At 42.1% G+C, this 101842-nt stretch overlaps 1 protein-coding gene and 1 pseudogene across 6 annotated transcripts; one reads left to right on the top strand and one right to left on the bottom strand.

Moving 5' to 3' along the window:
• Positions 1-978: 978 nt before the first annotated feature.
• Positions 979-84699, bottom strand: BTBD7 (BTB domain containing 7). Of its 5 annotated transcripts, none has more exons than XM_079768873.1 (11): positions 84483-84696; positions 57754-57941; positions 56323-57402; positions 28713-28921; positions 27181-27256; positions 19638-19798; positions 17171-17314; positions 14994-15183; positions 10754-10932; positions 7725-8168; positions 979-6182 (listed from the first exon to the last, which is right to left on the bottom strand). In XM_079768873.1, the coding sequence occupies exons 2-11, from the start codon at positions 57833-57835 to the stop codon at positions 5367-5369; spliced, it is 3381 nt and encodes a 1126-aa protein (XP_079624999.1). In that variant the 5' UTR covers positions 57836-57941; positions 84483-84696; the 3' UTR covers positions 979-5366. The 5 variants fall into 5 exon arrangements, 4 of the variants coding, with proteins under 4 accessions (XP_079624999.1, XP_079625000.1, XP_079625001.1 ...); XM_079768874.1 differs by lacking the exon at positions 84483-84696 and adding an exon at positions 83975-84394; XM_079768875.1 differs by lacking the exons at positions 979-6182; positions 7725-8168 and having other exon boundaries at positions 8564-10932.
• LOC307097571 (glyceraldehyde-3-phosphate dehydrogenase-like) lies at positions 45118-47423 on the top strand (annotated as a pseudogene). Its single transcript has 2 exons — positions 45118-45934; positions 46357-47423. The product of its transcript is annotated as a glyceraldehyde-3-phosphate dehydrogenase-like (transcript).
• Positions 84700-101842: the final 17143 nt, after the last annotated feature.

Raw genomic sequence — 101842 nt, 5'->3', positions numbered from 1 at the left:
AACCGAAACTCTAGATGACTCCATTTCCTTTTTAAAAAAAAATATATTTTACTGATTTTTTACAGAGAGGAAGTGAGAGGGATAGAGTTTTAGAAACATCGATGAGAGAGAAACATCAGCTGCTTCCTGCACACCCCTCCCCCCCCTTACTGGGGATGTGCCCACAACCAAGGTACATGCCCTTGACTGGAATCGAACCTGGGACCCTTGAGTCCGCAGGCCGACGCTCTATCCACTGAGCCAAACCAGTTAGGGCTCCATTTCCTTTTTAAATTGAAAAGTATTAGTAAGCCTGAGTGTGAAAGAGAAAAAAAGCTCAGATTCTGAGCCAGATCTCCGACACCTGGAGGCCTGTGAATCTTGGGATCTGCTTGGTCTCTGCTTGGTCTCTGCCATAGCACTTGGCACATTCCAGGTGCTGGGTCCACGTGGTGGAATGTTGAGCTTCCTCTGGAGACTCCCATGCAAGGAACTTTTTGCTCAAATTTGTAAAATACAGTCTCTCAGAAGTGCCCCAATGAAAAAGTAGAAAATTGCCCAAACCGGTTTGGCTCAGTGGATAGAGCATCGGCCTGCGGACTGAAAGGTCCCAGGTTCGATTCCGGTCAAGGGCATGTACCTTGGTTGCGGGCACATCCCCAGTAGGGGGGGTGCAGGAGGCAGCTGATCGATGTTTCTCTTTCATCGATGTTTCTAACTCTCTATCCCTCTCTCTTCCTCTCTGTAAAAAATCAATAAAATATATTTAAAAAATAAAGAAAAAGTAGAAAATATAATGACCTTGATTCAAATGAAAATATATTTCCAAGAAAACAATAAAAAAAGCCTGTGAATAATGGAAATCCTAGAAACAGAGGGAAGTTTGTGAAGAAAGCCTCCCAATTTTACTCTAGAGGATACAATCGCTTCTGGAATTGAGGACTACAGGCCACATTGCTAAAACAGACTGCATCCAACTCAGCAGGTTCTATACAAGCCATTTATTTGAAATGCCAACTATATGTAGGATAAAGTCAGTGTTACATGCTTATCAGTAACAGTAGAAAAATAGAACCAGTGAAAACCTTTGTACAACGGTAATGATATGCAGAGAGATGTATCGTTTTACAATGCTTCACACAGACAAATTCAAGTTTGGAGGTACCTAAATAAAAATACTATATATTTCCTTAAAAAACACTATGTACAATTGAAGCGTAAACAAGTTTTACAAAGTACTGGTTATGCAGGTTGTAGAAAACACTTGCATAGGACATGAAATCAGTTTAAGAAAAATTTCTGAGCCTTTAGCATTGAAGGCACTTGACTTTATACCAGTAACAGCACAACCACAAGAAATGCAGTGTTGTAGGAGTACTTCTGAAAGTATAGATGCGGGACATAAACAGCAAGAAGTTCAAGAACCTTTACCTTTCAGCCACCCCATCGAAGAGCAGGATCCAGACCACCTGCCTACCGAACAGTCAGGTGCAAGTACATGACAAAGCTTCCAGAGCTCATCTCTTAGAGCCCACGTAAACACACAAACACAAGAGGTTATTTTCAAGACACACACTTGCAAGTAATCTTTCTGTAGAAACAGCCACAGCAATGTAATATTTAGAATATGGAAGATTGACATATGGTCAGAGTTTTCTGGAGGAAAAAATATCAAAGACCTGCCAATACAAGAATTACATAACAGCTATTGCAATTTATCGGACAAAAGGACAGCTGAACATTCAGAAAACGTTGCTCATACAACAGTGCTGATGGAAAATAGTAATATAAAATACCTTTTAGTAGTGTGTGATGGTAACTCTTTCAGTAAGGTTATCTGTAATGAGGTTTGAAAGTAAATTACTTAGTAGACGAAGTAAACCATTGCAGAATCGGGAATAGCACCCATCACTGCTGCTTTAATAGTAACTTTCAACAGAAAGTTAGAAGTCGATCAAATAATTTTTTAAATGTCAAATAAACATTTCCCTTTGAGTTCAGTCCTAAGATATAAACATGAATGCCTTATAATTGCAAAACAAATATCTTACAAGTGTTTCATGAAACACATTTTCCCCAATAGGCAGATTAAACATTATGAAAATCCCTATTTTGCTGAGTAGTTACTGAGAAATGTCATACCTTCTTCTCTAGAGATGGACACCTGCAGGCCCTGCGGCCCCAAGGCTGTCCCCCTCACACTCCGCACCATCACCTCAATACAATGGCCAAGTATTGCCCACAGCCAGAACTTGAACAACCAATCAAAAGAAAGCCCAATAAAGGACAGCAATTATAATAAAAATTTTTATATAAGCCATTTAATTTAATTCATTCTTTTTAAATTAAAAAAACTGAGAAATAGGTGAAGTTTCAGAGAGTTATACAAAAGGATTCAACAAAAGGATGTTAAAAATCCTTAAAAATCTAACTGGTTATCAACATGTCAGGAGAGCTTAGGTCTAGGGACATATGCCTAAAAAAAGCTGAGGGGGGCATGTGAGAAAGGGTATGGTATATGGAAAATTCAAACAACCATTTTTCAGGAATAATTTCACCTTTCATGCTTTTTTCCTTTAGGCGTCACAGGTGACTTTGAACTTAAATTATTCATCAAAATCACAAAACTAAAAAAAAAAGACCAACAGCTTCTTGAAGAAATGCCAATGTTCTCTTTGTGATCCAGGAACAAAATGGTAGTTCTGTAACCTCAACAAGGCGGGCACCCCAAGTGGTGATTGTCTGACGGCCTGATTGTCGGGCCTCGAGATAAGATCTGGTACTCTGTGATTTGGTTCTCACAAAATTTCTACACGGAGTAAAATGCCAGGTCCTGTGGCCAAATTTTACATTATACATGTTTTTTTCCCTTTTTCCGAGAGCAATCCTACTCAGACTTCACATTTATCTTAGTACAGCATTCAAATACTTTAATGCTTAGTAAGCATTAAAAAAGATTGAATAGATGGGTTCAGAAGCCAGAGGCACAGAGCTATTCAACCTGCCTACCCTATTAACCACACTTCACAAGATACACTGACAGTCTGCTAACACCTACCGGAGCACACACAACCACGTCTGTTTACCTTCAAGTCACACCGGTCCACAATCCCTTAGGTTAAAGTTTCTCTTTGTACACGTAGTTTAGCCAGTAAGCTACTAAATTATTAAAAGCAAACTTCATAAATTAAACGAAACTATGAACAGTGGCCACTTATTTTTATAATTACACTTTGGGGATATGAAAGAATATTTAATAAATTTTCAGAAGGATAAATGTTTGACATCAATAGCTCTTGTCCAATTATTTTTTTAAATTAAAAAACACAGATCAAGTTTTTTTCCACCAAAATTAACTCTACTCACTCTTAATTGTAGTACCCCACAGTATAGTCTGAATTCAGAACAGGTATTTAAAAGTACATCAAAATAATTCATGTCAACACAAGTATATAAACACACATTAAGGAATATAATGGAATTAATTTTAGCTTCTGAGAGAGCGACAGACTGAGATTGGTTTCAAGACACCCTAATATTAGAGTCAAACCTAAAAATGGAAGTCAGTCCTGTTTTCCTACCTTTAAAAAAGGGAGCCTCAAAGGCAATGCACAGCCGACCTCACAAGTAGGTTAGTGTTAACTCTGGAGCTCAGTACGCAACCTCACAACCCGGGGGACACACCACAGCAGCGGAGGAGTCGGGCAGCAGAACGAGAGGCAGCAGTGTGTACACGACATACTGATGTTTCCCATCTTTGAGACGACTTACTTGTCAGGATTTTTTTTAAATGCCAGATTATTCCTGAGTGTACATCCACAGGGTAAAGTAGGAAAAGAATGTAAGAGAATCTACAGTTTTGGGAGGAATCAGTTGTTGACACCCAATAGAAACCTATTGACTTAAAAGTGCATGTAATTCATTTATGTGAGCTTGTAAAGGCTCCCTAGCCCTGCATAGTTTTAGAGTGTCAGTGATTCATAGTTTATATATTTATATATATACACACACACATACACAGAAAAGAGACTCCCAAACACACATTCCCATGTGGGAATGTGCAGAAAGTCTCTTCTCTTCTAAGTGCTACGGCTGTGTGTATGTGTCTGTAAAAATACAAAGTGAAGGCTCGAATAATGTTGAAGTGATTTAAAAACTCAAACACTAGTATATTTACATTGGAGAGTAAAAAAAAGTCCTTAGTTCACTCATTGCCCTTCCAAGGGAGAAGATCTTAAAAGATCCCATGTGCTCAGTGGTTCAGTAAAATCCCAAACCAGCATCCCTAGTGGAGTTCAAGTAGGACATGTAGTGTTTTCACTGAAAAAAAAAAAAAAAAAAAAGTTTTTTCTCTTTTGGTAATGAAGCGTTATGCATTATACAACTTTTTATAGGATACCAAAATTCAGATACACTTTAAAAACATTTAAAAGAAAACATATGCTTACAAACACCAAATGACATCGTAAGACTGAAGCCCTTTTGTTTTTGTTTTCCCACAGAGAGCAAGACAACTGAAGGCAGCAAGCAGTCCCTTCCCCATCAGCGGGAGAGGCGAGGACGCTAGAACCAGAAATCCCGTGGTGCAGGCTGTAGGTTACTTCGCCATCTCCACGGCGTCAGGGTGCTAAGAACTCCAATCTCTCTAGAGTCCATGCTACCAGAATCTGCAGCAGCTCTGACGGTGTCCGCACTGTGAACGCAGCAAGAGCTTTGCAGGCCAGGTACAAAAGGCTTTTCTCCTTCCTCTTCTCTAGTGAACTAGAAAATCCAGGGTCCTGATGGGACTCTCACTGAAGGAACGAAGACCAGCTCCCCAGACTTATTAAAAAAGAATGACAATAGATTTAAAGAGATTGAGCAGGAAGATTTCTGAACCAAAACAATTATTGAAAAGAGGAGCATTTTGATGTGCTGTTCTTTGGAATTTCTATAATTAAAAATAAACACAGAACTATTCATAAGAAAATACATCTTAGTGTGCAATCCAATGCACATGGAAATTGGTAGATGAATGGCAAAATGCAAAAAGTATGAAAATACAGTCCTTTAAATGCGGCAATAAAGTTTAACATACTGATATAAAATCAATACAGATAAAATAAATGGACAAGTGCAAAAAATTCATCTGTAAAGAGAAAAAAAAGTGCCAGCTTGTTTGCTGTTAAAAATGCTTCCCCACACAATTGTTCAAACACAAAATAGAAAGATGCAGCATTCAAAATAACCCTCTTAGCATGCCATGTCTAATAAACATGTATGTACAAAAACCGGAATAAAATAACTGAGTTATCAGCTGGCATCAATAAGCGGGTCTCGAAGTTGCTGGGTTGCGTAATAAAATGGGATGTTTCACATCTCAGGCACAGACGACGTGGAGGTTGCTCTCAGAGGGCAGACTTTTTGTAGAGGAAGTCCGGTTTGCTTGGCGACCTCCTTCCTCTGCTTACTGAATCCTCCCTTTCCAAATCCATACTTCGCTGAGCTCCGTGGCCCAGGGACTCGCTGTCAGCCAGTCTTCTACTGGATCTCTCTTCTGGAGCTTCAGAGCTACATGCAGGATGTGAAGGTCTGTTAGGAGTCAGCCCAAAAGTCAAGTCAGTTTCTACTGCTGTCCGCCCCCTGCCATGCGCTGGACCACTGCCAGCATTTTCTGTAGTTGCCAGAGGAAAGTCTGACCGCTGGGGAGGTTGCTCAATGACATCGAGGTGTATTGGCTCATTCTTTTGTTTGTGTAGATTCCCATCAGGGGACAGCGGATAATCTCTCCTAGCTTCTTCCTGCTTTTTAGGAGAGGTCTGGCCAGGTAGGTAGGCTGACTTTAAGCCACTCGGTGATGCCTTATTGTGGCTATACAAATCAGGACCGAAGTATCCACCTTGCGAAGGGGAAGGGGTGCGTCTGCCAGGAGCGGGAGTAGAAGGTCTGCAAGCAGTGTTTGAGAAGTCATAGAAATCCGGGTATTCCTGCTGATTTTCTCGAGCATCTGTCTTTTGCTCTAGTGTGTGTTTCTTTCGAGACGTGTGTATATGCCTCTGCGGGACACATGCCAGATGCTGGGGAGGCCCTGGTCCTACTTCAGAAACTGACTGGCTTGATTCTGTGTCTACAGCAAGCTCTGGAAGCCTCCTGTCCTTGAGTGACAACGTGGACACACCCATGGCAATATCTGGCATTAGGTCATTGAGCACAGGCTGTGTACACTGCAAGCAGAAACAAAGAGGGGGAGGATGAAAGTATTGCCCAGGACTCCTTTGTAAAAACGATGTCTACTGACTTTGTTTCCTCAGTATAAAATTCATGCTTGTTTTTAAGAATGATAAAAATACTGACAATGAAAGGCAAAAAATAGTAATAATTACCCTAACCTTCCCTGAGATAACCACTTAGCATTTTGAGGTATTTCACCTTTTTTTCTTTGCATATGTGTTATCACAAAATTTAGTATACCGTATTTTCTGGCGTATAAGATGACTGGGCGTATAGAAGATTTTCCTGGGTTAAAAAGTCGTCTTATACGTCGGAAAATATGGTATATATATATAATTCTGCCACCAAATTTTCTTTGAGATTACTATTTAAATTACTGTGTAATAGTCCATTGTGCTGATGACTTATCAAATCATTCTCCCACTGTTGGACATTAAAGTGGTTTCTAATTTTTCATTATTATAATTAAAACTATAATGAACATACAAATAAATTACCTTTAAGGGTAGTTTTTTTAAAAATTGAATTTATTATTAGGGTGACATTGGTTAATAAAATTATGTAAGTTTCAGGTATACAATCCTACAATACATCATCTGTGTATTGTATCATGTGTTCACCACCCCAAGTTAAGCGTCCTTCTATCACCATTTATCCCCCTTTACCCTCTTCTACCTCCCCCCACCCCACCCTCAAGGGAATTTGGTTTATCAAACATGACCAACTTTTCTCCTTTGGGGGTGGGGCTGGGGGATAAGGAGCACAGCAGGGGAAGTGGGTAGAAGGGTGTAAGGTGAGGAAAGATCACAACAGGACCCAAGGTGTACACTTGTTCCTAGATTCCCAAAAGCCCCATTTTAATGAAGACTTCCTGAACAAATACACGTGTCTTTTCTCTCTCTCTCTATTGAATGCTAGTGACAGTGTGAGACTGAGCAGGACGAGTTAAAAAGCATCATTTTTTTTTTTTTCAAATTCAACCTCTAATGCAATGTAAAACCAAGCAAAGACTTCTTGCTGGATTTACCAGCTACTAATGCTGGCGACTGTGGTTCCCAAATGAGGGCTCTGATGGCAGCTTGGAAGGCAAAGACAGGCAAAGGACTGCTTTCCTTAATGGGAAGTCTGCTACACTTTTCCTGATGGGATGCTCCCTGCCCCATCAAGGCATTTGGTAGAATAGCTGATTCTACAGAATAGAAGTTAGGGACAGACTCTAGACATGTGCTGGAATGGAGCACTATGAAAACTGGTAAAACATAGCCATTTATGGTGCCCAGCAACCCCACCCCTTCCCAAAGGAAAATAAAGATAAGCCTGGCACTCGACTACACCCATCATATATGCCTACCAGTCTCTCCTCTCTGTCCTTTCTCACCCACACTCGCTCTTTTCCATAACACTCGAGTCTATGCTTTCAGCTTGTCAGTAACACCTCTGGGCATTGCTGAGTTCCAGTAGGACACTTAAGGGGGACTTGCTTCTAATATTCCACAAACTTTTATTTTAGGTAAGTTCCTGGGGTGTTCACTTACCACTTGTTTCTCAGATGCTATTGCTGTGGAGGTGGCGGCGGCGGCGGCAGCTACTGTCTGTCTCCCCAGTCCTGTGGTGTTGGTACAATCAGGTGCTGGGGCTTTAACACCTGGCAGATAGACTGGAGGGGGGCCGGCTTTAGGAGCCGTTCTGGAGTGAAACAGTGAATGATTACAGGGATAAGAAAATGAACGTGAAGGATGCTGACTGGGAGGCCTTTGCTTCCAGCCTGCTTTGAGTTGGTTATGGATGGGGGTAGCTGGGGGGTGGTACGGAGGTGGTGGAGGGGGCAAGGGTGGATGGAAGGCCACAAAAGAGTCTAGGTCTGTAAACATGGTTTCTGCAGTGGGGGTGCTGTTAACACGACATCTCCCAGACTGTCTCAGTGTCAAGAGCGGACTTTCATCCCCAAAACGTTCATCAGGAAAGAACTTGTGAGGATTCTAAGAAAGATTAAAGAGAAAAAAGAGATTAGCAGATTTCATAGAAGAAAATTCACAGGCTGAGAGACTTAAGTGAGGACCTAAGAAAACCACATTCAGCAAGGGTAAGAGGCATAACATATTTTTCTAGGCCACAGGCTTCCAGGAAGAAATTACCTTAATAGTACAAAAGGAGAGAGTGTAGCCTCTGTAGCCTAGCATACACACAGCCATCAAAAAGAACTGCTTCACTGATTATTCCAGTAAGTAGGCCAGGAATCTCATGAAAAATTATCTATCTAACAAAAGCCTAAGCGATCAGAATGACTGGTCGCTATGATGCGCACTGACCACCAGGGGGCAGACACTCAACACAGGACCGGCCCCCTGGTGGTCAGTGCGCTCCTACAGGGGGAGCGCCGTTCAGCCAGAAGCTGGGCTCCCGGCTGGTGAGTGCAGTGGTGGTGGCAGGAGCCTCTCCTGCCTCAGCAGCAGCAGCGGTAAGGAGCAGCGAACAGCAGGTGGTAAGGAGCAAGGACTCCCGAACTGCGAGAGAGATGTCCGACTGCTGGCTTAGGCCCACTCCCCGCAGGCTGGGCTGAGGAACCCCCCCTTCCCCCATTGCACAAATTTTGTGCACCAGGCCTCTAGTATGATAATAATAAAAATAAAAAAACAGGAAATAAACCCTAATTCAAATATGTCTTTACTAAAAAAATAAAATGACCAATAAACACCAAGGTGAGGATCCTGCTAGAACTTTCTGACAATGCATGTGCACTATCAGTCTGAAATGAAAACTACAAAATACTACTCCTTATCATAGAGGGATAACCTGGATTACTATTTTGATAAACATTATAAGGGAATACTTAAATTATAAAACTTTTATATTATTTAAGATATGATTTAGAATGGCAAAGGAAAGAGAAATGAATATAAAATAAGACTCTCTTTGTGGGGGATGGAAACCATAACAAATAATGAAAATCAAGAATCTATAAATGGCCTGCTATGTTGCCTAACAACACCATACCAGGTTCCCTTCTGAAGACTCAGGCTAAAGGGGTTTGGAGTCTAGGGCAAGAAAAGAATTCACTCAATCAGATGAAATTAAATTTTATTTTAGGTTCTGGTTTAGTGGCCCTAAGCAGGCTACAGTAGTCCCCCCTTGTCAGAGGTTTCACTTTGCAGTTTCAGTTATCCTTAGGAAACCAAGGTTCAAAAAGATTACGTGGACAATTCCAGAAGTAAACGACATGCAAGTTTTAAATTGTGAGCCATCCTGAGTGGAATGGTGAAATCTTGCATGATCCCCCCTGCTCTGCCTGGGATGTGAATCATCCCTTTGTCCCGTGTCTCCATGCTGTACCTACAGTACAATAAGATATTTTGAGAGAAAACACATTCACATAACTTACCTATATATATAAAAGCCTAAGCAACCAAACGGCTAAATGACTGAATGACCGGTCGCTATGACGCACACCGAAGACCTGAGGGCAGATGCTTAATGCAGGAGCTGCCCCCTGGTGGTCAGTGTGTTCCCACAGCAGGAGCACCACTCAGGGTGCCAGACGCAGGGCTCAAGGCTGGCAAGCACTGCTGTGGCGGCGCGAGCCTCTCCCAGTTGGGACTGACTGGGCCCAAGCCCACAGCAGGTGCAGCAGGGCCAGGATGAGCAAGAGCAGGAGGCAGGAGTGGCAGGTGGCATTGGACTGCCGGTTTCGGCATGATCCTAGCAGGGCACACTGAAGGACCCCACCAGTGCGTGAATCTATGCACCGGGCTTCTAGTATTACAATATTGTATATTGTTATAAGTGTTCTATTTTATTAGTTATTGTTTTAAACTCTTACTGTGCCTAACTTTATCATAGCAATGTATATGTATAGGAAAAAGCATAGTATATACAGGGTTTGCTTGGTACTATCTGCAGTTTCAGGCATCCACTAGAGGGTCTTGGAATGTATCCCCTGTGGGTAAGGATGCAGGGGGAGAGGGGAGTTTTCCTGCTAGTTAAAAAACAACTCATTTCTTGATTCCAGTGCTTTATGGGTTTGAACCATCATAAAAACATTTCTTATAATAAGGGGGAGGAGAGGGAAAAGGGGCGTCTGGAAGACCTCTAAGTATGAGAGTGGTCAAAACCTGACTCTAGTGACCAAACTGGGAAGGGAGAGCAGTGAAGGGCCAGAATCTTCTACTTGGTCTTTCATTTCTGTTGGACATTCACACCACAAACTTTTGGCAGTCACCCTTTCTATGTTTATTGCATAGAAGAGACAAGTTGCTTTATAATAATGCACCTCTTATCTTCACAACAATCCACATGACACACAAGGAAACTGATGCTCAGAGTGGTTAAGTAACTGCTCCAATTAACTGGAAGGTGAGCAGCAGAGCCATGATATGACCCAGTTCTCATTCCAGAGCCTGTGCCCCGTGCACCCTCCACACTGCCTCTCAAGGTTAGCCAACACACCGGGGGAAAGGCTCGGATCAGGAAAAGACCCGTCTGTGAGAGCGCCGGCCATGTCTACAATACCGCCTGAATAATCAATGACCTAGGCTCCTTATTTGAAACAGCGTAATGAGTTCCCCACCTGCAAGAGCTCTGCAGCAGCATCGGCAAGACCAAACTCTCTCAGTACTCGGATCTGGATTTCATAGCTGACCGTGGCGCCCTCCCCACAGTTCAGCGCGTAGGCTCTCTGCACCTGCTCGGTGTGTCGGAGCTCCTGCAGACGTCTGACCATGTCTTTCAAAATGAGGAGACGGGGAACTGGAAGAAGGAAAACCGTTTGTAGGCAAATACCTGAGCTACACAAAAGACCACCCCTTGGCACAAGATAAAAAAGCATGTGTTTTGTATCAGAATCTTAAACATTTTGGGTAATATTTTAATTTTCTGGCAACTTAGTACTGTACATATTTTTAATTTTTTAAAATGTATTTATTGATTTTACAGAGGGAGTGAGGAAGAGAGAAACATCGGTTTGTTGTTCCACTTATTTATGCATTCAGTGGTTGATACCTGTATGTGCCCTGACTGGGAAATGAGCCCACAACTTTGGCGTATGGGGACAACACTCTAGCCAACTGAGTTACCAGACAGGACTACTTCTAATTATTTCTTAAGGTTTTACAATTTCACTGTGCCCAAAAGCTCTTGATAATACCAAACAGCATCTGAGCTATATTAGTTCACAGCCTAATACAATTTTACTTAAAATTCTCTTCTGAATATCAGGATATTTCCTAAGTTGTTTTTTGTTAATCCTCACCTGAGGATCTCCCCCTCAACTAAGTTTTAGAGAATGGAAGGGAGGGAGCCGGAGAGGAGAGGGAGAGGGAAAGAGGAAGAGAAACATCGATGTGAGAGAGAGAGACATCAATTGGCTGCTTCCTGCACGCGTCCTGACGGGAGCTGGGGATTAAACCAGCAACCCAGGTGTATACCCTTGACCGGTAATCAAACCCAAGACCCTTCGGGGGGTGGGGGGGTGGGCAATGCTCCAACCACTGAGAACACAGGCCAGGGCTATTTCCTGTTTTAAAAATGTATTCACTTTTGTTCATATAACTCTTGAGTCCTGACTATGCACTAGGGATTGGACTCAAGTATTAGGGTGCACAGAACAAAGACGTGTTCCCTGTCCTCAAAGAACTCTGGTTTTAGTGAAGTAAACCAAGTAACCCGGTAGAGTACAGGGCCACAAATGGTCACGGAGAGAAATATGCAAAGGACATTGAAGGGATTTGGAGGAAGGGACCCTCCACCTGGACTGGAGGCAGGCAGGAAAGGCTGCCTAGACAAGGTAAACCCTGAGTGTAGTCATGAAGAATGAGAGAAAGCCAGGCAGGTGAAGAATAGGGAGTGAAGGCTCTCTGAGCACAAGGACCAGGCATGTGTAAAACATGCAAATGAGACACGGTGCGGCACAAGGAGTTGGCACGGCTAGAACTTAGGATTCCAAAGTACAGGCAAGAAGAGCATTAAGAAGGAAGGCTAGAAAGATGGGTGGGGCAGGTCGTGAATGACCCTGCATGTCACAATAAGGGATCTGAATTGTATCTTGTGTAGGAGAATGACAGGATCAGATCTGTAATGAGGTAAGTGCACTCTGACAGTAGTGTCAAGCAGGAGTTGGCCAACTAGGGCCTGTAGGCTACATCAGGCTTGTTGGCTGTTTTTGTAAATGAGGTTTTACTGGCACACAGCCACACACATCTGTTTAGGTATTATGGCTGCTTTTGGCCTACAACAGCAGAGTTGAACAGAGTTGAGTAGCTGTGACAGAAACTGCATAACCCACAAGCCTATAATATTTACCATCTGGCACTTCAGAGAAAAACTTTGCCGAGCCCTGGTGTAAAGTCCAGAAGGGGGGTGAGTGAGGTTAGAGGCAGGAACACGGGTTAGGAACCTGGAATAAGGCTGCAGCAGAGGGCTGGGGAAGCGGAAACGAGGTCCATAGACATTATTAGCCAAACTAATTATTATCTGAGTGCCTGCTTTGTGCCAGGCAAACCACTAAGCATATTACTCGTGGTACTTGCTTATGTCTTCACAATAACCCTAGAAAGGAGATACCCCCATTTTACAGATAAGGAAATTAATGCGTAGGGAAGTAGATATCGTATCCAAAGTGATATAAATGAAGTGGCAGAGCCAGGATAAGAGCCAATAAGCTAGAAAGCCTTTCATTAGAGTATGGTGAGCAAGTTAGAATCAGGATAACACCAGAATAGGGTTAAACAACAGAAAATAGTTAAACAAAAGACAAGTCTTATTTTTCTGAGCATATTTAATTGTGAATACGTTTGGGCTTTTGAGATTCAGTTCTAAGATTAAATTATGTTGTTATTCAAGTATTAACTCGAGTTGATAAAAACAGGGCTAATTATGAAAGTTTCAAAATCTGCACAAATCAGGTACAGAAATATTTCTCTTCATACTGTAATCCAATGTATACTTTAAATAAACATGTAGTGGACAAACCTGAAAAGGTAACCACAAATCAGATTTTAGTCCCAGAACAAAATGTATGTGTTCAATTAAAAGTTGTCATTATGGCCCTAGCTGGTTTGGCTCAGTGGATAGAGCAGCCTGTGGACTGAAGGGGCCTGGGTTCAATTTCCGTCAAGTGCACGTGCCCAGGTTGTAGGCTCAATCCCCAATAAGGGGAGCAGGAGGCACCCAATCAATGATTCTCTCTCATCATTGATGTGTTTGTTTTTTCTCTCTCTCTCCCTCTCTGAAATCAATAAAAATATATATATTTTAAAAATGTTGTTATTATGGCTAGGCTGGTTTGGCTCAGTGGTTGAATATCAACCCAGGAATCAAGAGGTCACAGTTCGATTCCTGGTCAGGACACAAGCCTGGTTTCAGGTTTGATCTCCAGTAAGGGGTGTGCAGGAAGCAGCTGATTAATGATGTTTCTCTCTCATCGATGTTTCTATGTCTCTATCCCTCTCCCTTTCTCTAAAACAAACAAACAAACAAATCAATAAAACCATAAAAAAAAAGTTGTGTTATGTCTTTTATTTATCCTTAATTGAAACTGACATTTGCAAGCAGAAAATGAATGGTGCCATTTCCAATAATGCTATAGTTTGCTGGTTTTTAATAAATCTTGCAATAGGAATTGGTAAGAGTTATAAATTTCTTACCCCATCTGCGCTGTTGATTTCCTTATATTAGAAAATGACATTAGGGCCCTTTGGTTAAAGTAAACATTAACTGATGTTCAGACGTTTTTGGACATTGACAGTTATACCTCTACCTATGGCCACTTTCCTGAGAGTTGTATGACATAAGCCTACACTACAATAAAATTCACAGAAGACCAGATCTTGGGAAACTGGATCTTCAGTAAACCAATGGTGATCACATTTGTGGGAGACATATGCAGACTCAAAGATATAAGTTTATAATGCTATCCCCAATGGGGCTTATAATGTGAGAAATACCTAAATTCCTGTAAATCAGTGGGTCTCAGGAGGAGGTGGTTTTGCCCCACAGTGTGCATTTGGCAATATCTAGAAACAGAAAAATGTTTCCTAAAGTTTACAAAGGGATGTGTGTACATGTGTGCTACTGGCATCTAGTGAGTCCAGGGTAGGGATGCTGCCGAACACCCCACAATGCACAGTACAGCCCCCATAACAAAGAATTATCTAGCCCTAATTGTCAAGAGGATCAAGGTTGAGAAACCCTGGGTGAAACTGAAAAATGTATATACTTATCACTATAAAATAAAATTCAAAACAAAAAACTTAGCTTATAAGTATGTATTCTTTCTTTTTTTAAACCCTCACCCAAGGATATTTTTTCCATTGATTTTTTAGAGAGGGGGAAGGGGGAGGAGAGGAAGAGAGAGAGAAACACTGACATGAGAGGACACATTGACTGGTTGGCTGCCTCCTACAGGTGCCCGGACAGGAACTGGAGATGAACCTGCAACCGAGGTACATTCCCTTGGCTGGGAATTGAACCTGCAACCTTTGGGTCTGAGGGCTGCTGATCTAACCACTGAGACAAACCAGCCAGGGCAGTATTTATACTTTGAAGAGAATAATGCATATTGGGTATTGGATCAGGAGAGAATTACCATATGTAAAAGGATTACAAAAAGATTAGATTATCCTATATAATAAAAGCATAGTATGCAAATTGTCCCCTCAACCTGGAGTTTGACCAGGGGGCGGGGCCAGCTGGGGGAAGGGAGGGAGTACTGGCCGGCAGCCAGCAGCCGCTAGGGGCCCTACCAGTGCACAAATTTTGTGCACTAGACCTCTAGTTTAAGTATAAATGCCTAAAACAGGTTACGGCCTTACCTGGAATCTCATTGGCTACCACCGAAGGAGGGCTTGATTGGTTACTGCTGATCTGCTGGTGGCTGATCATGTGACAGCACTGTGGTACAGCATTATTGACCATGTAAAGTGTGTCTGGCACATTGGACATTCTAACCATTCGTAAACGCACAAGATCTGTTTGTTCCACCATCATCTCATCTAGCACTGACTGAAAGAACAATTCAGTATTAACAGAATTAGTAAACCCTTCATCTCTGTTAAATCACATTTGGAGATATATTATTACTTTCATCATATAAAAAGGGAATTACTTTATTGCTTCTAGTGTATGAAGTTCACAATTAGTGGTGAAAGGAGAAAGTACCCCTACCTCTTTAATTTTTAAAGGATCTTTTGGAGTATCTCTGAAAAAAAAAAACCACTTCTGAAAAGTTTCAATTGAAGTATTTGAAATTTATAGGAAGGATATAAAATTAATCAGAAGTAAATTACACATAAAGTTACTATAAAGAAAACATGTATACATGGGCTAAACATCAGATAAAAAAAGAAGCCCTGGCTCATTGGCTCAATTGGCTAGGCGTTGTCCCGTGCACCAAAAAGGTTGCCGATTCCCGGTGAGGGCACATGCCTGGGTTTTGGGTTTGATCCCCCGTAGGGGGCGTGCAGGAGGCAGCTGATCAATGTTCTGCTCTCACATCAATGTTTCTTTCTCCCTTTCCCTTCCTTTCTCTCTACAAATCAATTTTAAAAAAGTGCTCAAAAGACAAAATATTAAAGACTGATATTAAATTGAATAGGTCTAGCCCTAGCTGGTTTGGCTCTGTGGAAAGAGCATCAGCCTGCAGACTGAAGGGTCCCAGGTTCAATTCTGTTCAAGGGCACATGCCCGGGTTGCGGGCTCGATCCCCAGTAGGGGATGTGCAGGAGGCAGCTGATCAATGATTCTCTCTCTTCATTGATGTTTCTATTTCTCTCTCCCTCTTCCTTCCTCTCTGAAATCAATAAAAATACATTTAAAAAATAAATTGGTCTATAAATAAACCCAGTTGTTAAAAATCAGTTTTAGATTAATCTATTTCACTAAACCACAGAACGATCAAAATGATATAATATATAAACATTTTCTACTTTTATTGGGACAATTATCTACTTATGTATGGGTACAGCCATCTGAGAAACAGGGAAGTTCCAGGAGGACTAGTGATGAGCTAACTTTTTGAGACAAAGCAGAATAGAGGGTAGGTCTAGTTTATTACAGACCATTTATCCCCAGACTCAACCTTTTGTAAAGGCCTCAGTTGCTTCAGTGAGTCTGAGTATTGAATTTATTTTAAAAAGACCAGGCACAACCATTCTGCTTTTTCTCTCTGTTTAGAATTATTTGAAATGTCAATCAGTCAATAAGAGGTAGATTATTAACCTAAGCAACAAAATAAACTCACAAATATCTTCATATATCTTAAACTAGGAACTCAGATAATAAAAACAAGATAAATAATTCTATATCCAAACACACATTGTTTTGCCTCTTACTTTATTTCATAAAGCTTAATGGTGATTTCTGACTTTCAAAGACTGGCTGTTCCTCAAAAGGCCACTCCAAAATTCTTCTGGCTGAATACATCTAATAAAAATTATAGTATTTCATTTTTACATTACCATATTTTCTAGAAGAATTGTTATAATAGTCATAATGCCAACTATTTGCTTAATAGACCTGAAATGTTTTCTTAGTATGTGCACTTATTATAAAACTAAACACAAATTCCAGCAGTCAGCTGGAATGTGTTACGGAAATGTGTTACAAGAAATGATGACAATTCTTTACTTTATGAAGGAAGACACAACGTGTGCAATCTTCTTTCAGGACATTTTCCCATGCTGAAGATCACAAAATACTGACAACCATATCAATAAAATAAAACTTTCTTTTCAAGTTAACATTTTCCAAGAAAGCTAAAATGACAAAAATGTAAAATGCAATTTAACATGACCTAAATTATAAAAATATGCTCGATAATTAAACATTTCAGAAAAGTATTCTACTGAGCAGTCAAACTAGAATTTATGTTTACTTTCTGATTACTGGACATTTAAGCCATTTCCAAATATTTATATAATGCCACGATAAATATCTTTGTGCTTACAGTTTATAATACAGTGATCTAATGTCTGAAAATCTTTTTCATTACCTTTGCTTCCTCCACATAGGGGGAGAAGAGTCGAGGACGAACATAGATTCCAGCATTTTTTTGCCGTAACCAGGCATTTGACTTTCCACCTTCTGATGTAGGAAGCATATCTGATGGAGGAGTACTAATCAAGCCTCTTTTCATCTTGAAAAAAATTATTTTTTATAAAGATATTTGTGTAGCACTACAATACTAACATAGAAATAATTATACCTACAAATCAAAATGTTCAAACTACCATTTGTATAAAAATTTAGGAATGTATGTAAAATTTAAAAATACTTCAAATGTTTAATAATATTTAAAGGACTTGGAAATAAAAGGCAGTATAATTTCCCATTTTTTCTCTAAATAGAGAAATGATGTTTTTAAAACAAGAGCTATAATTAAAAATGTAACGAACTGAACTTTCAGAATTCTTAATAAAACCAATTATTATTTTTTTTCTTACTCATCTAGGAACTGATTCCATCCCCAACTCAGTTCCCACCCCACCAAGACAAATCAAGAACTAGAGGGCCTAGTATCTACAGTACAAGGTTATAGGCAGTTGTACATGGTACTTAGGGGTAGTGACTCCAGGGGAAGGCAGACTTGGCTCAAACCTTAACCCCCCCTCCCTTTAACAACCTTGTGACTATGACATGCCCTTTTACCTGGGCCTCACTTTAAGGGCTCCTAGACGGCCCTGGAGATGGGACACCACACAGCTAACTGTGGTAGCCCTGTTTCCTCATCTATGCTAGGAGAATATAAAAGAAGTACCCACAGCACATAAAGTGGCTGTGAGGATAAAATGGGTTTGGTACAGTGCTTAGAACTTCTGGTTAACAGCTATTATTACCAAACTTTTACTGGGGACTTATGTGATAGCCATGGAATTAAAAGTATCAATAAATTTTTTCTAAGTCTACTAAACCAAAGTTCTACAATATTTTTCTAAGTTAAATTCAGGGTTCAACTTGCTTTGAGTCTCAGATTTAAAAAAAAAAAACGAACACTGTTTCTCCAATCTTATTCTTGTTAAACATAATAAACATCTAATTGCTGCATTAGTTAAAATTATTTTTAACTAATAAAATTAGCAGTAGGTGGTATTTAGAGAAAAAACTCCTAACTCTAATTTATTACAACTATAATATTGTTGCTATATTTCCTTCCTTTTTTTCAAATGAATTTTAACATAACTGCATTCTACAATACATAAAATACACATTTTATATCCTTCTTTCTAAAATTATATTCCATTATCAGCATTTTCCATGATGCGCTATTAGTAATTATAACCACTGTTCAGGACAGCAAAATATTCTGTTGAGTAGTTGTATTATAATTTACTTATTTTCCCTGTTCTTGGATATTTAAACTAATTCCAAGTATTTAATGACAATGTAATCAATGTACCAGCTCTACTTCTCCTATGGGATAGTAATATTATTTAAAAAATCACTGACCTAATAGGTGAAAAAATGATAACTTACTGTTTTATTTTGCTTTCTTTGGGGTATGTGATTACTAATGAGACTGCACATTTTTCTAATCAGAGATTCCATAAATATTTGTTTTCTTCTAGTTTTCCATGTTTCAATTTAACATTTAATTCTTCAATCTAACAGGAATTAATTTTCTGTGCAAATGAAATGAGGGTTTAAGTTTAAACAAATTTCCTCCCTTCCCCATTCATCAGTTCATCTAGCACCACACTGATGTGTGATAGCTCATTTATTATGTTTAATTCTTTCATTAATTAGGATCTTTTTCTAGGCTATTTTGTCTTGCCTGTTATGCTAGCATCATAGATTATATATTAGCCTTTTAAAATGTGCTTTACATTCTGAAAGAGTTATCCATCTTTAATTATGTTCTTTTTAGGGAACTTGAAAAAACTATTGTGTTTACAGCATTACATTACATTTATAAAACAATGTATGAGGAACTAATATTTATAATATTTCTCTTCCCATCCATTAATCTGAATTCTATTAGTTTAAAAATTCACTTAAAAAATAAAATTAACAAAATCAGCTCCATTAATTTTTAACTGAAATACCATTATAAGATTCATTCAGCCTTTTTACACTGAACCATTCATTCTCCTTTCCTCCTGTTTTCTGATTTATTCCTGTTCTTGAAAAGTCTCCCCAAAGGTAATTTCTACCCTTTCCTTTTTAAATAAAAATATACTTGATCTGATAAATGCTGAATTAAACCCTAAGAAACTATCCTTTTGCAAAAGTAACAATGATATTCAACTCTCATTCACCAAACATTTATTTGTGCCATGTGCCAGGTTTGGGGGAGTGGGGGATATAATATAGTACAAAACAGACATCTGTCTCTGACTTCAATGAATTCAGTTTCACAATACTCTATTGGTAGAATTATTTACAATGATAAACAAAGATAAGCCTATACATTTTAATGCATTTTCTTTTCATGAATGGGATAAATAAAGACAGACACTTACTGCATCACTTAGAACTTCACTGTTTATAGGTAAGATGTGTTCAACGCGAACAAAAGGTAAGAGAGAAGAAAGGATCTCTCGAAGCTCTTCAATGTCCAGGTCTCGTCTTTTCACACCTCTTTTGTTCACACTATGAGCAGTGCCACTCAGTAAGTTTGGCTCTATGAGACAGAAAATGAAGTCTCCAACCAAATCCAAATTTTCAGAAAAAGGCTTTCTTCTCTAGTATATTTTCAGTACCATTATTTATACTTAAGTACACCTGCTTTAAAAAGGGTTATAACTTTATGTTTTTTTAAATGTTTTTATTGATTTTTAGAGAGGAAGGGAGAAGGATAGAGAGATAGAAACATTGATGATAGAGAAACATCACTGATCTGAGAGAGGAACATCATCGACTGGCCTCCACTGGGGATTGAGCCCAAAACCTAGGCATGTGCCCTGTCCAGGAATCAAACCAGTGACCTCTTGGTTCCTGGGTTGACGCTTAACTGCTAAGCAAATTATATTTATGTTTTATGAAGTTTAGTTAATAAAAATGTTCTGACAGAGAAAAAGCATGGTGTCAACAGTACAATAACATTCTTTTATGATTTTCCTGCACTACAGAATAGAGGATTTTTTTCTGTACACTAACTCAAAGGAAAAGATGATAATCTATTAAAATCTAGTTTGACTGAGGGCTTTTTCTTAAGCTTTCCCACTTTTGTGACCAGATTTTAGTACAATAAGGACACTGTAGAGCAAGTGCTATTTCTGGTCACTGTAGATTAATGGTACACTCATTAGGCTACCATTTATTTAAAAGCAATTTAACAAGATATTAATCTCCTGGCAGCAAAATAAGGTACATTCTAAGATTCTTTGCTAGTCTCTCAAATTTCCATAAAATGGGAATGTTCCTGCATATAAATGAACCCTTTAATCTCTGACATGTATATTTCCATTGTCCAGATCCAAGAATAAAGGTTTTCTTTATTGGGTATTAGTGAAAGGGGAAGATTTACATGCTTACAATACTGAGGTGGGAAAAATTTACATAAATGTTGGGAATCTTTAATCATGTCTTTCATCTAGGTGGTGTATTTTTTAAAAAAGGATATCTTTATTATTCACGAATATAAATGCCAGATATTTTGCAAAGTCTGTAGGCAAACTGGTATTTCCCTTAAATCTGTGGGCGGCAAACTGCGGCTCGCGAGCCACATGCGGCTCTTTGGCCCCTTGAGTGTGGCTCTTCCACAAAATACCACGGCCTGGGCGAGTCTATTTTGAAGAAGTGGCGTTAGAAGTTTAAAAAATTTGGCTCTCACAAGAAATTTCAATCATTGTACTGCTGATATTTGGCTCTGTTGACTAATGAGTTTGCTGACCACTGCCTTAAATCATGTGATAGGTATGTAAAGAGATTGTTTTTGAGAAGTTAAGCTTTTACTGCAGTTGTGTGCAATAAAATTGCTGCAAGTGTGTGAAAAAGGTTTTTGTCCTCGCCTTGCTATGACCTGGCTTCATACTTATACAAGGCATTGCTTTAAAAAACACAACTTTTTTCTTTAGTAGTGTTTTCAAATGCAATCTTACATTAAACTCCCAAATATGTAACAGGTAAGGTCAGAACCCTAATCTATGAAGGTGACTGAAATAAAGGTGTAATCTGGTTTGCTTAGCTTCCTTCTTATCCCTGTAAAAGAGCCTGACATTCTAACCCAATCAGAAAACTACTATTTTTTTTTCAACCCTTGCTCAAGGATATGTTTTTAATTGATTTGAGAGAGAGAGAGGGAGAGAGAAACATTGATCAGTAAGTGCCTCAATTGAACCCGCAACCTTCCAGTGTATGGGACGACACTCCAACCAACCTGACCAGGGCTGAAAGCTACTACTTTAAGGGAATTTTATCAAGATGGTCATTATCTGGCCCAAATAAATATGGCATTACCAATCTTATGTCAATGAAAACAAACAAAAACCTATGGCTATAATGATTATGTAACATGACATACACCCAATTCTTGTTACTTGGCCAACTATCTATGATAATAAAAGCGTAATATGCTAATTAGACCGGACATCCTTCCGGATGACCTTCCAGATGAAGCCGGGGCTGCGAGAGAAGCCCTGGTCCCCGGTGCCTGCCGGTGGCTGGAGGGAAGCCAGGTTCCTGGGTGCCAGAGGAAAGCCGGTGTCGGCAGCCAGGGGAAGGAAGGCCTACTCTTGTACAAGTTTCAAGCATCGGGCCTCGAGTCCTATATAATAAAACCCTAATATACAAATCGACCGAACAGCAGAATGACCGGTTGCTATGACACGCATTGACCACCGGGGGGCAGATGCTCAATGCAGAAGATGGGCTCATAGCTGGAGAGCACTGTAGGTGGGCAGTAAGGAGCAAGGGGTCCCAGACTGCGAGCACCCCAGACTGGGAGAGAGCACAGGCTGGGCTGAGGTACTCTCCAAGTGCACAAATTTCATGCATCGGGCCTCTAGTCAGTCTCTCTCTCTCTCTCTCTCTCTCTCTCTCTCTCTCTCTCTCTCATATATATATATATATACACACACACACACACACACACACACACACATACACATAAATATATATATCCTATATAATAAAAGCCTAGGTGGCATCACGCGACGTCGCCACAAGATGGCTGACCTCGCTTCATCACAAGATGGCCACCACAAGATGGCTGGCAGGGGAGGGCAGTTGTGGGCGATCAGGCCGGCAGGGGAGGGTAGTTGTGGACAAAAGGCCAGCAAGGGATGGCAGTTGGGGGCGATTGGGCCAGCTGGGGGAAACCAGGCCTGCAGGGGAGGACAGTTGGGGGGGGGGACCAGGCCTGCAGGGGAGGGCAGTTGGGGGCAAGATCAAGCCAGCAGGGGAGATAGCTGGGGCCAATCAGGCCAGCAGGGGAGGACAATTGGGGACAATCAGGCCGGCAGGGGAGCAGTTAGGCGTCAATCAGGCCGGCAGGGGTGTGGTTAGGGGGTGATCAGGCTGGCAGGCAGAAGTGGTTAGAGGCAATTAGGCAGGCAGGCAGGCAGGCGAGCAGTTGAGAGCCAGCAGTCCTGGATTGTGAGAGGGATGTCCCCCATGGGGTCCCAGATTGGAGAGGGTGCAGGCCGGGTTGAGGGACACCCCACCCCTGTGCACGAATTTCGTGAACCGGGCCTCTAGTATATATTTCCTCCTATATAATAAAAGGGTAATATGCTAACAGACCAAATGGCAGAACAATCAAAGCGTAATCCTATCTAATAACAGAGTAACATGTAAATTACCATCACTCCGCTACGCCCATGATTGGGTGGCGGGAGGCTGGGGGGCGGGACTCGGGGTGGCCTATCCGGCCATTGAGAGGCACGGATCCGCTGCCACTGAGGGAGGCTACCCTGCTGTTGAGAGGTGCAGGGGGCGGGACTCCCGCCCCCTGCGCCTCTCAACAGCCAGATCTGCGGCTGCTGAGGGGGCCTGCCGCGGACACCCAGCTGCGCCTCTCAACGGCAGGGTAGCCAGGTGTCCGCGGCAGCCCCCCTCAGTGGCCGTTGAGAGGCGCAGGGTAGCCCCCCTCAGCGGCCGCGGACCATCAAAAGCGTGGGAGCTGGGTGCCAGTCTGCTCCGGCACCAGGCCTTTCAGAAGCCTCCAGCTCGGCAGAGGCTTCTGAAAGGCCTGGTGCACCAGCAGCCAGGCACCCAGCTCCACCGCGAAAAGCGAAAGCGTGTAGGGGACCCTACACGTGCATGATTCAATCATGCACTGGGCCTCTAGTATGCTAATGATATCCTAAGGCTGTTCAACTGCTCGCTATGACATGCACTGACCACCAGGGGGCAGACAGTCGACTGGTCGACCAGTCCCTATGACGTGCACTGACCATCAGGGGGCCATGCTCTGACCAGTAGGTTAGCTTGCTGCTGGGGTCTGGTCGATCGGGACTGAGCGAGATGGGCCAGACATGCCCTGGAGCTCTCCCACGGTCCCTCCCTGCACCGGTGGGGTCCCTCAGCCTGGCCTGCGCCCTCTCACAATCCGAGATCCCTCGGGGGATGTTGGAGAGTCGGTTTCAGCCCGATACCGCAGCCCACTCCCCTTGGGAGGGCGCCAGATGCAGGGCTCATGGCTGGCGAGCGCTGCTATGGCAGCGTGAGCCTCTTCTGATTGGGACTGATTGGGCACGCCCATGGCAGGCACAGTGGGGCCGGAATGAGTGGGAGCAGCATGTAGGAGCTGCAGGCGACATTAGACTGTGGGTTTCAGCCTGATCCCTGCATGCCACCCAAAGGGACCTTATCTATGCACAAATTTGTGCACCGGGCCTCTAGGCTATATATAAAAGCCTAAGAGACCGGAATGACCAGTTGTTAGGGCGCACAATGACCACCAGGGGGCAGGCACTCAATGCAGGAACTGCCCCCTGGTGGTCAGTGCGCTCTCACAGTCAACCTCCCTCAGCCGGCCAACCTCCCACAGTCCCTCCCCCAGGCCATCAGGCCCCAATCACCTGATGAGGGCCGAACCCTAGGCTGGGACAGGGAACCGGGAGTAGGTGGCAGCGGGTGCAGCCCCTTTCCAAGGGGGGCCGAGGGCCAGCTCCCTCCTCAGGGCCAGCGGCCAACCACCCACACCCTGTCCCTCCCCCAACAGGCAAGTCCCTATTGGCCCGCCGCCCGCCTGCTGTGGTGGCATCACGGAAGCGAGGGAAGGGGTGGGGGGGGGGGGTAAAGCAGGGAACCGTGCAGTGACAATGTGGGCATTAGGCGTCCGTTCCTTCCGTGTCCAGCCCGGCAACTGTCACCTCCTCTCTCAATCCCGCTGGGGCCTTTTAGCACCGGGTTGGGGCGGGAAACTGGGAATGGGTGGCAGTGGACGCAGCCCCTTTCCCAGGGGGACCAAGGGCTGGCTCCCTCCTTGGTGCCTGAGGCCAATCTCCCGTGCCCTGTCCCTCCCTGCAGCCAGCAGACCCCAATTGACCCGCTGCCCGCCCACCGCAGTGGCGGCACAGCGGCGAGGGAAGGAGGAGGGTAGGAGCCGGGGAACTGCGTGGTGGCAGCATTGGCATCCGTCCCTTCCACACCCGGCCGGAGACTGTCACCTCCTCTCCCGACCCTGCCAGGGCCAGCGGGCCCCGATCGGCCCGGCCCTGATGGCCAGCCAGGCCTAGGGACCCCACCCATGCACGAATTTCATGCAACGGGCCTCTAGTGTTCTATAAAGCCGCTGTGAACACTGAATCACTGCTCCTAAGGGAAACACAGGGGTAGGTTCCAGTGAGCCTCTGGTCACATTTTTGCCAACTGATCAAGATATAAGTTTGTCTTATGTGTGTTTCTGTTTAAAGAAACCTTAGTAATATATATGTTGATTCATTAACACTGAACTCATGGCCAACAGATAACTCATACCTGAACAAAGCTTATCTAACACACATTATCTCTGTGAGGAACATCACAGCCTTCGTGTGCTTAGGAACATTAGACAGCACTAAGCATTACACTTGGAGGCCATTTTAAACAGTGAGATTACCCCCAAACCTTGTAAGAATGAGAAAAACATGGCACTAAACACACTGTGAAAGGACATGTTTACAATATGAGAGCAGAAACAAGAAGGCAAAGCATCACCTTGTTTCACATTAAAGTGAGAACATATGCACCAGGAGACTCAAATTTTTTTGTCACTCTGCACATGTCTGCAAATGTCCATGAAAGTGTTAAGAGTACTGATTTGGGAATGCAAATACATTTTAGCAAGTAGGTGAATTTGCAAATACACAATCTGCAGATAAGGGGGACAGACTGTATACTGGCATTACAAAAATGTCCCAAATTAATAGTAGTGGTTATTTTATTAAAAATTTCAAATCTTTGAATTTCTAAAGGCTTTTGCTGGCCACAGAGAAATAAATGAAATCATATGGGAAGACTGCTTTTGTTCCCTAGTACTTGAGTAGTAGTGTATTAAAGAGATATATAAAAAGGTTTAAAGGCAGGCTAGCTTGATATTTTTATATATTAAAAAACGTGGCAAACCAACTCTATAAACTTATTACTAAAAATTACTGACTTGAACACTTTAAAGTGTTGAACTTTGTGGTATGTAAGTTATCCTACCAAATAAAGATGGAATATGTTAATTGACTGTCACACCCTCACAAAGATGGTGGCACCCACAGCCAATAAGGAGGGAATATGCTAATTGACTGTCACGCCCTCAAAGATGGTGGCACACAGCCTTTCAGGATCGCCGGGGCAGTGGGCGCACAGCACGGCACAGCCAGGCCTGCCCCCCAGGCGGGTCCAGCCACTCCACGCACCTGCCTCCAGAGTCCCCCAGTCCCCTCAGCCCCCCAGCTGCCCAGGGTCAGCCCGAGGCGCAGGCAAGCCTCGAATGTCAGCTGCCCAGCCGCCCAGGGCTGGCCCGAGGTGCAGGCAAGCCTCAGATGGCGGCTGCCCAGCCGCCCAGGGCCACCCAAGGCTCAAGTAACCAGGGCGGGCCGAGGCTTGCACTGCCAGCAGAAGAGGTGTGATGGGGGCGTTGCCTTGCCCTGATCGCCAGTCACCTCCCACCCCTGAGGGCTCCCGGACTGTGAGAGGGCGCAGGCCCAGCTGAGGGACCCCCCCCCCACCCCGAGTGCATGAATTTTGTGCACTGGGCCTCTAGTATCTAAATAAAGCTGTTGGAAAATGACAGGGAAGGAAAGATTGTATTTAATTTTTCTAATTAAAGTTTTTTTGTTACATAGGAATACAATATCCTATGAAGAGAGGAGTACATGGGGGGTAGACTAATCCTAGATATAAATAAAAGAATCAGCTTCCAAAGTTGAAAGCTCACCTCCTTCATATGATGCTTCCATCTTTTCTAAAGTAGTCCCAATTGGAGGCCACTCAAAATTATTTCTCCCTTACCTTCCACAAATTTAAAATTAAACAGCAAATATGCTTTTTTTGGGTAGTCATATATATTTTTTTATTGAGGTAAAATTCACATAATATAAAACTCACCATTTTAGAAGAAGACTGGTTTTTTAATAAATTTACTTTGTGCATCCATCTTCACTCTCTAATTCCAGAACATTTTCATCAACAATATGCATTATAATACTTTAATTATTTCATTTCTACTACTACTGTAAATCAGTCAACATTTAATATTAAGCACATAGAAAGATAACATTAAAAGTATTCTGCCCTGGCCAGGTAGCTCAGCTGGTTAGAGCATTGCCCAGATATGCTAAAGTTGTGGGTTCAATCCCCAAAGCATATACAAGAATTAACCAATGAATGCATGGATGAGTAGAACAACAAACTGTTGTTTCTCTCTCTTCCTCTCTAAAAATCAATTATAAAAAAAGTATCCTTTTAAAGCTGTAAAATATAAGTTTGTGGTATATTTATTTCTAACAAAGTATACCCTCCTCTCCACTAAAGGATTTTGCCAAATGTAAAAATTTTTCTTTTCACTAGGCAACAGTGATTATTGTCAAGACTGACATGTAGCATCCTGTCAGTAAGCTTTTGGGAAAAACAGTGCAAGCTTACCTCTGTCTGCTATTCTTTTCATCAGCTGGTGCTCACCCCATTTAATCAGATATTTAAGGATATCTTGCTCACTTGCCTATAATAAAAAAATGGTTTATACTTATTTTGGTGAAATTAAATGGTTAATTTCATTAATGACTTCTCCTATGTCATAAAGTAAATACAACATGCAACTTGCCTACCACAATTCACTCTTTACACTAGCTGTCTGAAATGTTCCAGTTAAACTTTTTGTCCGTCAACAGCAAATACAAAGATTGCATTTATTACATGGGTTTTGCCCAGTAATCTCACTCTTGGCTCCAACTAAATTTTTTATTCTTATTTCCATCTTTGTTTTTTTCTTTATCTTGTTTTCTTCACCTATTTTAAATTTATTTTATCTTACTACATGGTCTTTATACAGCTGCCTTAAATTCTTTTTTGGGACAAGATAGAGATAAAGAAATAAAAATTAAAGAATTAAGGATACAGTGTGGCTACTATCTCCTGCAGGAACAATCCCCACAAGATATTCTACTGATTTTAAGACCCTTTAAGCACAATTTGTGAAATGCCAAGGTGCCCCTCATTTCTTCATATTTTATCTAAAATCTTAAAGCAAATCTAGGCTGCTCTCCAAGGTTTTTCTAAGAAGAAACACAAAGCTTCTAAAGATAATAATCTGAGAACTGACAAATCCTAACTTCCATGATGCATGCAGTCTGGACAAGTAAAACAAGGTTAATAAACACAGATCTTAGTAAATCAAATCCAACATGACAACATTTGTGCTGCAATCAGAGCACAGATACTAAATGACTTATTTAACTTTTCACTGCACTTCTGAGATGAAAGCATTTTATAATTTCTCTAGTAAAACTATAAAAAGTAAATGGCTTAATGGGTTTTTGTCTTCATAACTTTTAAAACTGCTGTACAATTTTCTGCATCATATTCATACAACCAATGCAAAAGAAAATTAAGCTTGAACATACCTAAAAATACTTTTGCAATATTTAAAATCTGTTAGTTTTAGTTACCAAATTATAGATAGATATGTAAGTCAAGAACACAAAATTTGCTAAAAACTGTTTTGGATTAAAAATAAGTAGTTGAAAACATTATTATACTTTGGTAGTACACATATACAGTTTTTATGAGTATTTGAGTAGATAAAAAATTACTACTACTACTTTGTGCTGTTTCAACTACTGTCTACAGCTTAAGTATCTCACACTCTACCAAAAATAAGAAACTGTATATGTATAGTGAATTCACTACTCGTGGAAGCCAAGAAAATCACTGTTGGGATGTGCTTCTGACCCTGCCTACTGCCTCAGCCCCTTTGGTGTGGTTAGTCAGGACCCAGAACGGCTCACAATGTTGTCAGAGTGCATGAAGGGCCAGAGTGCCACAGGCTTTGTTGTACAAATGTGAAGAGGGCATTCCTGGGTAGGTTGATCTCCCTAGATGGGAGAACAACAGGGTACAGATGGGTTCTTGGTGCACATATGAATGACAATGAATCTGAGAGGTGTATAAATGGTTACCTGTAGGTAGTCAGACTGGATAGCAGTAAGTAGATGGTCTTTGCTGAGCTCATAAAAAACATCCGAAGTCATGACCTGGGAAAATTCCTCACAGAGGAAATGTAAAGCTTGTCGGTGCACCCATTTAGAGCCATATGGATGAGAGCTCCACTTGAGGATGGCAATTAAGGTATCTAATGAGATGCTCTCAGCAATGATATCCTCACAGCCTAAAAAAGAAGGCAAATACTTCTTGAGATTAATCATAAATATTACTCAATGAACATTAGTGTGTTTGACACTATACCTAAAAGTAGCCATAGTAAAAAAGAACAAGGAGATAAATAAAATCTCATGGAAATCACCAAGACTTGGTGGGATGGGGTAATAATAAGTAACAATAGACTATGACTTCTATAGGAAATCTGCTGTTCCAGAGACAGATCCATAGAAAAAGGCAGGGAATCCTCACAATTGTTTAAGAAAATAAATATCTATGTGAAAATCCCCACAATTTGAATAAGGCACTAAAGTGGAGGATATTGAACCAAAGGGAAAGAAAATTAGGTAAAAATGATAGAGTTGTAGGAATTTGCCAGAGGAAGAATATGGATGACAACTGACTGACAAGAACCTGCACTTGCAAAGAAGGTGGGCTATCTTCTATCTATGAACTATGAGGACATATGCTCTTTGTATCACCCTAATAAAAAAACTTGCCCTTTGACAGTTTAATACCTCATAATACAGATAAAATTTTGCAGTTTGATGCTCATCTGGGATTAATTCTGTTGAGTTAAAAATAAATAAGTAGTTTAAGTGAAAAGAAGAAAAGGATAAGGATCCTCGAGTAAGTGACTTAAGAGCTAGAAAGAAAGGGGGAGGAAATCCGAGGCTAGTCAGCTATTTTCCTTAGAAAAGATCATTTCAAAATATAAATAAAATCTGAGCGACAAAGATTGTAGAAGAGAAAATGGCTAAAGTTGGTCAGAAATTCTTCATAACTAAGTTTACTAAAAAATAAAAAAGGACCCTGATAATGTGGGGGGCTGGGGGTGTGAGTGCTGTAAAAGATATATATAGCCAAAAGAAAGTACATCAATGAACTCCAAAGACTTCCAAAGCTCAAAATTACTGTGAGACTATGAAAGGTGAAGAGAAAGGTAATGAATCCAATTTTCAGGTGACAAATCATTAGTAGCCAATATAAACTCTGCAAAAAGTAATGCTTCATTATTTCCTTTTCTTATATGGTGCCAGATAAGGAGAATATCATAGAGAAATGTGTAACCTATCTTCTGCAGAACATTTAACAAAATACTTCCTGCTATTTCTAGATTGCTAGCTCCACAAAACAGGGACTGCTTTCTTCACTCTATCTCTAGCACCTTCTTTTCTTGCACATGGTACATACTAAATAAAAATCTGTTGAATGTACAAATGAGATCTTTGCAGATATAATGAAGAGATGTAGATGGATGACAGAACAATGATTAACAGAACCATTTGTCAGTAGCACTGATTAACTTGGGGGATGCACTGGCAAGTCTCAGTTTTTGTGATGTTTATCAAGAACTTGAACGAAGACATGGAAAGTATGCTTCAAAATCTCGATGCCCTAAAACTTGGAAACATAGTTAACAACCCACTAGATTATAATTGGATAAAATGATGGGTCAAAATGAAGATGAAATATAACTAGGAAAAATAGTAAGTTCTATAATTAGATCAAAGAAAATCAATTGCACAGTAGATGACAGGGGAGAGTTAGCTTAATTACCACCTACGTAAAAATAATATCTGGGTATTAAGTGAATGAATGTAAAACATAACATGGCTGCTATAAAGCTGAAGCAATATCAGACTTTTAAGATATAAGCATAGCCCTGGCTGCTGTGGTTCAGTTGGTTGGGCGTCGTCCCCTGCACCAGGAGGTTGTGGGTTTGATTCCTGGTCAAGAGCACATGTCCTGGTTGCGGACTTGATCCCTGGTAAGAGGCGTGCAGGAGATAGCCAATTGATACTGTGCTCTCACACTGATGTTTTTCTCTCTTTCTCCCTCTCTAAAAATCAATAAACTATTCTTTAAAAAAAACAAAACAAAAAACCATGCATAGAGTACTAATCAAAGGAATAACTTTGCACTGCTCCCCTGCGGGGTGTATATTCTGCCCTGGGCCCTGTGTTTTAAGATAGGGCACTAACAAAACTCCAGAATCCTCAGAGGAGAAAGTTTAAGACTTGTCATAGGAGAAAAGGCCCAAGCAAACAGTATTATTTCGCTTATGTCTCTAAGGAGAGACTAAGCTATCTTTAACCCTTTGTACGCCATAAGTGTCTAAAGACGCTAAATTCAAAATATCGTGGCGTGTGGGGATGGTTTCTGTTTTGGACGGGTGGCAGTTAAGTGGATGGATCTTTGTGAGGCAAAGGAGAAAGGACTGACTTCTCTGTTGTTCCTAGGGCAGGTCCTGGGAATCAAATAGATGTTAAAAGATGGATCTTGACTCAATATTAAGAAATATTTCTAATTTCAAGTTTCTAACAATTAGAATTGCTCTCCTTTCCTCCCCTCATAAAAAGGATCCTTATTGAAAAATGTAGGAGCAAAGGCTGACTAATCACATTAGAAACAGAAGACAAAAAACCCCTATAGTAGATATGGAACTAAGGTCAGATGACATTTAGGCTGCTTTCGCCACAAAGATAAAGTCATTTTTAGAAAAATGTAACAGTAAACATAAGAATAATTAAATCTAAAGATTAAAATTTAATTTAAACATTAAAATGAAATCCTTAAAAACAACACCGAGATCACCACAATAAAATATGCATGTAAACACCACCCAAAGACATGAATATGTGCTGATGAGAACTGATAAATATGGGAAAGTTCTAAATAGTTCTTGCGGTTTTATGGTGAGCCTGAAAACCATGCTGAGGACAGGCCTCTCCCAGTAGCCAGTGGAGGACTTCTGTCAAGTCTGTTGTTTTAAGGTAGGCATTGGACTAGAATTGAGTATGATAAGTCAATCTGATAGATGTGTTTTGGAATGAAGCAGAGGAAATTAGAAACACATACACTCACACACACACACTATTTAAAATAACTATTTAAAAGGATGTATCACAACCCTACTAAGCCAGGATACTGGCAGAGTTAAATAAAGAAAACTAATGATAACATATTAAACTGGTGGTTTACAAAGAAGTAAGACACAGTAAGAAAAAAAATGGGTTTTGAAACCATACAGATTGGACTGGAAATCCCACCTTGACCACTTAGAACCAAAGTCGCTTAACCTCGCTGAGCCTGAAATGTTCTCATTTGTATTAAACTCCTAACTTAGGGTTATTATGAGGTTGAAATGAGACTGCACCCTTGACACCCTTCATTTATTAACATTCTAGAGTACCTATTTGCTAAGTTCTGTGAATGCACAGCTCCTTTAACCGCACACTTTCCTGGGTGATGTCATCTGCCTCCATGCTCTTAATTAACTCTCACTGAATCCTTATGACTTTCAAGTCTACAGTCCCAGCCCAGAGCTCTCTAATTCCCAGACTCACTCCTTAACCTTTTGCACTCGGATGTCGAGTGTGACTCGACATGGTTAGCATCGGTAGCAGCTCGTATGTCGAGCCACACTCGACACGTAGTTTCACCGCGGTGGGAAGGGGTATTTTTGTCTATTTTTCTAGTATCTTTTCTTGTTTTCCTTAGCATGAAAGGACAAGTAAAATGTAAATGCCGTCTCAACTGATGCCACCACCTAAGCTTATCTTTTGCTTAGGCAGCAATCTTGAGTAGGAGGGTCCAAGGCATGAGTCGTTGCACCATGCCTTTTTGAGCTTGCATCATCTTCCCTTGGTAAAGAACCTTCCTTATCTCCTATGTTTGTTTAGGTTTCTACTAGCATATCACAGATGTTGTCATGACACAGGGTTTAGTTGGATGATTGGTTTGCCCCCTAGCAGTCGCACGTAATGAGTGAATTTCCCCTCCTCAGGATGGATAAGTTTTCCAAAGGCATAGAAAGCAGCGATGATGAATATTACTTCTAAAACGAAGAAAAAAGTGAAAAATGTAATAGTGACAAAAGTGAGTTCTCCGAGGATGCGAGTGGAGATGATGAACAAATCACTGGTCCTAGTGGAACTACAGAAAGGAAAAAGTCCCTTGCTTTGCCCAAAGATCTGGCTGAAAGTACTGACAGTGACAGTGACATTGAATTCATAAAGGCAAAACAAAGACGCACAATTGTTTATTCGAGTGAGAGTGATGGAGATATAGGTGATATCATTGAGAATTCGGGTATAATACCCAGTGAAAGTTACGTTTCTAGGGGAAAACAGGAAAAAGAAAAGTGGACATCTACCTCTGTGAATGACAAAGAGCCTAGCAGAATCCCTTTCTCCACTGGTCAGTTACAGGTTGGACCTCAAGTTCCTTCTGAATGTGCCACACCAATAGACATTTTTCAGTTGTTTTTTACTGAGATGTTGATAAAAAATATAACAGATGAGACAAATGAGTATGCTAGGCATAAAATTAGCCAGAAAGAACTATCCCAGCGATCCACTTGGAATAATTGGAAAGATGTGATGATAGAGGAAATGAAGGCTTTTCTTGGTGTAATACTAAATATGGGTGTATTGAATCACCCCAACTTGCAGAGTTGTTGGTCCATGGATTTTGAGTCTCATATACCATTTTTTCTATCTGTTTTCAAAAGAGAAAGGTTCTTGCAAATATTTTGGATGTTACACTTGGAAAACAACCAAAAGTCAAGTAAAGATTTGAGAACAAGAATCGAGAAGGTAAACTGCTTCTTGTCATACCTTGAAATGAAATTTAGGGAGAGATTCTGTCCTGGAAGAGAGATTGCTGTTGATGAGGCTGTTGTTGGTTTCAGGGGAAAGATACACTTCATCACATAAAATCCTAAAAAGCCAACAAAATGGGGTATTCGTTTATATGTCCTCTCAGATTCAAAATGTGGTTACGTACATTCATTTGTCCCTTATTATGGAGGAATAACATCTGAAACGTTGGTGAGACCTGATCTCCCTTTTACTAGCAGAATAGTTTTAGAGCTTCATGAAAGATTGAAGAACTCAGTACCTGGTTCTCAAGGTTATCATTTCTTCACTGACAGGTATTACACTAGTGTCACTCTTGCAAAGGAATTGTTCAAGGAAAAAACACACTTGACAGGGACAATAATGCCCAATAGGAAAGATAATCCACCTGTTATCAAACATCCAAAGCTAATGAAAGGAGAGATAGTGGCTTTCAGGGATGAAAATGTAATGCTTCTTAGGTGGAAAGACAAGAAGATAGTCACAATGCTCAGTACATGGGACACTTCAGAGACTGAGTCTGTGGAAAGGAGAGTGGGTGGTGGTGGGAAGGAAATAGTTCTCAAACCCAAGGTCGTGACCAACTATACAAAGTTTATGGGGGGTGTTGATATAGCTGATCACTACACAGGCACATACTGTTTTATGAGGAAGACTCTAAAATGGTGGCGTAAATTGTTTTTCTGGGGGCTTGAGGTCAGTGTTGTAAATTCCTATATATTGTACAAAGAATGCCAAAAAAGAAAAAATGAAAAACCAATAACGCATGTGAAATTTATTAGGAAACTATTATATGATCTTGTTGGAGAATTCAGAGATGGTACACTAACTTCCAGGGGTAGATTATTATCCACTAACTTAGAGCAACGTTTAGATGGAAAGCTCCATATAATCACACCTCACCCTAACAAAAAACACAAAGATTGTGTTGTTTGTTCTAACAGAAAAATCAAAGGAGGAAGAAGAGAGACGATTTATATTTGTGAAACATGTGAATGTAAACCAGGTCTTCATGTGGATGAATGTTTCAAAAAATATCACACCATGAAAAATTATAGATTAAAATTACTCTTTGAATGTATCAATAATTTGAAATATTAAAAAATCCAAATAAATAAGTTTGTATGAAAAGAAACTCCAGTTTTTTATTCTACTGCCGCACTTTGTAAAATCTGGGGTATTTAAAAAATTAAATCCTGAGTAGAATAAAGGAATCGAGAAAAAAGCAAGCGAGTGCAAAGGTTAAACTTCCCACTGAAGAGATCCACATGAAAATTCTGCAGACATCTCAAATTCAAAAATCATTAATTTTATTTGAGGAATCTAGTACCCCGTTTTTAATCCCTATTTCTTTAAAAAGAAGGATATCTAGCCCTGGCTGGGTAGCTCCATTTGTCCAGATATGCTAAGATTACAGATTTGATCCCTGGTCAGGGCACATACAAGCAGCAACCAATGAAAGCGTAAATAAGTAAAACAACATATGGGTATTTTTCTCAAATCAATAAAATCAATCAATCAATACAAAGAAGGATATCTCATCTCCCCAGTCACCAAAGCCAGAAACCCGAGTACTATTATTGAGTTCTTCTCCTGAAGCCCATATACAAGCTACCATCAATTACTGACCACCCTATTCTTATTTTAAATCCACCCCCTCCAATGAAATTGAATCACTATATCACTCATAAAAATTAACTCAAAATGGATTAAGAACTTAAATGCAAGACCTGAAACTATAAAATTCTTAGAAGAAAACTTCAGAAAAAAGCTTCTTGATATTGGTTTTAGAAATGACTTTTGGATGTGGCACTAAAAGCAAAAAATTAACCAGTGGGATATCAAACTAAAAATGCCTCTGTACAGAAAAAGAAACAATCAGCAAAATGAAAGGCAACTTACAGAATGGGAGAAATATTTGCACACCATGTATCTAATAAGGTGTTAATATCCAAAATATGTAAGAAATTGATACATCTCAATAGCAAACAATCTGATTAAAACATAGGGGATTTGAAAAGACGTTTTTCTAAAGACATACAAATGGCCAACTAGTACATAAAAAGGTGCTCATATCACTAATCATCAGGTAAATGTAAATCAAAGCTACAATGAGAAATAATCTCACCTGTTAGGCTATTATCAAAGAGATAGTATTAGCGAGGATGTGGAGAAAAGGGAACCCTGGTGCACTGTTAGGAAATGTAAGTTGATGCAGCCACTACAAAAAAACAGTATGGAGGCTACTCAGATTAAAAATAGAACTACCATATGATGTAGCAATCCCTCTTCCAGGTACATATAGCCAAAGATGATGAAATCACTATCTCAAAGAGATACCTGTGTTCCCATATTCATCACAGCATTACTCACAGTAGCCAAAACATGGAAACAACTCAAGTGTCCATCAACAGATGAATGGATAAAGAAAATGTGTTACAGAGGTTAAGGCAAAAGAAGATTTACAGTTGTGAGTATGCAAAACAAAGAGCTTATTTTTGTATTATTATTTATTAACTAGAGGCCCGATGCACGAAGATTCATGCTAGAATAGGCCTTCCTTCCCCTGGCTGCCGGCACCTCCTTTGCTCCGGCCGGGAGCCGCCTTTCTGCCTTTGCTCAGGCCTGGAGCCACCTTTCCACCTTCCCACGCTGCCCAGAGGCCCAGAGCAGCTGGGGCAGCGCAAAATGCCTGCATATGCAAATTAACCCACCATCTTTGTTGGATTAATTTGCATACTCATTCCTGATTGGCTGGTGGGTGTCGCAAAGGTATGGTCAATTGCATCTCTCTCTCTCTTTTTCTTTTTTTAAATATATTTTATTGATTTTTTACAGAGAGGAAAGAGAAAGGGATAGAGAGTTAGAAACATCGATGAGAGAGAAACATCGATCAGCTGCCTCCTGCACACCTCCTACTGGGGATGTGCCCACAACCAACTTACATGCCCTTGACCAGAATCGAACCTGGGACCCTTCAGTCCGCAGGCTGATGCTCTATCCACTGAGCCAAACCGGTTTCAGCAATCTTTCTTTTTTAATAGTGTAGATTATTGTATTATTTTTCATGTGAACAACCATAAACCTACTTTTGTCCCACCCTGTATATATAAAATGGAGTATTGTTCAGCCATAAAAAAGAAAACTCTGCCATTTGTGACATGGATAGACCCTAACTGCATTATTTAAAGTGAAATAACTCAGATAGAGAAAGACAAATACTGCATGATCTCATTTACATGTGATATCTAAAAACATCAAACCCATAGAAACAGAGCAGAATGATGGGTCACTAGAGCTGAGGAGTAGGGGAAATGGCAAACATTGTTCAAAGGGTACAAACGTTCAGTTACAAGTTGAATAAAGTCCAGGGATCTAACGAATAGCATGGTGACTATAGTTAACAATACTGTACTGTATATCTGAGATTCAGCTTTAATGTTCTCACCATAACAACAAAATGTTAATTATGTGAGTTAAAGGATGTGTTAACTAACCTTATTATGTTAAACACTAGAGACCCAGCGCACCCGCCCCGCCCACCCGCCTGCCACCCCGCCTTGACACCCTAACCTCTCCATCCAGAGCTCGAGCACACCTGGCCCCGCCCCCAACCCCTCCAGCCTTCTCTGGCCGCTTCAAGCCCCGCCCTCAGTCCCACAAGTTGCCTCGGGCTGGTCCCGCCTTCTCTGGGCACCTCCCTGCTTCCACCCTGTCTCTGGACGTGGCGGCTCCGTCCTGTCATGGCGCCAGAGGAGAGCGTGGAAGCCTCCTGCCTGTTGTGGCGTTTCGAGCGCCACTGCCTGGCGGTGTGTGCACCGCGCTCCTTCCCCTGGCAGGTGGGCAGCGGGCACGTGAGTGCAAGCAGTGGGTGGCAAAGGACTGGTGAGGGGGGTGCTACAGGCTCTCACCCTCGCCCTCCCTGCCACGGGATGGTCCCGCCTCCTCCAGGCGCATCCCCGCTTCTGCCCCATCTCCGGAGCAACAAGGTGGATCTGCCCCGGCGTGCACGCAGCCTCCTGCTGAACAGTTGTTACAGTGTGAGGGCGTCACAACCATTAGCATATTAGCTCTTTATTATATATAGGATTTTATAATCCATACATGTATCAAATCATTACATTGTACACTGTAAACTTATATATTACTAGAGGCCCAGTGCACAAAATTTGTACACTGGAGGAGGGCTCCCTCAGCCTGGCCTCTCACAGTCTGGAACCCCTTGGGGGATGTCTGCCTGCTGGCTTAGGCCCAATCAGGCCTAAGGTAGCAGTCAGACATCCCTCTCGCAGTCCAGGGCTCTCGCAGTCCAGGACCCCTCACTCCTTACCGCCCACCTGCAGTGGAGGCGGGAGAGGTTCCCGCCACCACCGCTGCACTCACCAGCTGTGAGCCTGGCTTCTGGCTGAGCAGTGTTCCCCCTGTGGGAGTGCACTGACCACCAAGAGGCAGCTCCTGCATTGAGCGTCTGCCCCCTGGTGGTCAGTGCATGTCATAGCGACCGGTTGTTCTGCCGTTCAGTCGATTTGCATATTAGGGTTTTATTATATAAGATTATTAAACTTATATATTAATTTTATCTCAATAAAGCTGGAAAAAAGAAATCTATATTAAATCTATTCTCATTACAAAAAAAAAGTAAGCTGAGTTTTCCTGGGTTTTATTTTTCATACCCTTTTGGCTAATGTTCACAATTTGGTTAAGTCTGTTGGGTAAAGAGGTATCATATAGAGGTAGAGTCAAAGTGTAACATAGTTATCTACATGGAAGTGTATCTTTTAAGTTTCTGCCGCTTTTAATAATCTTAAAAGATTTCCTTGCAATAGCTAAATGCCAGAAGGCACTACTAATATTACAGATCTATTCCAAATATCTTTCAATATATTTTAAAAGTTATGATCTCACACATTCTCCGGATGGATGAATATAAAAGAAACTGATAACACTGGTTACCTCTGTGAAGAGGATCTGAGTGGTTTGGGGACAAAAAGTTGGGAGGATTGGAGACTCTTCGCTGAATACTTTTTTGTACCTCTTTACTGTCTGTTCAGAAAGTCAAATAATAAAAAAACAAAAACAAAAAAAACATCAGACTATGGAAGTTGCTGTGTTTCTTCTCTCAGGGCTCAATATAAAATCAATCACTGACCACAAAATCTAGCAAATATTGGAAAGAAAATGAGAAGTTTCTCTACTTTGAGAACATTATTACTCCCTTCTGATGGGAAAGTAGTAATCAGCAGGATTCATGCTGCTTGTGTGTGAAAATGTACACTGATTGCTTGTACCCTTATTCTTACAGCTCTTGCCAAAATGAGTGAAAGGAAAAAGCAGACAAAGATGGGAAAGAAGCTGGAAACTCCTAGAGAATAACTTTTAGTAAATAAAGGAGGAGGCCAACGTACACAGACAACCATTGATGAAGATTGAAGTTTTCTCTTAAGCCATGAAAGGAAACAAACAAACAAACAAAAAGACTAAGTTTAAGAACCCTTAAGATTCTTAATTGAATACAGATTTATATTTCTTTAATGTTTACTGTATAAATTAATGTTCCCTAACACAGCATTTTTAATATTTATGCTTACGTGTTCTGGGAGGTAAATGAGAACAGCATAATGAAAAGGAAAAGCATTCATGGGGATGTCAGTTCTCTGGCACAGGCATCATAAATAAGCATCCACTATAGTATAACTCAGGGGATCTAACTGTGATCTACAGGATGCCTGAACTCCCTGAAAGTGAACACAAATTCTTATGCGCAGGCACCTCGCTGGAAGACAGATGCAAAATACACCTCTCGAGTCAGACTGACTAGAGGCCCAAGCCCAATTCCCTTTAGCTGTATGATGTGTAAAACTCTGCCTGTTTCCTCATCTGAAGAGTGTTTTCTAATCCTCAAAATTTACTTCATCAGATTATTTTGGGAGTCAAAAATATATATACACATAAATTAGTGCACTGTTTTAATTTATGGTAGAGAGTAAATAAACAGCAGCTAATTCTATAATTGTTTCCTTAATGAGGTACCCACTGTACTGGTGTGTTCCAACTCAAAAGTAAGCACTGGAATTTGCAGGGGATGAAAGATAGTAGGAAGGAGCAGGCTCAAGAGAGCAGAGCAAATCAAAGATCATAAAGGAAAGAGTCAGTGACAACCTAAATGTATTGTGCACTTTCCTCTCACAGATCATTTATTAAACTGTTAAATAAAAACAATCCTAGTACTCAGCATGTGAAAAACTCAGAGGTTCAAAGTTCCTTATCTAAAAACAAAAAATACCCACTTACCCCTCTGCCTGTCTACTACCCTTACACCATTTTCCCACTAGTGAGAAAACGTAAGTTAGCATCTTTAATTCTATTGTAATAAAAGAAAAATGCAAAGCTTTTGTGGGTAGACATGTTACGGTTTCAGAAAACTTTTTAATATTTACTGGTTATCTCTTAAATATGATCATGTGCTCCCTTCAAAATAATGCATCTCATAGATGATTTATTCTCAGAGATCATATTCTCCCTCTTGCTAAATAGGGGGAGTCAGAAAACAGATTCAAATCTTGGCCCTAACACTTTCTAGATGTAATCCCAGGTGACACTATTTTCAAGCTTCAGTTTATCGGTAAAATAGAGAAAATACCTACCACTGTGAATAATGTGAGTGAAGTGCTTAACTTAGTGCCTGGCAAAACACAGGTGCTCAAAAAACTCTACTGAGTAATAAAGTAAGAAAAATTTTAAAAGAATTAGTAATTTTAGATATGTAATTTATAGATTTTATCTAGTTAAAAGAGTTATGTATTTAAAAAACTCCACTAGGTCCTGGCAGGGTAGCTCACTTGACTAGAGCATCTCCATATGCCAAGGTTGTGGTTTAGACCCAGTCAGGTCACATGTAAGAAACCACCAATGAATGTATAAATAAGTGGAAATATAAACTTAAAACCAAGCCACTTCAAAATGGTTCTAACTCTATTTACGGTTGAAGAAGAATATGGTTAGAAATAGACATTTCAGTGTACAAATTACATTTTTCATTTTTGGCACTATTTTCAGATGCGTGGATATTTCACCTTCAAATTATATGTAAAGCATTTATCAGAAGTTTTATAGACATGTCAGTGCTAATATGAAGTATATAAAAATGTTTTAGTGGAAAGTACCAAAACAGAGCTCAAAATCTTTTAGTCTATCAAAGTCAACCACTTCGTGAAGATATAGTTAGCAAGGTTAGTCCATGTTAATTTATAATAGAAATGGATTCCTTTTCAACAAAATGTATGAAAAACAATAGTTGGAGGTAAGGAACTTTCTGAACAGCTTATATTCACTGTTTTAGCGGTTCTGGAAATACACTCCCAACTGTAAGATTTACTATTTTGGAAGTATTTATAAAAAGACTAGAGGCCCGGTGAAGCCTGGTGCATGACATTCGTGCATGGGGGTGGGGGGAGACCCTCAGCCCGGCCTGCGCCCTCTCGCAGTCTGGGACCCCTCAGAGGATGTCCGCCCGAGGGGTCCTTAGCACTGCAGTGGAGGCGGGAGAACTCCTGCCACCGCCATTTTATCCAAAGCAATATACGGATTTAATGCAACCTCAATGTCATTTTTTAAAGAAATATAACGAGAAATCATGAGATTTGTATGGAACCACAAAAGACCCAGAATAGACAAAGCAATACTGAAAAAAAAGAAGAAGGCTGGAGGTATCACGCTACCTGACTTCAAAATATACTACAGAGCTACAATAATCAAAACAGCATGGTACTGGCAGAGACACAGATCCACAGATCAGTGGAACAGAACAGAGAGCCCAGATATAAAACCACACATATATGGACAGATAATTTTCGACAAGGAGCCAGAAATGCACATTGGAGTAAAGATAGTCTCTTCAGCCCTAACCGGTTTGGCTCAATGGATAGAGTGTCAGCCTGTGGACTGAAGGGTCCCGGGTCCGATTCCGGTCAAGGGCCTGTACCTTGGTTGCGGGCACATCCCCGGTGGGAGGTGTGCAGGAGGCAGCTGATCGATGTTTCTCTCTCATCTCAATGATGTTTCTAACTATCCCTCTCTCTTCCTCTCTGTAAAAAAAATCAATAAAATATATTTATTTTTTAAAAAAGATAGTCTCTTCAATAAGAGACGGAAAACTGGAAAACTGGAAAGCCACATGGAAATGAATGAAACTGGCCTGCAGTTTGTCCCCATGTACAAAAATTAATTTAAAATGGATCAAAGACTTAGACATAAGACCCAAAACTGTAAGTCACATAGAAAAAAATATAGGTGCCAAACTTATGGACCTGGGTGGTAGAGAACATTTATGGACTTGACCCCAAAGGCAAGGGAGGTAAAGGCAAAAATAAATGAATGGGATTACATCAAACTGAAGAGTTTCTGCACAGCAAAAGAAACGGACAACAAAACAGCAGCCAACCAGATGGGAGATGATATTTGCAAACAGTAGCTCCAACAAAGGTTTTACTTCCAAAATATATAAAGAGCTCATAAAACTCAACACCAAACAAACAATCCAATCAAAAAGTGGGCAGAGGACCTGAAAATACACCTCTCCCAAGAAGACATACAAACAGCCAATAGATATATGAAAAGATGTTCAACCTCACTGGCAATCAGGGAAATGCAAATTAAAACTACAATGAGATACCACCTTACAACAGCTAGAGTGGCCATTATCAAAGAGACAAGCAACAAGTGTTAGAGAGGTTGTGGAAAAAAGGGAATCCTCATTCACTGCTGGTGGGAATGTAGACTGGTACAACCACTACGGAAAGCAGTCTGGCAATTCCTCCTACAATTAAAAATAGAGCTACCGCCTTAACCAGTTTGGCTCAGTGAATAGAGCATCGGCCTGCGTACTGAAGGGTCCCAGGTTCGATTCTGGTCAAGGGCATGTACCTTGGTTGCGGGCACATCCCCAGTAGGGAGTGTGCAGGAGGCAGCTGAATCAATGTTTTTCTCTCATCTATGTTTCTAACTCTCTATCCCTCTCCCTTCCTCTCTGCAAAAAATCAATAAAATATATTTAAACAAATAAAAAATAATAAAAATAAAAATAGAGCTACCATACGACCCAACAATCCTACTTCTGGGTATATACCCAAAAAACTCGAAATCATTTATATGCAAAGATACATGCACCCCTATGTTCACTGCAGCATTATTCATGGCCAAGAGCTGGAAACAGCCAAAGTACCCTATGATAGAGGACTGGATAAACATGTGGTATATATATACACAAGGAGTACTACACAGCCATAAGAAACAATGAAATAGCGTTATTTACAATAACATGGATGGACATTGAGAACATGATGTGAAGTGAAATAAGTCAAACAGAGAAAGCTAAGAACTATATGGTTTAACTCATATGTGGAATATAAAACTGAAACTTATGTATACAAACAGCAGTGTGGTGATTACCAGAGGGAGGGGGTGAGGGAAGAAAGGCGTCCTGAGGTGACAGGAGAAGATTTGACTTTGGATGGTAGGCACATGGTCCTACATACAGATTTTGTAAATTAGTAATCCACACATGTAACCTTTGTGTTCATGTAGACTAATGTCACCCCAATAAAATTTAAAATGAAAAAAAAAGGAAACAAATGAACAATACTAGAAATAGGAAAATAAAAAGGCTGATATAACAAAAATAAATAAATAAATAGCTTTTAAGATCTTAAAAGAACGGTGTGTCTTATTTTAGGCCCACTGACATCAAAAGTTTTGATCAGTCCATACAACTAACTATTCGGTTTTATTGTGAAAGTCATATACTAGTATAAACGGTGGTACATGTAAAGTGTAGCAAAAAACAGACACCTCAATAATTCAAGATGAAGTGTGATACCCTAAGTTTATAAGCCTTTCTCTATTTCAGAGTGTGTTGCACTGGGCAGCACCACTGGAGATGTTATATGCTATCTTCATGGTGACAAGACTTCAATATTCTTTCTATCTATCTATCTATCTATCTATCTATCTATCTATCTATCTAATTATCTATCTATCTATCTATCTATCTATCTATCTATCTATCTATCTATCTATCTAAATCCTTATCCCAGGATGTTTTTACTAATCTTAGAGAAGGGGAAGGATAGAGAGGGGAAGAAAGAGAGGGAGAGGGAGGGATGGAAGGAGGGAGAGAAACATGGGATGACGCTCTAACCAACTGAGCCACACTGGCCAGGGCTCAATGTACTCTTTAAATAAGTAGTACTGCCCTATCCAATTTGGCTCAGTGGACAGAGCGTCAGTCTGCAGACTGAAGAGGACCGGGTTCTATTCCAGTCAGGGGCACGTGCCCAGGTTGTGGGCTTGATCCCCAGTAGGGGGTGTACAAGAGGCAGCTGATCAATGATTCTCTTTCATCATTGATGTTTCTATCTCTCTCTCCCTCTCCATTATTCTCTGAAATAAATAAAAATATCTATATATATATAAAACTAATATGCTAAGTGTCTGACCATCCAACTGGTCGCTATCACACGCACTGACCACCAGGGGGGAGACGCTCAACACAGGAGCTGCCGTAACATGCACTGGCCATTTACAGAGAAACGGCACTGCGGACCTGGAGCCCACAAAGCAACGCTTGGCTTCCTCCAAGTGGGACACAGGCATTACAACCACCCTGGAGTAACACCCCACCAAGTAGCAGCTGACACTGCCGAGACCCCATGGCGCAAAATGCGGCCCACAGCCCAGCCCAATCCACCAGGAAACAGTCGGTAATGATGTCATGTAGCAACGCCCAGCTTCCTCTCCCTAGCGACAACTAGCCTTCTTGCAGTTTCTTCAGCCCAGGAATATGACTTGCTTTTAGCCAGGTGCAAACATTTCACACTTTAACCAAATGTCTGTGAAGTGGTTTCCCTCGCCTCATCTCATTTGATCCTCAGAGAAGTCCTAGAGTAGGTAGATTTCTATTTTCATTAGCCAGAAAATGGAGATTTAGAAAGCTTAGAAAACTTGACCAGACTAAAAAGGAAGAAAGAAATGTTGGACTTTGAAAATGACTTCAGGTTTTTTCACTGTGCAGAACATAGTCAAACACTGCTGCAGTTAAATATTTTACCCTTTGTTCTCCCTGCATGATCTACAATAATAATCTACTTTGTATTGATATTTACTGTGTTGCTGACAATTACCTGAAAGAGAATTTGGGGTGCTTCACTGGGCTGGAGAAAGTTTAGCTAAATCAGAAAGCAGGTCTAATTAAGCAAGTTTATCTTCTACTAGAGGCCCGATGCACGAAATTCGTGCAAGAGTAGGCCTTCCTTCCCCCAGCTGCCGGCACCGGCTTTCTTCTGGCACCCGGGACCCGGGCTTCCCTCACAGCCCCGGCTTCATCCGGAAGGACATCCAGTCTAATTAGCATATTACATTTTATTATTATAGATATATATAAAGCTCTCACTGGCGCCACTCACACGCACGTGTTTCCATCTGTTATTATCGATCATGAATTTGGTTGACACTTCTATTTTAGAGAAAGGGCAAATAGCGGTATTAAAATATTTCTTCTGGCGCCCCTCTCCTCCTGTTCATCAGAGAGCCTCTCCTCCTGCACAGTGCCAGCAGCCACAACCCTGAGACACAATGGTGAAGGTTGGAGTGAAAGGATTTGGCCTCATTGGGTGCCTGGTCACCAGAGCTTCTTTTAACTCTGGCAAAGTGAATATTGTCGCCATCAATGACCCCTTCATTGACCTCAACTATATGGTCCACATGTTCCAGTATGATTCTACTTGTGGCAAGTTCATAGGCACGGTCAAGGCTGAGAACGGAAAGCTTGTCATCAATGGAAAGTCCATCTCCATCTTCCAGGAGCGAGATCCTGCCAACATCAAATGGGGTGATGCTGGTGCTGAGTATGTTATGGAGTCCACCGGTGTCTTCACTACCATGGAGAAGGCTGGGGCTCACTTGAAGGGCGGAGCCAAGAGGGTCATCATCTCTGCACCTTCTGTGGATGCCCCCATGTTTGTGATGGGTGTGAACCATGACAAGTATGACAACTCCCTCAAGATTGTCAGCAATGCCTCCTGCACCACCAACTGTTGGCCCCCCTGGCCAAGGTCATCCATGACAACTCTGGCATTATGGAGGGACTCATGACCACAGTCCATGCCATCACCGCCAGAAGACCATGGATGGACCCTCTGGGAAGCTGTGGCATGATGGCCAAGGGGCTACCCAGAACATCATCCCTGCTTCTACTGGTGCTGCCAAGGCTGTGGGCAAGGTCATCCCTGAGCTGAATGGGAAGCTCTCTGGCATGGCCTTCCGTGTCCCCACCCCAATGTGTCGGCTGTGTATCTCACCTGCCGCCTGGAGAAAGCTGCCAAATATCTAATCTAATAATAGACAAATATGCAAATTGACCACACCTTCGCTACGCCCAAGCCACGCCCACCAGCCAATCAGGATGAGTATGCAAATTACCCCAACAAAGATGGCGGCTAATTTGCATATCAAGACAGCGTCAAAGAACCCAAGAGCTGCAGAAGGGAGTAAAGCTTCGGAGAAGCAAGCAAGCCGGGGGGAGGAGAAGGGAGAAGCGATGGCAGGGCCGGGGGTGAAGGGAAAAGCAGGCGGGCTGGCCGAGAAGGCGGGGCGGGCGACAAGGGAGGAGCGGAGGCGGGGCCGGGGCGAAGGCAAAAGCAGGTGGGCTGGCCGAGAAGGCGGGGCGGGCGACAAGGGAGGAGCGGAGGCGGGGTAGAGTGCAGCAGGAAATCCTATTGCAGGATTTTTCCTGCAACGGGAACGCTAGTGATGATATAAAGAAGGTAGTGAAGCAGGCATCAGAGGGCCCCCTCAAGGGCATCCTGGGCTATACCGAGGACAGGTTGTCTCCTGCGACTTAACAGTGACACCCACTCCTCCACCTTTGATGCTGGGGCTGGCATTGCCCTCAATGACCACTTTGTCAAGCTTGTTTCCTGGTATGACAATGAATTTGGCTACAGCAACAGGGTGGTGGACCTTATGGTCCACATGGCCTCCAAGGAGTAAGAGTCCCCTGCAGCCCCAGCAAGAGGAAGAGAGGCCTTCAGCTGCTGGGGAGTCCTTGCCCCAGATCGATCCCCCGACACACTGAGAATCTCCTGACCACTGTTTCCATCCCAGATGCCCTGAAGAAGGGGAGGGGCATAGTCATGTACCATCAATAAAGTTCACAGTACCCAGCCAAAAATATATATATATTTCTTCTAATTAATTTCCTTTCAATGTGCATGAATTCGTGCACTGGACCTCTAGTATTAAAATAAATTAAATAAATAAATAGTACTATGTTGTTCAGTTTTGTATTCATATCCATACTGACCTAAGTACTGTACAGTGTTTCATCTTTTATCTGATATAATGTCTGTCATGTTCAAATTAAATCCAATTTCTCAGACCTTGACTATAATAAACACACAATTTAGGCTAGGGAAAAAACAAAGCAAAACAAAAGAGAACAGAACAATTCTTCCTCTATTTCATCATTTCCCTACTAAGTGTCTAACACTTAGTAGGCATCCTTAGAATTTCTGTATCACAGAGAAAAGTTTTTGCTTATTGTTGAGAGAAGGTTTCTAATTATGTAATCAATTTCATATCAGTGGGCCATTAAAGAGTTGATGAGATGATTATTTTTTAAATATATCTTTTTTATTTCAGAGAGGAAGGGAGAGGGAAAAAGAGATAGAAACATCAATGATGAGAGAGTATCATTGATTGGCTGCCTCCTGCACGCCCCCTACTGGGGATCGAGCCCAAAACCCAGGAATGTGCCCTTGACCAGAATCGAACCCAGGACCCTTCAGTCCACAGGCTGATGCTCTTATCCACTGCGCCAAACCAGCTAGGGTGAGATGATTTTATTTTAAATTTAATTTAAAATCAAGTTTAATGGTAGAGTTACACACCATTTAGGCCACATCTAAACTTACTTTTATAAATAATACTTCATATTTATCTCTTAGATTTAGGTTCAGTGTTTTCATTTTATTGCAACTTCTAGGGTTAAACATGATTACATTCCCCCTTTTTTTTAAAAAGAAAAATTACTTGGATTTCAAAGGTATTAAAGAGCAAATATTAGGTGCTTAGGGTGATTCAAACACAACCAAAATTTTGATCTGGTCTTTAGGGAGAATATAATACATTAGTTGAGAGGAAATGAGACAGGTATATAGGTAATTCCAAAAAAGTTAGAAAAGGTAAAAACCTAAAATAAAGTGTTTCAAAAGTTTGCAGGAAGTAGAAAATACTTTAATTTGGAATGCCTAAGACAACACCAGGGAAGTAGTATGTGAGTTTGGTTTTAAAGGTTAGGGAAGAATTTGGGCATATAGTGATCAAAGATAAAGATACTCCAACACAAAAGAAAAGTGTGAGCAGAGGGTCAGAGGTGGAGTGTTTGTAGTCTATATGAAAAATAATTTCAGTTCTAAAGTAAAACATGCAATTACATATTATACTTTACAACTCTAGTCATAATTTTAAGTAAAAAAAAATTAAGTGCTAAATTTCATTACTCGAGATGTATAACTTGAGAGTCATTTGAACTACCATTTCTGAACCTCAGATTATTTCTTCTATGTTCCATGTTTAACTAACTGAAACTTACATATATTACTCTGATCTGTTGCTAATCGTCTCTAATTTAGCTCCATTATTCTCTAAGGAGTATATATATAGTCAGAATAATTTGCTGAAGAGGAAACAATTACAGACAGAAGTAAAATGAATTGCCAGCTCAACAAACTCAGACAGAAGGAAGTGTGTCAACATGGGGACAATGGAGAGGATGGGAAGATGGAATGGATTAGTGAGTGAGGACAGTTAGTCTTTGCTATTTGTTTCAAGGCACACACTTGGAATCTGACCAAGTTGCTAGGGAAAAAATTAGGTCATTGCTTTGTTTTTCTCTGTTAGATTTTTAATTCAATAGAATGTAATCACATGCATCATGACTAAAAATATGGGCAAGGCATTAGAGCCCATTTTGGAAATAAAGTTATAAATTTCTTATTCTAAAGATTGAAAAATACTTTTGATCAAGATGAAAAAATAAAATCTGCAGTTGAAAGTACACTACTCTACTGTAAAATGCCCTGCACTGGAACATAGTAGTGCCAATTCTGGGCTACTTTATTTTGAGGTCAACAGTATGTATGACAAGAAAACAAATTCTTACAGCAGGCTCATGGGTTGTTCAAGTTCATGAGAAAACCTGTAATTCTTCTAAAGAATGGATTTTTACTTAAAAAATTATAAATCCATAGTATAATCTCACATTTTCAGAGCTACTTACTTAATGTATGCTAAGGTCATTGTGAAAAGTCAGTGATCAAACACATGATCCTTCATTTGAGGCTCTTCCAATCTAGTCATCTATTTTGGAATTTTATACATTAGTCCTTTTAATATAGGTACTGTTGCCAACCAGGCTTCTAAGTTGCAACCACAGAAAACAACTCTAGTTGGCTTAAACAGAAAAGGAATTTATTTGAAAGGATACTGTTAGCCCAGAGTTGCTGGGAAAGCTGGAGACCAGGCTCAGAAAACAAACGAGAGAAAAGGAAGGCTGAGGAGTGAGGATTACATCCACAGAAACAGCCCAGCAAGTATCTGTGCTGCCATGGCCCCCTGGCCACTGCAGCTCCTACTCTGTGCTTAGACAGTAAATGCCATCATTGGTGCCACTGACTTCTCTTTTTCCACTAGATGCTGCTGCCAGACCACTTCAAGAAAAAATTATCTATCGTCCTTACTTTCAGCTCCAGATTCAAAAAGTCTAGGTTATGTGCTTAATCCAGAGAAGGCTGAGAAAGCAACTATGTGATCTTTTAGATTTTTATATTGGGAGTTGAGCTCTGCCTTCTATCAAGACCTATATACAGTGAGAAGTTAAAACAAGGAAGAAGTCCTTAGGCTGGGTGGCCAAAAAAGTCATATAACCAATTCAGGAACACTGGCCTATTTAGGAAAGAATGGCCTACTCAGTAAACAGCGCTCTGTTCTCTGGCTAGGTGCTCTGAAGCAAAGTCTGCGTGGTGACCTACTCAGGCTGCTGCCCTGTTTTTAAACCTCCTAGCTGGACTTGCATTTCCCTTCTGGAAGTGCTTAGCCGCACCCCAAGTGGTTTAGCACAAGTCAGGCTTCTGGATGAGATTCCTGAGTTGATGCTTCAATCACTAGTCTGCTGTTTTGTTCCTACAACTAGGCCACAGTGGCCTCCCACCCTCATCCCCGGAAACTGGTTCTCATACTGTTCCCCTCTCTCACTTTGCCTCAATTCCTGGGCTCGGAGTCAGAAGAGCTGGTATGAGTCACAACTTCATTACTTACAAACTAGGGAAAAGGCTAGTTATTAATCTCTGAGCCCTATCATACTCATTGGTTGTCAGGAAGAACAAATGAGAGAAAGCAAAAGCCCTTTGTAAACTAAAATTATAAGCATGATCTCATAAGTTAACATTCCTGATAGGTATGATAAATTCCCTAGTTCTTTAGGACTCTGGCATACTGTGACATATTTATGCATTACATTTCTGTTATATATTTTAAAACTTTATTTGCTATTTTTTCATATCACTTCACATTTTTATGTTTTAAACCATTTCTTAGTGATTTCTTCCTCAGTACTTCAACTGTGCTTTTATTTTTCTCTTTCATGGGTGCCATGTTTTTTGGAAGCTTGTTTAGACCAAGTTAATGGCCTTTTTAGGCTTCCTCCACGTGAATAGGAGTTCACTTTTTGAATAATAAAAATGTCACTGGGGGGGGGGGGGCAATCCGGATTTTAGAGATGCTTAGGTGGGGCGTGGCCAAAGAAAGGTTGGGAACCACTGCACTAAACCTACTGCACAGCATAGCTAGTAACTAAGATTTCCCTTTCTTTTTTCCTGTGTTGGACCCCATTTTTTGGATCCATACCTCCTTGTTCTTGGTTTATTTCATCGCTTAGTGGAACATATCCTTATTTCCAATAGCATCTATTTTTTATAGCATTCTATTTATGTCTCGAGTCAATAAAATGTTCTTTTATATAAAGGTATTTTTATTCTGTTGAAGACTTTTCCTGTTTCTTTCACTGCTGTTTCTTAGTTCTAGTACTTTGTTCTTTTTGTTCTAATCTATCTCAACAGGGAAGGTTTTCTCAAAAGTCCAGTGAGGCTTAGATGGGTTTTTGTATTTAAGAATAAGGCAGTAAACAATTGTTTGGAAGCTCTGTTGCACAAGCAGGCTTGCTGACTACAGTAGTCCCCCCTTATCCACCAGGTGTGCCTCCAATAGATGTCTGAAACCACAGACAGTACCAAACACTATGTATACTATGTTTTTTCTGCACATATATCCCTGTGATAAAGTTTAACTTACAAATTAGGCACAGTAAGAGATTAACAACAATAACATAATAATATAAAACAATTATAACAATACACTGTAATAAAGGTTATGTGAACGTGGTCTCTCTCAAAATAGTTATTATACTATACTCCCCTTTTAGTGATGTAAAATGATACAATGCCTATGTGATGAGATGAAGTGAGGTGAATAACGTAGGCATTGTGATGTAGCACTGGGCTCCTATAAGGGTTACTTGAATATAAGCAATGTGTACTGAGACAGTCAATTTGATAACCCAGGTGGCTACTGACTAATGGGTGAATAGCATATACAGTATGGAGATACTGGAAAAAGGAATGACTCATGTCCTGGAAAGGAGAGAGCAGGATGGCACAAGATTTCATTATACTACTCAGAATGGCACCGAAACAGCAGATAAGGGAGGATTACTGTATTCGTCTTTGTAAAACAACAGAAGGCTAACTGGCTTTTTCACTGTATAATTCCTGAACATAACTATCGTGGCGCTCCAAAACACCACTACCTGTTGGCTGTTATATTTCTAGAGCTCTAATATAACGTCTTATATCCACCTGGATTGAATTATACAGGGGAAGGCAAGGGGGTGATTTCACCATTTAGTTTGTAGGCATTCACATAATTCCAGATTTCAGCCTTGTACCTTACCACCCCCCCCCCTTCCCCCGCTTTGTAGCTATTTCCAGATTTGGAATCTTTCTAGTTCGATTTCTTTAGGAAACAAATTTCAGGTCTCTTATGTTTAGTTGGGGGTTTGGAGGTGGAGAATTGAAGGGGCAGGTCAGAATTTGCCCACCTGGGCAAGTGATATTGGTTAAGAACAAACAAATGAACCACTAAAACAAAATGAAAGTACTGATATCTATATACATAAAAGCATAAGCGACAGTTCAACCATTTGCTATGACGCGCAATGACCACCAGGGGGCAGATGCTCAATGCACAGGCATGGAAACATGGAACAGACTGATGAATCTCAGAAGGAAGGGGAGAGGGGGAAGAGATTAATCAAATATCTTACATGCATATTAGAGGCCTGGTGCATGGATTCGTGTACCAGTGGGGTCCCTTGGCCTGGCTTGCAGGGATAGGGCAGAAACTAGCAGTTCAATATCCCCTGAAGGGTCCCAGATTGCGAGAGGGCGCAGGCCAGGCTGAGGGACCCCACAGGTGCACGAATCCATGCACCGGGCCTCTAGTATAAACATCCTATATACTAAAAGGCTAATATGCAAATTGACCAAATGGCAGAACGACCGGTCGTTATGATGTGCACTGACCACCAGGGGGCAGACGCTCCCGCCTCCGCGGCAGCACTAAGGATGTCCGACTGATGGCTTAGGCCCGCAGGGAGTAGGCCTAAGCCAGCGGTCGGACATCCCTCAAGGGCTCCCGGGCTGCGAGAGGGCGCAGGCTGGGCTGAGGGATCCCCCTCCCCCAAATACACGAATTTTGTGCACCGGGCCTCTAAAACATATATATATATATGTTTATATATATATATATATATGAACTTAATAAAAGGTGGTACAAATTAGGGGGGGGGGAATAGATTGTTTAATAGAGGGGTGCTCAGAAACCACATCATTATAGAGTAAAACAAAACCCCATCCCTTTCTAACACCATACATAAAGGTGACTTAAGGCTATAGAGTTATAGACCTCTCTTCTTTGTTAAGCCAGTAATTAGTTCTTTATCTGCTTTCCAGCTTCCCAAAATTTCAATACCCCTTTTTCCACTATTGTATTCTTCTCAGGTATCTTCGTCCTTAAGGGTTTATACTTCTTTTATTCGTGTACTATAATATTAGGGCTTTGGAGGAAAAAGAAATAAATGTATATACCATCTGTTATGTAGGAAATCAAATGAAGTTAAACCTAGTCTGAAAATGCCAGCCCCATTATCTGTTAAATAACCTCCCTAATAGTGACTGTCTACTTGTCTGAATAAAATGCGTTTTTGGTGTAGGCCAGAAATCCTCCTTTTTATCCACTTGCCAAACCACTCTGCTGTTTGCCTATAATGCTTTTTTATGATGCTCTTGAAACTATTAAATCACCTCTCTATCTTGAAGGGCATATCTAGATTTCAGGTCCCAGCCTCCCTTGACAGAATTTGTCTTCCTTTTAAAACTGGGCTTTAACCTTTTGCACGCGAATGTCGAGTGTGACTCGACACGGTTAGCATTAGAATAAAGGAATCGAGAAAAAAGCAAGCGAGTGCAAAGGGTTAACTTTCATTAATTCATTCAAACCACTTACTAAGTGCCTACTATGTGCCAAGTATTGGGAATGCAAAGATGAGAATATGGTGATACCCTCAAAGTGCCCAACAGGCTAGTCTTATAGCCTTTCTTAACTGGGAGACTGTCTGAATCACAAAAAAATGATTTTGGTAACTATTTTCTTAATTATCCCCAAAAGGGTACATAAGTAGTATCATGCTGGATGCATGGAAGAGAAGCCAATTAATTACACATAATAGATGCCTCAGAGTATTATACAAGTTAAAACATGGTACTGAAGTATTGAAATCCAGTTTGTCTAGTTCAAGCACCTGAGCTTTTAAGTTTTATGGTATAAAATCCCTTTTCAAGTGACCAAATATTCTCCTTCCCATGGGAATGAGGTAAAAATTATGTTGAAAGTATGGTCTGTTATAAACCTTAACATGAATAGTACCATGGGTATGGAGAATAGATAAGGATACACTGAGCGTAAAAAACAAAAGGCTAAGTAACCAAAACTCTGTATTTTGAATAATGAAAGTAAACAGGGAGCCATATACAGCCAAATTTAAGGGATTTTAAGTAACCAAGATTAAGGAAATAAAAGGAATGTTTTATATCATAAATATACAAAAATAATAGTTTCTAGCTAAATATTTAAGAAATTAATCTCATGCCCTGGCCGGTATAGCTAAATGGTTGGAATGTCATCCCTTGGACCAAAGGGTCTCGGGTTTGATCCCCAATCAAGGGCACATACCTGTGTTGCAGGTTTGATCCCTGGCCCTGGTGGGGTACGTGCAGGAGACAACCAATTGATATGACTTTCTCACATCGATGTTTCTCTCTCTCTCACCCCCCTCCCTTCCACTCTCTCTAAAAATCAATGGAAAAAATATCCTCAGGTGAGGAATAAAAACAAAAATTATCTCAATATAAAAGATCTCTAGATCAAATATTACCAAAGATGTAAGAGTTGGCTCATAATTTTACCTTTCATTTAAAAATTAAAATAACAAATATCTGTATTAAGGAATGCTTTCCTATTTTTTAAAACAGTAAAGTATATACAATAAGTTCTTATTTTTTAAACATGTCAAATATAAAACCAATTCGAGAAGGGAGAGATTATTATACCTTTTTGGTAATGTTGCAACCTTCAAAATTTTCTGACAAATTTGTTTTTATAGAATAAAAGGTCAAGCTGCTAGGTTATTTATTTACTAGAGGCCCAGTGCATAAATTCGTGCATGGGTGGGGTCCCTCGGCCTGGCCAGCAATCAGGACCGATCGAGGCCAGCCAGGGGGAAGGACCATGGGAGGTTGGCTGGAGGCAGGAGGTTGCCTGTGGGAGCACACTGACCACTAGGGGGGCAGCTCCTGCATTGAGCATCTGCCCCCTGGTGGTCAGTGCCCGTCATAGCGACCGGTTGACTGGTTATAACATCGCTTAGGCTTTTATATATACAGATTTATTTTAATCCTCGCCCAAGAAGTGAAGATATTTTTCTATTGATTTTTAGAAAGAGTGCAAAGGAGGGAGGAAGGGAAGGAGAGGGAGCAAGGAGGGGTGAGGGAGGTAGAGAGAGAAACAGAGAGAGAGAAAGGAGAGAAACTCTGATATGAGAGAGACACATTGAATGGCAGCCTCCCATACTCACCCCCCACCTGGGGGCGGTGATCGAACCTGCAACCCAGGAACATGCCCTTGACTGGAAATCGAACCTGTGACCCTCCAGTGTGCAAACTGACACTCTAATCACTGAACCATGCCAGCCAGGGCTAGGTTATTTTTGATAATGTATTTTCCTATAGTCTGACATTTAAACAGTCTACTATATCTAAACAGTCTACTAATATTAGTATAATGATTAATAGAAAAATATTTTAATGACATTTTGACTGTGTAAACAAAATTAGTACTGGTACTAAAAAGATAATGGTAAAATAAAAATTTAAGAAATTCTTTTATGTAAGAAATCTCAACTTTTTCACTTGTATTTATCAATGTTTCCTTCTATATAATTCCTCTCATTTTATTCCTGACATTGTTATCTTTTTTTCTCCTGACATTGTTACTTAACAGGGGCTTTCATTTTATTTTTTATTTTTCAAAGTCCTATTAATTTGTTGGTTTAGCCATACAATACACATTATTTTCAAGTTAGGAAAATGGGCTTAGCTTTCCTTTCTAAATTTGTCTTTTACTCAAACCGTTAACATTCTCTTCTAATTGGCAACTTCTAATGCTCTTTTAGCAAATACTCATTAGCTAAACTTCTCGAGTAATTTCATGTCTTGTAACTTTTCTTTTAATATATGGCCACAGAAAACTAAGAATGCACTCTGTTAAGACAGCAATTACCCTTTGCTCTACTGTGGAGGGTGGTCCCTTTTCAGTTTTGAAATGTTATTCTAATATAACTTCCATGTTAATTTGGCTATAACAACAACAACAAGCGCTGCCCTAACTTAAAAATTTTAGTTTGAATTAAATGAAGGTACATGAGTCTAACACTAACCGCGCCTGACACCCCTTACACGCCTCAGGTTATTGCTTGATGTGCAAGCTGAGCTCGAAAAAATACAGAATATCTTAAAATTTAAATCAGATTCAAGTAAATTTGTTTCCAAATGTGACTATTTTCATTGTTACTATGAACTTTCGTTCTTATTCTAAACACATCAACATCAATAAAGCATTGAGTGAATCTAAGTTATCCAGGAAGTCCAAGATCAAGTATAATCTTGAAATCTGGGAAATAGGGCTAGTTCAAAGCTTGAGTGCAGACAGGGTGTAGGTGGGTAGTAACTGGGTAATTACATATTCCCTTACCTATAGTCTAACATTAGGAAAGAAAGAGCCTTCAGTCTCATCTATTGCTCTTAATCACTAGTGTTTAATGCTTGGTTTTAATGCTAAATGAAGTGCCATATTAATACTAACCGTAAATTCTGTCTCAGATGTCGTAACTACACTTTCAAAATAAACTGACCCTTTCACATCCCAAACACTGAAATCATGGAATGTAATGCTTGTGTTTTCATGGAGTGTACTGGTTGTGTTTTCAATCTGGAAGACAAACGTGTAATTTTAAAAAGAAACATTGAATATTAGAATTTCATACCTTGTGCAAGCATGTTAAATTCCAAGAACAGTGCTATGTGGTAAAGTTCCATGGCTTCTTCTGCCCTGGTCATGTTTGGTTTCCCTGCGACGAGAGCCTGAACTTCACTGAGACTCCCCACAGAGGGGCTACAGTGCAAAACGGAGAGGTCCACCACATCGGTATACATACAGTGTAATATAACTTTTGCATATTTTTTTGGTATAATGGACTCATCTAATATAATTCTTGTGGGAGTCCTCAAAGTTCGGTCTGTGATTTCTTCACCAGTCCGTATCCTCCTTTGTAATAAATTTCGAAAAAATGGGGACCGTGCCGAAATAACAGCTTTGTGAGCTTTGTGCTCTTCATCTAAACAGTTCTGATTTCCACCAAAAGCTTCAACCAGTTCAGAGTCTGAAGAAAAACTAAGGACGACATCGTAATAACACATGTAATCAAAAAGTCCACGCATATCTACATCAAGGGAATTTGGTGTTCCAAATTCTTCACTAAGCTGAACGAGGATATCGACATTTTGAAACCTTGAGTCTTCCATTCCAAACTCTCCAGTATAAAGGTAGTGTAACAAAGCAGAAAACATAGGCATATCTATACCAGCTGTATTGATGTCCATTATGATCTCTGCCCCATACTCAGGTGAGGAAGAAAGCAGTGTTTTAAAAAATGGACACCTTGCTGCCAAAATGGCACGATGAACAGGAAAACAAGTTTCTTGAAATATTAAGTCTACATCAGTACAATACTTATACTCATAAAGATCGGCCATATCCTTCTGCAATGTCCGGGCTTCTGGTCTAGCCACACTGGCTTGTAGAGAAAGTTCCTTTAAGGCTGAAGTTCCCTCGTATTCCTCCACTAATGCGTTGACATCTCTAACATCCCAACCAGAGAGGAGTTCTCGCATCTGCTTGGCATGATCAGCAGACCTATTCGATTTTCGACGCTTAATAAACTTCTTTTTGAGGGTGGCAAGGCCAGAGGTTCTCTTTTTTTTGTCTTGTGGTTTCTCATGGCCATGGTCAAGGCTATATAATTTTGATTCACAACCATAGCCTTGCTGAGAATAGGATGATGTCCCTAAGAAGGAAATTAAACAAATGAAAACGTGTTTCTTTCTTAAACATTCATTTTCAACATTCACTTTAACACATATTTCATGCTAAAAATTTTTAGACATTCCTAAACCATGAAAAAAACACACCGATTTTGTTTTTATAAAGATAAAAAGTTCAAATAACTTGTTTTCATATTAAATAAGGAATAGAACAAAAGAGCATATATACATTTGTTGGGGGGAAATCCTGGATGCTGAAAAATTATCTATAACTTTTTCACAGCTCAATTATGTTTTCATCGAAAAAGACCACCAAAAACACAATTCTATTTATATTCACAAAATAAAATGAATTAGAAAAATGAAACAGTTACCTATAAAAGTCTGTTGGGCTTGAGAATTTCCCCCTACCCTCGGGGAACATGAATGAGGATAGTTAGATGCATTAGCACCCATTTTCTTCAGTCACTCAGGCATTCCATCTGCTGGCTCTTCAGAGTATAATCCCAGAGGCCTTTATGAACTTTCAACCCTGGATCCAGCAGTCTCTTTTCATCCATTTCTTGATATGAAACAAAAATAATTTTATTCATATTTTCAAATGTATCTCAAATTGAATAGTAAAAAAAAGCAAGCAATTGAAAACTGCTTTTATTTACAAATAATGACATGCTGTCAACTTCACATGTAAAAATTTCAGAAGATGTAAACAGTTAACCTTGAATTATGAATCAGTGTTAGCTGCAATTTAAGCCATAAAATCTACCAATTATATACTTTCTATGATAGTAAAAAGCAACATATCAGACTAATGTAAATATATAGTTATAGAAAGAGCAATTCAAATCACAGGGGGAAAAGACAGGTAAAAGTATTCAGACCAGAAAAAAAAAATTTTTTAAATCTTTATAAACAGTCACAAGTTATTATAATCTAACACCCAATCAATTTACAAATACTTAGAAGGGTGATATCAGTTCTCACTCTCACCTTATCACATTACTTACACACACACACACACACACACACACACACACACACACACGCTAGAGAATTAGTTTTATCTGAGAATTTTGTAAGTATTGTAGCAACACAAAACACTTTCAAATTGGTCCATTTGAGATTTAAATCTCATCACAAAGGCCTTCAAAAAAGCACTCAATTTTATGACTTAGAGAATCTAAAGCAACCATATAAAGGTTGTAAGACATCATAAGTCCCACTGGAGATACAAAGCAGCCAGCAAGCATTAGGAAGTCACAAGCTGAGACAAGAATGCTTTGGCTATTTGCCACCATATTGAGCACCACAGGGACAGCTGGGGTCTCATCATGGAGGGGTGGCTTGAAATGAAAGTGTCTCTGGGACTCAGGGACAGAATCTCTTCTTGGTAGCTCCCAGTCAATGGGAATCTCCTTCAGCTGAAGTGATCTGGGTGACATTCACATCTCCTAATGGAGCTCTAATACCAAAATAAACAAAGGCCTTGCCCTAGCCCAGTGGTCGGCAAACTGCGGCTCGCGAGCCACATGCGGCTCTTTGGCCCCTTGAGTTTTTAGCAAAGGCCAGCTTAGGAGTACCCTAATTAAGTTAATAACAATGTACCTACCTATATAGTTTAAGTTAAAAAATTTGGCTCTCAAAAGAAAATTCAATCATTGTACTGTTGATATTTGGCTCTGTTGACTAATGAGTTTGCCGACCACTGCCCTAGCCGATTTGGCTCAGTGGATAGAGTGTCAGCCTGCGGACTGAAAGGTCCCAGGTTTGAGTCCGGTCAAGGGCACATGCCCCAGGTTGCGGGCTTGATCCCCAGTAGGGGGCATGCAAGAGGCAGCCGATCAATGATTCTCTCTCATTGTTGATATTTCTATCTTTCCCTCTCCTTTCCTCTCTGAAATCAATAAAAATATAAAAAACAAACAAAAACCCCACAAAGGCCTTGGAAAAACTGGTGAGAGGGATTTTTCTGGATCAGATATAACCATTAAGATACCCTCTGTCCCTAGTTTCAAATCCTGGTAACACTGACTGTGCAGTTCTAGTACTAAAGCTGTATTTCTCAAAATTCTCAGGAACAAATTCATTTTATTTTTTAGGCAACCAAAACCCTATGCCAAATGGAGCACAGTATTATGTTATTTATTTCTTAATCTAATCTGCTGCCTTTACATGCTGGAAATAAGAGTTAGTCACAGTCTAATCTCCCCAGGGATGTTTTCATTCCAGGCAAGCTTTGTCTGTCTTCCACATGAGGCAGTATAAGAAATGCAATATTTGGGTGATATGACAGAAAAGGAAAGGGGAAAAGGGCCTATGGGAATAGGAAAGGCCCACAGGATGCAATGGCCCTAGAAAGCTAGTAAATCCTTTTCTAGATTCATCATTCTGGGAGCACTCCCTCCGTTAACAGCTGACATGGTCAATCTCAATCAGGATGATCTAATTCAGCGGTCGCCAACCAGTGGTCCGCGAGGTCCGAAAGGTTGGTGACCGCTGATATAACTGGCTTAAAATAAGTGATTGTAGCTGACCTAACTGAAGGGGGGTAGGGAAGGTATCATAAATGCAACAGAGAGAATTAACAATCCTATGAGAATTTTCTAAAAAGCAAAAAGCAACCTCTCCCCTCAAAAAGAAACCCTAGACCAGCATTTCCAAAGAGTCTCTCCCTTGATACAGAGACAGTAAAGCATCAAACAGACTGTCAAATTACAGGGGGAAGGTTAGGGAGATAAGAGATCAATCAAAGGACTTGTATGCATGCATATAAGCATAACCAATGGATGCAAAACTCTGGGGGGTGAGGGCATATATGGGAGTGGGGTGGGGGGGGGCAATGGTAAGATATGTACACATATAATACCTTAATTAAAAAATTGAAAAAAAACAGAGTCTCTCCCAAATTTGAAAAATGCAGGATTAATTAGAGCTTAATAGGTTTCTTTACTTCAGGACAGTTTAGCATCATCTTTCAAGTGCTAAGGTCACTATAAATCTCCAAAAGAAAGTATTCAGCATCACTGCCCCAAATTTCTGATTTTAACTTGTATCATGAGCCTGGCCAGTGTTGCTCAGTAGTTGAGCATCAACCCATGAGCCAGGAGGTCCCCAATTTGGTTCTGATCAGGGCACATGCCCAGACTGTGGGCTCAATCTCCAGTAGGGGGCATGCAGGAGGCAGCCGATCGATGTCTCTCATAGATGTTTTATCTCTCTACCCTTCTCCCTTCTCTCTCTCTAAAGTCAATATAAACATCTATACTAATAATAGAGGAATATGCAAATTGTCACAGTTAAGACGGAACAGCAGGGGCGACAAGGGCAGCAAGAGGGTTAGTGAGGGATGACCAAACGACTAAACAGCAGGCTATGTGGGGCAACCAGTCTGACAGGGGGGTTAGTGATGGATGACCAAATGACTGAACAGCAGGCTGCAGGGGGTGACTAGGCCGGCAGGGGTTTAGTGAGGGACAACCAAACGACTGAACAGCAGGCTGCGTGGGGAGACCAGGCTGGCAGGGGAGTGAGGGATGACCAAACGACTGAACAGCAGGCTGCGTGGGGGAACCAGGCCAGCAGGGGGGCTGTTTGGGGCGACCATGCTGGTGGGGTGGGGGGTGGCAGGTGGGGTGACCAAGCTGGGGGGGGCAGTTGGGGACAACCAGGCCAGAAGGGGGGGGGCAGTTAGGGGCTATCAGGCCAGTAGGCAGAGGTGGTTAGGTGTGATCAGGCTGGCGGGGGGGGGGGGGGGGCGGGGGGGGACAGTTAGGGGCAATCAGGCAGGCAGGCAGGTGAGCAGTTAAGAGCCAGCAGTCCCGGATTGTGAGAGGGATGTCTGACTGCCAGTTTAGACCTGATCCCCGGGATCGGGCCTAAACCGGCAGTTGGATATCCCCCGAGGGGTCCCGGATTAGAGAGGGTGCAGGCTGGGCTGAGCAGACCCCCTTCCGCCCCCCCGCATGAATTTCATGCACCAGGCCTCTAGTATTTAAAATAAATTGTATCATAAAAATTTTCAAAAATACACAAAAGAGAATAGTATACTGAGCCCTCAAACCTCCAGATTCCAGAATTATCAAAATTGTTTCAGCTTATATATAAATGTTTGAATTTGATATATAAAGCTTATAGCTAGCACTTAAATGTCTATTAGCTTCTCATAGAAATAAAAATTTAGATACATGTATACTGTGATCACAATCATTATTATAACACCCATCAGTTATTGAGTACTCTGAGCCAGTCATTCTTAAGCAATTTGTTTACATGAATTAACTCCTTTAATTTTCTCAATAATGTGAGGTATAGCTGTATTATCATCCCCACTTTACTTCTTTGAAGAAAGTCTTTTTTTAAATTCATTGATTTAAGAGAGACAGAAACAGACATTGATTTATTGCTCCACTTACTTATGCATTCATTGGTCGATTCTTTTATGTGCCCTGACCAGGGATCAAATCCTCAACTTTGGCATATTGGAACAATGCACTAACCAACTAAGCTACCCAGTTAGGGCTTATCCCCACTTTACACAAGGAGAGACTAGGAAGTTAGGAAAGTGAAGCATGAAAGGCTTAGTTACTTAACCAAGGTCACAGAGCTGGTAAATCGCAAAACCAGGCTTGGCTTTCAGGCTCTGATGAACTAATATTATCTTTGCCATTTTTTCCCTCCTAAATGTTTTAAGAAAAAATTTCCAGAGCAGGCAAACATAGTTCCATTCCAAAAATGAGAAATGAGTACACACCTGACAGTGTGACTTTTGTTACTTACAAAGGATCTTTCATGGTAAGCAAAAATGACTTAACTGAAAGGATAGCTCATGAAATCAAAGCAAAAGTGCCTTTCTGAATATTTACAGCTAGACTATATGTTCCTTGATGGCAGGATGACACTTTTTTATACATTACAGTCCACCTCTCCACCCACTCAATCATCCATCCAATTCTGAGCATTTACCATCTGCTAGACACTTACACAGGCCTTGGGATACAGCAGTGATTATATCCTGAATAGCATCTCTTATGAAATTAAGAAAAAGACTACTGTTCTGGCTTCCTAGTTTAGAGCCAGACCTTCAAGAATAGGAGTGCATTAAATAAAAAAGAAAGGTCATTTAAGGTATTAGAAACAGTATGAATAGGAATAACTCCTGTCCTAGTCAGAACCCCACTCCCAGTTCTCATAACCCTATAACTTTATTACCTATTAATATTGCAGCATAATTACTTATATTTCCCAAGGGTAGGTACTCAGCCTATTTACCTTAGAATCCTCACCATCACCACAGAACACAAAGTAGATACACAATTATTTGAGTAAATAAATGTTAGCTATTATCATGAATGTCGATAAATAATGTGTCTAAGGCCTGAAGAGTTTTTATGTTGAATGTATGAGGAGGAGTTGGGTCAAAAAGCCTCAAATCTTATCCTAAGGTGTTGGGCCTTTATTCAGAACACAATGGAGTGAACACACAATACAATACATAGATGATGTATTATAGAATTGTACACTTGAAACCTATATAATTTTATTAATGTCATCCCAATAAATTCAATAAAAAAAGAACACATGGAGGAACTACTGGAGCAAAACATAGAACAGTAGAGAAGCATCATTATATTTGTGTTTTAGAAAGATTACTAAATGTCCTCAAGGCAGAAGATATTTGATGCAAGACCTTTTCGAAGATTCTTACTATGGTCCAGAAAAGTGTTAATAAGCATCTGACTTTCCATATCTTTAAAATGAGAATAATATCAACTACTTTGCAAAGTTGTTTTAAGAGTTAAATCCGATATAATAAAGAACTAATATGCTAATTAGACCAAACAGCAGAACAACCTTCCAGACAAAGCCGGGACTGCAAGGGCCGGCCAAGGCAGCTGGGGCTATGAGGGCCGGCCAGGGCTGTGAGGGGCTGTGAGGGCCAGCAGAGATTGCGAGGGCCGAGCCCCTTGCATGAATTTTGTGCATCGTGCTTCTAGTCCTATCTAATAAGGAGGGGATATGCTAATTGACCCTCACACCATCGCAAAGATGATGGCGCCCACAGCCAATAAGGAGGGAATATGCTAATTGACTGCCCTGCCCTCAAAGATGGCAGTGCCCACAGCCAATAAAGAGGGAATATGCTAATTGACTGCCACACCCTCAAAGATGGCGGCGCCCACAGCTACAGGATGGTGGCACCCAGTCCCCTCGGCCCTGCCGGGGCGGCAGGCATGAGGCAAGGCCGGGCCCGCCCCACGCACCTGCCTCCGGAGTCCCCCAGTCTCCTCAGTCCCCCAGCTACCCAGGGCCAGCCCAAGGCGCAGGCAAGCCTTGAATGGCGGCTGCCCAGGGATGCCTGAGGCTCAGGTAACCAGGGCTGGTCGTGGCTTGTGCTGCCGGCAGTGGCAGCAGCAGAGGTGTGATGGATTGTCGCCTCCTGCACCTGAGGAACCCCCCTCTAGTGCATGAATTTTCATGCACCGGGCCTCTAGTAAGGTAATAAAAATAAACTGGACACTGGAAAGCAAAAGTAGCTCATCACAAGAGAAGAGTTTTCATGAGGGACCTGGTATTGTGTCAGGTCTTACCTGGCCTGGATGAAATACATATTAGAGATGTTCAGGTATTCTGAAAAATTCAGTTTCTAGACACTTAAAGCTGAGGACCAATTACTGGAAAGTGATAGGAAAAAGAACCTATGCAGTTACACTAGAGAGACCTGAATGGACCTCTTACTCTGACACTTTTACCTAGAGCTCATACTCAAAATGCTTTGTCCAAACTTAAAACCTCAGAAGAAGATCCTCCTGAAGTAACAGGTGGAAAAAATGGAAACAGAGGGCTGAAAAGGTCCTGAAGTCTGACTCTCAGCCCCAGGCCATGCTTATCCCCCTTGCCTGAGCCTTTGGCAGTGCTAACTAAAACCTGATGAGGAAGGATGCCTGGGCCAGAGAATTGACAAACACAGCAGCCAAAATAGGAGCTGCTTGGCCCTACCATACCTAACACCAAAATGTTTGTTGTTTTCTCCTAGCATCTAGATCCCCCCGACCCCAACTGAGGCAGCTCTAAAAGGGCCAATGTTTTTTTTTTCCAACAGCTAGGAAAAAGGGCCTACAAGCAGAAGGTAGAAATGACTATGAGGCTCTCCAAGAAAGATTGTAGAAACTGCCTAATCGGCTATCTTAAAGGTAATGGTGCCATTTGGTTTATGATAGAAAGACTACCTTTAAGCCAGGCACACAATATTTGAATGAATAAATGCAATCGTTGTTCTAATTGTGACAACTGTTTCTACTGTTGGCTTAGTGGTGTATAGAAAAGTAACTCTGGATGTTTTAGAGAAGGCAATAAGAAATCTGAGTCTAGATTAGCATTTACAGAGGATTTGCAGAGACAAACAGAGCTGAAAGAATTTTCAAAGAAACTGTATTTAAAAGAAAAAACATGAAATTTCTCATAAACTTCATTCAAAACCAAAAAATTTACATTTTATGACACAAACCTGTTTAGCAAATGTTAAAAAAAAATATGTAAGGGCATATTTCTTGTTGAGTTTTTGAGGGTTCTATAGGCAGAGTTGGAGAGATAAGAAAACATGCTGAGTAAACCTGATATTAAGGCTGAGACTATGGCTGCACTTGGAGAAGAGAAAAATAAAAGAACAAAACAGAACCATGAATACAAACACTCAACGGTATCCTTATCTAAGGCAGTCTTCATAAAGACAACCACTTATTTATGCAATGTAAGTCCACATCTCTTGACACCATTTTGCATGTGTTGAGGATATCTAAAATAAAAAATTAAGATAATCCATATGAAGTCTTTATCATAGAATACCTAGTAAATGTTCAACAAATTAGTGAGGGGATGATGGAGAGGGAGAAGGGTATGATATGTCTACCTTGCATGACTGGGTGGATAGCAATGCTGTGAACCAACAAGAAAAATGGGATGCAATCTGTGGGTTAGCTGGGAATCCTATATAATAAAAGAGTAATATGCAAATTGACCGTACCTCTGCTATACTCACAAACCACACCCACCAGCCAATCAGGAGCAAGTATGCAAATTAACCCAACCAAGACGGCTGTGGCCATGGAGCGAGCAGGAGGCTTGGGTTTCCCCGGCAATGGAGGAAGCCAAGCTTTCCGCACACCCTGGCCTGCCTTGGCCTCCGTTTAAGGCTACAAAGTTTCAATTTTAGAAGGTAAATAAATCCCAACAAAAATGGTTGCGGCATGGAGCGAGCAGGAGGCTTGGCTCCGCTCAAGGCTACAAAGATTCAATTATAGAAGATAAATAAATCCCAGATACCAAGGCCTCTGCTTCGGTCGCCAGGGGGTGTGGCCAGCCTGCAAACCACCACAGGCCTCTCGCCCAGGCTGCCCCACACCGCAAGGGAATCCCCACCCTGATCTGGGACACCCTTCAGGGCAAACCAGCCGGCCCCCACCAGTGCACCAGGCCTCTATCCTATCTAATAAAAGAATAATATGCAAATCGACCATCACTCCAACACACAAGATGGCTGCTCCCATGTGGTCAAAGATGACTGCCCCCATGTGGACACAAGATGGCGCCACAAGATGGCCAGCAGGGGAGGGCAATTAGGGGTGACCAGACCTGCAGGGGAGGGCTGTTAGGGGCAAACAGGCCTGCAGGGGAGGGCTGTTAGGGGCAAACAGGCTGGCAAGGGAGCAGTTAGGCATCAATCAGGCTGGCAAGGGAGTGGTTAGGGGGTGATCAGGCTGGCAGGCAGAAGTGGTTAGGGGCAATCAGGAAGGCAGGCAGGCGAGCAGTTGGGAGCCAGCAGTCCTGGATTGTGAGAGGGATGTCCGACTGCCCGTTTAGGCCCGATCCAGGTAGGATTGGGCCAAAACGGGCAGTCGGACATCCCTCGAGGGGTCCCAGATTGGAGAGGGTGCAGGCTGGGCTGAGGGACACAACTCCCTCCCCTGTGCACGAATTTCGTGCACCGGGCCTCTAGTAATAAAGATAATGTGTTTGATGTCTCAGAAAGACATAGCAAGGAAGAAATAATGCAAATACAGCATACATAAAGGATGAAGTATAAAAACAAGTTTCCTAATACTAATATTTTCATTTCCAGAGAGATATGTATTATAACACAGCATTTTCTCAATATAATTCATCTACTTCTGATTGAGGATATTATTTACAAACTAGTGTCCCAGTGCATGGATTCATGCACATTGAAAGGAAATTAAATAGAAAATATATTTTAATATCGCTATTCACCCTTTCTCTATAATAGAAGTGTCAACCAAATGCACAATCGACAATGACAGATGGAAACACACGCGTGCAATTGGCGCCAGCAAGAGCTTTATATGTATCATGCATGTGCAAGTCAACTTAGCCTTTTATATATATAGAATAAACTTGCTTAATTAGACCTGCTTTCTGATTTAGCTAAACTTTTTCCAGCCCAGTGAAGCACCCCAACTTCTCTTTCAGGTAATTGTCAGCAACACAGTAAATATCAACACAAAACAGATTATTACTATAGATCATGCAGGGAGAACAAAGAGTAAAATATTTAACTGCAGCAGTGTTTCACTAGATTCTGCGCAGTGAGAAAACCTGAAGTCATTTTCAAGGTCCACCATTCCTTACTTCTTTTCAGCCGGGTCAAGTTTCTAAATTTTCTAAATCTCCGTTTTTCGGCTAATGAAAAGAAAATAGAATTCCACTGAGTCTCCTATCTACCTACTCTAGGACTTCTGTGAGAATCAAATGAGATGAGGCACGGAAAAACACATCACATCCATTTGGTTAAAGTGTAAAATGTTCGCACCTGGCTATCAAGCAAGTCGTATTCCTGGTCTGAAGAAACTCCAAAGAGGCTAGTTGCTAGGGAGAGGAAGCTGGGCACTGCTACGTGATGTCATTACCCAGCACCCACAGCGACTGTTTCCAGGTTGGGCTGGGCTGTGGGCCACATTTTGCACCATGGGGTCTGGCAGCATTGGCTGAGATTTAGTGGGGTGTCACTCCGGGGTGGTGGTGGTGCCTGTGTCCCACTTGGGGGAAGCCGCGTGTTGGTTTGTTGGCACCAGGTTCGTGGTGCCGTTTATTTTTAAATGGCCAGTACGCGTCATGGCATCTCCTGCATTGAGCGTCTGCCCCCTGGTGGTCAGTGCGTGCCATAGCTACTGGTTGGACGGACACTTAGCCTTTTATATAGATAGAAGACTAGAGGCCCGGTTCACAAATTTGTGCACGGATGGGGTCCCTCGGGGTGGCCTGTGGGGACTGGGCTGAAACCCACAGTCCAATGCCTCCTGCAGCTCCCACCTGCAGCTCCCGCTCATCCCAGCCCCACTGGGCCTGCTGTGGGCTCACACCCAATCAGTCTTGATTGGGAGAGGCTCATGCTGCCATAGCAGTGCTCGCCAGCTGTGAGCCCTGCGTCTGGCACCCTCCCAAGGGGAGTGGCCTGTGGGATCAGGACGAAACCGGCTCTCCAACATCCCCAAGGGATCCCAGATTGTGAGAGGGCACAGGCCAGGCCAAGGGACCTCACTGGTGCACAATCGGGGCTGGGTAGGGACTGCAGGAGGGCTCCAGGGCATATTGGGCCCATCGCACTCAGTCCCAATTGGCTGGACCCCAGCAGCAAGCTAACCTACTGGTCAAAGCGTCTGCCCCGATGGTCAGTGCACATCACAGCGAACAGTTAAGTGGCCTTAGCATATCATTAGCATATTACGCTTTGATTGGTTGAACAGTCAACCAGTCACCAGACGACTGGACATTTAGCATATTAGGCTTTTATTATATAGGATGTCCTATCAATATTTGCAAAATATAAATGGAGAGTCTAAGAAGTGACTGTTTATTCCTTGAGGCACAAAGCCATTTTGGCATAATTCTGCATTACTGCACAGTGCCTGGCAGAACAAAGGTGCTATCCCAGTTCTTTTCCAATCTTTAACATGTCTGAATCCATGTGTTCACTCAATAGTATTTGTATTGTCATGTAATTCAATAAGATATCTTAGATATTAAAGTATTTTATTAACTAGGAATTTTAGAGATTCTTCTTGAAACCAAGATTCTCTTCATCAGTTGTCTTATATCTATCTTCTCTGAACAGAAGATAAATATCCTTTGGGTTCACTGTGCCAAGAAAAATAACATCTCACAGGAAGAGGATATGTTCTATGTGGTAATCGTTACTGGAATATCGTCTTGTCAGCAGTAATACCTTGCCAGCATCTCTCATCCCACAAATGAATAGATGTACAATATTATCTAAAATCATTAACAGAATACACAAATAAAATTCCCTAACGTTTATCCAACTTTAGTTTTTCTGTTACCTTTCTTTCTAATGAGATAAACATCCTTATATGGGTATTGGGTGCTAGTTGAGATAGACAGGTCTTCATTTCACTCCTGCGTTGTCTCCTTAAAAAGCATTTCCAGCTCCTACTTTGGGGCTTGCTATTCCTACTTTTCACAAAGTCTTCACATTGTTCACTCTCTCATTTTATTTAGGTATTTCTTTGCTCAAATGTCATACCCTCAGAAAGGCTTTTCCTAATCATCCTTTATTTTAAAAAACACCATCTTATCCTATTCTATCCCATTCAGAATCCTCTATTCCCTTTCTTCAGCTAATTTTTATTTACAGCACTTAAAATTATATTACTATTTGCTTGCTAATTGTCTCACACTACAATGTAAGCTCTATGAGAGCCAGAATTTCATTTATCCAACAATTAAATTCTCAGAACATAGAACAGTGCCTGGCATACAGGAGGCATTGAGTTGAAAACTGCTGAGTGAAATTCGTTTTTTAAAAATAAACATTTTAGAGGAAACCAAGATGGCAGCATAAAGTATACACCTATATGTGCTGCCTCTCACAACCACACCAAAACTACAACTAAAAGACAAAACGTCTATCACCCAGAACCACGGGAAAGCTGGCTGAGTAGAAGTTCTACAACTAGAAGGAAAGAGAAAAGAGCACTGAGACCGGATAGGACGTGCACAAGCACGGAAAAGCAGAGATACGGAGGCACACAAATTGGGCTGGCGGCTGGCTGCGCTGTTTTTTTTGCAATCCGAAGAGAGACACAAGCTCCCGACTGCTCTGAACTCCAGTTTCCAGCGAGACTCTGGGGACCCAGACTCCTACGGGGAAAAGCTGGACTGTCTGCCATCGGGTTGGAAAGTGAGGGTGGCTTTCTTGCAGAGGTGCACGCAGGAATCATTTACTGCACTGGGGCGTGGGAAGCGGGGACGCGGAAATGCAGAGACGCAGAGAAAATCTGCAGATCTCGCTACAGCTCCTGCTGGGTGGCCTCAGACAGTAGCTGACCTGCACCTCCTTGGAGATCCAGGAGCCAGTGTACCTAGGGGTCAGTGTGAGACGACACCAGATTTCAACTCCTCACATCCATAAGTGACACACTCAAGAGGCAGACTCAGTGAGCACCAAAGCCCCACTGAAACAAGTCCTGTCCCATAATGGTGTCTCCAGCACAGCAGGTCTGCCATTATAGACACAGCGGATCCTCACAGCCAATTGGCCTGGAGGTCAATTCCTCTCAGTGTACCAACAGCAATCAAGGCTTAACTACAACAAGACTGTACACTCAGCCCACAAAGGGGTGCACCAAGAGTGTCCACCTCAGGTGATTGGGGAGGCTGAACCACTGGGCCCTATAGGTCATCTACCACACAAAGCCACTCCATCACACTGGGAAGCAGCCAAAATGCAGAGACAAAGAAACATGTCACGAATGAAAGAAATGGAGAAAAGCAAACTACTGGACATAGAATTCAAAACCAGTTATAAGGTTACTCAAGAATCTTCTAGAAACCTCCGAGGAACTTAGTGAGACCTTTAAGGATCTTAATGAGAATGCCCAAAAAAAAGGAAAAGGACCAGTCAGAAATTAACCCTTTGCACTCACTTGCTTTTTTCTCGATTCCTTTATTCTAATGCTAACCGTGTCGAGTCACACTCGACATCCGAGTGCAAAAGGTTAAGCATACACTGTCTGAAATAAAGAATATACAGAAATTCAACAGTAGACCAAAGGACCCCAAGAATCAAACCAAAGATTTGAAATATGAGGAAACAAAAAACACCCAACCAGAAAAACAAAAAGAAAAAAGAATCCAAAAATATGAAGATAGTGTAAGGAGCCTCTGGGACAACTTTAAGCATACCAACATCCGAATTATGGGGTTGCCAGAAGAAGAGAGAGAGCAAAATATTGAAAACCTATTAGAAGAAATAATGACAGAAAACTTTCCCTACCTGGTGAAAGAAATAGACTTACAAGTCCAGGAAGCACAGAGAACCCCAAACAAGAGGAATCCAAAGAGGACCACACCAAGACACATCATAATTAAAATGCCAAGGGCAGCCGAAACCAGTTTGGCTCAGTGGATAGAGCATCGGCCTGCGGACTCAAGGGTCCCAGGTTCAATTCCGGTCAAGGGCATGTACCTTGGTTGCAGGCACATCCCCAGTAGGGGGTGTGCAGGAGGCAGCTGATCGATGTCTCTCTCTCATCGATGTTTCTAACTCTCTATCTCTCTCCCTTCCTCTCTGTAAAAAAATCAATAAAAAATCAATCAATAAATCAATAAATAAATAAAATGCCAAGGGCAAAAGACAAAGAGAGACTCTTGAAAGCAGCAAGAGAAAAACAGTTAGTTACCTACAAGGGAGTACCCATAAGACTGTCAGCTGATTTCTCAACAGAAACTATACAGGCCAGAAGGGAGTGACAAGAAATATACAAAGTGATGAATATCAAGAACCTACAACTAAGTTACTCTACTCAGCAAAGCTATCATTTAGAATTGAAGGTCAGATAAAGAGCTTCACAGACAAGAAAAAGCTAAAGGAGTTCATCACCACCAAACCAGGATTATATGAAATGCTGAAGGGTATTATTTAAGAAGATGAAGAAGAAAAAGCTAAAGATAAAAATTATGAACAACAAAGTGACAACAAATACATACCTATCAACAAGTGAATCTAAAAATCAAGTGAATAAAAAATCTGATGAACAGAATAAACTGGGGAATATAATAGAATCAGGGGCATAGAAAGGGAGTGGACTGACAATTTCTGGGGGGAAGGGGGTGTGAGGGATGCGGGAAGAGATAGGACAAAAATCTTACACCTATGGATGAAGACAGTGGCGGGGGGTAAGGGCATGGGGTGGAGGGGGGAATCAGGTGGAGGGGAGCTATGGGGGGGGGGAAGATCTGTAATAATCTGAACAATAAAGATTTATTAAAAAAATAAAAAAATAAACATTTTAAGGAACGACTTGTTTGTAATCATTCTTTAAACTTTTCAGTCTAAAAACTGTTTGCCAGGATCCATAGTCCTTGTATATACTCTATACCTCTTAGAAGAGTGTGATTTAAAAATTGCACTAATACTTGGGGTGGGGGAAACATTTCCTAAGGGAAAAAAAAAAGAAAGAAAGAAAAGATTCATGGATCATAGCCTCATATATGATTCTGAGATGTTTTAAAATACATAAGCAATAGCCCTGGCCGGTGTGGCTCAGCTGGTTGGAGCACTGTCCCATAAACCGAAAGGTTGTGGATTCGATTCCTGGTCAGGGCACATAGTCAGGTTGTAGTTTCGATATTCAATCAGGTGAGTACGGGAAGCAGCCAATCGATGTTTCTCTCTCCCAATGATGTTTCATTCTCTCCCTTCTTCTCTCTCTAAAATCAACAACAGAAATGCCCAGCCGGTGTAGTTCAGTGGTTGAGTTTCGACCTATGAACCAGGAGGTCATGGTTCGATTCCCAGTCAGGGCACATGCCTGGGTTGCAGGCTCGATCCCCAGTGTGAGGCATGCAGGAGGCAGCCAGTCAATGATTTTCTCTCATCCTTGATGTTTCTATCTCTTTCTCCCTCTCCCTTTCTCTCTAAAATCAATAAAAACATATTTTAAAAAATAATAGAAATAAAAATACATAAACAATAAATTATTAAAAAAACACACACTAATTCCTCAAAAAATTAAACATGTGATTATCACACAATACAGCAATTCCACTTCTGGCTATATATCCCCCAAAAATAAAAACAAGGACTTGAACAGATGTTTGTACACACATGTTTATAGCAACATTACTCACAACAGCCAAAAAGTGGAACAAACTAAGTGTCCATCAACAGATAAATGGATGAACAAAATGGAATATTCTTCGGCCTTTAAAAGGAAGGAAATTCTGACACATGCTACAACATGTATAAATCTTGAGGGCATTATGTTAAGTGAAAAAAGCAAGTCACAGAAAGACAAATATTGCATGATTTTATGTATGTGAGATACCTATAGTAGTCAGAATCAGAGAAAGAAAGTAAATAACAGTTGCTGGGGGCTGGGACTCAAGTTAGTATGTAATGGGCACAGAGCTTCAGTTGTGGAAGATAAAAAAGTTTTGGGGATAGATGGTTGTGACTGTTGCACAACAATATGAATGTACTTAAAGCCATAGAACTATACACTTAAAACTGGTTAAAGTGGTAAATTTTACGTTATATATTTTAACCATAATTTTAAAGTCCCACTAATATAGGTTTAAAAACAATGGTGTTTTCCCTTTTTTACATTCGTTTTAATGATTATAGGGCAAGTATCTTATAAGAGGGATATATAGTTTACAAGTGCTTTTTCACACATTCAGTCATTTTATTCTCACATTAAGTCTTCAATGTAGACAGGACAGGCTTCATTTTCTTATTTTTGAATAAGGCAGTAAAGGTAGAATGTTAAGTGACTTATCCAAAGTAAAATATATATGGTAAAATGGCAAAACTTCACAACTACAGTAAATCCCAGGCATTCTGATCCCTAATTTAGTGTTTTCTTCCCTAAACAAGAAAGCATCTCAAAAGTATCCAGTCTAATACCAACCTTTCTGAAGAGAACAGCCATGTCTTCGTTCAGCTACTCTATGCCTCCCGCACTGCTGCTTTTGTTACTCAAGTCTTAAACTGCTAATGTTTCCACTCTATCACCCCCATCTAAAGTTAAGAAACAGATCTTAAATTAATCTCCAATGCTCTGCATTGTTGGTGAGCAATAAAAAGTTTCTGGATTGTGGATTATATTCAACCTCCTAGCATTCAAACAGCAAAGACAATTATGACTATGCTTCTCTATTTTCACTCCTTCCTATTACTTGTGTTTTCCTCTTCTGCAGGAGATACTTTTGTAATTTCTGTAATAAAGAAAAAATATATACAAAAGTAGAGAGAACAGTAAAACAAACCTCCACCCACCACCAAATTTCAACAATTACCAATTTGTGGTAGTATTTTAACCCTATATCCCAATCCACTCTCTACCAATCCCTCTGGATTATTTTGAAGCCAAGTCCCAGATATATTTCCTTATTCATCTCTAAAAGAAAGGATGTAAAAGAACAACTACAATACCATTATCACATCTAAAACAATGAAGGATAATTTCTTAATTAAGAACTTTCCAGGCAGTGTTTCATTTTCTTTCTTAGTTTTTTTTTGAATCAGAGCCCAAATAGGGTTCATACATTGTGAATGGATGACTATGTCCCTTAAATCTTCTCTTTTTTTCTTGTTAATCCTCACCCAATGATATTTTCTCTATTGATTATTTCAGAGAGTGGAAGGGAGGAAGGGGGAGGAGAGAGGAGGAGAGAGGAGGAGGAGGAGGAGGAGGAGGAGGAGGAGGAGGAGGAGGAGGAGGAGGAGGAGGAGGAGGAGGAGGAGGAGAGACAGACAGACAGACATTGGTGTGGGAGAGACAGTGATTGGTTGCCTCCCATACACACCCTAACTGGGGCCAGGGATTGAACCTGCAACTCAGGTAAGTAACATTGCCTGTAAATCGAATCTGTGATCCTGTGTGCAAAACGATGCCCTAACCACGGAGGCACACCGGCCAGGGCTCTTAAATCTTCTTTAACAGGTTCCTCCCTGCATCCCTTCTTTTTCCTCTAGTAATTTTCTTTGTTAAAGAAACCAGGTTATCTGGTAGTTTCTCATAGTCTGGATTTTGTCAAATACATCACCATGATGTAGTTTAATATGTTCCTCTGACCCCTGTATTTCCTGTAATTGATAATTAGACCTAGTGACTTTATTAGATTCAGGATCATTGTTGTATTTTTAAGGTTTACTTTTCCAAGACTGTTTCACAGGTGGTGGTGTGTACTTTCAATAGGTACAAAATGTCCACTTCTCAATCTGTGATATTAACAATTTTCAATGATCACCAACTACAGTCATTATTAATTCATTAGGATTGCAACATGAAAATACTGTTATTCCTTCTTTAAGCATTCGTTGGAATACTTATCTGTGAGAAAACTCAACTATTCAATTGTTTGATGTACAGTTTGAACAGAAAAGGCAGAATAAAATTTTACCTTTATTTACCAATTTTTAAAACAATTAACTTCCCATCATCCTCTAAATATAATCAGCAAGTTTTAAAATATATATATATATATTTTATTCATTTCAGAGGAAGGGAAAGAGAGAGAAACTCAATGACAACAGAGAATCATTGATCGACTGCCTACTGCGGAAGCCTGGGGGTCAACCATCTGTTTCATAGGTCAATGCTCAACCACTGAGCCACACTGGCCAGGCAATTAGTGAGCTTTTCAAAAACAATTTTAGCCCTAGCTGGTCTGGCTCAGTGGATAGATCATCGGCCTGAGGACTGAAGGGTCCCAGGTTCGATTCTGGTCAAGGGCACATGCCTGGGTTGTGGGCTTCATCCCCAGTAGGGGGCATGCAGGAGGCAGTCAATCAATGATCCTCTCTCATCACTGATATTTCTGTCTCTCTCTCTTCCTCTCCCTTCCTCTCTGAAATCAATAAAAATAAAAACAATTTTATGCATTCGTGGATTTAACCATATTTGATGGGTTTCAATCCTTTGACCTGGGAATTTTAACTCTTGTCAGACTTTATTGTTGAAGCATGTGCCAGAACTCTGACTTAGTAATTAAGGTTTAAATGAGATTTCTTTTTCATAAGCTATTTCTAACATTTGCTACAAACTCATCTTGTTCTGCCACAAAGCTTTTTTGCTTACCAGAAAATTCTCATGTCTAGTTTCAAGCAAGCAAAAAATATTTTGGGAAAGTCTGAAGACAATAATAACTAGGTCTTATGAAGCAAATTATGGAATTTTCCTCTAAAAAACAATTCACAAGTAAATCCCAGATAAAACAGGCTTAATATCATTTCAAAATATAGAGGGAAAAGACATAAAAGTACTTGAAGTTAGTACTGGCATTCAAGTCTCCTTCTAAAGAAAGAAAAAAGGGCCCTAACTGGTTTGGCTCAGTGGATAGAGCGTCGGCCTGCGGACTGAAGGGTCCCAGGTTCGATTCCAGTCAAGGGCATGTACCTTGGTTGTGGGTACATCCCCAATAGGAGGTGTGCAGGAGGCAGCTGATCGATGTTTCTCTCTCATCGATGTTTCTAACTCCCTATCCCTCTCCCTTCCTCTCTGTAAAAAATCATTAAAAATATATTTGAAAGAAAAAAGGGAGGGAGGGAGGGAGGGAGGGAGGGAGGGAGGGAGGGAGGGAGGGAGGGAGGGAATTGCAGTAACAACACAATTCATGTATTGCTCTTTCCAGGATTTCTCTTTAGTAGCTAAGGTTTTTTTCATAACATTTAAGGGACTGTCAAACTTTTTTATCTAAGTGAACACTTTCAGAAAATAATTAAGGGCAAGATAAAACCATTTTGCATGTTTGATTTAACTGCTTTTTCCATTTCCTTTTAGTTTAAAGATAATACCATATCTCAGGTTTATTTTTAAAAATATTTACAAAGCACTTTTTAATGTTATTATTTCATCCTAACAACTCACTTACTGAGTATCTATCTATAATGTACCTACTAGACATTGTGCTACATACTGTAGGCTGTGGTTTCAAAGTACACTGTGTGTGTGTGTGTGTGTGTGTGTGTGTGTGTGTGTGTGTGTAGAGGCCCAGTGCACGAAATTCGTGCACTGGTAGGGTGCCTAGCGGCTGCCGGCTACATACTTCCTTCCTCCCCCCCCCGCCCCCCCATCTGCCATTGCTGAGGCCTCCTTCCCTTCCCCTGGCCGGCCCCGCCCCCTGGTCGAACTTCCGTATGAACTCCCAGTTGAGGGGACAATTTGCATACTATGCTTTTATTATATAGGATATGTGTATACACACACACACACACACACACACACACACACACACATTATTGATTTCAGAGAGGAAGGGGGAGGGACATTGATCAGTTGCCTCCTACACGCTCCACACTGGGGATCGAGCCCGCAATCCAGGAATGTGCCCTGACCAGGAATCAAACCAGGACTTCCTGGTTCATAGGTCGACACTCAACCACTGAGCCATGCTGGCCAGCAAAGTATACAGTTTTGTGGAGAAGTCAGACATACAAGCAAGTGATTACAGTACAGTGCAGTGAGGGCTGGAAGGGAGGTCCAAAGTACTAAGAGAGCAAGAGTATAACTACTGGTAAAGGTAATATTTTAACTGGGTCTAGAAGAATAGAGAGGATTGTATCAATCAGATTGTTTTTATGGCAAATAACTCCAAAGAATTGGCTTAAACAATAAAAAATGTATGTGTCATGAGGAGAAATCCTGGGTTAGGGAAAGCCGCATATAACATATAACAATATATGTCTAAAATAATGTTATCTGGAGCCAAGTACATGCTACCTCGCTGCTCTACCATCCTCAGGGCATGCTTTATCATTCCAGTGGCAATTTGGGTCACATGTTCTCTTGTTCATATACAAAAAGGGAAAAATCCTCTCCCCAAGAAATAGAATGTCTCTTTCCCTTCAATCTTACTGGTACAAATAACAGTTTACAGGGAAATGCCTTGAGTTGACTGGCTTGGAGTAATAAAAATCTAGCCCTGGAGTGGGAGATGAATCATCATCTCAGTCTCCTAGATGACAAAGAATAAGAACTCCAAGCATTGGGATAAACACATGAAAAACAGAAGCACAGAAAACAAGCAGCAGCTTGGTATGGCTGGAGTGATGGGAAATCTAAGATTGAACACAGTCTCAAACTCTTGTGAATCTGGTCTTTATCCCATAAACAATGGAAAGTTAACACAGGTTTAGGTAGGGAAGTAACATGCTCCAATAGGATTTTTAAGAAACATAAGATTGGTAGCATATAGAGAATAGCCAGAGAAAAAGTGGAAGAGTAGGAGAATAACTGGCAGAGACTTGGTTGGTAGGCTATTCAATAAATAGTCCAAACTAGTAAGAATTGGTAACAGGGAGGTAAAGGATGGAATAAATACTGACAAGGTGGCAAAGCAGCTATGTAAGATATTGCTTATAAATAACATATATACATACATCATAACACACACACACACACACACACACACACACACACACACATATATATATATATATATATATATATATATATATATATATATATATATATTTGTTTTACAGATGAGGAAAATTAAACCTCAGACAGGTTAAGTGGCTTGTTTAAAATCACATAAACAATAGTCAGAATCTGAATGGGGGTTTGAATTCCAGTACAGTGTTCTATCACAACTACTGGTATATCTAAACACTCCAACAATGCTCAAAAAAGGGGACTTTTAAAATTTTATTTTAGAGAGAGGGAGGGAGAGAGAAACATTAATCAGCCAGCCCTGGCCAAGAATTGAACAGGCTACCTTTCAGTGCAGGGACGACACTCAACTAAGTGAGCCACAATGGCCAGGGCCTGAATTCCATGACTTAAAGAATGTGATGTGTATTGGATTGTGATGATTCCTGTTTATTCCAACCTTAACATAATATTCCCTACATAGGTTTAATGTCAATTATAAAACTTAGTACATTATATGTTTTTGTGGGGTTTTTTAAATATATTTTTATTGATTTCAGATAGGAAAGGAGAGATAGAAACATCAATGATGAAAGAGAATCATTGATTGGCTGCCTCCTGCACGCCCCCTACCGGGGATTGAGCCCACAACCCGAGCATGTGCCCTTAACCGGAATCAAACCTGGGACTCTTCAGTCCATAGGCTGACGCTCCATCCACTGAGCCAAACCAGCTAGGGCCACTATATGTTTTTGAAGTCTCTGTATAATTAAAGATAGTAAGGATATGAAAGACTCAATTTGTAATGCCAAATTTATACAGTCAACATTTTAGTAATTAAAAAAAATTAAAAACTACTGCAGCCTTGGCCGGTGTGGCTCAAATGGTTGAAGAGTCTTCCCATGCATTGGAAGGTTGCTGGTTTGATTTCCAGTCAGGTCACCTGTTTGGATTTCGGGTTCCATCCCTGGCCAGGGCACACGTGAGAAGCAGCCGATCAATGATTCTCATCATTGATGTTTCTATCTCTCTCCCCCTCTCCCTTCCTCTCTGAAATCAATAAAAACATATATATTCTTATATGGGCAAATAATTTAAATTGATATTTCTTCAAAGAAGATATGCAAATCAAAATCACAATGAGATGTCATTCACACCCATTAGTATGACTATCAAAATAAAAAAGCAAGTTGTTGAGGATGTGGAGAAATTGGAACCCTTATACAATGATAGTGGGAAGGTAAAACTTTCTGGGTATACATCAAAAGGAAATGAAAGCACACTCAATATATATACACCCATGCTCACAGCTATGTAAGATACTGCTTATAAATAACATATAGCCGAAACTGGTTTGGCTCAGTGGATGGAGCGTCGGCCTGCGGACTCAGGGGTCCCAGGTTCGATTCCGGTCGGGGGCATGTACCTTGGTTGCGGGCACATCCCCAGTAGGGGGTGTGCAAGAGGCAGCTGATCGATGTTTCTCTCTCATTGATGTTTCTAGCTTTCTATCCCTCTCTCTTCCTCTCTGTAAAAAATCAATAAAATATATAAAAATAAAAAAAACAAAAAAAAACACATATATACATACATCATAACACACACACATAACATTATTCACAACAGCCAAAAAATGGGAGCAAGCCAACTATCCATTGACAGATAAATGCATGAATAAAATGTAGTATATTATATAGATACTAGAGGCCCGTTGCATGATATTCGTGCAAGAATAGGCCTTCCTTCCCCTGGCTTCACTCCCAGCCGCCTGGGAGCGGGCAAGTCCTCGCTTCTGTCCAGAGCACCACTCCTGTAGCTCCCTCCGCCACCCTCTCTCCCCCTCATAGCAGGCATCCAGCCCCTCCCGGCCACTCCATGCCTGCATATGCAAATTAACCTGCCATCTTTGTTTGGTTAATTTGCATACTAACTCTGATTGGCTGTGGGCATAACGGAGGTAGGTCAATTTACATGTTTGTCTATTATTAGGTAAGACAATGGAATATTATTCAGCTTAACCATTTGTACGCCATAAGCGTCTATAGACGCAAGCAGCAGACCTTTTATAATTAAATTCAAAATATTGTGGCAGTTACCTGGTTAAAAATGAAGGAAATTCTGACAAATGCTACAAGATAGATGAATGTTGAAGATATAACACTAAGTGAAATGAGCCAGTCACATAAGGATAAATATTGTAAGATTCCACTTATATGAGATCTCCAGAGTAGTCAAATTCAGAGACAGAAAGTAGAATGGTTGTTGCCAGAGGCTGCAGATAAAGGGAAATGGAGAGTTAGTGTTTCATAGGTAGAAAATTTCACTTGGGGAAGGTGAAGAGAGTTTTGGAGGTGGATAGCGGTGATGGTTGCACAATAATCTACTTTTTAAAAAGAATAGTTTATTGATTTTTAAAATATATATATTTTTTATTGACTTCAGAGAGGAAGGGGGGGAGAGAGAGAAATATCAATGATGAAAGAGAATCACTGATCCGCTGCCTCCTGCACACCCCACTGGGGATTGAGCCACAATCTGGGCATGTGCCCTGACCAGGAATCGAACCGTGACCTCCTGGTTCATAGGTCAATGCTCAAGCACTGACCCACACCGGCAGTGCAAGAATAATTTATTGACTTTTAGAGAGAGAGGAAGGGATAGGGAGAGAAAGAGAGAAACATCAATGATGTGAGAGAATCACTGATCAGCTGCCTTCTGCATGCCCCCTACAAGGATTGAACCAGCAACCTAGGCATGTGCCCTTGACTGGAAATCGAAGAGGCAACCTCCTGGTTCATGGGATGACACCCAACCAACTGAACCACACTGGTCAGGGCAGTTGCACAACAATCTTAATGCCACAGAACTAGAGACTTTAAAGAGGTTAAAATGGAATTTTATGTTATACTAGAGGCCCGATGCACAAAGATTCATGCAAGAATGGGCCTTTCTTCCCCTGGCTGCCGGCACCGCCTTCGCTCCGGCCAGAGCCACCTTTTTGCTCCGGCCCGGAGACGCCTTTCCCCCTTCCCATGCTGCCCAGAGGCCCAGAGTGGCTGGGGCAGTGCAGAACACCTGCATCGTCACCATGGCGACAACGCAAGCATCCCGCCCTGCCCCTGCCGCTTGGCACCTGTGTATGCAAATTAACCCGCCATCTTTGTTAGGTTAATATGCATTCTCACTCCTGGTTGGTTGGTGGGTGTCGCAAAGGTATGGTCAATTTGCATCTTACTCTTTTATTAGTGTAGATCAGGCGTCCTCAAACTACGGCCCGCGGGCCACATGCGGGTGTTTTTGCTGTTACGTTTTTTTACTTCAAAATAAGATATGTGCAGTGTGCATAGGAATTTGTTCATAGTTTTTTTTAAACTATAGTCCAGCCCTCCAACGGTCTGAGGGACAGTGAACTGGCCCCTGTTTAAAAAGTTTGAGGACCTCTGATGTAGATACTAGAGGCCCGGTGCACGAAATTCGTGCATGGGGGGATGTCCCTCAGCCTGGCCTGCAACCTCTCCAATCTGGGACCCCCTTGGGGGATGTCCAACTGCCGGTTTAGGCCCGATTCCTGTGGGATTGGGCCTAAACCAGCAGTCGGACTTCCCTCTCACAATCCGGGACTGCTGGTTCCTAACTGCTCGCCTGCCTGCCCCTAACTGCTTCTGCCACCCAGCCTGATCGCCCCCTAACCGCTGCCCTGCCAGCCTGATTGACACCTAACTGCTCCCCTGCTGGCCTGATCGCCCCCAAATGCCCTCCCCTGCCGGCCCAATCATCCTCAACTGCCCTCCCCTGCAGGCCCGATTGCCCCCAACTGCCCTCCCCTGCCGGCCCAATTGCCCCCAACTGCCCTCCCCTGCTGGCCCAGTCACCCCCAACTGCTCTCCCCTGCAGGCCTGGTCCCCCCAAACTGTCCTCCCCTGCCAGCCTGGTCGCTCCTAACTGCCTTCCCCTGCCGGCCATCTTGTGACAACGTGAGGGTGGCCATCTTGTGACAACGTGAGGGTGGCCATCTTGTGACAATGTGAGGGTGGCCATCTTGTGATGACGTCATGCAAGGTGTCGCATGAGGGCGTGATGCCACCTAGGCTTTTATTATATAGGATATTCACCACAATAAAAACAAAAACAATACCAGCTATGTACCCTTCCTATTGACTATCCTAGTCTAAGATCTTATCTCTTCATATGCAGGTAACTACAATAGTGACTGGTTCAGTCCAGTCGCTTCTCACTCTAGCTCAATTTGTAAATAACTGATGGGTATATCCTTCTGGTAAACACATTAATTTCTGGCCTCCAAACTTTCAAAAGCTTCCCATATATTGCAAAAGAGGATAAAAACCTAAATCTCTTCAATCCAGTACTCGAACTCTTATACAAAGAGAAATCTTCCAATTGTCTCATGTTTTCCTTTTAGTCCCTCAAAGAAATTTAGTAAGCTCATCCTAGCTTCCCTCCATTCCCCTCCCCCAAAGCTAATCTCCACATTATACCAGTACTCTTGCTTTTATCTCATGAAGTAACTGCTCCAATCTCTCTGTAAATCTAAACCCTCATAGGCTAGCTCAAGTCCCAAGTGTTCCAGGAAGTTCTTTAGACTCCTGACACCTCATTCATCTCCCCCTGACCTGAACACCTACAGCATTCTTTGTATTGGTAGAACTTACTAGATTGTCTTCTAGACTCACAGAGGTACATCTTATCTTTCCTGAGGGTAAAGTCTATATATTACACTTTTTTCTTTCTTCCTGTAGTATATAACGCAAAGCACAAAGTAGATAACCTGTTTAATTGAACACAAGGTATAATTTTGGATGTGTGCATTTCATTGACTAGGCTATGAAATCAGAATGATTCGACGTTACTTTATTTCTGAAGGTTAACCTCTGGCACAACAAAGAAATTTCTGTGACTTAAGATACATGGAAACTGGGTGATATGGATGGGGTCAATGGGGGAAAAGGAGGACAATGCTTTCAACAATAAAAATTTTTTTTTAATTAAAAAAAACCCAACTAGGTGGTATAACGCAGCAAACATAAAACAGGTGTTTTAAATCCTAAAGTTAGAATCTGATATAAAAAAACCTGTTTAAATGCTGATGTTGGGGCACAGAACAATACAGTAGTTAGGTTGTGGGACAGAATAGTCACCTTTGGGTTTTACTGAATGCATGCAAAAATGAGCCATGAATGCTGTAACTGGGCACAATGTAGCCACAGGCTATGAAATCTCTAAATGAAATGTCAGTCCATTTTTATTAAATTCAGGTTAGAAAAAAAATCATCAGTTACTTATGGTAACGGATGGTAGCTGTCAGAATCAGAGCAAAGTTCTTTCCTTTCCGTTTTCAACTTTACCGCACAAAAAGACCTAGAGATGGATACTGGTGGTGACAGACGAACAAGAAGATCAGGAGTGTAGTGAAAAGAGTTGTCTAAATAGAGCCTAGATCCTAGTTTTGGTCCAACTCTGACCGGCTGTAGGGCCCACAGTAAGTCACGCACTTATCTCCCTGTGCCTAGTTTCCCGGCTCTAAAACAAGTCACACCAGATCTCTAATGGTTTTTCTGACTCCAAAATCCCACAAGTTTAACCACAGCTGCCATTAAGTGTATGATTCTTACAATTTCAAGTCTTTCTTCCACATTTCCGGAAGAAAGTAATTTATTTCAGCAATCTAAAAGAAATAGATATACTCAAAGACAAAAAATTCTGTTAGTTGAAAACACTAAGTAATTCTGGAAAAAAAAAAAAAGCCTATGTCCTCATTACAGTGATGTTTTAGCAGAAGGAACAGTGCTCTGGTAAAGATAAGCAAGACTGCGTCTGTAAATTAGGCCTAAAGCAGAGTACTTATTATCTGCGCTGGTATGGGAAGACCTGCTATTGTAGTTCAAAGCAGAAGCAACACTCAAAGCTTCTAAAAAAAAAATAATAAAATAAGGAAAATAAAAAAGAAAAGCTTCTCAAAAAACAAAACAACAAAAACAAATAAAACAACGGTGACAAAGTTCTCATCCTCGGGGTAAGGACAATAAACCGTTGTGCAAATGAGAACACACTGAAAAGGGCACGCTTTTAGGCATTCAAGTACTCCAAGCACAGACTCCTGGCTCAAACAATGTCTCCCTTCCAACCTGTCAAAGCGCAATTCCGGCTGGATCCCCAAACAGAAACTTACCCGTACCACCTAACTTCTCCCCTCGGGAGCGGCCTGCTCGCTCTTCAATTCCGGCTGGCCGCCCTCCCGTCCACCCCGGGACAGCCACAGCCCCGCAGCCCGGTAAACACGCGCCCGAGTCTGGGGAGCGGTTTCCCGGAGTCCTGGGAGCGGCGGGTCCCGCCCCTCCGCGCCCGGAGCCCGGAGCCCGACGGGCCGCCGCGGCCACCGAGTGCCGCGCTCCCCGCTCCGAGCGCCACACCTCGCGCCTCTGCCCCCGGGACGGCGGCGCCCGGCCGAGCCCGCCCCTCAGGGTGCACCGGGACCGGCCAGTCCGCCGCCGACGTCGCCTCACCCCCGGGACGGACGACTGCCCCTTCCCGGGCGGCAGTCCAGCGCCTCCTGCGGCGGCCCGGCCCACAGCACGGCCCCCTCACCACCAGGCTCAGCCCCTTCCTCGCCGGGACGCCTAGCGCCGCGCCGGGCACAGCCTCGGCTCCCAGCCTCAGAGACACCGAGGGACACTCACCCTGGAGGCTCCTCCCGCCGCTGCTGGTGCTGCCGCCGCTGGGACCGCGGCCGTCGCCCCCGCCGCCGCCGCCACCAGCACCGCCGTCCGCACCGGCGCCAGCACCCCCAGCCATCCTCCTCCTCCTGCCGCCGCCGCCGCTGCCGCCTCTCCGCTCCTGTCAGGGGCTCAGGCTCCAGGGTTCCCTCGCCGCCATTTTGACTCCTAGAGCGAGCAGGAGGGGCTCGGCCCGGCGCGGCCCTGGGGCGCCTGCGCGTCGCTGCGGAGCCCGTCCGCGCCCCCGCCGTCGACGCGCCCGGGGTCACGTGGGCCGGTGGCGGCGCGCGCACCGGGCCGGGCTGGGCCGGGCAGGCGCGATCGCGGAGCCCGGCAGCCGTGGAAGTCGGCTGCGTGCGCTTTCTCCCCGCTCCACTCCGGGGACTGGGATGCGGGGCCCTCTGACTTTGAAGTCCGTGGTAGTGTCCTGCATATTCCAGGGAGTGGTGACAGGTCATTAAATGTACCGGAATGGAATCCTAATAACTACGGTACTGGACCACCGGTTCTATCAATTCATGTTTCCATTCGGCGGCCAGCATCCTGAGTGATCGCACACAATGCACCAGCCTCAAAGAGGAGGCTTTGCTTCCGCGAAGTCCTTTCCGACATTCTTAGTGCTTGGCAGTTTATCTTAAGCCCTGTCTGCGTGCTACTTTTACAGGCACCACCTTGCTAGTTGTGTAGCAGGTTAAAAAAAAAAAAAAAAAACATTTAAGACGCTGAAAAGTTTTTCTCAACAAGGCATGCTCATAAACGAGGGACCAGAATTGATTAAAGCGTCGCCACGTGGAAGAGTCAAATTGCTCTAACTTAGATATCCCTTGTTTGAAAGTTTGCAAGAATTTCAGTGATGCAATAGCAAAAACACATCATATTTATGGAGCATCATACAGTTTTCAAAACACCGTTAAATACAAGACTTCGTTTGAACAACAAAACTACCCTTTGAGGTAGTCGGGACAGGTATTATTATCGTCATTTTACAGCTGAGGGGACTTTGAAATACCAAGTCCTTTGCCCAGGGGCACACAAGCAGCATTAACAAGTAGGCAAGCCAAGACGAGAACCCAGACATTTCTGACCCCAGTCACCAGGTCATAACCCCTCCCAGTTCTCTGATAGGCCTTAGGAAAACAAGACCTATTTGTCCTCTGGGAATTAATTTAAAACCCTTTTTAAAGTATTTGCATTTTCAACTTGACTCACCCTTTGAGAAACAAGATTTTTAAGTCATACTGAGTATTTTTGTTGTTCTCAGATCACCTCTAAACTTAAGAGGATAAGAGCAATTTCAAATTTTGTGTTGTGTTTTTAACCATCTCTGATATATTTAAAATGCTTCATATCCAGCCCTAACCTGCTTGGCTCAGTGGGTAGAGCGCCGGCCTGCAGACTCAAGGGTCCCAGGTTCTATTCCAGTCAAGGGCATGTACCTTGGTTGCGGGCACATACCCAGTAGGGAGTGTGCACAAGGCAGCTGATCGATGTTTCTAACTCTCTTATCCGTCTCCCTTCCTCTTTGTAAAAAAAAAAACAACCAATAAAATATGTTAAAAATAATAAATAAATAAAATAAAATGCTTCATATCCAGTTGGAGGATTTAAGTTTTTGACACCTTTCAATGGAAGTACTTTATCTCTTTGAATAGGATCATTGCTTTTGTCTGTACTTTTTTCAAATTTGTTATATCTTTCTTTTGCTCATTCTTCACCTTTTACTTTCTAGGGATACCTCTTCCCAATTTGTATTCATTTCTTCCCCCCTTCACTCCATGCATTTCCCCCTACCCTAATCCTTGAAAGTTTGGAGATTATAAACAGAGACTGTAGTATTTCCTTGTCTGAAAAAGAATCCCCTCTGGCTGTGTACTATTCAACTGAGTACAGAGATGTGGACCATAGACAGGAAGTGCATAAAGTGAGAAAACACAAGGGAAATTGGCCCATCTACTTGAAGCAAAGAATTGGCTCTACATGCCCACCTCCTATTGCCCTGTATTGTTATACTTCCCCTTAATGTATAATTAAATCTTATCTAAATTAAAGCAACCTACCGTTATTTTCCATTATTTTGCATTAATTGAAAGAACTATTATTTGAAAACTAAAAAGTCCATTGTCCATACCTCCTCTTGACAACTTATTCAAAGTTAAATAAGACCAGTCTCCACTAGTTACACTTTCTCATTTATTTCTAACATTCATTGCTTGACTTTGGTTCTGCTTCCTAGAAACAAATTTAAAAACAAAATTAAAACAATACTGACAATGACAGCATTCATAATAAGTCTAGGATTATACCATTTTTCTAAAAGCCTTTGATGCAGAAATCTACCAAAGGCTTTTTGAAAAGCTGAATAAGATCTCTTGGTTTGCCCTGGCTGGTTTGGCTCAGTGGACAGAGCATTGGCCTGGCAACTGAAGGGTCCCGGGTTTGATTCTGGTCAGAGGCACATGCCCAGGTTGTGGGCTTGATCCCCCTCAGGGGGCATGCAGGAGGCAGTCGATCAGTGATTCTCTCTAATCATTGATGTTTCTCTCTCTCTCCCCTGCCTCTCTGAAATCAATAAAAATATATTTTTTAAAAAAAGATCTCTTGGTTCCACAATATATTTTTGTCTACTTTATGGCTATGACTTGCCTTCACAGAAACCATGCATAAGTGTTCTGTGACTTTTCCCACCAGTTAATTCACCTTGTTTTTAGTGCACCTTTGAGATATTGGATTAACTCCGTTTACAAGTCTATTAAATTTAGATTTGTCAGTTCACTTCAGTCCAACACACATTTTTAAAAAAATCCTCACTCAAGGATATTTTTCCATTGATTTTCAGAGAGAGGAAAAGACAGAGAGAATATCAATGTAAGAGAAACGCATCAATTGGTCGCCTCCTGCATATGCCCTGACCAGGGCCCAGGCCAGGGAGGAGCCTGCAACTGAGGTAGTGCCCTTGACCAGAATTGAACCCAGAACCCTTTGGTCCACAGGCCAACACTCTACCCACAGAGCCAAACCCGCTAGTCCCAACACACACATTTTTTTTTTTAAAGCATCCAATAAAATGTGTGTAACACAGTGCTAGATGCTCAGGGTAAAAAATAAATGATTCTTTGCCATTGAGAAACTACATATGAAGATAGACTGAAAATAATTTTAAATAGTAATACTTTTAAAAGGCTAGTGCACAGTTGGCCCTTGAACAACGCAGGGGTCAGAGGCACTGACTCCTCACACAGTCTGAAATTCTTTGCATAAGTTTTCACTCTCCCAAAACTTAACTACCCTTGGTATCCATGAAGGGTTGGCTCTGGGACCCTAGCAAGTACCTAAATCTGAAGATGCTCAAGTCCCATAGATAAAGATCTGTGGCCTTCCAATTATGGATCAAAAACAGTGCAGGCATTTATTGAAAAAAATCTGCATATAAGTGGACCCTTGCAGTTCAAACCTGTATTATTCAAGGGTCAGCTATATCCAGTAATGGTGAAGAGTATCGGTTCTAAAGAATCTTTTCAAGAAATTTCAGAAAAGAGCAATCCATCCCTGGTTTTTCAGTTTTTATGACCCATTATAACTCACCCCATTTTTTATTTAAAAAATCTTAAGCTAATTAGAAGTGAGCAAAAACAGTTTCTGTCACTTGTGATCAAGAGTCCTGAATTGTGTTGTGTTCCTCTCCCTGCTCCCTCCATCAGCGAATGGCACCCCATCCACCTGGTCACTTAAACTGAAAACCTGCGTTATTTTCTACATTAAATGTGTATTCCATTTTCTGTTTCTCCAATCTGTCCCTTCCCTTTTATTTTTTTTTTTAACCAAACATAACCATCCACCAAAGCCCCTCCCCACGCTTATATTTATGGAAATACAATATGGAAGCTGGGTTTTTTAAATCATGAAAAAAAGGGGAAATTTTATTTTCTTGTGTGCTTTGCATATAATGATACTATTTCCAAGCATTTTAAAAAATATATATTTTATTGCTTTTTTACAGAGAGGAAGGGGGAAGGATAGAGAGCTAGAAACATCCATGAGAGAGAAACATCGATCAGCTGCCTCCTGCACACCCCCTACTGGGGGTGTGCAGCAATCAAGGTACATGCCCTTGACCAGAATCAAACCTGGGACCTTTCAGTCCACAGGCCAAAGTTCTCTCCACTGAGCCAAACCGGTTAGGGCTCCAAGCATTTTGGGGGAAAAAGATTCTATCTCTGTCTGTCCCACCATGGAACAAGTCCAATCTGGTCTCAGCAGGGCCAGAATTAAGGCCACTGCCCATAGTTTCACTCCATATTAAAGTCCAATCCAGTCCAGCACCTGCTAGCTTAGCTAGTGTTCCCAGCTATAGTCCCATTTTGTATGGGGTCTGCATGAGCATGGACCATGTGGCGGCTTAGGGCGACATGGCTATGGAGAGAAAACAGGTGAGCGCAGAGCAAGTGTGGGTGACGGAGCAAGAGAGAGCAAGAGGACCATGGTGAATAAGAGGGCATTCTTTGGGTATTTCAACCAGGAACTTTCCAAGATTTTGCATGCTTCTGATGGGGTCCACCCCCTAGCCAATATCCATTGTTTGCCAGGCTAGACTGACAAGCAAGCTCCTCCCTGTGCCACCCAGATTTCTACTGCACCCATGCCTATCTCCTCCTTTGTTTGATTTCTTCCCCCCAGTGATCTGCTGGTAATGAATCCATGGTTTCCAGGGGAACGTGAAGCTATAGCTTATGATGTCTGCCTTACCTTCGCTTTCTTTCTTTATATTAACAACTAGCTAATTACAATGATAACATTTCCACCTTCCTTCTTCCTCATAACCCCACACTTTTCCCAATTAAGTGGTTTGGGTGGGATTGATCCTATATTTTATACCTGGTTTCCTGATTTAAGATTTTCAGCAAATGCTACGTCCCTGGCTTTAAAGATAGGTTCAGGGGAGGAAATGTAACCCCATCAAGAGCCCGGATGCGGTGAAATGTTTGCTAGGACTTCCGGAAAAGAACATCTGTCCTTGTACAGAATTTGCTGGAAGAGTCTCCTGTTCTGTTGAATATGACTGAAAAGGGATGTAGCCTCAGGAGCTCTTGGCAACCATCTTCCTACCTGAGGGGAGCCTCCTTCAGGATACAGCTAACTTGTACCCTAAAAAAAAAAACGGTGTCCCTGGTGACATGATTAGAGATGTTATAGCAGAGCAAGGAGGATGGGCCAGGTACAAAAACTCACCAGGGCAGAAAGCCCAGGATGCCTAGCAAGGGACAAAACTGGGAAAACAGCCGAAACCGGTTTGGCTCAGTGGATAGAGCGTCGGCCTGCGGACTCAAGGGTCCCAGATTCGATTCCAGTCAAGGGCATGTACCTTGGTTGCGGGCACATCCCTAGTAGGGCATCCCCAGTAGGGGGTGGGCAAGAGGCAGCTGATTGATGTTTCTCTCTCATCGATGTTTCTAACTATCCCTCTCTCTTTCTCTCTGTAAAAAATCAATAAAATATATTATAAAAAAAACAAAAACTGGGTAAACAAGAACCTTGCCCCCAGGGTAACCTATCCTCCCCTAGCATATCACTCACTGGTCATGAGGTTTAAACACTCTGACCTTTTCTCCCTAAAAATAACATCTAGGCCTCAGTTGTATTTTAGCTCCAGGCCCAGAAAAGCAGCAAAACCAGACAAGTGACCCTGTGGCTGCCTCAAAACCAGCTGTATTGACTAATGAGCCCCTGCCCTGGCACCAACCAATCAGAGGAGACCAGGACCCTGGAAGAGAACACCTGGAAAGCTGATAAATCTTCTATTGAGACCCTCCCCCAAGATTTCCACCTGTAAGAGAGAGATTAATACTCTCAACACAATGGACCTAGCACGAGCTCTCCCCCCAATGGAGCTCGCCCAAGCCATTCCCTTCCCTCCTTCTTTCCTCTAAGCCTTAGAGTTTAAGGGACCCCATGAGAATTGCAATCAGGGGAGCATTGGGCAGTGGCAGCTCATCCTGGGCTAACCCCCAGGACCTGTTTCCAAAGCCCCCTTTTTCTGACTTCTCAATGAGCCAAAACAGCCTAGCCTGGGCTCTACTGTTGCTTCTTTTATGCTCTTCTTTGTTTCACTATCCTGAGTGTGTTTTTGCTGTGGCCAATAAATTCTTTCTTGCTTTGCTGAGGTCTGTCTCTTGATTGAAATCTTTCCTTTAAGAAGACAAGAACCAAGGTCTCATCATCTCGCCAGTAACAGAGATGCTGTCATGCACAAAAATGTTAACTTCCACAGTTGAAAGTCTTTTTAAAAATATATATATTTTATTAATTTTTTACAGAGAGAAAGGGAGAGGGATAGAGAGTTAGAAACATCGATGAGAGAGAAACATTGATCAGCTGCCTCCTGCACACTCCCTATTGGGTATGTGCCCGCAACCAAGGCACATGCCCTTGACCAGAGTCAAACCTGGGACTCTTGAGTCCACAGGCCGACTCTCTATCCACTGAGCCAAACCAGTTAGGGCAAAAGTCTTTTTATAAGCAAAATTCTATTGAACCAAAAATGCTAGCCAAAAAGACTGGTCTTGGGGCATTGAGTTAAACCAGCAATATGGATAGATAGAAAAGACAGCATATCTGCCATCCAGGAGTTTGCAAGCATTTTTATACATCAAATGGGGAGATGGGGAAGGAAAGAGGTAGTCTTGAATGAATTTACATGAGCTATAGGCAAAGGGGAGGGGAAGGTGAAGCAGGGCCAGTTCTGGGATAGTAGTCTGCCTCAAGAAATGTCCACTCTTGTGGACTGTTTGGGGCAGCAGTCTGGAAACCCCACATAAGTGGAAGCTGCTGAATGTTGCTGGTGCCTGGCTAAAATAATCCTCGGGCTCTGGCCAGTATTGTTCAGTGGTTAAAGCCTAAGTCTGCACACTGAAAGGCTGTGGGTTCGATTCCCAGTCAAGACCAGGTACCTGGGTTTCAGGTTTGCTCCCCACCCCTGGTTGGGGAGCATGAAGGAGGCAACCAGTCGATGTATCTCTCTCACACTGATGTTTCTCTTTCTCTCTTCCCTCCACCCCTCCCTTCTACTCTTTCTGAAAAGCAATGGGAAAAATATCCTCAGGTGAGGATTAACCAATCATCATCATCATCATCATCATCATCATCATCATCATCATCACCATCTGTGGAAATAGCCACCTGTAATCCAAAATTCCACAGGTAAACAGGAATGTTAGAAGTCTTTTGTTAGTTGGTCAGCATCTATGAACAGACTAACAGATCTCTTTCTTTCACTCTCTGGCCACTGTAATTTAATGTAGAACAGTTTAGAGTTTTTAAAAAGTCAATGCGTAATTAAGCTGTCCTGAAATTAGTCCTACCTTTGGCCTTACCAATTATGTGAGCCAATCAATTTCATTTATCTTTGTTTTCCTTAACATTTATCCAAGTAATCTTAACTGATACATATACTATCTCATTTCTATATTCCCATTCAAAGAGTGAAAGGTTAACATCGGTGGTGCATGGGCAAGCTAACTAGCCACCTAAGAGGATGAATAATGAAAAATTGAATTTATTTAAGGAATAGGGGATGGGAGATGGCTATCCAAAAGGATATCCAAAGGTAAGGGCTACACCAAGCATATCAAACTCACAGCCTGTGGGCCACATACGGCCCACAACGAATATTTTTGCAGCCCAGCCAATATAACGGTATGTAAGAAAAATAATTTTTTTAGAAATGTTTTAATAAAAATTTCATAACTTAATTTTTACAATATCCTGTTACACATAACTGGAGGCCCAGTGCACAATCTGTGCACCAGTGGGGTCCCTCAGCCTGGCCTGCGGGATTGGGGTCAGACCAGCTCTCCAACATCCCCTGAGGGGTCCTGGATTGTGAGAGGGTGCAGGCCAGGCTGAGGGACCCTACTGGTGCATGCTCGGGGCTAGGAAGGGACACAGGAGGTTGGCCAGCCAGGGAGGGACCACAGGAGGGTTCCAGGGTGTGTCCAGCCCATCTTGCTCAGTCCCAATCAGCCAGACCCCAGTTGGAGCGTCTGCCTCCTGGTGGTCAGTGCACGTCATAGCTAGTGGTTGAGCGGCCAAGCGGCCTTAGCATATCATTAGCATATTATGCTTTGATTCATTGAATGGCCAACCAGTCGACTGGACACTTAGCATATTAGGTCTTTATTATATAGGATTATTAATAATGAACTACAATGTTCACTAATGACTAATTACTATAATCTTGTTGCACAGGCACACCATTTCTTTCCACTAATACTAGCAGTGAATATTTTAGCAGCCAATTGCCATGTCATTAGTCTTGGACTGACTTGTTTGGCGTGCGCAACAGGAAATATTTCGCTTTCAGAGAACAAGAAAAATAGGTTTATTTGTGTTATGCTTATTAATTTGTGCAGTTATTCAGTGTCTGGTAAGTTAATGTTCAAAAAATATATTAATTTTTATTAAAATGTTCCATTATTTTATGTTAACGATGACTCATTTATTTCAGCCCTTTGTATTCAGCATGTCTCTATCAAAATAAACCTATGTTTCTATGAAAATTGAAGCTTTTGTTTTTCTGCGGCCCACACACACTTAAACCTTGTTTATCTGGCCCGTGTTAGCCTTTGATTTTGTCAAGCTTGGGCTACACAGCACTGAGCCAAAGGGTATTGGGTCCATGATGGCAGCAAAAATATACTTAGGACAACGAAAGGGTATAGAAGAAGCAACAAGAAAGCCTAGGCTGGGCTGCTTTGGCTCACTGAGAAGTCAGAGAAAAGGGGGTCTTGGAGACAGGGTCTGGGGTTTGCCCAGGAGGAGCTGCCACTACCTATTGCTCTCCTGGTTGCAAGTCTCATGGGGTCTCTTAGAGGTTGGGGGATACACGCCTGAGGGGGAATGGCACAGGCATGCTTCTTGAAGTGAGAGCGCGAACTGGGTCCTTTGTCCTGAGTGTGTTTCTTTCTTTCTTACAGGTGGAAATCTTAGGGGAGGTTTCAGGGAAGGGTCTTAATAGAATATTTGTAACTGGACAACGAAGGGGTCCGGGCTGCTTGTCACTAATTGAGTCAATTAAGGAGAGACAGGATTGAATTGTATATGAGTGTCGATTCCACTAATACCAGCAGTATGGGAGAGCAGCAGGTCATCCACAAAAATCTGCTCTGCACCCCACCATAGTAAGCCTGCTGCTTATATTGGGTAGAAGGACAAAGATTATGTGGGGAACGTAGGAATTAAAGGCGCGGGAAAGCAGGCACAGGATACTTATCACAGGTTGAAAGTCATGTGGGCTGGGGGTTGGGGGGAGGGCGTGTCACAGAGGGTGGTCGCAGATTACAGGCAATAGGGGCTTGGGATTGTAAAGAGCAGGTGCCTCCGGGACTAGATTGTTTCAGCCACGATGTTGTAAATCTTTCCATAATGATAGGCGGTTCTCAGGAAAGGGGGATGGGCTGCATTCCGATGTTAGCTCCCATGTCCCAGGTGTACAACCTTCCAGCCAGGTTAGAATGTGCTTCCTTTAATCAGAACAAAACCATCATGGTTAACAGAGCATAATTAATATTCCTTATCATTGTAGCTGGTACCCAATATTCTATTTCTGCCACTAACATGTTCATCAGTTTTCCAGCTGTATTCTTTCAGGGTTGTGGTCTCTACTGATTGGTCCGTGTCAGGGCAGGGGGTCATTAGTCAATGCAGTTGGTCCTGAGGCAGCGAAGGTGCCACTCATCTGGCTTTGCTGCTGTTCTGGGCCTGGAACTGAAATACAACTGAGGCCTAGATGTTATATTTAGGGAGGAAAAGGTCTGGGGGGGGGGTATAAACCGCCTTACCAGTGATATGAAAGATCTGGGGTCCAAACCATATGACCAATGATATGCTAGGGAGGATAGGTTACCCTGGGGGCAAGGTTCTTGTTTTCCCAGTTTTGCCCCTTGCCAGAGCTTTTAGCCCTGGTTAGCTTCTGTATCTGGCCCATCGTCCTTGCTCTGGGGGGGTCTAACGAAGAGAAATAATGTTACAGAGAGCCGGAATAAATCAAGCAATGCTCGGAGAGTTTGGAGTCACACTTTATTCACAGGTGGGCTCAGAGTACATGAATTCAAATTCTAAGCAAAGCTATAAGCAGAACTTCCCTTTTTATTAAAGAGCCAGCCCTGTGTGTGCTTAGTGGTTATCTCGTTGGTGGCCTTGAAAACAACACAGTTCTATCCAATTAAAAAATACACCTGGCACGGCATTGAGAGTATGGGCGTATCTAGTCCCTGGGCTACAAGGTCAGACAGCTAAGTTTATCTTCCTCATTATTCAATCAGGCTAAAGTAGGCTAGAAAGCAAAGCTATTATTTTTTTAGAATAAGAGGCCGTCTAAAAAATAGCAGAGAATTCCAAACAGTAGTTTTACAAAATAGGGATTAGCCTTCTCAATATTATTATACTTACTTTATTAGTCTGAGCCTCTGTAGCTAGTAAATGATAATGCTGAGGCCTGACCTTTGACCTTTTGGCTCCAAATGTCAATCTCTTTTTACTCCAGCATAACAGAATTTAGTGATGTAAGAAAACTAAAACTGTTCTCAGTTTTAATAGTGAAGAGACTAAAATTCTGCCACCTTGAAATTGCTTTTGGGGATATTGATTTAAAGTTGTTCATTAAGAAACAAGAGACTCAGAAAGAACCTTTGACCCTCCCTCCACTTTTCTACCCAAGAGATTCAGACAGAGAAACCTGCTTCAGGAAGAAGATCTTAGGGTGCTGCCTTAGCCTATTTTGAATTAAGTATGGTAAACAAGAGGGTTTTAGGTGTCTGTTAGCTACATAACCCCTGTTGTCCCATTGTTTCTGAGTCACCCAGCAAGAATTTTCCTGCCATGTGTGTTTCCCTCTTCCTCAACTACTGGTAAATTGCCCATTCTCAATTCTTGAAATCTAATACCCCTTTTACCCACCTTTCTCCTTTGTCCAAACTGTGGTGTATACCCAATATTACCTCACTGTCTTGAGAATTTTCATGGGCTTATCATGTCTTTGTGAATTCCCCTGTGCATGTATTAAACTTTGATTTTTCCCCTGTTAATCTCTCTCCTTTAGTTTGGTTATTGGCCCAGCCAGAAAAATGTAGAAAGTGGGAGGGAAAGTATTAATATATATTTTTTAGCTCCCAAAATAGTATTTTTGTTTCAAATGATGTAATTTTAAAAAATATATTTTATTAATTTTTTACAGAGAGGAAGGGAGAGGGATAGAGAGTTAGAAACATCGATGAGAGAGAAACTGATCAGCTGCCTCCTGCACACTCCCTACTGGGTATGTGCCTGCAACCAAGGTATATGCCCTTGATCAGAATCGAACTTGGGACCCTTGAGTCCGCAGGCCAATGCTCTATCCACTGAACCAAACCGGTTAGGGCTATGATGTAATTTTTTTAAAAAATTTCTTTATTGATTAAGGTGTCACATATTTGTCCTCATCCCCCCATTCCCATCCCACACCCCTCCCCACGGATGCCCCAACCCCCTGTTGAACTTAACCATTGGTTAGGCTCATATGCATGCACACAAGTCCTTTGGTTGATCTCTCCCCCCTCCCCCCACCCTCCCCTATCCTCCCTCTGAGGCCCGATAGTCCGATCGATGCCTCCTTGTTTCTGGTTCTGTTCTTGTTCATCAGTCTATGTTGTTCATCATTTCCCCTAGATGAGCGAGATCATGTGTCACTAGAGATATACTTATATGAACTGAATGTGAGATGAGCAATAATAGTTATGCTGACAGGCAAATGAATCAGTCCACCAGTTCCTTATGTGTACATGTCGGCACTGACCCCTCAGCTCTGGATGGTGGACAAATGGTGGTAATGCAGGTTTGATTCCCTCTGGTTGGGTCTCGGCCGGACCCAGGGGCACGGCTTCATCCGGACCCAGGGGCACGTGGCCTCACCCGGACCCAGGGGGTGCGTGGCCTTACCTGGACCCAGGTGCGCGCGGCTTCCCCCGGACCCGGGACCCAGCCTCACCCGGATCCAGGGGCACACGGCCTCACCCGGACCCGGGATCCAGCCTCACCCGGATCCAGGGGCACATGGCCTCACCTGGACCCGGGATCCAGCTTCACCCGGACCCAGGGGCGCATGGCCTCACCCAGACCCAGGGGCGCGTGGCCTCTCCCAGACCCAGGGGCGCGTGGCCTCACCCGGATCCAGGGGCACATGGCCTCACCCGGACCCGGGATCTAGCTTCACCCAGACCCAGGGGCGCGTGGCCTCACCCGGACCCAGGGGCGCGTGGCCTCTCGCAGACCCAGGGGCGCGTGGCCTCACCCAGACCTAGGTGTGTGCGGCCTCACCCGGACCCGGGACCCAGCCTCACCCGGATCCAGGGGCATACGGCCTCACCCGGACCCGGGATCCAGCTTCACCCGGACCCAGGGGCGTGTGGCCTTACCCGGACGATGATGTAATTTTTGATAAAAGAAAATTTTGCACAATAATGAACTTGGAACACCAAGATTATGTTTTGAACTGCCTAAAGACAGTTCTTTTTCAGGATTCTTTGTAATCATGGACAGCAGCTTTTGCTGGACCTTATATTACCATTGTGCTTTCAATTCAAAAGTGTTACTGATGTTACCAGTTGCATAACTCGGAATGTTTTTCCCACCTTGGCAGCCCTTCTGCTCTTGCTGCTTGCTTATCTGAGTTTCTATCTCAGAGGTCCTGCAATTGTAAAGACAGCCACAAATAGACCCAGAGAGAGGCCCTGCTTTCCTCAAAGACCTTCGGCCCTTGAATAGCAATTAGATGTGTGTTTCTTGAGAGGAGAAAATTCAGGATGTTTGAGCCTGGGGTAGTGTAGTCAATACATTATATAATCCTCTAGGACTCTAATGCCAGTTTATTTAGAACATGAACATTTATAAAAACCACATGAAAAAAACTAAGTAGGCGAGTGTGCCTTTCGTTTCCATTGTACACACAGAGATTAAAAAAAAACTTGATCTCTAGGCTGTAGCTCTAATTATGGCCTTTTACATAACTGCAGCAGGAAGGTCCTGGATTGTAGGTCAGTGAGAATATATTGAACGCAGGGCCCACTAAGCCCTTTATTGAATATTGAAGAGGTTTGAGTTAATAGTGCTAGTCTTTTGTGGCTGGAGGAAGGTTGGACTGTAATTTGAGAAGCTAAAAGTGCTACCTCTTGGGATAGGAGTGGGTGGCTAGGAGTTTAATTGTGTTGTGGCTGGATTTGGAGTTAGATTTACTGACACTGTCAAAAATAATTTAAGGGTTTTGTCACAGAGAACTACCTAAAATGCTCAATTCTCACATCAGCTGCACTCCAGTCAAAACTTTTTTGAATTTTGATTAGTCTAGCTGGCTTGTCTCTTGCTGAGCTCTTTCTTAGCTTACTTTAGCATTTCTTACTTTTTTTTTTTTTAAGTTTAAAAAGCAAGGGAGGGTCCTGGCCAGTTTGGCTCGGTTGGTTGAGCATCCTCTCGTGCACTGAGAGGTCACCTGTTCGATTTCAGGTCAGGGCACATGCCAGGTTGCGGTTGGATTCTCAGTAGAGGGCATGCAGGAAGCAATCTATATTTCTCTCTTATTAAAAAAAATATTTTTATTGATTTAAGAGAGGAAAGGAGAGGGAGAGAGAGATAGAAACATCAATGATGAGAGAGAATCACGGATCAGTTGCCTCAAGTCTGCAACCCGAGCATGTGCCCTTGACCGGAATCAAACTTGGGACCTTTCAGTTCACAGGCTGACCGCTCAATCCACTGAGCCAAACTGGCTAGGGCATCTGTTTCTCTCCCAATAGTGTTTCTCTCTTACTCCCTCTCCTCTTGTCTCTCCAAAATATCAATAAAAAAACATTTTTAAAAATGTTGGGGAGGTCCTAGCCAGGTAGCTAGTTGGTTAGAGTGTTGTCCCATATGCCAAGGTTTTGGGTTGAGCTCCCCCATCAGGGCACATACAAGAGGCAACCTCTCTCTTTCTAAAAAAGAGAAACAAATCTTAAAAAAAAAGTTTAAAGTAATATTTTTGGAGATTTGATGTGACAATGGATCTATAAAATATGAACAGGTGACTCTTTAAAAAAAACCCCAAATTATTAATAAGTTTTAGAAATAGAATTCTAAATGAAGAACTCAACAGAAGGGCTAGAGGAAAAAGTCAAGGGAATCTTCCAGAATATAGAAAAAGGGGACAAAAAGAGAACATTGAAACACATAGATGGCCCACCAAGAAGGGCCAATATCCATCTAATAGTAGTTACTTTAAAAAAAAAAAAAAATCCTCCTTAGGACAATTTGTGTTAATAAAAAGCAAGGGGTCCTGAGACAAGGGAGAACTTAGTTCCTTGAACTAAGTCTTCTCTGGCTCCCCATAATGCCTTCCAAAATTAAAAGAATAAAAAAATAAAAAAAAATCCTCACCTGAGGATCTTTTTTTCCATTGCTTTTTAGAGAAAGTGGAAGGAAGGGAGGCAGGGGGTGGAGGTGGGGGTTGGGGGAGAGAGAGAGAAACATCAAAGTGAATTGGATTGGTTGCCTCCCACTCTAGTCCCGACTGGGGTGGGGATTGAACCTGCAAGAGCCATCTCTCTAATCACTGAGCCAAAACTGCCAGGGCAGGTTGAGTCTTTTATGTGCCATGACTGTGGATAGAACCCACAATCTTGGTTCTATCAGGATGTTGCTCTAATCAACCTAGCTACGTGGCCAGGGCTAGTAGTAGTTTCAGATTGGGAATAGAGGAACTTGAGAGAAGGAAATAAATAATAGAAATCTCCCAGAGCTAAAGAAACATCCAAGTCTTCAAGTTGAGAGATCTCTCCCACTGCTAATTCATATGAATGAAGACAAACCCATATCTAGCCATATCTTGAAGAAACTTCACAAGTCCAAAGACAAACAGAAATTCCAAAAAGATAACATAAAAAAAAAATAGAGGCTACATCAAAGGATGAGAATTATATTGGCATCACACTTATCAGTTACACTAGATATTGAATATAAGGGGATACTATTTGTCAAATTCCTGAGGGATAGTGATTACAAGCCTAGAGCTCTATAGTCAGCAAAATTAGCATTTAAGTGGGGAGCAAAAGAAATATTTTTTTGACTTGCAAGGACTGAGGACATTTATCAACTACAGACCATTCCTGAAAGAATTGCTTAAGGATGTTACTACATCAAAATGAAATAGGAACCTAAGAAAGAGGAAGATGCCAGGTTGCAGAAATAGGGCAATCAAAGGAAATTCTAGAATGCTAGTTGTACAATAAGCCTAACAAGGAAATAGTGTGAAGAAATTGGTTCATCTTTTGTGACTTAGAGAGTGGATAAAGGTTTTATTACAGTACTAGAGGCCCAGTGCACGAAATTCGTGCACTTGTGGAGGGGGGGTCCCTCAGCCCGGCCTGCACCCTCTTGTAGTCTGGGAGCCCTCAGGGGATGTCTGACTGCTGGTTTAGCACTGTTGCAGAGGCAGGAGAAGCTCCTGCCACTGCTGCTGTGCTCGCCAGCCATGAGCCCAGCTCAGGGCTTCTGACTGAGCAGCGCTCCCCCTGTGGGAGCACACTGACCACCAGGGGCAGCTCCTGCATTGAGCATCTGCTCCCTGGTGGTCAGTGCAAGTCATAGCGACCGATCATTCTGCCATTCGGTCGATTTGCATATTAGCCTTTTATTATATAGGATTAGAGGCTGGATGCACAAAATTTGTGCAAGAGTAGGGGCCTTCTTTCCCCTAGCTGCCGGCACAGGCTTCCCTCTGACACCCGGGACCTGGGCTTCCCTCGCAGCCCTGGCTTCATCCAGAAGGTCGTCCGGAAAAACATCCAGTCTAATTAGCATATTGTGCTTTTATTATTATAGATTACAATAAAAAAATCACAATATATTCCATTTTTTTTCTCCAAGAGTTATGAGTTTGTGATATCACCTTCTAAACTGGGTCCAAACACTGTATTTGATCCTCCCATGAATATTTTTTATATCATTAACAGATAGTGGTTCTTGGTTTTCTTTTTACAAAACAATTTTTTTAATTTATTGATTTTTAGAGAGAGAAAGAGGAACAGAAAGGGGGGGAGAGAGAGAGAGAGAGAGAGAGAGAGAGAGAGAGAGAGAGTTGTTGTCCCACTTATCTATGCATTCAGTGGTTGTTCCTTGTATGTGCCCTGGCTGGGGAGCCCAGCCGCAACCTGGGTGTATCCCCACAACGCTCCAATCAACTGAGCTACCTGGCCAGGACTGTTTTTGGTTTTCAATGTTGGGAATTAATTTATAGTCAATGTATGGAGGATTTAATTAACATTAGAGAATGGAGTATAAAGGTAATAAACTCTGCCAAAGAGAAGTGATAGCAAGTTGAGAAGTATAGGTGCAAAGGAAAGATAAAGAGAAGTGTAGAGGTGCTGAGTCCTGCGCCTTCCCAAGCAGAAAATAAAGAGATGACCTGTGTGGGGTTGGGGGGCTGGGCAGTTTGGGAGGGGTAGGAAGCCTAACCGAGGGGCACAGGTTTGAGGGATGTGGGAATGAGATGAGTAGGGAGGTGTTTGAGAGCTGGGGGGGGCGGGGGGGGGAAAATGTGTGCGAGTACTGGGCTGAGCAGGGACGAGACCAAGCAGGGCAGAGCGGAAGGGGCGGGGCATAGCAAGGCAGAGCGGAAGGGGCGGGGACGGGCGGGGCCTGTGGCCTGAGGCGCTTGCGCAAACCCCATTCCCGCCCAGCTCTAGAGCTTGCGCGGTCCAGCCTCGGCTCGCCTCCCGCGTGCTGTCCAGCCGACCTTGCTTCGCTTCGCCCGGGTTCACCTCACCTGACGCCGTCATGCCCCGCCTGATTATTCTCTGCCTGCATCGCCGCAGCCGCCTGAGCCCGCCTGGTCCCCGGCTGGTCCACTTGGGGCCTGGTCGCAACCAGCAACGGTTGTCCGAATTGGTGAGTTGGAACCCAGCCCCCAGGGCCGCGCCGACTGGACACAGCGGGCGAGAGCACGTGGCCTCGACGGGTGGAGAGGACCCGGGCCACGGCTCCTGTGGGCGGCTTCCCGGCTTCCACGGCTGGGCCTCTGTTGGAGGGTGCTGGGGGTGGGGCAGGGCCACGGTGAGCACCCCCTTAGTTGGGCCTGAGGGGCACCCAACGAGGACCCTGGGAGCGAGCGCGGCCTGAGAGAGATTTGGGCCTCGACCTGGTGGGCGCCAAGATGGAGGGCAGAGCCTTTGTTGCACTGCAGAGTATCTACCACCTTCGTCTACCACCTTCGAACGCCCTCTTCAGTACCCACACCTATTGCTTCCCTCAGATGGTGAAAAGTCCTG

This window comes from Cnephaeus nilssonii, assembly GCF_951640355.1.
Source record: "Cnephaeus nilssonii genome assembly, chromosome: 4".
Lineage (NCBI taxonomy): Eukaryota > Metazoa > Chordata > Mammalia > Chiroptera > Vespertilionidae > Cnephaeus > Cnephaeus nilssonii.
The sequence above is the reverse complement of the archived record's forward strand: the minus strand, read 5'-3'. Positions and strand labels throughout refer to the sequence as shown.

What these genes read in the sequence shown, in the direction of transcription:
- BTBD7 (XM_079768873.1), bottom strand. Translation starts at nt 57,835, where the DNA reads ATGGGTGCTAATGCATCTAACTATCCTCATTCATGTTCCCCGAGGGTA. An exon ending in ATTTAACATGCTTGCACAAG is followed by an intron (nt 28,922 to 56,322) that starts GTATGAAATTCT and finishes CTTCTTTTTTAG; the next exon opens with GCTGTGAGGATATCATTGCT. An exon ending in CTGCTGCAGAGCTCTTGCAG is followed by an intron (nt 8,169 to 10,753) that starts GTGGGGAACTCA and finishes AATCTTTCTTAG; the next exon opens with AATCCTCACAAGTTCTTTCC.